This window comes from Diadema setosum, chromosome 16 (genome assembly GCF_964275005.1).
Source record: "Diadema setosum chromosome 16, eeDiaSeto1, whole genome shotgun sequence".
NCBI lineage: Eukaryota > Metazoa > Echinodermata > Echinoidea > Diadematoida > Diadematidae > Diadema > Diadema setosum.
The window spans coordinates 14012736-14147879 of record NC_092700.1 but is presented as its reverse complement, the minus strand read 5'-3'; the positions used below and the strand labels follow the sequence as shown (position 1 = coordinate 14147879).

Sequence of the window (135144 nt, the reverse complement as noted above, 5' to 3'; positions counted from 1 at the left end):
CCCTAATCTTTCTGCTTTAAATTGATATATAACTCATTTTATAAAAATAATCGGCTGCGGAGATATCGATGTTTAAAAGAGAGCATGTCGAGACGTCTGGAAAATCACTGTTTCGAGAAAAGCGCCCTAAAAGTCTTCCTTTCGACGCAATCGCGATCAACACACGCAAGTCAGTTTTCACCTCTGGACAATAGAAGGTAAGCCCTAGCAACCCCCGAAGAGTTCATTCAAGCACATCAGCGTCGGCGGTCTCCTCACCAACCAATCAGTGACCAGGATGTGAGAAGCGGCTGAGCATAGCTTACCCCGCCCGCACGCACCAGTCGACTGGGCAGTGTGCGAGCTTCACGCTTCGGTTAGCAGCAAGCAGCAAACTGACCAATGAGATCACTCTGGTCGTTGTTAGGGGCGGAACCTATCTGTGGCGCTCAATCCAAATTTTCGAACCAGTTTCTGCTTCGTTGAAACGCCAGAAAACATGGCTCAGAAAAACGCTATTTTTTGGTCTTTCCTTTCATCATTTTGCTTCAAAATTTCGACAGATGATAGAAGACATGTTAGACTCCAATAATATATCAAAATCAGAAAATCGTAAGTTTTGACCAATTTTAATGCTCTGACTTCAAACTCGATTTTCACGGCTTCGACCGTGCGCGACTTTAGGACCTTTTTGTTGTAGCGGGTCACATATGTATAAATGCTACTGTCAAGTAAAGGGGATTTGAATCAAAGGGTCTCTTCAAATATATTGTAGTCACTGTTATCAAAGCTACTGCTTGCGTGTAAAACAAAAAGGGGAATTAAAACTCTGTGGAAGCCAATGTAGAGAGATTATTAGATTAACTTTAACACTCATCAACTACTGCATTCTATTCATGAGTTCATCAAAGTACATGTATCAGTGCAACTGCATGCTCTTTTTTCAGCTTCTGTACATGTCCACAAACCTTATGCAGAAAGAAAAATAAAGCTAGGCAAAATCTATTTGAATCTGTAATCATATTTATATTTTATATGTCCACATTTTTTTTTTTTTATGTCAATAGAAAGAGGGTAACATCGTCAGGAAATGCCCAAAACCTCAATCATCCCAAACAGCACATTTCAAAGTGTACTAGAAATCAACCAATGTAATGTTTATTGGGTTTTGTGATGTACAATTTGAAATGGTCACTGCCTAGCTACATGTACCTGTCATCTGAGAGAGCCTTCAGTCGATTGTGAGGAAGGGTGTGGTTCTTAGATATTGGTTGAAGCTTCCTCCCTGCTGAACCCCGTCTCGAATCGGGATAATCCTCGTTGTAGCCATAGTCATCATAGTCATCATAAGGCTCTGTATATCTGTTGTCACCTGAATGGTAATTCCTGCCATTGTATGATGGTTCTTGTCTGACATGGCACAATAGCAGAAGAGAATAAAAGAACTTTTCTTTCAAATTTACTCAGCATTTGTAGGGAAGAAATATTACAACAACAACGAAATGTGACTGATAAACATTCATCTTCAGTCACTTCAATGATTTGTGTCTCTATCAAAAATTGGAGTGATCTCTATCACCTTTGGAAACTGGATTTTTGCATTTCACCTATAAATGCATGAAACATGACTGACTGCCCCACTAAACATTAGTCTGTTTTGTCACCTGGAATTTGAAACAGTCCATTCTTTTCTTCTTTTTTTTTTTTTTTTTTTTTGCTTCTTGCAAACAAATCTTTAAAACTCCTCACAAAATACTGTCATCAATCTTCAAAGCACATGCACATTCTTCTATCTGACAGAATCACAAAATTAATGCATATATGCTGCTTCCAGACATGCAGTCTTTACCAAATCTTCTATCACTTCAAATGACTTCTCTATATGATTCTATATCATCAAACTTAAAGTTATGGTCTATATCTCAGCTGTATGATAGAAGTAGAAAGATGATTAGTGACCATCCTGGGACTTCTCACCTTCTCCCTCTCACAGAGTCTCCACTGGAGCTCCGAGACATTGAGTTGGATGTAGCCTTTGGAGATGGTCTCTCCAGGCTTGCACTTCTTGCTTTGGAGCCAGTGTCTGACAAGGAAAAAAGTAGCAATAAACCTCTAGGATATATGGCACGTTCTGTTCTACAAATAAGATTAATCTGATTTCTACACAGCATTATAACTTAAGATATGCCACTTGTTTACACAGGGGTGGACCTTCCTTTGAAACAATAAAGCCTGTAATCTGTGGTGTCAACAATCCAAACGATATACATTCTATTTTTCCTGGAAAAAAAATGGTATTGCTAAATCCCACATGTTTTAAGTTGAGCAACTGCATCAGGTTGAGATATGATAACAGGAAACTTTTCTTTCTTAGTGTTCCAGTGGTGTGACAGTGTATATCATCACATTAAAACTTGCTACAGTGTAGTGTGATTGAAACAAAACATTCCCAAAGGCAATCTTCACAATTGACAAGGTCAAAAGCATGGATTAATATCATATGGGAACTCCTTCAACTATCCAAAAAAAAAAACACACACACACACACACACACACAAAATGGCAAATTTCTATCAAAACAAGTCCTTTTTTCTTATCTCATTACTTGTCCCTGGAGAAGAAGATTGGAAGATGTTCCCAAATATTGAGATAAAAACTTTGGAATATATTCACTTGAATTGGGCAGAGCTATGAGAAAACTATGAGAGCTACGAGTTAAAATTCTCACAGGATTTGTTTCTGGCAGTGGTCCTGTTCCCTATTTTCATGCCTCCATTCATACGGGACTCCAAGTCTGACATGTCATCACCAGTGCCTCTCTGTGACCTGGCTCTACTCTGTGGTGTCCTGCTGGCTGGAGATGCCTGCTTCTTTTTGCTCCCTGGCAATGGAGGCTTGTACTGGAGAAACATGAAATATCACAAACAATCATCAAGTGTCTCTGATACTGCAAGTTTTGCAAAACCAACCAGCATGCTTCATTTATTTTGATGTTGTCTATTTAAGACTGAAACTTGTTGAATACACACAATAGTTTCACTCTACAAAATGACTCTGACAGCATAAATAACAAACTTTTCATTGATACTCATCCAAATGCTACACTATAAAGTTCTTCACTAATATTTCTTTCTCTTTTTCTTTTTTTTTTCTTTTTTTAAGGGGCGAGGGATATTTCAGAAACCTGTAGTGTACAAATTATTACCTTTGTATTCCTCAAGAATTGAAGGTTTGTATTTGTATACAAACCATACTTGATGCAGTATAAAGCAAATGACATAGTGAGAGACATAGCTAACCCTATGCCATTCAGTAGATTCATGTCTTGGCACAGTGCATGCCCAGCAGTCAACTGCACCAATGTGATTGTGAATGGTCGATATAATGGCCAACAATATGCTCCCAATAGACGTGTTATGATGCATGGCCAAATATTGGGAAATTTGGGGACATCCACACCTAAAGTTTATTTCCCTCTTCGCAAGATATGAATGATCTTCAGAGCGAACATTTCAATATGTCTCCTTTATTCTGCTGGCTATAGTAAAGTAAACCAAATATTTGTACATATAAGCACAGGGATGACCACAATGGATGTGATCAAAAGCAAGCAAGGACTGTTTACACCCATCTTTTGACAAAACAACAAAATATTTCATCTCCTTCAAACAGAACTTTATCTATCAGACAATCTGGAATTACCTCCGATGTCTGTGTGACATACATGTACAAGCAATATCACTTCACACTTGTAATCCAAAGTCTGTTCTACAGGTCACACATTCAACAAGATTCTTTGCAATTATGAACATCTACAAACTCTGTTACTTCTGCAGGGGGTTCTAAGGAGACTTTGGATGACTAAAAAGCTCACTGGCCAAAGGATTACCTGTGTTCTTGCATTGAGCTTATTTTTGTCTGCTGCACTTGGAGTACGCTTGTCCATCCGCTTGTTTTTCTCTTTGCAGAAGGATATATGCCTTTCAGCTGCAGTTTCACTGAAGTGCCTTTCGCATGATGGACATTGCACATAATCTGGGTATTATTAAAACAAGTGAAAACATTAATATACAGGTGTTTATAAAACAGAAAGAAAATATCAATCGCTGCTACTCACATATCGGTATCATTGAAGAAAAAAGAATCATACTCTTGGATGGATTGTCATTACATCACTTTCCTTGTTTCTTAACAAGGCAAGTGCCATAATGTGTCTCGCCCATTCGCGTACAAGAAATTGTACGCGAATGGGATATAACAGATAAAAAAAAGGAGATATAACAGATAAAAAGAGATATAAAAGGGTAAAAATATATGGCAAAAAAGAAACGTGCCATAAAAAATTAATGTTGGGCCCTTAAAGTTTGTTGACCCCTGCTTGTGACAGACGCTGCAGGCGATCCCTTGGTCTCCCCTCACCTCGGGTGGGCTCGACAAAAATCAAAGATCTAATATCAAAGAGTAATTTTTTTTTTTTTTTTTTTTTGAGCACTTGCATAAATCCACTGGTACATGGTAGGAGTTGCCTACCAAATAAGTCTCAATCGACAATGTCTTTCACAAACAGAACTGGGCCCTGATGCATAAAAGTTGACATAAAACATAAGTCAGAAAATCTAAATGTAAGTCTCTCATTACTTAATTCTCATTGGCTAATACCTGACTTACATTTGATTTTCTGACTTTAATGGCATCAGCAACATAATGTGGCATAGCAGGTCATTAACACTTGCTAACAAAGCTAATCACAAGAGACAAATCATACTGAATATTGTTCATCCCAAAGTATTTCATTGACAGTACACAAAAAAGAAATAAGTAAACCTGGCGGTGATTGAAAATGAGAAACGCAAACAGAAAAACTGACCAGAAATGAATATTATTTATTAGTGGAAAATTGAACAAAGAAAATGGGATTCCATCAGGATCCCGTTAGATTATAATTTTCTTTGCTCAATTTTCCACTGAAAATGAGAAAGTTAACTTTTGTTGAGGGGTGATACAACATTTGCTCCTGCGACAATTGCTCCAGTGTTATTCTCTCCAAGGTCTTAGTGTTGTGGTTAGGGTTTTAGGTTTAAATTGATGTGAGGATTAGGGTTAGGGTTATGTTTGTGGGTACAATTTATGTTTGGCTTACACTGTAGCATACAGATATTTCATGGGAGCAACTGTCACAGGAGCAAACATAATGGAACCATGTTGAGGCAGCTGCATGACTGAAAATTTCCATCACATAGATGCAGAGGTCTTCACCTGGGTTAACTCTCTTTTGTGATGGGGGTGGGGGTAAAGGCGCTCCTGTCTTGATGGCGTGGGATACACCCTTTGCTGATCGCATAGCCTCAATGAAATCTTCATGCTTCCTCCGCCAGTTGTTCTTTTTCTATGACACCAAATATTAAACATGGCAGTGTATATACTCATGTAACATCACAACTCAATCTGGAAGGTATCATTCACATCAGACTTTATCATTTCTACCTGAAGAAGACTCCTAAATGCCTTCAAAATGTATTCATGTGATGAAATGAAGTATTCTACAAAATACATTTGTAACATTAAGTCTTATGACTAGAATATGACTTAAAGATTTGACATCTGTCATATTCTCTACAATAACACCAATTTCTATTCATACTCCTTTTGGGGAAGGGAGGGAAAGAGAGCTCAACCACAACTAGCTTCTTTCTGCAAGCCATTAAAAAAGAAGTTACTCATTAGCAATTATGGCTTAAATTTGGCTAGACATATCATAGAATCACTCTCTGTCTCACATTATCCATGATGGAAAGGCGGCAGATGCTCTCCCAGTATTTACAGTAACATCTAGTTTGATAAGAATAGTGTCAAGTTTACAAGCTTCCAGTATTTTTTAGCCATAAATATCCATCCAGACAAGCTAAGGGATGATCATATTTGCAAAAATCAAAATTTAATTTGCCTTGACTGATTCCTTCTTTTTGTTTGTAGAATATAGCTAAAGAGGAAAACATTTCACGATCCTCTGTCATAAAATTATATAATTTGAAATGTGACATTGTTTGTACTATAGTAACACAGAGTGCACTGTAGTCGTCACTGTGCAATTGCACAGAGCTTATACTGAAAATTCTGGAATGAACCGTTGGTACATACTGATGGTGGCAGCTTCACTTCAGTACGAGGAACAGAACTGATGTCGGTGCCTTCTGCTCGTTGCTTGGCAGAGTTAAACACTTTGCGCTTCTTGTTCTGACTCTTCTCACAGATCCTCTCATGACGAGCCTAAGAGGTTAGAAAGAAAGAGTGCCATTCCATATCCACTACAAGCTTCTTTGCACTATTCTAATGGTTAAGAAATGACTGTTTCACGAATCACTATAAATGATGATTTGGGCTAGACGTGGATATACACAGTACTCTTCAGAGTCTTGACACCTGTCAGCCTACAGGTGAGGTGAAAGTGGTATCAAAATATAGTGTATGTACGTGTACACTGTAGTGTGAGCTTTCACTGAAATCCGAATAGCTCATGTAAAGTGAGTGCAACATAGTCCTAATCAAAAGTAATTCTATTCTTCATAAAAATGAAAGAGAGCTACATGAATATGTCATTACTATCACCTCATGTCAGGTAAATAAAGAAGTTTGAGCATCAATAACCAATACCACATTTCTCTTTAACAGCACCTGTAAGAGAATGATTGCAGTTACACATATGTAAACATGTACACAGTATTAACATACACAATATCACATAAACAAGAAAAATGGAAATTACAGGAGACATGTATACTTATCAATCACCTGAGTCAATGTTCCACAGGCTAAAAAAAAAAAAAAAAAAAAAATTGGTTGATTGTGATGCAGTATCTTGGAATTTGAGTTCACTGCAGTATCTGTGAAGGTCAACTGCCCAACTTATCAAAGTTAATGTAGATTTACACAGCATTTGTTACAGTGTACATGATAGCTGATGAGTATCCTTAACACAGTTACTGCTGGAAGTTACAATGAGACAACACGGTAACTAAACACTAAGGCCCAAATTCACGAAGGTGGTACAAATGAAACCACGGTATAAACCATGGACAAAAACCATGGACAAAAACCATGGAGCGCCAAGTGTCGCATGGAATATTTCGTTACGAAATCAGTCATTTCGTCGATAGAATGATAATGTTGTTATGAAATGACAACATTTTGTAACTAAATGAACATTTCGTCCACGAAATGATAATTTCGTTAACGAAACGGTCATTTTGTCAACGAAATGACTAATTTCGTAATGAAATATTCCGTGCGACACTTGGCGCTCCATGGTTTTTGTCCATGGTTTAAACCATGGTTTCATTTGTACAACCTTCGTGAATTCGGACCTAAATGTAAATTTCATACTTATCACAATGTCCAGCACACACGTTTGGTGTGATCTCTTACCAGAGAGTCTGGCAGAAATGTTCTCCCACAAATGTTGCATGGTGTCATGTCATATGATGTATCTGCAGGCATGAAAAACAGGATATTGTACATATTTTGTTAAAAATGGCAAGATCTGCTATCACTGCAGGCCACTGTCATTGCACTATGCAATCAGACTGCAATTATGTAACCTACACTGTGGGTTCTTGAGAACTGGAAATCACAAGGAATATAATTTCAGATGAAATCAGGTTAAAAAAAAAGACAAAGTGAGTATCACTTCACATATATGCATCATGTTCAATATGTATATACAATCAATGTGAAATGTCAATCAATCATTTACTTCAGCATCAAGTGGACACCTTGAAGATATTGTAAGCAGTACATTTGTTTTCTTCAACAACTGCTTGTTTCTAACAACTGCTGAGTACCTTTTACATCTGGTGTGTCAATCAGTAACACATAGGATGCACAAGTAAAGTTGTTTTGCATACATGTATGTGTTGGCAAAGTAGGATGGTGCACAAGTTTATTTTAAGGTGTGTATCATGGGGCAAGGTTGGTCTACAAGTTGTATAAGTTTATGTTATTTAAATTTTGGCAGACGATAGACAGAACATTTAGGCTTAGACTACAAAATTATGCCAAAAACAGATTTAATTCAATGGTTTTTGACTGATTTTGATGATCTGATTTCAAACTTGATTTTCTCAGCAGTACAAAATCGGACTCAACTTCCAAATTCTCAGTTTTAATTAAGGCTGCCTTTAAATTAAAGGCTTTAATTACAGTGAAAATAGGAAATTGAAAACTTAATGTCTCAACACCAAATTTCTGCAGCTAGGTCTCTGGTAGTTATAGTTACATTGGATAACTTGCTTTACAATCAAAGCTTAAGACAAATTTGACAAGGTAGAGTCATAAATCTAGAACTTTTTACATTCATGATTCAGGGACAGTCACCAGTGCAGCAGTACTTGATTGTATCTTTTTTACGACTGACCATCCACACTGCACTGCTGCATGTATCTCGACTGTCCCCGAGCTGCACGGGCAATATAATGGGGGCAATGGGGGATTGGGGCGAGCTCTGCTAATTGAAACCAGACATCGCGCATGCACACATTCGATGACCACAGCTGGATGCATTGCTACCAATTATGCTCCAAAGTCATTCTCCCCTCCAATTTTTGTCCCCAGACCCGACTTAGCTTGCTTCACATGGACAAGGCAAAGGAAAGGGGACAAGTCCCAGCAATTAAGTCCGTTAAGCATTCGTATTATGTTATGCCAATGGTTTTTGAGGAGAAAGTCTCATGGCATAGCGTACAATGTACATTGTATTTGTAAGTACAAATGTTTACATTTGTACGTAGGACTTTCCCCGCATCGCAGCTCCCACCCAGGATTCTACTGAACTTGGGGACTGTTGATGGACAGAGTATGTATAACCTTGAAGAGATACTTAGAGACAGGTGAATAAAATTGAACAATTCCTCAGAACGACCCCCCCCCCCAAAAAAAAAAAAAGGGGGAAGAATAATAATTATAATTATAAACTTAAAAAAAAATAAAAAGCCACTGACAGAGCAATGAATACATGGGACTACACATTATGCCACCTTCACTTCTCAACAATCTCACCACGCACCAAAGCCATTGATTATGCTATTATTTGCAATATTCTGTCAAAGTCGGACTTGAAACCACAAGTGTCGACCAGTGTCATTATGTATACCTGTATAGAAAGTAAACTTACCCGCATATTCAGGTATGTCGTCCATTTCTGTCCCTTCGGCTTCGGGTTATCACGCTCATAATCTGTTCATCCGGCCGAACGCAGTGCCAGTGTATCGATTTTGTTGATGGCAACCTATTTGTACGCAACGCACGGACAGTTAAACTAGTTCGCAAGAGGACGCTATTCAATTCAGTGCACCTGTGATGCGGCCAAAGAGATTTTTGGGTTTTGTTTTGTTTTTTGTTTTTTTGTGTGGTCCCTCCCAATGATCTCACATAATATCCCCTCCCCCTTTTCTTTTCTTTAATATGACAGCTGGAAATGCATCATTGAATCGTAACACAATCGTTGATATGTGGAATTGGCTGCATTTTTTAATGATAAAACAGAAACTGACGGGGTAAACGACTGCTGCTACGTACACTGCAAAAAGTCCGGTGTTAAATATGAAACACCGAGCTGGTGTTAAATTTCCGGTGCTCATTCATGGTGTTAGATTAACACCTCCGGGTGTCATTTCAAAATACAAAATTGTTTTTTTAATAGTTTCTTAGTTACTGATTTTTTTGTTAATTCTGAACTTCAACGAGACAATGAAGAATTTTCCGATAAAGTACTTGATTTTTGAAAAAAAAAATGTGTAAATACATTTACACCACAGTAACACCAGTTGGTGTGGTCTCCTATTGAAGCTGGACGGGTGTTATACCATTGAAATTAACACCACCAATATCAAATCAACACCATTCGGTCTCATTAATGAATTAACTCTAGCGCAGTGTCAAAAATATCACCAGCCACAGTGTCAAATTAACACCACGAAGTGCCAGGTGAACACTTTTTAACACCGTCCGTCACAATACATTTTCTACACCTGTGGGTGTGGTTCTCTATTGAAGCTTGATCGGTGTTAGATTTAACACCCATGGTGTTAAATCTAACACCGATTTTTTACAGTGTACGTAGCAATCTTCCAGTATCTTTGGTAAGTATGAGGTAAAGGTAAATAACCTAGATATCTTGCATGATGTCACCAGGCTTATACAAGTTTTAATCTAAGCACACCATAAGGGAAAGACTGAATACATTAATTTTTAGCCTTGACATCATTGAAAATAACTGAAAAAGATTTACACATTTCAGCAGGTTCCTCACGACAACCCATGTCAGGGTAAGGAAGAATCAAAGCTTTTAGCAAAGTATCAAAGAAGCTTGTAGGAATTGCAATCTACTTTTAAACATGAAAAAACAAAAACAAAAACATGGTAATTGACAGGGATAGATTCGAGTAAGGAAAAAGGATTTCATTCAAGATCTGGTAAAAAAAGGTGAGGAAGTGGTGCCTTTGCAGGACTTTGTTACTAGTACTTGTTGTCATGGAAACAATGAGAGTTCGCAAGCTCTGAAATCAGAATGAAATCAGGCTTTATTTGCTATATATGGCAAAGGGTGCAGTGCAGAAAATGGAGAAGCAAATGCATCAGCATACATCTGGAAGTACAAATTTTACTGGCCACCCCATTGCATGTTCATATGAAGAGGACATGTGGATGTGAGACTTGGGTAATAAAACATTCAGGCTGATCGCGTGAGGTTGGATGCATTTCAAATTTGGTGTAAGAAGTACACAAAGCAAATGATAAAGTAATATAATAGAGAAATTGGATCAGGACTATAGTCATTTTCGTAAAAAGATAGTCATTCGAAACCTCCGATTGTAAGATATTTTATAAGAAGAATTAATAATATAGAAAAGACTTCTACTTGAAGGAAAGTGGAAGGAAAAAGAAGGCGCGGGAGACCAATTATAGATTGGACTGATAACATAAAAAAAGTACAGTGGACTTAATTGCTCGACTGCGTCTCATCATCCGGCAACAGAAAGGGAAGGCTGACGTGAACTCATCCATGTCACAGTCTAGCGCATTGTGAAAACTGAGATGATGATGACGATGATGATGATGACGATGATGATGATGACGATGATGACGATGATGATGATGATGCTGATGATGATGCTGCTGCTGCTGATGATGATGATGATGATGATGGTGGTGATATGTGTGAGCGTATGAGTGTGAAATAAACAAACTCTAATATACTAAATATAATATGCCTATAAAATACATGCATTGTAACGAAAATGTGGACAATAAGATGAAAACGAGAAGATGATGTAATGTTATATCACTATAGGCCTACACACAAGAAAGAACACTAACATTATTTGGAAATCCATGGAAAACTGTTCACTGACAATTAGAATACCAAAGAAACCATATAGAGCATAATTTCCTAGAATTCATGAACGTATAGGCCTATAATGTTAGCATATCTTCTTGTTTTTGTCTCTGATCTTTCATTTCTCTTCCTGTATGCAGTTAAGACTGCATCTTTCAGCCAGGACCTGGCGGCAGAAGTTAGGCTATACATGATAATCACATGTGTGATTGTATATGTGAGTGTGTCTTGATTAACTTATGAGCAAACTTTGAGCAAATTGAATTTGGTGGTAAGATCTAAGCGATGTTTTAGGAGAGAATGCTACGGTCATCCTTCAAAGAAACCATGAGAATGACAGAGAAAAACGAAGATGAACATTGCAAACAAAATCATTTGAAAAATGATTGTATCATCACGCGCTAGAGGACGTATGGAAGAGAACACCGACTTTAACATGACTCGTCATCAAGGTCAGAAACCGAGAGAGAACTAGATGAAATTTTTAGACCTCTTATAGTGATAATTATACCTGCTTCATTCTCTTAAAGTGTGCTTTGGAACCACATTCAACTCAGCTTTGATTAATTTCACAACAAAATCAAACCAATTATTTACTGTGTGAAAGAGTTTTTTTACCAGCTGTGAATCTTGAAGAAAGATACATAATCTTCAAGTTTGATATAAAATTTTCACGAAACGTTTAATATTATATCAACCAATCTGATGAAGTTTAGTGATGTCATAGTCTTACAATCCTGTCTGCCCACATTTCTTCATTGATATGCACTCTTTGACATGAAATCAGAAGGAAGGAAACCTTCTATCAGTCTTATTAGGTTTTGCTTTGCTGTAATAAGTCTGCAACGTTTAGTGTGAGCGGAAGATTTGATGGTTTGCAAATTAATTATCCCGACCAAAAAAACCCCATGATTTTTGTTCTTTCGCACGATGAGAGCCTTGATTGATTTTATCAACTAATTTACTATGCAGTAAGGGACAATTCACACTGTTTCATAACCTTTGTTTATTTTATGCCCGAATTGGATGAAGCATGTATACCTTTCTGTTCAAGTCAAGAGACTTAATTCATAAATATCGACTTGAACCTATACAGTGAATGGAATATCATGGAAAAGTTCTGAAACATTTTGACGAGGAATATAATGAGCCACGAAATCACTATAAAGTTTTATTCTCTTGCCCCTTATAGATCAAACTAAATGAAAGTAATTAAAAGAAAGAAAGAAAGAAACAAACAAACAAATAAACAAACACAATACTGTGCGGGTTTCTTTCCCGAAAACACCCACTAAAGGGGAAGGCCCTTTATGACTTCTAAAACTTCACAGGATGATGTGAGAAGCGCTGCGAGAATTCACACCACTAGACATGCAGCAAGGTAATGAAGCTTTACTTCAAAAAACAGTGAGAAGTCTCCTTCAGAGGGAAAGCACCTCGAGGTATGTATTCAGTAAAATGCTAAATTATGCACGCATGTCATGAACAGTGGGATAGGGTTACCCCAGTCGCCTGGCAGGCTCCAGAAGAAGTTGGCATGAGTCATACAGCGGTGAATTCAACACAACATTCGCCTGATTGCGAGAACTTGTCGACGCATTGCTAGCTGGCGAATGAAACACCCGCCTAACATACCTTAAGTTTTGTTGCTATTCGCGCTCCAGATACTAAATCATACTAGCGCTCGAAGGTTGCTCAACCTATTTCAGTTAACGTTGCAAGGTTTGCGCCTGTACTTTTCTTGAAAAATCCGCGGGAAAAGGGAAGACTGTATATAGGCAAGAGTGTTATACGATTTACAAAACAATACACATATAATTATAACAGTGAATTTGTTTTACCATGAAATATCATGTACTTATCCATTCGATATCATCACACTATGTGGCTCATTGTGATTGAGTGGTCATGCTGTATTCATGTGTGTATGTTATGTAATATCAGAATAGTTTCATCTGTTTTCCAAGCATCCATCAATATTTGAATTTATCCTCTCAGTTTGAATAAGATTCTGTTCATCGAGGAATATTGCCTTAAATTGTTGTTTTGAGCATTGGTTTAGCATTTCTTAATTACCTTCTATGAGGTGTAAAAGGGCGCTGCCATCAGCAAGGTCATTGGGCTTTCAGATAATAAGTTTTTTCTTCAGGCACAGTTACCGTGTTGACAGTCTGCCTTTTATTTTTTTTTTCGTGTCTTTCACTTTGTTGGACCACATACAGATGACGTATTTTACTCGAGCTTTTCTTTTCCTATCTTTGTAGATTTTTATCATTTCTCTTCCTAACTATCCTCATTAGTCGGTTCGTTCTTCATCTCAAACACGACAGCTTAGCTTGACGCCGTCGTGTCTCTTCCCCAAAATCTCTTCGCATCTCTTCTCAAGACATGTTTATGTCTTCTATTCAAGTCCCAGTTTTTGTTCTCTCACATTTTCCATACCCCTTGCTTGGGTGAGGTGCTGCTGGAGAGAGGTTTTCATCTATGCAAAACATCCCACCATCCTGCTCCCGCTGCTTCATCCCTCTTTTCTCATCTCTGTACGCACCGGAGGAGAAACCAAACTGAAGCGACTTGAGGAGAGACAGAAGTACGGAAGATCCCTAGGAAACCGCTTTCCCCACCCATGACTCATCATGTTAAAGTCAGATTGTTAATTTACAACTGATGCCGGACACCCGACACCGATTCTAATTAACATTTACAATCTTAAACCATCTCTCGGCAGCTACGGAACATCCGGCGCCCGTTCCTCTCTTAGGACATTTCTTAGTTCTGTCAAACAGTGACAAGTGGCATAATGGGAGTTGCGTTCGTAATGAATTAGGTCAAGGCGAGACAGTAATTGGTAGATTGATTATGCACCGCGTCGTCCTTACAGCGTACATAATGTCGTCTTAAGATTTTGTAATCGGATACATTCTTGATGGAAAATAAATTGATTTGCTGACATTTTCTGCAACATCTAACACAGGAAAATGTTTGTAATTTGTGTCATTGTTTTCGATGGTCATATTAGATATTGCAGATGAAATCAGAGCGTCAGGTGCAGTAACAAATTCCTTTATAAAATTTGTAATGAGTAATACTTAAACATTAGAAATTAAGAGTACTTTCTGCTACGCACAGCGGAAGTTGACACTATAATGTAATACAGAGACGACATAAAAATATTGTGTTCCAACGAATTTTGATTTGATAGTTTCATAACCTCGATAAGATAGTATTATTGCTGTAGGCCCTATATACTAGGCAAGAAAATAACTAGAGAACTAGATCTGTATCAAAAGAACCATGGCATTTTAAACGCACGTTTATTGTCACATTTTCATCATTTTTTAAAGCATTTTTCTTTCGGCGTCACTAATATCTCTTCATGTCCAGCACACGCTGACAATGGGTAATGATAATGACAAATTTAATCGTGTATAGGCTTATCTTACTCTATTCGCCGTCATATGTTCAGGTTGTTAAATCACAGACTACATTATTGTGATTCTTAATGTTGCTTTAAGAGAGTGCTTGACCCAATAAGCCATGGCGAGGCAGAGTGGTGATAGTCGTGGTTGGGTTTCTGGTGGTGGTGGTGGGGTGGTGGTGGTGTGTTTGTGTATGTTCGTGTGTAGGGGAAAGAGGAGGAGATGAAAGGGGAAGGGAGCAGGAATTGGGAGCTTATTGGAGGGGAAGAATGCCATATTATTTTCTTCATATTTCTTGAAGGGGTTTGCTTCCTTTCAACCTGGCTGTTTCCCTCGCCTCTGATGTAAAACACCCCACTCGACCCGGCTAAAATCAATGCGACGCGGAGGAGCTTGCGTACCGAACCTCTTCACGGTATGCTGCCTTCCGATGTACTATGGAGTGTCCCGACTTCTAATTTGACGTCATTACCGCAGTGCGGCTCTAATAGCATCCCTCTGCTACGCGAGATCTCATTAAAGGGAGACATTACCTACGTTGCTCGGAGTTGTGCGACTACGAGTAATGAACCTGAAGCCATGTTCACATTTTAAGATGCGTAATTTCTTTTGCAAGCAAGTAACTAATTTGCTTTATCGTTGACTGAAGCTTGCTAAGCTTAATATTCTGGTTTCAACTCGGATGGTTAGTCATGAACTATTTTGTGTTTCAAAGATTGGCCTATGGGATGCTATCAACCTTGACTCACAATATTTTCATGTCAGAGTGATTTTTTACAGAATGAATGGATTTTACCTACACTGTATCATCTCCTATCTTTCACACATACCAAATATATATCGGTACTGGCTTGTTTAGAGATTAAAATGAATGAAGGCAATGGTGTAACTGTGTAGTTGCTCCAGCCACACCCACTCCCCTCAAAAGAGAAGAGGAAGAAAAATTAGTGTCAATGGCTAGTTCATATTTTAATCATAATAATAATTTTTGACACACAACGAATGTTTCTAGAATATTTTTCAGTATACGTCTGTATACACAGACTCCATGAACAAGGAAATACGACCCACGCTGACTTTACCAGAGAAAAGTTAGAGTAGGACCCTATAATAAGAAAGGTATGTTGACGTTTGCCGTGTTTGCTAAAGTCGTCAAATGACTCTTCTTGCTTCGACGATATCATTACACAGGCAGTGGTGGTGTGTGAAGGTCTTTAATCAGGGCTCGTCACTAATTAAACATTAATTCCCAGCGCTGCGGTTAATTGGCGGAGAGCGAAAGCCAATGGCGGCTGATCTCCAGTGTTCAGTTCACTGTGGCACCGTTCAGCGATATGGAGCTCGTAATGATTATGGCAAAACTATCATGCTATATACTACGTGATGTACTTGCATTCCTGCGGGGCTGTTTGATTGTTAATTACAGACGGGATTAACAAGTCTGAGTTTTAATTGTCACTGAGTACATATATCATCGTTTTAATCTCAGAGACCAACATCCCGCTTCTCTTCATAGCACCCGCATGGACGGTGATGTATTCGGAAAGTGAAAAAAAAAAATCTCAAGGACTCAACTTCATCTGCGTCTCATTATTTGTTCGCTGAAATGATGACGATAATGATGATGATGATGATGATAATGATAATAATAATAATAATAATAACAATAATGATAATAATAATAATAATAATAATAATAATAATAACAATAATGATAATAATAATAATAATAATAATAATAATAATAATAAAAATAATAATAATAATGACAATAATGATAATAATAAGGTTTCTTTATCCAGGGTAGCTTCTTCAGTGTTGTCACTGCGCTACCAGAGGGCCCTGTATAGCGCTCTGAACGGAATCATATTTGTTTCATTTCATTTCATTTCATTTCATTTCATTTATTTCATTTTTCTTTCTTTTCGGTAAACATAACACGAAATGAATCAGAAGATATAACATAGGCATGTATTCGACTTTACATGGAAGATAATGGTTAACAAATACAAAATTATACATGCATACCGGCAAAATACAAAGTTATGTCTGGAGAAAAAAAGAAAGAATTGAGAGGTCCACTGAAAAGCATGCTTGTAACCACTCAAAGGATTTTTGTGAACATAATTTATTTGTTTACAAAGACAGGACAGAACAAGACAGGAGAAACACAACGACATTACATGACTTAACAGAAGGGTATACCATTGAAAGTAATAAAGCACAAAAGAATAATGGAAAGAAAGGAAAGAAAGAAAAAAGGAAATGAAAGGAAAAGCCAACACGCTGAACATCAGGATCGGAAGAGGGAATTGAGGTGCTTCAGAGCTCGAGCAGCTGAGCAAAGTTTGCACAAATAAGATAATGTAAAAAAATACACAATGATGAATTCAATGATTGACGATGAACCCTTAGGTTGTAGAGACCAGCTAAGTAATGAATAGTATATATCTTAGTATGAATTCAACAAAAAAAGTTTCAACTTACGCTTAAACGAATTCAAAGATAAAGAATTTTTTATATCACAGCTTAAAGAATTCCAGAATCCAGGGGCAGTGTATATACATGTATTTTGAGCCAATAAAGTTCTCAGAAGGGGTAAATGAAACTCATTAGATCGCCTGGTGGGATAATTATGAAAAGATTGATTTCGTGGAAACATTGAATTAAAGATGCTGGGAAGTGCATTTGTGTTATGATTAAATTAAATTAAATGAGTTTCCCTGTTAGTAAGTTACTAAATCGTTCGCATTATTTATCCATATACGTTTTTCATTATCCTTGTTACAATAATGATAATGAAAACAGTATGAAATATATTTAAAAAAAATAGTACAAGTTAAGTGCTATCAAATCTGTACAATATGTACCCGAGTCTGCAACTATTATCACATTAAGTAGTCCTTAGTCTTAACTTGTCAGTAATCATGTACGCACTGTTTTAGTTGGCAGGTAGGTTTTCATAAAGATTATGAATGAAACTACAAATATGTACTTTAAGGTAAACCAACTCTACTCCAACACCAGTAATAATATTTGAGTTGTCATAGTTTAATGATATCTCACATCATTTCCTCATGAATGGGTTAGTGCAGTTATTTACAAACGACCAAGAGAGAGAGAGAGAGAGAAAACAAATCCAATAAGCCTTTCTTACATCAAGATTGCAGAAACATAAATTCTCTGTTATCATAAATATTGGCAAATGTGTCAAGTGTGCACTTGTACAATCTTCACACTGATTTTAGTCCTATTTTCATCATTTGTTGATAGTGGAGCATGTACACTGAGAACGACACGAACTGAATAAATCCCTCGAGAGCTAACCCAGAAATTTAGTGTTTAATTGTTTGATTTTTTGGAAACTCTGTGAAATAATGAAAAGGCGGGTGAAATAAAAACGCCCTGTGGAGAAATAGGTTAAATCCTCGTCATTCTATATCCCTTTGAAAATTGACTGAAAGCTAATACCAGCAGGTCACGTGCCATGCATAACGAAAGCACGGTTTGGACTAGTTGAGAGGCTCTCTTACTCGGTAAACACAATGAAGGAGACGTGTGACCTTCTAATCAATAGATACATTTTTTTTTTTTTTTTACCATCCATCTATTGTTCTTTGGGACGAACAACATTTCATTTTCTTTGCGCTTATTGCAATCCTCTTATTTTTTCTTTGTATTGATATGATATATAGATCATCCATTTCATTTATTTATTCATTTATTTATTTATCTATTTATCTAGTCACCCTACAAGTACTCACAACTGGACACCAGGTCATGTAATGCAGATGAATATGAGCTACCTAGCCATCTTGAGATGGAAAATCAATCAAACAAACAAACAAACAAACAAACAAACAAACAAACAAACAAAGACTCAGTACGTTCTGGTGATTTGCAAAGTTTCATTCATCAGTAGCCCGCCTCTCGTTGCACTTTCGTGTAATAGCTGATATACACTGGTTTCCTTTGGTGATTGGAAAGCTTCCTTAGGTTTGTATTCTCTGTAAAGAAAGAGCTGCTCTCAGCGTGATATTGTCCGTCTTCAAAACACGTTTATTCATCGTCACTTACCCATTAACCCTGTATGTTATTCATCAAACATTTTCAATCAACAAACGAAGTTTGATAATGATGATCATTCTTTACTGCATTATTGATTATTCACACTGTTGTCATATGAAAACATTGCATAGTTTATAGTAGTTCATAGGATCCCTATAAGGATGATTCTGACTTAGGGAAAGTAAAATGGCAAAGGTTTACAGAGGATCTCTGCTGTAAGTGTTCAGTCTTATTCGCTTATTATTATTAGCGATAGGTAACGTAATCATTAGCTCTTGCAGCTCACCGTTAATTGCCAGTCTGCATGTTAGATGTGGGGAAAGCACTTTAACATTTTACCATTCTTGCATGCATCTTGAACGGTACTTAAATGCCACCCCTAACGACATAATAGATTAAATCAAATAGACGACTGACAGCAGCAATATATTCCTTCATTAACAGGTTTCACATGGAGAAAACTCTATAGTATGGATCACAACCACAGATGCAAATTAGATTAGGCCATAATTGTGATGTCATTATCTCTAAAGTCTCTCACACACACAAATACACTGAAACATACAAGAATATGTATTGTTTGATTGTTTAGCAAACACAACCTCCTCCGGGCCGACGAAAGTTATCTTTTGGGGAGGAAATAATCTAGAAATTTTCAGAGTACAGGTCAAATGGAGTTTAAAGATGATTATCGATATTATGTGTGATATGAAACGTCAAATTCCACGATTTTTCTCCGATTCTAATATGACACTGTAACATTCGTTTTATTTTACAATGTATTTATTCATTTATTTCAACTAGACTAAAGAGTTGGGTTAATTTTTTTTTTTTTGGGGGGGGGATTAAACGTTAGGTCTTGTATGGTACAATCATATCTGAATAATATAAACATCAGCTAGTAAGCCGACTGTCTCATGCTGTGCTATACGTGCATGATAAACCTACAATGCTCGCCATCGCCAGTCACAGGACGTGTAAACAGACAGAGTCCCTCCCTCTTTCTTCGACATCCACCTTTCTTCAGCCTTTCAAAATATTTGGCGTAGAATGAATACAGTACTTGTCTATTCATACGACCACTGGCCGAATATCTATACAGAACGTGGTCTATGTCAATGCACTGGTAATCAGACAACCCTTGTCCGGAGACCAGAAGATTTCTTGCTTCTTTCCCATATTGATACCATAGTGTAACGAAACTATCACTGGTTATTAACCTACTCCCCCAATTAAGGAAAGTCCTGGAAACCTTACAAATAGTCCATCTTTATCCCTGTTTTTTATCTTTAGCCTTCAGAGAGAGGATTATTGTTTGCCCTTTCAGGGCGTGCATGGGCCCTAATTGAGCTCTTTACCATACACCTGTGCTACCTGCGGCAATAGCCAAGCTGGCGTGGCTAATAGCCTTGATAGAGTATTAGAGGGGGAAATGGAAAAGGGTGGGGGGGGGGGGGAGGACACTGATGATTGACGCAAAGATATGCAGTTTGATACACAATATGGACATAGCCAAGATTCCATGTATACGTCCTAACTAGAGAGGGAAAGATTTGACCCCACAAGGAGGAGAAAACGCTACAGGCAAGTTCAAGTGATTTCTGTGCAGGGTGAGGGGGTCGAGAAGGAAAAGGAAAAGTGAAGTGGACAAGAACGGCCCTCAAAGAATAGGAAGAGGTGTGACAGTGTGTCTGTGTGTGTGCGTGCGTGCGTGTGTGCGTGTATTTGTGTGTGTGCTTGTGATAGGTATAAACTTATTTACACAAATACATATAATCATTATACAATAATATTTAAACAAAGACAAAACATTTACACAAAGACTAGAAACACACTTAAAACACAAACAATCAAACACATACACACAAATTCACCTCTGAATCCTCAAATTCCATTTTAAATCTTACTATCCTGTTTTATGCCTTATATACTGAAAAAAAAAGAACTATTTCAGCGCCCACTCTCCGCCCCTGTTCCATCACATTCCCGTCATTTTAGGCTCTGCAAATACCCAGTGGCTTGCAAAAGCACACCCAATCCTCCCCGAGCTCTTGGCTAGCTACTGCCTTTGTCATGCAATCCGTCATTAGCCGCCAAATCTGTTGACGGCGGGCTTTCCCCTCCCGGACTTTCAGGCCTTGGGGCAGAGAACGGGTACGTTGGGCAGGGAGACTGTCGTGGTCCTCGTAGTCCGTGTGCCATGGTACTGACAGCATCCCTTCTCTTCCTCATCTTGTATCCAAACCATATTGAATGATAAACTGCTGTGATTGACGTGACAGCAACATTGTGTCAAAAGTTTAGTTCGTTGTTTTGGGTTCATTTTTTAAAGTTCAATGATTTTTCTTGTTTTGAGGTCAGGATCGAAGCAATGATGTCTGTACTGAATATCTCCATTAGAATGACCACGACTTGTTCTAACACTTCCCCTTTCTCTGTTTCTCTCTCGCTTGTAAGACTAGGACCTCGACTCCTCCGCACACTTGAAATTTCTGTAAAGAGCAACCTTGCATCCTCACAACTTTCTCCGAATATCAAGTGATGCTCTGCGAAAGGTCAAAATCTCAGATAAAAACGGCTTCTTCTTTTGTTTGGATATTCACCTTTACCTTGTTCGCTTGGTGTTACACATGCATGAAGCATGCACCCAACTATGCCCGAGTAACACTCTCTTTTAGTAGATCCATGTTGACAGGGGATATTCAACTTCCTATGTACGTGCGAAAAGTGAGAAACATGTGATTAAGAATAGAAGATTGGGTAGAAGAGATTTGTCGGTACATACGACATACTCCTTTTACCATGTCACGTGTTTTCGTATGCGCTTCCTGCTGTCAATGTTTCATGATTTCTCGAAACCTCCAGGCATAAATCCAGATCTTGGGATACATGTTCCCAAGAATGTTTCCACATAGCTGACTGGATGCACTCCGTAAGACAGCACCAGGCAATCTGTTGATTAAACCTGCCCACCTGGACCTTCTGCATGGCGTGAAAAGAGACATTTCGCGACGGGAGGCAGAAATTAAAGATGCTAGTCGGTACCTATACCTAGATGAAAATAGCCGTTTTAAAAACGTATCGATATTTTCACGATAACTATAGTTTAATAGTACATAATAAAGTTTTACGTCATGAACGCTGTAAATGTACATACATTTAGATAGATATAGATGTATAAAGAGAGAGAGGGGGGAAGGAGGGGGAGAGAGGGAGAGGGGAGGAGAGGAGGAGAGGAAGGAGGGGGAGCACAAACAATCCACAAGGTAAGATGTACAAAATGTTGGTGCATATTATTTGACCACATACGATATATACTTGTACGCTGTTGACCCCTTGGCACTGTGTATCTGTCAAACGTCGTAAGAGGGACTGACATTCTAGGGACACGAAACAGAGTGAGAGGTTAAAACCGGAAAGTTTGTAATTTATTTGTAGGAAATATTATAATCAGAAAAAAAATGCGATTTCAACACTACCGGATGCAATTAAAAAACCGTAATGACAATGCTAAAGCCCAGTAGCTATATGTGAGAAATTTCTGTCCTGTCTGTTATTTGCCTGTATATATAGGTCTCGTGACACAAACGTCAAACTACACGTATATATACAATCAGAATAACACAGAGTCACAACGCATAAATACACACACAGCTATAGAGTCACATAATTGCTTATTCTTTTCGGAAAACTTCTGGGAACAATCACGTGGTATAATATACCGTACAATCACAAATCTCAAAACTTTCTTAGCATTAGAATTAACACTCAACCAGTATTGTTTTCTAAAGAGTTCTTTATCCTTGTCAAATATACGCACACATCAGGTTGAAATAATCACTATAGCCACTGCATTCATTATTTGGTAACACGTACGATAGTACAGAATCATCAAATTAGTTTGTTTGTTCGTTTGTTTTGTTTATTTATTTCCATTTCTCATTGTAAAAAAAAAAAACACGCACAGAAAACTTAGATAATCCATGAATAATCAAAGATTACAAAATGGATGAATCTCAGATTCGTAATTAAAGACTTAGGTTTTTTCAGTATAAAAGACAAGTAGCTTGTCTTTACTGAAAAAAAAGCATTACTGCATGGCTATCGCAACAATCTGGAGCGGTCTGCAAATCGTTCTCATGTCATGAGTAAACCAGATCCAGGCCTGATCGCATGCTGTTTTAAATAAGACCGGAAACGATTACAGATTTCATCATTTAACTAACGGGTTTTATTTGTCTCCTTTTTGCTGTTGCTGTCCTCTCTCCGTCGCCGATCGAACTGCGACATTTCATTAGATTTCTCTTTCGGGCTAGCGAGAGGGAGAGAAAGAGGTGACAAAGTCAATTATGCCATATTTGCTATGTTACAGTCAAGTTTTAGCCTGACATAAGCTAACAAACAGTAGCACGTCTGCACTTCTGGATTGGATTAATGAGAAAACCAGTTATTTGTACTTTACGCCAAGACCACCGCGAAACACAAAGAAAGGACAAAGAGTCAAGACTTTTTTTTCGACGGGAATGGACGAGGTGAACATGATCGAGAACATGAAGAGAATTTATTTTAGTCTGAAGCACTACACAATATGAAATAATTATGTTCATGTTTAGGGGAAAGGTCTCAAAAAAGATTGTAATACTTGGAATATATTGGTCATGTGATGATGCGTTTCTATACAATGTGTACATTTTTCTCTATCTCCTGGCAGAGACTGTGCGATACGCGAAATAATTATTGTATTCTGAAACATTTTATCGGTGAAGCTGCTGTCTTATTATTAGAAATCCGATTCCTAACACAAATTGCTCTGAAAAATGATGTTAATATTGTGTTAAGCACTTGCTTAAATTCACAAACACTACCTTGAAATCATAGTATATTTTGAAGGGTAATGTCTGTGGTAATAATAGTACTTATGAGGATTTACTCTAAGAATACTTCGAAGAAATATATTCATCAGATCTGAGAACCACATAATAAAACAATTTCTACCCGGCTGTATTTCAATTTCCATAATCCTAAACATCCTTAACGAAAACAACAACAAAAAAATCTCTCGATTATAGCCATTACATGATAAGGCGTGTATAACGTTCACCTTCTGGCAATAATTGCAAATTACATCTCACCGTGCTTTTTTTTTTTTCATTAATGATTACAATACCAGGTATCATATTGATTTTATTCTACCGCGAAATCGCACGACTAACGACACATTATTATAACTTCAGTATTTTACAATGGCTCCTCTCCTATGAATAACCTAATTATCACTTAAGATTATGTAGACGTTAGACGATTCTAATGTATATGTTTGCAAGAAAACTTAGTAACATCATTCCAAACACTGACCAAGCTTGATTTCCCTTTCTCGCATTAAGTCATTGTAGACTGCTGTTAATTTTACTCTGTACAATATTGTGCTGTTTTAATCGTTTTCATGCCACAAGCTCTGTGATGCTTTACGTTATTCCACCACTGGTTGAACTGTATGTATTTGTGTACAAATTTGTGATATATTAACTAGTTTGGGAAAACGCAGTTGACGAGATTTCATACACAAGACACCGAAGACCTGAACTTATGTGATGAAAAAGACTCGAGATGTATCCCGTTTACTGTTTGATCCCAGCACCTCACCCTGTTCCCCACCAGTGCTGTTCTGTACACTGCAGGGACAATATTGGATAATGTGGCTCACATACTATATTCAGAGACATGAGCAACAGCAAATCATGTCTGGAAGGCAGATAACTTCGAGAGTCGCAAATTCAGTTTCCATGCACAGAAATGTTTGGCATGCCATCATTCACAGCCACTGAACATGACTACAATGGCCGTTATTTCGCCTTTCAAGAGGGATTATTGTCACTGATCCGTATAAAATCACGTAAGATATCAATACATGCTACCATGATATTTCACCTCAATTCCGACAACTAAAGGTGTCATATCTAACTGAGCCAAAAAGTCACGCGTACTTTTTTCCCACATGTCTTTCGAGGTGAAGCTGAATCCTGCAAACAACAAGCCGTCAATATTCGAACCTGGCCTCCAGCTCCCGTGGAAACGGGCGGAATCTCTTGTAGAATTCGTGGGTACTTTTGATTCATGCGGATTTCGTTTTCATAAAGAACAACACGAGAATGCCTGCTTCAAAGACCTGGAAATCCCTCAACAATAGCGAAGGAAGTAATGAGGCGTGGCGTAATAACAAGATTTTTTTTTTCCTCAGAGTTCACATATACGCGCGCTTTTCCTCAGCTCTGTACTGAAAGATAGAGAGACAATGAATGGAAAGATTGATGGATAGATAGATAGATAGATAGATAGATAGATAGATAGATAGAGAAATAAATAAATAGATAGATAGACAAATATATGGACAAACTGATTGATTTGTAGATAGACAAAATGAATTGATAGAAAAGAGATGAGAGACGTCTCTTTCCCCTCTAAACATTGTAACTTAGTATTTTGCCGGTATATTGTGTATATCTCTGTTTTGTTAATTATCGTTTATCTTTCTCACATTCTATATTGTATTGATATATCCAGAGAGAGAGAGAGAGAGAGAGAGAGAGAGAGGAGAGAGAGAGGGAGGACGGGGGACAGTAACAGGGAGCTATAAGCAATAGTTTTCTTCGTCAAAGGTTTGCTAGTAAAAAAAAAAATGGACATCAAAATTCGTGTTTTTTTTTTTTTTTTTTTTTTGGTGTGGTTTTTTTTTTTTTTCACTGAGTTAATCCACCACGTCAAGAGCCTTACAGACTACGTACACATACCAGAAACGGCACTTATTGTGCTCTGATAACACTCTACATGACACTGTAGGCTTGACTTCGCTTTGGTTTATTGAATGTCAACAAAAGTTGATGGCAAATTATCAAAAAAAAAGAAAGATATAAAAGAACACGTGTACAACCCGACAAAGTGCAATCTCATCAGACATGACGATAACTATTCAGGATATACAATGCCCCAAATACAACCCTTCTCGTAACAGTAAAGGTACATGTATTTGTCATGGACACAAGTATGGTTTGATGAACTTATATCCTATACCTAATTTTACATATTTTTTCTTCCTTGTATAGTTTTAGAATGATAATTATTTCACCTCTAAAATCGTTGTAAGAGTTGTTTCTTCTTATTCAATGGAACTGGTAGCCGGCGTTTAATTCTAGGTATCTTTAACATTGGGACAGAGTAGTTGTATAAATCGTGTGTCACACATTTACAACGGGTCTGGTATGGAATTGTATTCGGATGATGGCGTATACAGCATACTTGTACAATTAAGTGCACAAAATTAATACTGCAGCCGTCATGTGGGCAGACAAACTCGAGACATGCCAGTCATGCAACCGGCTATTGACAAAAGACCATTATGGATGGTGGTTTTCATATGGAGCATTCAGATGTTACTGTAATTCATTATCTTGTTGGGAGGTGGCATGGTGTGCAATGAAAAAATGTCATCATAGGATCCATGTGCTGCTCCCGCAGAACACTATATGTAGAATAATTTCCTTCTTTAAAGCCAGGATTTAGTTATCCATTAGTCATTGACTGGGAGATATCCACTCTCATCGTACAAGAAGACTTGTGAACTTCGTCTTTGGCATCGGAAAAATAACTTACCAGCTTTGTATGCATTATTGTACACCGCTGTCTGCTCTTCTTCAGAATTGTCATCGTACGGTATTAAAGGTAGGGAATCCCATTTGCATGCCTTAAATGAAGAGTTGTATAAATACACATGTTTGTTGAAGAGAGTATCATTTTAGAAACTCCCATAAAGTATTGAAAGTGGAAGGTAACATTTAGTACATTTTTATTGACCGTTAGATTTTGAATTGATATTTTTTTCGGGGCTCACCATAAATTCCAGTACATTACTAGGCTACCTTTGCGGACCCATGCACTGCACGTGTGTCCATCATGTATATTTTGTGAAGAAAGTTCATCAAAACTTACAAACATTTCTATATACATTCTTGCCACACACTCTATATGTTATTACATCAGCTCTTATACTTTTAGATTTGTGTTTATAGATAAAAAATACAGAAGACTGCAACAAAAAGGCTTAAGTGTGGCTGACACACAGAACTACTGAGTAGTTGAGTTTTGTGCATTATTCAAATTGTAGATAACTGTTGACGTCCAAATTTCTCAGCAGTGGACTAAACAAGTCCCATGAGGTTCATATTTAATGTTTTGTTGCATTTTGGGAGGTCTGTAAAAGGTATCCCCTACCTTTAAGGGGTTAGTTGAGCGTGAGAGGTATTATACGCCAGTGTGCTGAGAATGCGACATTGCTGAAAGCCATCCATCGGTTACAAACATGCATTGCCGAATTTTAGAAAAGATATACTCAACAGGTGATATTTTACAAGAGACAAAATATTTATCATCCGCACAGCAACTAAACAAGCATGTGCTCGAACATGATAGCATCAATGACAATGATCAAAACAGTAACAAGACTGTAATAATGGAAACGTGGAGGTAGTTATATCGATATTCGTCTAAGATCACTCAAGAGGATGTACTTTAAAAAATTATTTCATGTCCAAATTGTTTTTTTTTTTCTTGTCTCTTGCAATACATATTTTGACATTCGTCGCATAAACACAGACAAAGTGATCGAAGAGCAAAATAGCAGAATGGGATCATACAGCATCCATAAATCATTTTGTAATTAGATCAGGAGACGGATTTATAATCCAATGCATTCCTGCTGAAACTTCTGTTACACTCTGCAAAATAACACGTCTGCTACAACAAACATCGACCCAGCTTTTCGACACAAGGTATAAATACCGAAAAGAACGTCGACCAACCTTTGACACCATTCCCTGCTGTGTACAAATATTTACTATATTTTCTCCGGAACTGTGAATAATAAGGCATTCCTTCTAAGCAGCTCACGAAAAAAGCTGTTGTTCTCCCTCTCCATATGTCTCCACGTTTATGGGCGTCAAAATCATAACGTAAACTTTGAACAAAATACCGCTAGCAAAAAAAAAAAAATAATATGCTAAAATCTGAAAGCTAAAGGCATGAAATCAACACTTGCAAGGTAAAAAGGAAAGTATGGGGAAAAAAGGAACGAGAAAGATAAATAAAAGCAGGCAACCAAGTTGGGGGGGGGGGGGGTCAAAATCAAATCTTGTAACCAGAAAGGGAATTCAGATACATTTGTACCCATTAATAACACTTCGACGGACGTTGTGTGTTCAAAATGTCACAACTATACGAAAAATAACTAATTTTCAATACGAACTGACTAAAGCTCCAAAATATAGACGGAAATATGTGAATAAATAAAGGATTACCCGTCTGTAGTAGGTAGACCGAACACATACAACTATTTGAGATACAAAGTATTCTGAAACTGGCAGCTTGGATTTCTAGGTGGGCATGTGTACTATGAGAGTTCCTCTGCCTACGAAAATGTTGCAATGCATCTGTGTTGTACCGTTACACTTCCACATCAATCGCATACTTGCATCACTGAATCTTCTGGCGTCAAACTGGTCAACGCTGAAGGTATTGATGAAGGGGAAATGAACGTTTAACAGTGGATGCTGTACTATGCGGGACTCCGTCGCTCTGAAGGACATCAGCGTGTCATTAAATTGTTTTCAACGCAAAATGGTCAGTGGTCGCTCAGGTGTAATCGGATTTACCCGAGAAATGGATGGAAACGGCAATGACCAAAAAAATAAATAAATGATAATAATTGTCCTCTAGTTTATTACTGTAGTTTTCTTCCAACTGTGATAACGACCTAGAGAGTCCATGAGAAAAGTACAAAGCTGTTTTGAAACGTGCTTTGGGCATCACTCTTTTTATTTTTACTTCATGCCTCACTGCAAAGTCATAATTTCCGGTGACGGTCCTCAATTTGAGACAGCTTCAAACGATTCTCATCTGACCTGGGCTTGTAAACTTGCCATTTTTTTTCAATCCAAGGGCATGTCGGGATGACGACTGATGAATAAAGTGCAGCATGCATCTTAACTTTTATTGAATTTAGTCAAATTTATATACATTGTACTTGTATATACTGCCCTGTTTCATCCTGTATCTGGACCGAACGGTGCAAGGAGGGACGGGGTGCATTACACAGACAGTATAGCACTCATCTCAAAACCATCATGGCGAGCCATGAAGAGAGTTGCTAAATTGTTTACCATGGATTTTAGACTTAATGTATATAATTTCGTAACAGCACAACATTGAGCACGTATATCAGTGTTCAGTATTCTGTTTCCAGACGTATCAACCAGAGGGGATGAATAACTAGCATTCAGTGAAACAAACAAACATTATTAAAGTTTTTTCTTTTCTTTTTTATTTGTCCTAGAATTCATAGAGAGCACGAAAGCAATACCTTACTAAAGTATTCTTCCAACTCTCGTATAACACGAGCAATATGCGAGCAACTTTGAAAATCGCCTCTATAGGCGTGCAATGACAAATCAATGGAATGACTGTTAGCATGATGTCGATTATTGCTCAGTCCCTAAAGAGAGCGTTTGTTAGAATCATGTGGTACATCTCCAAGAATGTGCCTTCAGAAAAACTTTAAATGGTTCTCTCGGAGGGTAACATTCTGGGGGGAAAGATATACGAAAGATTTAAAAATATCATTATTGTGTTAACTTCTAGACTGGCGAAACAGATTATTGTCAAGCAGGAATTCAGTGTACATATTGGTTGAAGTTATTCGTTTAGCTCTGTATTCTAAGAACAATATTTAGCTTGATGCTTTGTAGTTGTAGGCTGAAACACGTTCATGTTTCAGCAAAAGTTGGAGCAGAGAGGTGATACCTCCCTGGCTGGAGTGAGTCGGTAACCTATTCGAGCGTACAAACCGATACAGGAGGACTCTTTTCCACCTCCCTGCCGATTATCAACTGCTGTTTATTGTGTGTAGCTTTGTCGAGTGCCCCCCCCCCCAACCCCCCCCCCCCCAACCCCCCCCCCCCTCCAATCGTAGGGGGGGGGGTGGAAGAAAAAAATATTCATCAGGGATGCTCAGTTGTTCAGCTGCGCGTGAGGTGGGCGTGACATACCATGTGATTGGGTCTTTACGACGGAAAACTCTCAAATGCATATTCATAAACTCCATTGTGCATTCTTACGGCAGTTCTGTCACTCAGATGTGCACGTGTGAGTTTGCTCTCGACGAGCAAACCTCGTTCGATTTGTCGACAATCGGCCCGATCAGGAGCTTCGCTGTAACACTGAATGAGTGGCGAAATTATGTGCATCTCGGCCCGACGGTATGCTGTATGCTGATGGCTCCGGTGGGTGAAACCAGGGAGGTGAAACTTTGGTTGTTCGTCGTGGAACGTGTAAGGACTCAACCGTCTTTTATTGTCGGTATTTGCTGAAAGATACCGAAAGTCAAGACCAGGAGGGAGGTTGTCAGAGGAGGTACCATTTCAATCAGAAGCTAAGTTTCGAATGTGACAGACATGTTTGTTGTTGTGAATGATTTGTTTATTCTTCTAAGTCTGCTAGACCACTACTATGCCGTTTTGGAATGAATTGAGCATTGTCATGATGAGGGTCGCTTGAAGTAATGTCAATGATGACAAAGAGAAGATCCTTAGATTTGACGAAAAACTTCCACTCATTATGAAGCATAACATGTAATGCAAACAAATTTCACTTTTCTGGATTAATAAAATGCGCGGCTTGAATACCGGTACCTGTATTTCTTCGCGGATAGTCGACGTAGACCTAGCTGTATTGGCACCGGAGCCTCGGGCGTGCTATTCTGAAACTCCACTCAGTGAGCACCACACCTCCTGACCACTCCTACTAGCCAAGAAACTGACTTTCTTTGAGTATTCCTTATAAAATCTGAAAGTAATTATATTATTGTAAGTGTGAAGATCATATTGTTCACTTATCAATGACCTACTCCTTTCTAATGTAATATCTTATATTATGGCGGATATTTCTGGTCAGATGTGTATTGTACACAATTCGTAGAGCTATTGGTAGGCCCTATAGATTTTCACTGGAGCTTTGGGTGTGTTATTCTGAAACTTCACTCCGTAAGCTGTATTCCTTGAAGAGAAACTGATTGTCTTTCAGTACTTTCTTTGAGTATTACTTATCTGAAAATAAATATTGTTTGATAAAAATTGGTTTTCAAATGGCTGAGATATCCAAAAAGTGATAATGATAAAAGGCAACAGGCCACACCTTTTATTAGGATCTCTTTGTTTCACCTTGTTTTTGGATATCTCAGCCATTTCAAAACTGATTTTCATCAAATAAACTTTTGATACCCCTTAGAATTGCATGCTTTTTGACATCTCATAGAGTGGTTTCTGAATATCTCGCAAAGCGTTAAAAGCTAAATCCTCACCTCAACCAGAACTGTACACACCCTTTAACTCACCTTTCCCATCAAAGTGGGTCACCTCTTTCATCCAGAGATGTTCAGTGAACCCAAACCATTAATTTCTGAGACTAACACTCTGCCTCATTATGAATGTACATTATAATAGCAGTGAAGATTTGATGATGAATAAATGTTGGATCATTGTTACTCAGCTTTATAATCTCTTGAACTGCTGGTCAGACAGTAACCAGTTATCAGAAGTGAAAGCAAGCACCAATCTACATTCATTTTTACAGGCTCATGGGGAAAGTTGTAGGAATGCCATAAGATTACAATTGCACACCAGTTGTATGCACTTTTTTTTACTGATATTTCTGAACCATGACAGTTTGTGATTGCACTTTCAAATCTGTAAAGATATGGACTGAGCCACCATATGCTTCTGTGTATCAAATTGAACATAAATAGAAGAAATGGATGAAATTTCAGATGAAATTTTAGACATCCATAGTTTCAATTCTGGTTGTTGTAGACAGGTGCATGGTAATAACTTGCTGACCTTTGTCCTTCAGGAACTGAGGGTTTAAAGCAAATCAATACTTGTTGCACATTGTACTGTTTCAGGGAAAAACCATGCAGTGAATAGAATCATCTTGATTTTTTTCTTTGCAAATGAAAAAGTGGGTTGGCTCAGAGGTTTAGTCTTTTCTGCAGATTCAAACAGGTCTAGGATCCAATGCCCATTGATGCACGTAAGGATCTCATAAAATCCCTGGAGTAAGCAGGTGATGGCAGTGGCAATATATACAATTACATAAAAGAAGAATTTCTGTCATGTTAAGTCTTACCAAAGAATGTGGCAGCTGTGTGATTACCATGGCAACAATCACACAACTGACAATTGCAACCTCCAAAAGTGCAAGAATCTGTGAGCATTAGACTGGAGAATGAGGAGAGGAAGGCAAATACTGAAATTGGTGATAATAGAGACAAGGGTTTTAGGTTGATAGGTAAAATGATGAGGAAGTGAATATTGAGGATAAGGAGGTATTATTGAAGGAAGAAGAAAAAGAATAGGAGGAGGAAGAAGAAGAATATGAGGAATGAAAAAGGATTGAGAGCAAGAGGAAGATTGAAATGAAATAAAAGAAAAGTGACATCAGAGAAGCAGTAAAAGAATGATATATACAGAAGGAGATGGGAATGAGGATGACTGTTAGAAAGCAGAGAGATGGAGAGAGAGAAAAGAAGAAGGATGAAGACGAGACTAAGTGAGAAACATCAAAAAGATGCATGAAGAATCAGAGAGGCTACCTGCTATGCACATGGCAGCTTTTAGAAGTCCTCTTTTTAAGAAAGAGAAATAGGGAGGAGACAAGAAGAGAGTGATAGAGATGATGCAGAAAGAAAAGAAGAGAAAATAGATGAGGTATAGAGAGGAAGTCACTTACTTTACACATATGTATGTGAGTCCTGTACAGATTTCACAAGTCAAGTGTGATCGAGTCTCTCCCAAAATTCAATTATTGCCTGGGGAGTCCTGGGGAGACTAAGTGAGAAACATCAAAAAGATGCATGAAGAATCAGAGAGGCTACCTGGTATGCACATGGCAGCTTTTAGAAGTCCTCTTTTTAAGAAAGAGAAATAGGGAGGAGACAAGAAGAGAGTGATAGAGATGATGCAGAAAGAAAAGAAGAGAAAATAGATGAGGTATAGAGAGGAAGTCACTTACTTTACACATATGTATGTGAGTCCTGTACAGATTTCACAAGTCAAGTGTGATCGAGTCTCTCCCAAAATTCAATTATTGCCTGGGGAGTCCCCGTGGAGATGCTCTTACACATGACATTTGTTAGAACAACACCACACACATGTCTGGAGGAAGACACATGATGGGACAGCTGTGAGGAAAGACTTAAAGGACAAATCTGTATCTTTCTACTGATTAACAAATCACCCTTCATCAACAAAGATAAACACTAATTATTCAGTATTTGAGTATTTAAATAGACATGATTAAAAAAAGAATAAAATCATGGGCATAGGCCCTACATACATTGTGCATCATCTAAACTATTTAAAAAAAAAGTCAAGGTGGAACAAACTTTCGAAAAAAATGTGAGATTTTATGAAAACATTTATGTGAATCACATAACGTCACTGGGGCGACAAGACCTCGTATCTCCAAAATGTCAAATGTTCAGGAGAGCCAAAAAACATGGCGGCCAAAGCACTATAGCGAATGGGAAAGCCTTTCCTTTGACATGCTGTGGTGGCTTCATTTTCGGAGTAAGACAGTTGGGATTTGGACAGGACATTACTTAACCCATTATTTGACCATTGATTCAAAAAAGTCATTTTCACCAAAATTTCAGATAAAAGGTCTTGTCACCCCAGCAACTTAAGCTGTTTGTGAATTAGCAGGTCAAGCAAATGTAAAATAATCTTTACTTAGAATTTCTTGATATATGTGAGACACATTCTGACATGACTTGAGTTTGTGATGCTATTAACAGTAAGTGGTAAGCTAAAAGGTGATGATATCATCAATTTCACAGTTTAGGCACATTCCACTAGATTGTTATCCATGTTTTTGACAATATTTGTTTTATTTTTCATACTTCCATTCTATTACTTGTAACATTGTGCTCTGTATGATGCAGTCAGCCTGAAAATGGCTTGTTCTTTAACTACAGACATTTAAGAAGAAAGGGAGATATGGGAACTGGATTCACTTATGCATTGTTACTTGACACTTATCACTGTCAAAGAAACAGAAATGAAGAGAGAAGGATAGAGGAAGAGACATAGACTTGGGGACTGTGAGAGGGAGTCAGAATTGTTGAATGTTACTAGACTAAACACATCACCCATGATATGTACAGGCAAACCATGTAATTTACATTGTGCTCTACCAGCCTTTTTTTTTTTTAACATGATAAAACAGCCAAATACATTTGTAAAGAAGGTGAATAAAAGGTAAAGCATATAGAGGGAGCATGGTTGCCATGACTGTTGAAGTGTTAAAAAAAAACCTGGGGATTTGAATTAAAAGGGACAGACAAAGTTTTGCTTGAATGTATTGGGATAAACATGGTATGAGAGAGTCAGAATTAGAGAGAGAGAGGAAGAAAAAGGGCAAGCAGAACAAATTTAATAAAGAAGAAACCAGATCTTACATTCTGTGAGGAATAAATTGGTTGTGTCTTGTTTTCATATGTGAATACATAAGTCTCTAGTCTGTAATATATTTGAATCAATTTCATTAACACCAGAGTGCATAGAAATAGCATATTACTGCTGGCTTACTATGGTCAAGCCATAGTAAATCCGGCAAAACAGTGTTTGCGCTTAAGCCAATAAAGCTCACTCAACTCGACTTAATAGTTCTCCCCTTTCTATCCGACTGTGCCGGGTGAGAAAAACACCATGAATATGGCAATTGAATTTCACTGAAGTGCTTCTTTTCAGAAGCATTAATGCAAACACCCGCCCCATTGTTGGTTCGCTGGCAACGGAGGGAGGCTTCTAACAATATTAAAGGTACCTTCCCACTGCATTTTAGTGGCTTGCTGACACTGATTTCTTGGTGGATTTTGTCAAGTTATAGTCTCTGTTTAGATAAGATTGTGTAAAGAGTACATGTTTAATAGAGGAAAAAACTAACAGAATGTATTATCAAAAGCACCATATTTTCTATGTGTACTATTCTTTATAATATTGAAACATGCATTACATTGTCATTTGATTTCTTTATTGTTTTGCAAATTGAAATATCAAAATTCAAGCAGGAATTGTTTGATTGGGGAGCATACCATAAGGAGCAAAAGGATTTAAAAACTGCCAAAAAATGGGAATAGTACCATTTTGCATCTCGATGGATAATATAAATTGAACAAGACACTATCAATTGGAATGATCCAAGATCCAACAAACATCATTCTTCTCCAAATAGTTTGATGAAGAAAGAAATATTTTAGGTGCCTATACATGATTCTATATTCATTGCTTCCCACTTATTGCAGATTTTGTAATCTCAGTGAGAGTATTGAGAAATTGATAGTCTCATGAGTTGACCACAACTTTGCAAGTTACAGTCACATAAGGTGAAGTTAAAGGGATGGTATATTGGTGGAGATAAGTAATTGGGCTTAAACTTTTTTTGCGAGATACTGTACGAGCTGAAATTTTTGCGGTGGTTTTATTTTCGCATCGCCTTTGAACCGCGAAAATAACCACGCTTTCGAAAATAACAACGCGCAAATAACTAAGTTCAGTTAGACCCTCGCAACGGCAAAATTAACAACACGCGAAAATGTCCTCCAAGTAGCAATTCACGAAAATATCTGTACGCGAAAATTTCAGCTCGTACAGTACTAAGTAACCACTTATAAAATGATACTGAACATATAATATTATTAAAAGAGGAATTCAAAGTTTATTAGATGAAAACTGGTTTTGGAGTTGCTGAGACATCCAAGAACAAAGTAAAACAAAGCAATCCTGGTAAAAGGTAGGTCCCACTTTTTATTAGGATTGCTCTGTTTTGGATATCAGCCATTTCAAAACCAATTTTTATCAAACAAATGTTTAATCCCTATTGGAATTACATGATCTTTCAAATTGCATAAGAGGTTTCTCATTATCTCACCAAAAATGTAACTAACCTGAAATTAGGTCTCAAGTAAAACTATACATCCCTTTAATCGATGGAAGTTAATTAGTGAATTTTTTCTGTACTCTGTGTGTAGTGAGGTTTGAGACAAGATGCCCAACCTTGCAGGTTTATTTGAAGCAAGACACAGAACCTCATAATCACCAATACTGTCAAAGGGGTAATTCCATCTGTTGAATTGCAAACAGTGAGAATACAATGCAGACATGGATGGTACAAGGGCCTCATCCTGGTGAAAACTTCTGGTTTAAAGTATCTCCTCTTGAGAGATATCAGTAAGAAAAAGAGTTGTAAGAGTTTCCACCAAGAAGGGAAGGGGAATCCCATATTTAAACCCATATTTCTGCCAGTCCCTGTCAGCTGCTACAATCAGTGTCACAATACAGAAATTTTCCTGCCTGTAAAATGCACAGGACAGATGCAATAATGCTCCTAGCAGCAAAAAGCTAAAATACTCTGTGTTATACTCATTGTGACATGGCCAACCTTAAACAACAATAAAAAAAAAATATTGTGGCTACTCAGTAACTGTGTTTTTCTGGTGACAGCCATACAAATGTAATGCATGATCAGGTGGCATGCATGCCATAGGAAGTTAGGAACGCAACATTGGACTGCTGATGTTGATATTCATGTTAATACTACATGTATTATTTTTGTTGTGTGTCCAAGGAAAATACCCAAATATTTTCCCTAGATAACTACATTTGTATTTTAAATGAAAAATTGTAGTGAATTTGGTCTGCAGATGGCAATCAAAGTAAATTAGAAATACATCAATAAGATGGCAATCCTTCAGCAAACCCTATTTATTTCACTTGTGTTTTAAAATAATTTTGTATCATTCTCTCATAGAGTCAACCATGTCACTCCAAAGCTCGTCCAAGGTTTTCTTGAGGCATCCATGACAGAGCAAAAAGTGATAAATGTGCCAAGAAACTTCAGCTGTATAAAAAAACAACAACACACAAGTGGAATGATGCAGGGCATTGACAAGTTTATTGCCAGATTTGTAGGTCAGAAAGTATCCCCATATGGGGCACATTCAGGCCCTACTACACAGCTGGTAAATGCTCTCTCAGCGAACAGCACTCACACACTGCTTTTGCATTTGAATATCTATAAATTGGTTATACTGGGTTAGAATTTTTAGTGATTGGGATAAGAATGAGAATGTTTTTAATATTCATAACAAATCACAGTGAACAAGGATGATGACGTAGCAGCTTCACACAAGAATGCATGATTGGGTGGCCCATGGAAGCAGAACAAAAGAAGGAAGTTTGTATAAATTCTACACAGGTGAACTTGTTAAGCAAGTCGCATTGTAATGATATTTCATTGCTACATTGCTGGAATATATGAGCCTCCTATTATGTCATCATCCTTGTTCAGTGCAGTTATGGGTTTTTTCCAGAGCAATTGTTTGTCTGCTCTACTTACTCAAGAACCACAATAATTTCCACAAATTTATACATGGCACTATAAATTTGTGTACTACATGATGCTATTATAGGGGTGGATATTAACAGATTTCAAATCATTTTTATACTTGCTTATGTAAGGAATGATGATCATAAACATTTACATCACTTGTGATGATTGTTCACCACAAAAGAGACAATCCTAGGTGGACGTAGAGAGAAAGATACCAATATGGTAAACCTACATTGTGTGTGACTTTGTTCATAGTAAAATCAGTGATGACAGTAATGAGAAAAAAATGCAGACAAGAAGAAAACAAGAATTATCAGTAAGTTTTTGGCCAAGATGGATGTATGAAGTAATGCTGTAGGCATGAAAGCTCATGATAAGTGCAGAAATTATCATCTGAAAAGTCTTTCAGCCTCCACACTAATGCATCAATTCACCGGTACGAGAAGTGATGCACTTTGTCATTAGAAGAGTATTGGAAGTCAAAGGACATCTGCATTCTCGCCTGGTGAGAAACCAGAAACTGACAGTGCAGTGAGCACATGAGCACAGCGATTGCAAATGACTAGATGCTGAAAGAGAGTAGAACCATTTTACCTTGGAGTGCACAACTGATGTGATGTAGGCAGTGATTATAAAGAGAGTAGATGGAAAGTCTGTAAGAAGGATCTTGGGGATCCCTGCGGAGCAGCATTCCTCTTGGATTGGCACCCCCAGGCACACCCATGTAGCAAGATCTTATCTCTCTGATTGCTTGCAGACAGCAGGTCCTGTCCTGTTGACCTGCTACTTTATTGGGATAATAGAGTGGAATATAATCATTCATACAGTTATCTTTATGATAAGTAGTCTTCTGTCCAGGCTGAGAGCCTCAGTACTTTTTTCCTCTTATGTCTCTTCACATTGAAATTTCTCCAGAGTACCTCTCTTTGCAAAGATAAGATGTCAGTGATTAGAAAATGGCTATCCCTTGTCACAGGAATTTGTTTCATTTTCTGCATAAAAACCCAGAATGATGAGCATGCACTACAGATATGATTCTTATCATAAATGTTCTTTCATAATTCCACTCATCAGCAGAAAAAAAGAAGAAGAAAAAGAACAAAAGATGAAAGGAATGATCCAAAGTCTGAAACATAACCTATACAAAGGTATTTGTGTACATAGTATGTAGAAAAATTGTTTGGCTCTCTTAACATGTACTCAAGCAATGTGCATTCTTTTCTTCTCGCAAGCGGCGGCCTAATTCAAAGTGACTTTTCATCATGACTGGTGTCTGGATGCAAGACACGAGGCGTTCAGGCATCATTAAGCATTTGTGAAAAGTGCAGTGCGGTTGTTTAGTTTCTTGTTATCTCTTAGTGGTAAATTTTGTTTTGCAGCGGCTTGGGTTTGTGGGACAATACAAATTATGATCCTGTGGTACAGTGGAGGGTATTTTGCAGCAGTATTTGATGAATAAAAAACAGGATTGCTAAGTGGAAGTGTGGTTTTTGATTGAATGATCTGATTTGAGATGGTATTTAGGCTTAGAGCGGAAACATGCAAAGGGCAGATAGGAGTCATAAATCATGTCTATCATATTGCACAACAATAGAAACAAGGTGGTGGAATGTGTTGAAGCACTGAATCTTTGAGGGGCCGCATGCCAATTCTGATATGATAAACAAACAAACAAAACTGGTATTCACTCTGGAGATGAATCTTCAAGCCAGCAAGTCATGTTCAGCTTAGTTGCACTCGCTGAATCCCATTTAATTCCTTGATGTGATCATAGCTGATCTTTTTTCTATTTTTTTTTCAGAAGCTTCATGATGAAAGGTTTTGCTCAACTGGTTTAACGTACATTTTGATTAATTTTGATGATTGTGTCTCAAACATGCTGTCATTTAAAGTTGTAAGTCAAATTTGAGTTAGACTCTGTTTAGTGTCTACATGCATCAAGTATGTGGTGTTCCATGGTGTTATATCCATATGGGAGATTTGATCTTTCTTCTTTTTTTTGGGGGGGGGGGGGGTGTTGGTAAAGGAAAAATACATGTTATCATATTTACATGATTTTCTTAACCAGGGATTTGTAAGTAAGGGAATGATTGTCACTATGTCGAAAGAGAATTGAGAACATAATGTTGCATCAATTGTGCATTTAGAATAAACTTCATTAATTTTCTTGTGAAATGATTATCAAATCTGAACTCTGACTTATGTCATTTCAATGGGCCGAATGCATAAAACAAGCAATTGCTTGTAAGCAATTGCTTCAAGCAAAAGCTCTTCTAGCAAAAGGTCTAGCTCAAGCAATTGCTTAAATCCATATGCATAACCTTTTGCTTGTGCCCATACCTTTTGCTTGTCCCGCACAAGCAATTGCTTGCGTTTTCAACAAAAGGAACGTCACGCCTGTGCGAACACAAGAACAAAGGCGAGTGTGACAGCATGTATTTGAAAGGGGTGTGTGTGTGAAACATTTCCTGACATAGCAATAGAGCTATGAAATGGCACTCATAAATGCGCACACAGACGCACACACACATCTATACACACACACGTACTGGCTGATTCCCGTCACTGGATAGCCCGGATCTACCAGGTCTCACGTGGAGAGAGATCTCCTTGCTCTCCACTAAAGTCAGACATCCTGCCTGTTTTTCATCACATTTTGCATGCTAACCACTGGACATTCCCGTTGTTGAAATGAAAAAGTTTCTAACACTGCTAGAGAGTAATTTCTTGTAGATTTATACCACTCCTGCACAAGTGTGGTCTTTCTTGTATGAACGTGAAAATGATACTTAAAAGAGAACGTCCAAGTTAAGCAAAAGCTCAAGTTCATTTTACAGAGCTTGGAAAATCGTAAGCAATTGCTAGCAAGAACAAGCAAAAGGTATGTTTTATGCATACGTTTTTAAGCAAACGCTTGGTCTCTAAGCAATTGCTTGCGGGCAGCAAGCAATTGCTTGTTCTTGCCAGCAAAAGCTTCTGCTCGCAAGCAATTGCTTGTTTTTATGCATACGGATTCGAGTAAAAGGCTAGCACAAGCAATTGCTAGCGTTTATGCATTCTGCCCAATATGTGTTGAAGCGCAAAATCCATGTCATGTTCAAAATGGCTTTGATGAGTAAAGGTAAATCAAAGAAATAGCATGGAAGCAGTTTTATATTTTATTTTATTCTGGCCCTCTTTTATGGAAAGACTTTCCAGATAATTTATGTCAAATGTACCATTAGTCTTTTGTCCTTTAAAAGAAAGTAAAAACAATTTCTCCTGAATCAGTAACTTTGCTTGACACATGCCTGCGTGAGTTGAAGATATTATTTTCACCTAATCACCTGCTTCTGGTAGCAGAGACTCCAACTCTCCCGATGGGAGATCTCCCGCCGAAAGCCCATTTTTGCAAAATCTCCCGTTCTCCCGTTTGAGATTTGATTTCTCACGTCCTGGCTCTGTGTCTCCCGCCGAGTCCCGGTGGAAAGGATTTCTTACTTATTGCTATCGTATGTTGAAAAAAATAAACCTTAGATAGCACCAGAGAACATCTAGAACCTTAGGAACTTCGTGCTTCGCACACATCAACTTGGAGTCTCCCGTTTGCTAGGGGTTTTGGGCGGGAGAATCTCCAGATCAGAAGGTGCTTGGGGTTGGAGTCTCTGTGGTAGTGTTTTAATAATTGTACCTTAATTATCTGACAGGCCTTTAGGCTTATTGTTGATTCCTTCAATTTTTCATTTATTTATAGTACTGTATCTTGCATGATGTAAGTTGTAAATATTTATATTTCTTTTTACTTACTATGTGGAAATAAATGAATTGAATCAAATTGAATTGACTTATTGTTTTACAGAACCATGCCATTGGTTGTGACCACATGGGTTATGCAAATTGAATAAAATATGAGATCATAACCTCACAAGTCTCCCATAAACTTACATTCCTCCCTAAATTCCCCCATTTTTGTTTACTATGTGCATCAAATTATGTGTTTAATATATTGTTGTGATATTGATGACTTTTAGGAGGTAAAGGGGGTTTCAGTTGGAAAAGCATTGACTACCAAATCATGACCTTTTGAGTATCATTGTGCACAAAACAGTGGAAAAGTTTTGAGTTTAATTTGCACATGCAGTTGGTGGGTGTGTGAAATTCCGTGTTTGATTTTGATGAAACTATGTTTGAATTTCCTTATTTGATATCAAATGAAAATTCCACTGTAAGGTTTTGCCCATAAAATCAATGCTTTGATATGAAGTAAAGAGTAGACCTAATGGGATCCAATGAAATGACTGGAGGCTTTCCTCCATCAAACTGTACTTAGTACATGTAAGTTATCACATAGTAGAATTAATGGTTGCCTGTGGTTCACTGATTTAAGTCAGTACAAAATTGGTTGTTATGAGGTACTTTGAATCACAATAAAGTAATCTTCTTTACAAGACATATTATGTTCTCTATTAAAGTAAATCATTTTTTAGAGCAAAGACAGAACCTCTCTTACATTTCCAATCCAATGCTATACCAACTTCTTGGGATCCTGGAAACTTACCAGACTAGGGATCAATTGACTTGTCAGATTTTGCTGTGTGATTAGTGAGCTCCCTAATGCTCCTCTGGTCATACACTTTCCTTTAACCAGCTCACTTTGAAAAAGGATCATAAGCAGAAGGAGTAATGTCCCTCATCCACTGAAGATAAATCATCTCCCTTTTATTCAGTGCAGCTCCATCTGCTACACTTATGATTGCTCTCCTTTGCAGTTAGCTCGTTAAAGTCCTGCAACAAAAACAATATTGACAGCGACAGTGTTGTAAATCTGTTGGAATGGTATAAATGAATCTGGAATCTTCCTTATTTGCGGGGAAAGGCTTAGAGCCTGAAATGTAGTAATTGATGGCTAAAGGGCGTCAGCATGAAATCTTACAAGCTCATCCAGTGTGAACACTACAATTCTTCCTTGCCAGTGTAATGTCAGTGATATACAAGTGTCGAAGTACCTTTGTTTTCTTTTTATGGCAACCCTTTATACCACTCTTCTTTGTATTTTTTTATGCAGCCAGAGTAAGGGGTGGAGGCATGAATAGGGATCACCTGCAATGTGCTTAATACCCAAGAAGATTGGATTTCAGCCTCCTTAGAGCAGGAATAGTATTAGGGCTACCATCAGGCTGATGAAATGCTAAGAATATAGAGAAGTTAAAGCCCAGTGACAGAAGCCAGCAAATTATACTTAAGCCGTTTATTTAGCATACAAGCCTCTCTTGCAAGTCCTCTCCATTTCAAATAACAGTTCTCTCTTCTAGAACTGGCATCAGAGGGAGAAGTTTATACTTTTTCAGTTTACTGCCTTCTTAGGAAATGATAACTTAAATCATTCCTGGAATTCCTTCATAATGAGTGCTCTGAAATAATTTCCTGTCAACACAAGAAATATCATATGTCATTTCATATGTGCAGGTTTGGGAGGTTGATCATGACTTGAATGCTCAGATATCTGACATGATTGTTGGCAGTCTGAGCCACCAGGGTTTATATCTTTTTATTATCCCCAGGGTTTCTTTCAAAAGAGGATGATTATCTCGAGAGTCTTTGCCTTTGCCTCAAAGGATCCTGGAGGCATTATTGTTTTGAGTTGCCTGTCTCTCTGTCTGTTTATCCATACTTACCCATCCATATATCCATCCCAGATCTGACAGTAGTATACCAGTGTGATGTATAAATGATAGCAACATCATTAAAGGTTTGTAAGGATGGAAGATGGTTTGTAGGATTTACAGCAAATAATAGCATGTTTCCTCTTTTCTAATATCCACATGGTGTCTATTTTGTTTAATACACTTGTGTAGTGTGAAGATCCCTGGTTAAACTGCTTTGCTCTGTATGATTGCAGAGATGATCAACTTGTTTTGAGAAATATCCATTTTCAGACCTTCTAAGCTGTGGGCTTCTTCAAAAGGACACACCTTTTAAGTATCAAGATACTTACCTTGTAAGTATCATGAGAAATAGTTATATACTGAAAACAGGACATTAGCATAATTTTCTCACAAGTAATCTGATATGCTAGTCATCCTAATAGGACAAGAATTTTCAAGACTTCTACAATATTTAGTCAAGGACTAGTCACAGACAAACAGCTAACGATCCTTGACCACAAGTGTTGAGGTACTGAAGGGCCTATACACACCATATATTTAGTGAGTCTAATTTTTTTTTTGTGAATCAGGACTTCTGACAATTTCACAAGTGGTTAAATTCTCAATCATACAGTACAGTAATGAGCAGAGAAATGTATGCATGCACATCACATTGATGTTGATATACCTGTAACAGTTGATATTTTCACATATTTTTGCAAACTTGCAAAACCTTGCAAAATGCGTATACACCACTAATTAAGTCTGAGTAGCCAACAACACGATAAAAAGTGTCATATCACTAAATTGATTTAGAGGAGACTGGACACTCATATGAATTTCCATTTAATGTAATGGAGCAACAGCTGCAAAGCAGTAAAAATGACAGCAACCTATGCTGTGATCAGAACTTAACAATCTGACTATAATATCTGAAGTCATCTAATGTTACATTTAGTGGGCATTTGAATATTGCAAAGAAACTTTACATGGCACAAAGAGTACCAGCACTTCTCTATTTCAATGTTCACATTTATCTCATAAAGGCCATATTGGTTGTATAGATATCATTTGAAAAACACTTGAGCAGAGTGAAGAATGAACTCCATTGTAGCATGATATAACAAGTTGTATAGTAAAGATTACAATTTCATGCAGCATGCACCCCTAATTCAAATTGTAAAATATAGCTTGAGATATTTTTCCAGTTCTTCCAAGTTTACCAGAATGTCCTGATATTTATTTACATAGTTTTGTTGTTTTGTCAGGAATGTTGCCATATTCACATTTATGGTTTCTATGTATTTGCACTCTATCTGGTTGTTATCAAATTGTATGAATATATAAAAAAAAAAAATGAAGTGTGATTTGTTTAGCAGGTGGATTTCTAGTAGGCATTTCCAAAACTTTAAAGTCACAGACAAGTTCTCCTTGAAAAGGAAGTTGTCATATTCAAACCCGGACAGAACCTCAGGGCTATTTGACCTTCTGTGTTTTCAGTGCTTTTATTATTTGAGGAGAAATGTGCCAAAGGGTGTGTTGTTTGATGTCTTCAGAGGTATTCTCCATTTCATCTTCATCCATCCATGTCTAAATCACACACAATAAGTTGTCTGTCAGACAAAAAGTTCACCGAAAGATGTGTCCTCGGAAGACTCAATAAAGTGTGCAGGCTTCACCACAGACTTTGTAGCTTTCCACAATGTCATTGATAGGTATGCAAAGACTAACATAGAAAACAGATTAGCACGAGACAGTTTGTCTTGCATGCAGTTCAAGCCCCGTTCTCTCGGCTCATAGATTCATCTTGATCATTACTCCAAAAATCATTTTCTGAGTCAATACAAATTGACAAGATTATATCTATGTGCTAGAATAGGAGGACATACATGTGTATGTATATAGTAGACTCATGAATGAATCAAGGGAAGTATAAAGAAGCAGAATGTGCTGTGAACAATAGCTGTAACTAAAAAACATCTTACTACCAGAAATTCCTAGGTTTGTTTTATACATAGGCCTACTCTTTTGGGATAGGAATGGGGTGTTCTTTAATTATGTTTTCTTTATTATTTGTTCATTGATTCACATAAATACATTTTTACTTGTGATCACATATATATGCATCACATAGTGAGACAAACAAAACACTTAAAACTTCAATACTAATGTTGAGCTTTGCTGAACCAATCAAACACCAAAGATTTCCTTTCAGTTCTTTTGCAAAGCTGTAGCATATGGCCTTCAGGAATGCTCAGAAAGAGAGCATCAGCAATAGGGCTAATAATCTGCTCTGGTATGAAGTGGGAACAAAACTGCCTTCTCATGCACTCAGCCCTGATAGTATCTCAGCTGCATGAGTGACATGTTGTCCAATAATCAAAATTAACTCTTGAAGGATTTCACAGTCGATTTATTTCTCGACTACAAAGGTATTTTCCCCTTCTTTCATCCTGTTTTCCCCATATACTATACCAAAGGTGTCAGTGTATTTGAGTGACAAAGTGAGAAGACTGTTGTCAGGTATTGGAAACAGGATTGGGGGAAGACAGGACTGTTAACAGGCAGGCATTGTCTTATTTATAGACTGAAAACAAAAGCTGTGCGATTTGGAATGTGGATTGCATGTTTCAAGGTAAAGGGTACACCTGCTACTGCTCTTGGTACAAGCACTACTTTTAAAAGTTTTCATGATCCCTTATCCAGCTATATAAACTTTTTACAATTATTTATTTGAGCATCAGCTTTTTCAGGAATGACATTTTGTTTGTTCCTGTACATCTTTCTTTTGGTATTATTAAAGATAGGCACAATATATTAGATTTATTCACAGAATGCAGAACAGCCAAGAAACATTAAGTCACAGCATAATTAGAAAGGAATTTTATCATTATAGAGTTAAGAATGAAATGCTCAAAAGTGCAGCAACAAAATCTGTCAATAATGTCAGCTATGTGAAGTTCATGTGGTCATCAAGCACTAGTATTACCACATGTGCTAATCTAGAGTCAGATCATGTGACATGGGCATACTAGATTCAGGTCATGTGTCACTGCATAATCATGTGTGAAGAAACCTAACCTGCTTGGTATTGCAAACAAAAAACAAAAACAAAAACAAAAACTGCCATCAAAGTGCATAAAATAGAACTTCTCTTGATTTGGTAAGAAGTATACCAGTGTGTCATCTATCTCACATGGAAAAGAAGTACTGTTTTGGGTCCCCATTTTTTTCTTCTTTCTGAGGAAGATGAATGGAATTTGATCAAAGAATTTTGTGCTTATCTGTTTGTAGGCTGCACTGAATCATACAAAGTATCCTCCACAGGGGAAAAAAAAGACCAAACATATCTGTCATTTCTTTGTATTAAATGACTTCAATCTCCAAGGAGCTGACTTTGAGCTTGGGACCAGTAAAGCTGTGATTTTGGTCAGTCATCAGAGGAGAAATGAATTGGCAAGGAAGAGACTTAGGAATGAAGAGAAAATAGACTGTGAATTTACAGCTTGTGGGAGTTCTAGCAAATAGCCATTTGAAGAACCTGTCCCTGTCAGTCGTTTGACATCAGTGCTCAGGTGCAGATAAGCTTTCCAGTTAAAGGTCCAGTTTACCTTTGGGAGCAGTGATTTTAAAAATGTTCAAGATATCACATTTGATGCTTATGTGTAGGTCAGTTGTATCACAAAACAGCCTACAACGGAAAAATTTTGCAATATAGCCTAAAACATAAGGAGATATCACTATTTTTCTCCATAAACCATAACTGTAGACGGTTTAGTCTAGGACCATTTTTATCACAACTGTTGTTTTTATTTTGTGTATTTAACAATACTTAACATTGATTATACGGATTCAAATTTTTACTGTGGATGTTTTTATCTCTAACTCACATTTTAGAAGTATTTTGAAGCATAAAAGCTGGGTTTTTGTTTCATCTACAAATGGCAAATTATGCCTTTAAACTGGGCAAGTTCAGGTCAGACTGTTGGAATACTGACATAGGAAATGCACAAAATACCTTGACTGCCCTCAGAAGCCCCCAGCATCTTTAACTGCTTCAGTGGCAAGATGGATGATGACAAATGCATTTATTGATTCTACTGACCCTTTGCATATCTCCTTAAACTGAGCTATTTCAGAAATCTTTCTTGTGCCTCCCTGACTGCTTTTATGCAAAGCTTTCGTGCTTCTTTTTCTTTTGTGTTCATGCAATGAGACGAGAACAAGAAAAGCCCAGAGAAGCTAAGCATTGTGGGGGGTATTACTATTAGTTTGACAGACAATCATCGTGCACAGATTACAGACAAATGAGATCATGTCAATATTTGAAAGACGAGGAAAAAAATGAGGGCTACTTTGGCCTGATACTCAAATCTGTATATGCACAGAATATTTTGTAAATAGTTAATCTGTTACCCATGCTAGAGCAACTTCTAAATTCTTTTATGAGTTGACTTCCTTAGCTTTGATTTTCCTTAACTGGAATTATCTCACTCTATTTCAAAAGAAAAAAAATCTTTACTTTAAAGAGAGTAGAGCTACAGGTGGTTTTTACAGGTTAGAAGTCACACACGGGAATGAGGAATATGAAGAACCAGTATAGGAGGAAAAGGAGGTCCAAATATAGGAGGGGGAAATGGGAGAAGAGGGTATGAGAGGAAGGGGAGTAGGAGGAGAAGAAAAAAAGAGATGAGTCAGAAGAGAAGAAGTGAGAGAAAAAAAAGAAAATGGAGAGAAATAGGATGATGAGGAAGAGGAACAGGATGAGAAGGAAGAGAAGGAGAGGAGAGACAGAGAGGTAGACGGATAAGGATTCAAGGAAGAAACAGAGTGACAGGAAGGGAGTAGGACTAAAAGGAGGAGGAAGAGGAGCAGGGTGAAAAGGCAAGAATTAGGATTAAGATTACTTTTGAAACAGCCGAGTGACTAGCAATATCAACAAGGATGAGGAGCAGTAGATCCACTTTTTCTTGGGAACAGAAGACCTAAAATATAACCACTTTATACATACAAATTTTGATGTAGACACAGGATGTTGCTTCTTAGTACAATCAGTCCTGATACTTTTGATTGGTTTTGACAGGTGCAATGTCAACTCCTCAACATCCTTTCCCCCTCTCTGTGTTTTCTACCATCAGCAGTTCCATCAGTCATTCGTTTTTGAGGTCATGTCAAGATGGATGAAAATAGGAGAAACTGGAAGAAGAATTTGCTGTAATGACAAGATTTGGCAGTCATTTATAAAAATATGCACAGACATAGTGATGGCCATGGCGAACAGGTGCATTGTGAAATTACACATAGCATCTGTTATGCTGAGATTTATTTTGATAAATCATGAAAGCAAAAAGAAATGAATAGCATAGTCAAAGTCTTCACTAAAAACAGTATAGAGTGCATTCATGGTTGAGGAATTACTCAAACAGGGTATCGATTGTTCCCCCAGCTTCATTTTATTTCTTTCCATGAATTTGTAATTGAAAGAGAAGGGATGTTTGGTGCTCATTGGAGCTTTTATAGGACAAGGGGTTTATGTGTCTAAAACAAGCGCAAGTCACAAGGTCTTTGCAAAAGAGGTATCAGTGTCCATGTACTGATATCATTATGAACCCTTATTGGGCTCAGAAAGCTGCAAGGTCAAAGCCAAAATTACTGTTCACTGGCAGGGAAAGTATAAAGAAATGTTTTGTGCTCAATCTCCAGTATTAAAATCCCCACTCATTTTACATATGTCAAAATGACAGAGAGATGCAGGTAGTTATCAGCAAACTAGTGTGTACATCACCATGTATACAACGAAAGAAGTATAGATGCAAATGAAATGCACATTTTTGTGCAATTTTTCTTAGCTTTATAGTGGTTTTTACCATTGTAGATATAGTACATCTGGCAACAACTGTGGTCAGTATTTTAAGCTTCACTGCTCATTCTTTAGCCTTTCCAAAAATTGACAACCTTCTACCACTGAGAATCAGTCAGAAAGGAAACAATTCCCTGACTTTCTTTGTAGAAAATCCATACCATTTTGCCTGTGTCAAGTGTTTATGAGGACTCAGGAGTGTGGGATTTGCCCTGTTTGATATGGCTGTTATTTCTAGTGATATGAATTCAGAGGAGATTCCGTAAAATGCCGTGCTTGTGATCCTGAGGGCTACCACACTTGACTAGGGAATGTTGCTCCGTTATTACATATCACTCTGCAGGACAGAACTTCTCACCTGTTGACCCCCTTATAATTTTCTCCTTTTTTAACATAAAAGTAATGTCCCTGGTAAGGAAAAAAATGAGGCTATTAGCTTTGATATTACACTCTATCATAAACAGTTCATTTAAATTTCAAACAGAAAGCCAAACAATGACTACCGTTGCTGATAGATCCTGTAGAAGATTTCCCAACACAATGTTTTAGGCTGCAATACCGTATGTCAAAGCTTAATTTTGATGCTTTTATTTCTTTTCATCATCACTTAGGTAAACCAACACTGAGAGACTCATTCTGATGTCCATCATAGCGGTTGAACTCTGAGGACAAGGCGAGGAAGAAAAGGAAGGATCATTGTATGTCTGGTGTAAGGTGTGACCTTGAAGTACTGTGTACTGAGGGGGATTTGAGATGGAACCTGTCATCAAACAGACTTTGATTCTGCATATTAGTAATCCCCTGTGTGACAAGGATACTGTTTGATCCTCTTATAGCTTCCTTGGGATTTCTTAATCATCAAACATTTCTTTCACTAACAACATTTCAGCTCACGGAAAAGTGCAATTCACAAAAATGGCCTATATATTTTTGTGCTGCCATTTAAAACACCTCTGTCCTTTAGTTAAGTAGATGATTAATTTCTCTTGCTATAGCAGCAATTTGTTAATTGGCAAGTTGACAGTCCATGCACAAACATATGAAAACTCATAAGAAATGAGTAATGCTGCATTTCTTTTAACAGTCCCACTTGAACCCCACTTGGATACTAGGACCTACATCTTAAACATTACTCTACAAAGAACTCAAAAGTGAATTCTTCACAGCAGTACTGTCATTCTGGAGTACATTGGAGAACAGTCCATGGACCAGTCAACAGTATAGTCTGCAAGTCCACAGAGCACAGTGAACTTTGGTAAATCTTGCAGCAATAAACTACCACTGACTAGACTTCCCCAGGCAAGCGTGTCAGGATGATGCACAGAAACAGACTTCTCTTGCTGATGACCACCCTGCTCTGCCTAATGGTCTGGGCAGTAGAGGGCAGGCAAAGGACACAGACCAAAGCCAAGTCCAGGACCAGAGGTCATCAGAGGTCAAGCTATCTGCCCAGCAGTGGATCTAGGAAACCCAACATAATCCTTATCCTCACTGATGACCAAGATGTTATTCTAGGTAAGAAAATGATAAGGAAGTATGAGAGATTCTATAGTTTAAAGATGTATGTTGAAAGTAGTGATTCTGAACACCATGTAAATCAAAATTATCTATCTTGTCCTTACTTGCTCTGATAATAATATTTCATTACTTTGATGACCAACAAGAAAAAAGCCTTTCACATGGAAAGCTGATGTAGATGAAAGAATTAGAATTGATACTGTATATTCTGCTTTTTTCTTTTTCTTTTAATGGGCTGATTGTGTTAGCTAGTTTATGAACATATCTTTCAGATTATCAGTTTCTTTTCTTGCTGAGCAATATCATAATACCACCAGTTGCTGCATAGAGGGTTTTATATGCTCAAATGTCAAAAATTAGATTAAATCCATAGAGATGATTTTCAAGTATTATAATCTTGATGAAGAGGAACAGTAAAAAGTCAAATATTCAAGTGTGATATTATTGTAACTTTCATCCCTGTATGCTGTTAGGTTCAATGACAGCCATGAATAAGACTCGCTACCACCTTGGCAGTCAAGGGGCGGAGTTCACCAATGCCTTTGTGACCACCCCCATGTGCTGCCCCTCCCGGAGTAGCATCTTGACAGGCCAGTATGTCCACAACCATCAGGTCTTTTCCAACATCCAGGAGTACTGTGGATCCGACCAGTGGCGCATGGGCCCAGAGCTGGCCAACTTTGGTACCTATCTCCAGTCTGCAAACTACAGGACAGGTGAGTCAGAAATGACTTGTTTTAAGATGGAGTGACCATGTTACTTTGTGTGTCATGGTTAGAACCAACTACCATTGTGCCATAGTTCAACACTGCTTGTATGGGAATGGATGTTGTTATATAAGAGATTTGAACTGGCTTTATGTTCAACTCAGCAAACATTTGCACCATATATTGCAAGCTGAATCTAAGGGCTCATCCAGCATATTACACTTAAGTCTTTAGTGGTGAGCTGCTCATGATGTCTTAGGTATGTATTTTGCCATGTTATCATTTTTCCTGTCCTCCATATTTCTATAAAGTGTATTGTGCAAGACATTTCAAACACTTATATTGATCATCAAATCACAAATGTTGACTGAAATTTGCACTCAAAATACAGTGAAATTGAAATTACCTCAAAACAACAGCATTTCTTCTTGAAATTTGAAATTCTTCAATGTCAAGTATCTTGCCCTTCACAAGTAAGTCTACATGAGGAGGGCTCAAAGGTCATGACAATTGTATCTCTGTGGAGTTTGGGTGTTTTTGCTTTTCAGTGTCAATATGTATTTTTATACCCCCGCCAAACGAAGTTTGAAGGGGGTATATAGGAATCAGCGGACGGTCGGTCGGGCGGTCGGTCGGGCGGTCGGTCGGTCGGGCGGTCGGTCGAGCGGTCGGTCGGTCGGGCGGTCGGTCGGTCCGTTGCAAATCTTGCGTCGCGAACTCCTTCCTCAGTTTTCAACCGATTCCCATAAAACTTGGCACAGATGTGTGCCTTGGGTTGTAGATGTGCAAGACGTATTTTTTGACAGTACCCAAAAGTACGTTGCCATGGTAACGGCATATTATGGGCAAAAATGGGTACAAATCTTGCGTCGCGAACTACTTCCTCAGTTTTCAACCGATTCCCATAAAACTTGGCACAGATGTGTGCCTTGGGTTGTAGATGTGCAAGACATATTTTTTGACAGTACCCAAAAGTACGTTGCCATGGTAACGGCATATTATGGGCAAAAATGGGTACAAATCTTGCGTCGCGAACTACTTCCTCAGTTTTCAACCGATTCCCATAAAACTTGGCACAGATGTGTGCCTTGGGTTGTAGATGTGCAAGACGTATTTTTTGACAGTACCCAAAAGTATGTTGCCATGGTAACGGCATATTATGGGCAAAAATGGGTACAAATCTTGCGTCGCAAACTCCTCCCACAGTTTTTGATCAATTTTTATGAAATTAGGTACAGATGTTCATCTGAATATGTTAATGTGCAAGACACATATTTCCGCAGTGGCAAAAAGTGCGTTGCCATGGTAACGGCATGTTATTGGTAAAATATAGGGCAAAATGCTTCATGCCAAAACTGCTTCATCAGTGTTCTTCCAATTCTCATGGAATTCATATTGAATGTTTGTCTTAGGATATAGGTCAGCATGACACATTTCTTGACAGTGACAAAAAGTATGTTGCCATGGTAACAGCTCACATATTATGAGCCAAAATGATGGAAAATTTTGTGTTGCAAACTACTCCCTCAGTTTTTGCCCAATTTCCATGAAACTTGGTACAGATGTGTGCCTTTGGTTGTAGATGTGCAAGACGCATTTTTCGACAGTACCCGAAAGTACGTTGCGATGGTAACGGCATATTAATGGCAGAAGATCAAGGAAAGATCTTGCGGATTTAACTACTTCCTCAGTTTTTTGACCAAAGCTTATGAAATGTTGTTTTGACCAAAGCTTATGAAATGTTGTTTGGCGGGGGTATAACCAGTCGCTGTAGCGACATTTCTAGTTTGGTTGGCCATGGGGTGGCACAACAACGTATGTCAAAAATTTAGGAAAATTGGCTTAGTCACATATTTCAATTTGTTTAGTGTAAGCTAACCCCGAAACAAATCTTGAAATCAGAACGCATCTGGTTATTGAAATATGATGCAACATCCGAGCAAGAAATGTTAGAAGTTTTTTGGCAAACAATGTAAGTGGTGATACACTTGCCCCTTCTCAACACTCATCAGTCATGAACTTGGCAAAACAATGTGTCTATGTGCAATACATTGTTTTGCCATCCACATGTTCATACAGTAATAGGCTGCGGGGCTGTGGCGGCCCACAATACCATGCACAGAATGACATTGTGGGACATGTACGTGCCATTGATAGAGATTTACATTGGTTTGCTGTAGCAATAGCTTAGTTAGGTTCATACAGTAAAACAACATAAAATATGTTTACAAATTGTTCCAAAAAATAAGGGGTCTAGCAAAATCAGTTTGCATTCAGAACATTATAGATACTGTTAGTCCTTGAAATGGTAAAATATATAATATTAAACAAAAACACAAGAAGAGCTGTACATTTGCAAAACTGTTAAACAAGATTTACTGGGAAAGGTTGCATGTAGATATCATATGTTTGAGAACATAGATCTTTTGTTGAGTTTGCTATCTCAAGTTTGTTTCATTATTTGGCTCATTGTCTAGCATGAACCTTGAAGGATGACACTTAAAAATCTTACAAGCTTTTCTTTGTCTGGAACTACACAAGACAAATACAGAAATGGAACATAAGGGGAGGAGGAAAAAGCAAGGGAAAAGAGATTGAGAGAAGGAGAAGGAGGGCTGGATGGAAGGGGTGGGCTCTGGATGTTTGTATTGATGGCTGATTGATGATGTAGCTGCCATGCCATTGTGTGATATTTAAATTCCTATCCATCAAACGAGGCAGGGGTACTATGGATCATGGCACAGACCTTACCATGAGAAAAGAAAAAAAGGGGGAAAACAAACTCTACCTGCATACAACAACATTGTTTCACCAAGGAAAGTTTGTTTGAAGAATGTGGTATCAAATATCCTTCTTCTGTCTTGTTGGACTTTGGTTCTTGTATGTCTTGTGGAACTAAATCTTTGGGTCAGGTGTTTTGATCACAGTTTTATGACAATGCACACTATCTTCAAAGTATTTGGTAGACCCAAAGAGTAGCTCTTTGGTAGACCACAGAGCTCACATGTGCTCCTATGTCCTTGTTTAATAGGTAAAGAGGGGGAACAACCAGAATGATTGATGAGAGAATGAATGTTTTACTATGTGACATTTAAATTTCCATCCATCAAAGTTTGGGCCTCAAGGGCCAACATGAGTATCGCACCTGAGAGTGTACTTATTTTCTTGCAGTTTCCTTCACTATTATGTTTGTGAGTTGCCCAGTGTTTGATGACAGTCTGATCTACCAGGCCTTGATCCTTGTCATTTGTGCATGTTGGTATGCCTAAATGCATACAGCCTCATACAGGGTTGTATGCATGTGTTTGTGAGAGTATTTGCAATTGTGCATTCTAATGTTATAAAGACAAAATCTTCTGGCGTCTATGTAGGCTAACTTGAAGAATAACATGTCCATTTATTCTTTTATACACATGCAAGAATGGTGTTTGAATGTGTGTGGTTTTTTTTTTTTCTCTGAAAGTGCTTGTATCATTTTCCCCTCTTTGAAGAAAATACCTCTCCACTGATGAAGTCTTTTAATGGAAATGGTCTAAATTTACGCTAATATACAAGCTTATACCCATACTCAAAATGAAGCAAAGCTGGCAATTGTTCTTTGAATGCAATATACAGGGTACAAGCATACTTTGCATTCAAATATCTTGCGGGTATTCATCAGTGACAGATAGGTACACTTGTAGTGACAATGAAGAATGACACAATACTTGATTAACATGAACTCATAAACATACAATGTGGTATGGTGTACTTATTGATGCATTCATTTGCATCTCTAGAAGTCACATCCATCTGAAGAAGAGATGGTATAATCAAGGAAACTCAAGAATGTTCCGGTTGCTTCATGCTCTAACATGCAAATGTGTTGAATATGAGTAAGAGAAACTTCTTGAATGGGGGATGGATATGAACATGATGTAGGCCTATTTTTTTTTAAAATCTTTGTTTGCTTGAAATACTTACAATGGTTGACCTGCACTGGCACCTGTTTACTTAGGAGGTATAAGATAATGTCCTTCATTATTACCTGGTGGTTAGTCTTTTTCTCACCATATCACTGTAAAGTTTGTGTGAGGCCACAGCCCTTATAGTGAAACAGTAAATTCAGATATGGATGCAAAAACACATTTCAAATCTGTTGATTCTGATTTGAGCCATTTAACATCAACAAAGAATTATGTTACTCTTCACTCCAAGTCTTTGGTAAACCACTCTGCATGTTTCTGGTCTTCTATATTCCATCCTTCCACAGAGAAGATTTTACAGAAGCCATTGCCACTGGCATGTGATTATGTGTCACAATTATCACAGAGTCATTTTAAGCAAAGGATAGTACCCATTTCCTTTCCTTTGAAGTTGAAACCAACAAATTTTCTGTGAGCATCAGGAAATGTGGCCGAGCTCCACCACAAGATCATGAGGTCATATAACTTTGCTTGGTTAGAGACAAAAGGTCTGTAAGAGCATACTTACTTTTCACATTATGTTTAATAGCAACATTCCTTTGTGGATTTGGTAAATTCTCATGACCCCAATATCTTATTTCTGTAATATGAATTTCGCCTTCTCTATTTCCCCAAAAACTTGTCGAACATGTTTTTGAGACTATGTGCAACAAGTTGAAATTCAATCAAATGCACAAGGGACTAAAAACATCAAAGAAATAATCTTCATGAAAAGACAAGTTTGACTTTTTAAACATATATAGATTTCCACAGATTGAGAAAAGGTCTTACAGTAAAACATCAAGCTTTAGATTTTTGAAGAATTATTAATTTCAAATGCCCTTTTTCATGCAAGGTCACATGAACTTGTCGTTTTCTTGACTCTGATGTCTTTAAATTGATGACAGGTCACTGAAATGTATGTGTTGGTGTCAGAAGACTTATCTGTCAAAATTTAAAATAAAGATCATTAAGCACCTACAGATTTTTGCCAGATTGAGAGGAAATTCCACAATCCTCAACTTGGATCCCATGTCTGCTGGCACTTTTCTCATCCATTGAAAAATAAAACAAACAAGCACTAAATATGTCATCAAATTTGTATATCCTTTTGGTTTTGTGACTCTGTGTGTGTGCCCATACAGTGCGTTGAATGTCATCCTACAGTTCATTTTGCTGCAGGGCTTTGGGCATCTCAATTATCCTGAATGATTTTTGTGGTATCCATTTCCATTTCTGCTGATTGTTCTCTTCTCCATTGTACCCCCACCACCATGCAAGTTACCATTCTTGGAGGCAGGTGCTGAAATGTTTCCTTCTTTTCAAGGTCTCTATTCCCCTAAACCTGTGACCCCCTTCTCACCTTAGGACAAGTTCAAGTTTATTCCCCCAAAGGAGTCAAACAATTCTAGAACAAACCTTTTGAACCACCACCAAAAAAAGAAAGAAAGAAAGAAAGACCCACACAAACACTTAAACCCTAGCAACAACAACTTCCAATGACATACTCATTGCATTAGTTGATAATGCAGATTGATGGACCTAGTTTGTTCTGCATTACAAACATTTGTGCCTTTGTTCTTGTTCAGACAATGTATTTCTTCCTAAAATGTGTAGCAGGTGAAAAGGATAGTGGGAATTGTCATTGAGAAGAGAGTTTCTTTTGAAGAAGTATCAGAGACAAGGAACAAATGAAAGATGCCATGTGGTATGATTCTATTTTTCCACATTTATGTCTCTTTCAAAATAAGTCAGCAGTTATCGAGCTTTGAGTGATTATTCAATTGACTAATCCTTGGTAAATTCAGAACTATGCAAAAAACATAATATCATTTCTATGCTGTAAACAGAAATATGATCATTGAAAGTGCTGGCTCACTACCCAGGATAAGAAGGAGGGAAGCAAGGGAGATTTTGGAAGAAAAAGGATTTAATCAAATATGAATTAGACTAAAGCACTGTAAGACAGATGTTTATGGTGTCTTTCAGCTATAGCTAAGATGTGACATATCCAAGGTAACTGAGAGGAGATGAAATAGTATGCAAAGTGCACTGGCTAAAACCAAATTAAAAAAAAACCACACACACACACATACACACAAAACAACAAAACCTGGGTTTTTCAATCAATAGTGTTTTACACCCTCAGAAAAAAAAACCCCTCTGAAAAGAAAGGTTTAGAATTTATTTACTTGCCATCATGACTTTGATTTTTTTTTTTGAGGGAGTGCAGGTGTGATTTGATGGACAGCTGGAAGAAGAGAAGAGGAGGATGACACAACCACTTGATATCCCACATGATGCAACAGACTGCCATTCTTCCTAGTCTTCATGTGCTTATGTTAATAATGTGACTAGAATGACTGCAGGAATATGTGAATGCCTGCAGTATTTTTTTTTCCCCGCTGGTAAATGGTTTGCTTTGTCATCAAATTAGTTTTAAAGCCATTACATGTATAAAATGCTCAGAAAATCTGACTGCATGGTTGAGCAATTTCTTCTTTGGCATCTTTATTTTGTTCTTTGTTTGTCAAATTATCAGGATTATTTAGGTATGAAATAAATTTTGAAAAAAGAGTACCTGAAACATGCAATAGACCATTTCTGTAATGTATCAAATCTATGGATGTTTCTTTTCCTACAGCCAAGTAACATAGCACTTCATTCACCTGTTCCCTTCAATTAAGTTCCCTAGGCAGGAATTCACTTAATTGTTGCTAGGTAGGGCAAGCCTCTGACAAATTTGTGGTGATTGAGGGCAACTTTTGTGAGCAAACCATGTATAGAATGTAGATACTTACCGAAACGGTCTGTTGATTGCAGTGATGGGCCAAGGACAGTTTGTGGTAGACATGTTCACACCGCAGTGCCGCGTGTCTGCTTAATGAGTGGTGACGTGATGTGGGTCACATTGCCTCATTACAATTGCTTAAGCATGCTCTGAAAGGGAAGACGTAGGCTGCGTTTATCATCTTTCCCATGTTGGTAACACGTTTCAATACCCAATATCAAAACCATTTGCAATGGCCTTTCGGATCATGCTTCTCAAGTTGCATCTATCATCTCTATTGTGAACCAAGACAAATGTAGCTCCACTGCACTGTTTAACCAGAGGCATAGATATCATGTAGTTGGCATGAGTAAGTCTGAGCTATAAACACATTTTAAAATGACTTTGTGTTTATCATCTCTATGGAAATACATTTCTGGCTCAAACATATTCGGGATCGCACATTTCTTGAGATTTCAGAAAGGTGTTTCTAATCCTGTTATCAAAACAGCTCTGCATTTGTCATCTACCCAAATCTCCCTGAAAGTCTTTTGGAAACCTTAATCCTACACCAGAATAGGTTGATAAATGCACCCTTTGTCATCAATATTTTTTTTCCTTTTTTACACACAGACAAAGATATCTCTATGTCCTACAAAATGCTCTATCCCCAAACATTACTGCTGCTGTATTCGCTGAGTTTATATCTTGGATGGTATATAGATTCGCCTACACACCATGGGATTCAAGAGAAATAATCAAACTTGGGAGCTCAAAATGGGTTAAGTACACACAGAGTTTGAAAATTACTGTGATGACTTGATATGAGCTATATGAGCAAGTGCCAAGAAATAAGGAACATACACTAGCATCACAAATGATTAATTGTATTTCCTCTGTTCACTATGCTGCTATATACCTCACAGACCTCTAAACTATTACCTAGACTTCACCATGAAGGCATTGTGAAATGAAAGACGTTGATAATCTATATCAATATACATGCATAGGCCCTGTAACAAAGTATCTTGCCATTACCAGAGTTCAAGATAAGTTCACCATATTATAATAGCTGTCTTTCCTTCTACAGATAACCTTGACACACAGATGTTTTCTGCACTAATTCCCGTAAAATTTCACACCTTCAGGAGAATCACTGTATCTGTTACCCTTATGTGTTTCACCCATACTGTCTCTTCTGCCATAACAGTGTGTTTTCTGTCCATCTATCATATTAGCAAAGGGAAAGAGATACAAATTATCCCCTAATTGGCCTTCCCTGGGAACAAAATTTTGTTATAGCTATGAATAGGTCCCCTAGGGGCAGTATATGTTGATGCAAATATGAACATAAAAAGATATATGACAATAACCCAGCTGGAATAACTATTATCTGCCCTAATTGCTCGCAAATTGTCCCTGTCACCATGCAGGAGTAGCAGGTCTGTATGTCTCAATCACATGCTGAAGCTTAAAGCTGCATTACTGGAGCTTGCTGCTTGATCCATACATCATCACACATTGTAGTTTCTCTCTCACTATTTATCAAATAGCAAAAATGATTTTTTTTTTTTTTTTTAAACAGTGAAAGTGTCTAACAAAAAAAAAAAATATTTGTGGTAAAATAAAAAATGTGTTGTTCATGTATGCTTCCCATTGATACTATGTGAGAATTGAAATAGAATTTGTGTATCTAACATATGGACCAGAAAATTATTGCAAGACAAACTTACATTCAAATTATTTCTAAAATTTTACAAGCTGTAAAATAATTGACTAATTCTGCCCTCAATTTACCCCTTATTGTAATGTGTAACTCTATTGTTGACAAGTCTATCCAATCTTTGCTTTGGCTTTGTGTCACCCACATACTAAATAATAACTATTAAATGTGTATTCATCCATGCAGAGCAAATTTAGTCCATGTCTCCTAAAGATGGCATCATCAAACCTTAATCATAGGTCTCTATCCTATATATGACTTACTATCCATCACAATTTCCTTATGTAGTGTCTGAATAATGCAATTCTGAAAGCAAAATAAGATTACAAATTACTTCTTGTGTACGTTTAAATCATTCTCCTGTCTGCTCACCATGAATTATCTGATATTCCATTTAGTTATCACATATCGACTAAAAGATTATCTTATCCTAGTCAAAAGCACCATCCTAAACTGCTTTTTGCATTATGCTATAAACATGTTGCCAACATGTCTGAAGTTGTAAATATTCTTAAAGCAATCACTGGGTGAAACAAACTGAGGTAGGCCTATATACTTCAAGTTAGCTATCACAATATTTGCCTAAATTCATTTTTAGAAGGCATGAGATATTTTGATTGCAATCGCATTTAAAATGTATTTGTAATCATGTTTGGAGTCTTTGACTATTCAGATGGCCCAAGTTGACTGTAAACCACTCAAGAAGCATTCAGTCTCCTCTCAAAGCACACTCTGACCAATTGCGTCAGTAGGTCACTCTGGTTTGCTCAGTAATGCTTGGAAAAATGAGACTGCAGATACCCATAGACTATTCCACTAGCAGAAGTCAGTTAACTTTGACATTGTACTCAGTGTAAACAAGGTCTGCATGTTGCTTTAATCTGTGCTGTAAATGTAGCTTGGTCTCATAATATCATGAGAAACTTTCACATTTTGTTGTATAATGCTCTAGCAGCCAAAGCAGTTACAGAAAGCATAGGATCCAGATGAAAACATACATACACTTATAGATACATGCATGCAGCATACACATATAACTATATATTCATCATATAAATTCAAATAGTATAAATGTATGTGTATTTTCTCTGGGAAAATGATTGTGTTGTTTGAATAGGAGGGAAACAAAAGAGCGATGAGCCTTGCTTTTTATGAGGTATGACATGGTTAACTTATGCTGCCAGTCATGATATAATGCTCACTTACTGAGAAGCCCTCATTAAAAACAGATATGTGAAGTAATGAAAAGAAAGCCTTTGAAAACACTGAAATGACAGCCACAAGATTTCCTAATTGAAGGTCTAGACAAGAAAATTATCTGTGAGATTGATGTTTTCATTAGAAGGTACAGACATCTGAAAATTTCATCAAGCTTTGATTTGAGTAGACTTTGCTGATTATTGTCTCTGAGACTACTGATGTGTATGATTTAATGACTGTGTCCTTGATGACATTGTGTTGATGATGGTTTGAGGGGTTTTGTCCTGGAGGGTTCGTGTAACATTTTTACCCAGGGAATGAAAGTGAACTAGATTGTAAACCACATACAACAAAAGCACAGGATAATTCCATAATGAAGAAATGGGTTGTCAATCACTGTTCATAATGTGATGCATATGCCGAATTTGTAAACATAGGTTGAGCAGTTTCTTTTATCAGCTCTCCTGATATCCTTCAAATATTGCATGAAGATGACTCTTGTCTTGAGAAGAATAATGTCAGCAATGAATATTACACACATACTGCTCATTTGCACTCAAACTATCCACACATTCTGCCCACCTATGCATTACTTTATCATTGGCAGGATGATCACTATTGTGAAATTCTGTTGCTGCCACTGGTTCATTTCTTTCCTTAATGAAAAGCTGGGAGAAAATGTTATGTGCTTTCACAATTCATTGATGGCAGTGAATGATCCCATGGTTGTACATTCATCAGTGCAACACTTCAACATCTTGCCCTGATATTCATGTTAGTCTGGTAGCAAGATTAGGAATTGTAGATCATTGTGCAGCATCATAAATCTGTGAGTGATAGCAGACTGTCTTCAAAGCTTAATCAATGACACAGATACTGACCTAATTGGTAGAGAAGGATTCTTTTTCTCTCAAGAGAGTCACATTTCAGTCAAATATCCAAGCTACAATGAACCATCCCATTCTCTTCTCTGATTTGCTGCTCTCACATTTACTTTCTATGTTACCTTCCACTCCTCTTTTAGCTCTTACCTTTTCATGTCCTCCCTCTCTCCCTCTCCTCTCTCTTTCTCCCCTACCTCTCTCTATCTCTCTCTCTCACTGTAATTTACCTGCCTTCTTCTCTTTCTTTGATCTCATCTCATCTGACATTCTCCGTTTCTCTATCTTGGTCCACATTACTGTTATTATTGTTTTAAGAAATACCTCCTCTCTTTTGCCAGGTTTCACGTTTTCCTACTCAACTTTTAGTCTCCAGCTAGCCTAGGCTTCATAATGAGCCTTGTCTCAAGGTCATATGATTGATTTACTAGACGGCATGATGGACTAATATTTCCCCTGGTTTTTAAAGATCTTTTCTTTTCTTATTGTTTGCTTAGCTGAAGTGTAACCCATTTTGCCTTCCACACCAATACATGCACATTTCATGCTTGTTAAGCATTACATTAAGAGGGGAGGGGAGGAAGGGATTCCAGAGTCAATCTGAATTTCTGTAAGGATTGAAAAAACTGAGTAAATCAAGTTTTTAATGGTTGTCGTATTGATTTTTTTTTTCTTGTGGAGCTCTATGTTTACAGATCTCAAGCTGGCAAAGCCTGTGAGTGAAATTAATTAGCAAGCCAATTAAGAATGAATTTTAATTGCTCTTCCAAATCTTCTATGTAGAAACCCTCTGTGTTTATCTATCAGTGATTTTTTTAAGTGTAGATGATATGAGGAATTAGATAAGTGTGGTAAATGGAAATATGCGATCTGTTATTGTTGCGTCAATGCGTTGATGCGCGTTGTGTCCATGCCAATGGCGCAGTGTGCGTGTGGTTACGGTTGGCATGGGCACAACGCAACTTTTATTTTCATGAGAAGATGACGCAGATTTAATTGATTCTTGACTTTGACTCTGACTCGTGAGACAAATGGACGTGGACATAGTCTCTGCGAGCTCTTTGGTGTCGAATAATCAAAAGTTCGACTATATTTATTATTCTGTATAGAGTCTAGTCTTACTGGCGCATTGAATGTACGCATGAGTATAATACGGAGTAACGGAGTTTATACATGTATCGGCAGACTGAGACTGTTTGATTTGTTCAGTAAAATCTATGCAACGTCAACTGGAGACTGTCAGTGTCATCATTAACCCGGCTTACAACAAATGGTGTCAGGAGTGGGATGATGACAGCCTGACGGAGTGATCCACTTCATCCAGTTGAAGAACCCTGATCGACGAATAACAGCCTCGAGTATGACGGAATAATGGTCCACGTTTCGCTCCGAGGAGACCTGCTGTTTTGACTACACTTTGGTAGCGGACAGGAGTATGGAGGAGTGCTGGGTAATCTTGATCTTGATCTTGATGGTGTAGATCGATCTACGTTGATCAGCCCTGGTAGAGCAGCACTACTCTGTGAGGCAGCTTCATGATGATCAGGCTCGTCGATGGTAGGCTGGAGACTGGAGCTGATGGTCCGTCGGGAGTTTTGCTGTGGACGTTGGAGTGCGCTGGCGTGCGTCGGGGGCGGCTGAACATCAATCGGGATGCGAAATCGACGGTTACAGAGCTGCGATATGGCATCTCACGCACTGAGCAAGTATTTGGTAACTGAAATAATGGATGATGCTGAACTTTCGTTTAACCGATTGGACTTCATGCAGACGCCATTTGGGCATTTCGTTTCATGTTTGAAAATGACGTGTCTTAATTGGTCAGTTTAACTGCGTAATTAGTCATGTGTGAACAGTTTGTTTCAAATAAGGATGTGCGAATTGATAATTTCTCTTCGACATCATTTGGACAGGCAATGAAAGGGTTGTGTGTAAATCTCGCTCTAGGCCATGCACTAATTGAAAAGTTTAGTGGGTATTGTGAAGATGGCACTGAAACACCTTTTTCTAACTGGATGGAAATGTTTAATCTCACAGTTGAGCCTTTCAATTTAAGTGATGAGGAAAAGGCTAGAGTTTTAGTGAACAACCTCATAGGGCCAGCAAGAGAAGAGATTCGCTATTGTCTGTCGGACGAGAAGCGGAGGAGTTTTACCGAGGTTGTAAAAGCTCTCCGTCTGTGTTTTAGTCGAGAGAATTCTCACTATTTGCGGTGTTTGTTCTATAAACGTGTTCAAGGTGATGATGAAGACTTGGCAGACTTCAGTAGGGCTCTCATGCGTCTTTATGCAAAATTGGTAGATGCTGCAGACGATGAGAAGGAAGCTGCGGCTCTGAGGCAGCTTAGAGACGAAGCTCTGTCCAGTCAGTTTGTCAGTGGAACACGGGATGAGAGGGAACAAATTTTGTTGAGGCGTTTGCACATGAAAAATCGGGGATGCCGATTTGAAGTGCTTAGGAGAGAAGCACTATTAGTTCTTCGTGACGACTGTATGCTAGAGGGAGATGGGTTGAAAACTGGGAGTGCTGATGCTGGAACTCAAGGAGTGTTCACTGACCCGGTTGCTCAGCAGCTAGATCTTTCCTCAGATACAGCGGGACAGGAGAAGGAGGATGCCATATCTACTCTTTTGGATGGGGGATCGCAGATTCTGGGTTGCGTTGATGTAGATGAGGGTGGTGCAGAAATTGATGCTGGGGGACATGGACATGAGTCATGTGATGAACAGGTTGATGCAAAGGATTTAGATGCTGGGGTGCTTCTAATTGCAAAACCTGTGGGAGAGGGTACCAAGAGGGGTCCCGAATTATCACATGAAGGTCAGGATGTCCAAAAGCATGCAAAAGTGCAGCCACCAAGCACTCACTTAGCGCCAAAGGAGCGATCAATTCCAAAAGGGAAGAATATTACTCATGGTAACATTGTTGTCAATGATGTAATAACAAGGGAGGCATGCATACCTATCTGTAACGTGTGGAAGAATGGATGTCATGTTCAGGGAACGGTATGGGGGCCCTGGGAGTCCAATTGGAGACCGAATTTTCATGAAAGCTTGGTCGCTGCAGGTTAGAAATTCGTTGTCCGTCCATGGAATTTGTTGTGACTTGATTCGCTTACAGTGTATATAATTATACGTTCATGATTGCAGCTGAAACTTGTGTACCATCTCAAGTAGCAATGGAATTAGGAACTATATGCCAATTTAGAGATGCAATGCGAGAAATGGTTATCGATATAATATGGTTGTTTTAATTGATATGTTACGGGCGTGATAAGATGTTTTTAATGAGATATTGAAATAGTGATAAGAAAGTATTTGAAATCACTACTACGTGGAAAAATGAAGGAACTATAGTCATTGTTTTCATTGTTTTGTTGGAAGCTGAACAACATGGCATTCTGACAATATTAGTGGTTGTTCAGTGAGTCAGAAACTTTTGATAATGAGAATAGTTGGTCGAAAATTCATGCTTTGAATGATCCCTTAATTTGTGTGAAGTTTTGTCAACGAGCAAATTGTTGACTGTGACGATATGACACATAAAGCGGGGAAGTTACCATAATAATATGCCTGCTAAAGCGGGGAAGCTTATTTTTGTTAGTAGTGAATTCTAACATTCCGTGACTTCACTTTGTTTTAAGTGTTGCATTTCCTGATATAATTGTGTAATATTGAGTAATTGAGAAATATTACTCTTAGAAGATAGATTATTATCATACGGGTCGTATGATATAATCGCGGGGAAGTTGTCGTGTTGTATGTACAATTTGCATATGTATTAAGAGACCTGTCTATGTTGTGCCTCGATATAAATCTTAATTGATACAGACATTAATGTATGGTTTTATATACGACGCAGAACATTGTTCTGTTACGGCACGTTTGACGTTATTCTGGGCTTATACCAAGACCATTTTCCCGGAGAATCTGAACATTGCTTACTGACAATGTGGAACAACTGAGCTATACATTGAAGCGGAACTGAAGATAACGTATTGATGTGTTATTCTCTTGGCCCGAACCTTTATGCCATGTATCTGAGTTTGTATGATTTACTGTTAATTTGGAAGGTTCAAGAGTTTCAGCTTTTGGCAGATTTCAAAAATAATGTTCGATTTTGTAGTATTTCCGCGTTTGTATATTTGACTGGAAAAGCGGGGAACACACGCTTTCCTGAAATATATTTTAGTGATTATCTACTGTTAATCCGCTCTATATGGGATTGCTGTAAAGTGTATAATGATTTGACATGAAGAGCGGGGAATTTTTTGTTATGTATTATTATGTACAATGTTATGAAAATGATATGATGTAATTGGGATTATATAACCCATGGTTGTGTTATATAATCGCGGGGAAGTTTGTGGTAAATGGAAATATGCGATCTGTTATTGTTGCGTCAATGCGTTGATGCGCGTTGTGTCCATGCCAATGGCGCAGTGTGCGTGTGGTTACGGTTGGCATGGGCACAACGCAACTTTTATTTTCATGAGAAGATGACGCAGATTTAATTGATTCTTGACTTTGACTCTGACTCGTGAGACAAATGGACGTGGACATAGTCTCTGCGAGCTCTTTGGTGTCGAATAATCAAAAGTTCGACTATATTTATTATTCTGTATAGAGTCTAGTCTTACTGGCGCATTGAATGTACGCATGAGTATAATACGGAGTAACGGAGTTTATACATGTATCGGCAGACTGAGACTGTTTGATTTGTTCAGTAAAATCTATGCAACGTCAACTGGAGACTGTCAGTGTCATCATTAACCCGGCTTACAACATAAGCATGAGTCACATTGCTTTGACATCTTTGGAGGTAAATTGCCTCTTTAGACCACACAGAACCTTTTCTTTATAGGCCCTGCAAAATTCTGAGCAGTTGTAGAAGTTAAGATTTTAGCCTGTTGCCAAGGTTTAGATCAAACTGCCCCGAAGTAAAAATATCCTATGCATATCTTATTTTTAGTAGAAATGTAAGCTTTCAACTTCACCTTTGTGCAGATTTGTATTTTTCGTTAGAAGAATTTGATGAAACAAATGAATCTAGATTCTGATATGTGTGCAGTGTTTGTAGGTATTTGTAGATATAATGGAATGAATTGTGAATGAGGGCTGCCATCTCCGAATGCTCAAAGAATCGAATGCTCAAAGAATCGGTCACAATTTGTCAGGGGACTGTCCAAGGCCTTGTGAATTGCGATCCCATTACCTTCTGAATAGACAGGCAGATTTCAAATCTTTTGTGTGTATCTACATTGTAATACTTGCCATTAATCTCATGGGAAGGGTCTGTTCACACTTGGTATTAATCTTTCATATTATCTATTTCAAAAGTGGCTCACCTTAGAATGAGATAACTCACAAATTCAACACATTTTCATTGCAGAGTAAGGCAAAAAAAAAAGAATTGTTTGTTTGCCCTTAATTGTCAAAACCCAAGAGGGTCGGTAGGCCGTTTTTTGTTTGTTTGTTTGTTTTTTTGATACCCTTTTTACCCATGTAATTTTGTAACTTTGGTAGGGCATCTCGTAATACACTCATCCTTCTGGCAATACTTGGAGTTCTAGTTCAACTTTGCACAGGATGTGGCGCAAGTTTAATGCACTCAAAACTCCAAGGGATTCATTCAAATTTACGTCTTGCCAGGGCCCGGTAGGCGAGGCAGAAACACTCACTGACAAACACCTATAACGTTCAAGGGTGCGTTTATCAACTCTTTTTCTCGGCAGAAACAGGTTTTCCAAACGGCTTTCAAGGAATTTTTATGAGTTGATAAACGCAAAGCTGTTTTGATTATGGGGTTCGGAAAGCCTTTTCGAAAGCCGCAAATTTGTGCTTTCAGAAACAGGTTTCCGAAACAGGTTTCCGAAACAGGTTTCCAGAAACCTGTTTCTGTGGTGACAGTATATGACCCCTTCTCCTCTAAGTCAAATTGTGCAATGCAGCTGCAAAGTGACAAGGCCAGTTTTCGTGTTCGCTATGAGTTGATAAACGCAACTATTTTGGAAGCCTTTTCTAAAGGGCTTTGGAAGCGGCTTTCGAAAGGGCTTTGGAAACGGCTTTTGAAAGCCGTTTCAAACAGGGGAAAGATGATAAACGCAGCCTTTGTTAAATTTGGCAAACAGCTCCAAAAAAAGTACCTTCCAGTGAGATGCTGGCAACTGAACTCCAAACAGCTTTGGTGCCATGACAGGTGGTAACGGATGCTGCAAAAGTAGCCATCTTGGCAGTCACGCTGCGCTGCGCAGCGGCCAGTACGGTAGCTAGCTAGCTAGCGCACTACCTATGCACGTGAGCCAAAAAGGTAGCTAGCATGCAATGTATGCTATAAAACGTAGCCTGCGGCCCCGCGCGGCCCGAACATGATTACGACGGGTCGATGAGATGAAATAACATGATTACGACGGGTCAATGAGATGAAATAACATGATTACGACGGGTCGATGAGATGAAATAACATTTTTAGACTTTTTTTTCATTCTTTCTTTAGCTTAAAATGGATAATTTTGGGTTAAAAACCGTTCACAAATTTGCAGAAGATGAAATTTGTGGAAAAAAATAAACTTGAGAGAAAAAAAAAACAACAACAACAACAACCCCGACCCGAAATTTCCGTGATTTTCAGTCAGTCGCGAAGGGCAAACAAACCATTTTTTTTGGGGGGGGGGCTTAATGATTATTCATCTAACCCACAAGAAAATGACTCTGTAACGAAATGTCACTGTCATATGTCCAAAAGACATAAATGTCCATAACAATTATTACAGGTTTCAGTGACATCAAATGGCGTGATTCTTGATGATGCATCTCCATTATACATGCCATGGAATTACGCTGCCTTTGGCATATAATGATGGAAGAACAATGTAGTCAACAAGGTGCTTGAGTTTCTTTTACTAAGTGAGATTTTTTTTCTGATCTTGATATTTTTAATTGTCTGATGAAAATTTGAGATGAAGTAAACTTAAAAGTAGCTTGTCTTCAGAAAAGTTTTTTACAATGAGGCAGAGATGCCAAGTTCAAAAAAATTTAATGAGTGAGATTTTCATGACTCGGCGTCTCGGTGCGAGCGAATGAGGGAGCGAAGCAAGAGAGTGGGGGAGGGTGAAACCCCTCTCCCCCGGTAGGGAGCTTTTTCAATTTTTAGCTCTTAATGGTGCGATCTGGTGCATACATAAGTGACTATTTTTCACTTATTTTGAAAGGCAAAAGGGAAATATACCTTCAATTGCAACTATCACTTTAATCCTTTGAGCTATGCTTGGGAAAAATGGGTGCCATGCGTGAGATCGTGAGACGGACCCTAAATACGTGAGTCTCACACAGAATGCATGAGACTTGGTAGCTCTGATGAGGTGGAAGCAATGTTAAGTAGCAAATTAAAATAAACCTACAGTCCTTTTACTCTAATACTGGAAATCAAAGGTGCTAAAAAAAACATAATTCAATATACACATTGTGACTTTGTGTTCATATTCTTCTTGTCTAGTTTAAAGTTCAACTATGAAAATCACATTTCAGTGGGCAGGTGAGAAATGATTTATCTCGGTTGGTTCCACTCAAACCAAGATGACAAGAAGTAACAAAAAATGACTAAATTGAGGAGATTCAGCTGTGAACTCTGCCTACATGTCCCCCATGGGATGTGGTAGGAGAGGTTGGTATGAGTCTGGGGAAATGGTGCAGGGAGGAAGGTGTATGGGCAATGTGGCAGAGAAAGGAGAAGTTGTCCTATTGTGGTGAAAGTGGGACTTTGGGTTGGAATCGAAACCAGAGGGTAACCCCTCAGGAGCTGGCAATGAATGTCTCATTAGCTGACCTTTGACCCATAGTGGCACACTTGTGAAAACATTTAGTCAAGAGCTTGGGTACTTGAATTTCATTGCTCTATTTCTCTCCCCTTCTCTCTCTCCTTCCCTCTTATTAAAGTTTGTCACTTCAGGTCTTTATGTGACTGTAATTGTGAGATTAAATGTGGATAATCACGTTTCTTGGAGCCAGGTTGTAAACTGTGTAATATTTGTGTGTCTTGTGTCATGAAATAAGTTGATGTGTAATATACTTTGAAATCAGGCCTCTGAGTACTGTATAGTATACGCTGAATATTTTGTGAGGTTTTTTATTTTCGCGAATTTCACAAGTCAGGTGCTATTCGCGAAATTAAAGACACACAAAAATAATGACTCTGATCCCGATATGAATGTGACATATGTGTGTACATATCTCCATTCAGTACAGGACTCAACAATCGCAAATTTAACCACAAGTTTGCGAAATCATCGGGAAGTCACAATTTGTGAAAATTTAGACTCGCTAAATGTATGGTGTAAACATTACACACCTACAGCACATAGACTAATTTTCTTTCAGTAATCACTTATATCCATTGTATCTAGAAACAATTGGTTCTCTTGAGAATTTACAATTTCATGTGATGGCATCGTGCTGGTTCTGCATTATTACAATGAGTAAATTAAAAAAAAAAATGTTCTGGCTAAATGGAAAGTTTATATTATATGTATACTATCTGAGACAGTTGAGCATTTTCTTAGATACTCTTTGTCAGTATGTATCTCACTCAGAGCATTTTCCTTTTTTTCCGAAGTACCTGCCAGCAATTTTTTCTTTCTATTATTATGACAGGGAATTCTTCATGGAAAATAAAAATGGAAAAAGTCCAGTTTCTTACTGTCTTTAGCTTTCAAATGGTTTCTCAAGATTTTTTTTTTAAATGTATATTGGAGTGTAAGTGTTTGTCTCCTGGAAACCAAACATGAGGTAGACACACACCTAACAAGGTCTGAGTGGCATACATTGTCTTGCCTCTAGGATGTGCCTGTATTTCTCTTACATTGTTACCGAACCTTTTTGACTGGATTTTGATGATCCTACTGTGAGAGGGATTCAATTCCATGTCTTTATGACTTTTGATTCTTGGAACCTTTGCTGTCTTCAAAAAACTTTTAAATTTCATTTCACCACAGGATACCATAACTCTTCTCAGTACTGTAAGATTGTATGTTTGAAAGCACAGATAATTTGATATGATGCCAGCCCCTACCATTTGTAGTTCTGGAAATGTCACAAGAGATAGACTTTCTGTGACAAGGCAGAGATCAGCTTCTAACAGCCAGACAGCTCTTTGTTTATGTTGTTCATGGCATTTTTTTGTGTCAGTGAGTGAGTGAGTGAGTGAGTGTGAATGTGTGTGTGTGTCTGTGTGTGTGTGTGTCTGTGTGTGTGTGCCTGTGTATTATACTGTATTACATGTATATTATACAGGACCTGCAAAACCAGCATTTTTGCAGGTCCCTGCTCCACAGCCCTATGGTAAGATTTTTGGCATTGGAAAAAAAAAGATGATACTGTATCAATTTGCAAACCGTCAGTCACTGTTTCAGGTTGCTCGCTCTACGTCCCATATTGTATGTTTCCAGAAGTTGAGTGATTAGACAGTAAGCACTGAAATCATATTTCTTAATTAATTTTAACTGGCATGAATTTTTTTTTTTATATCATGTTTCTATAACAGTAGATATTTACATTGTAGGCTCTCTTTCAAATTTGTTTAAAAAAAAATACTTCACAAGTGGTATCACACCCATCTGACCAAGTTGCCTTTGTTAAAGTTGTCAGAGAGCACAATATGAGATGACCTACCAATGCTCATTTATAAATTCTGTACACATTTTTATATCTGTGCAGGCCTACATGCTGTCCATACAATTACCCCTCTGTCCAAAAATATATTGAAAAGAGCCAGTGATTTGTCTGTGTGGTATTCCTGTTTAATTCAGTTCAGTTCAAGTCAATTCAATTTAGACAGATTGATCATATTGGGTGTTATCAATTCGAAAATCTGATTGTAATTTTTGGGGCGACTTACTGCAGTATTTCCCCCAAAAAAATTACAATCAGATTTTTGCATTGATAACACCCAATATGATTAAATTTTTTAAATGCTACTTCAGGGTCTTAAAATGTAACATCTTAGCTCTATTTTGCAGAAAACCCTGTTCAATTTGGTTAAGCGGTCACAGAGAAATGTGGATTGTTGTAAAGCATGTCATGAGTCTGATTCTTCCAATTCTAGTAATTCAATGCTCTTGTATGTGAATAATAGACAGAATTTGGACGGAAGAGATTCCCAACATCCTCTACAAAATTCCTCATTTCTCTTTGACCACTGAAGCAAATCGAATGGGGTTTTCTGTAAGATGTGAGCAATTAATTAAATTTTTGATACCCTGAATTTGTATTTAGATTGATTTACTATTTTTAAAGATATCATTGCGGAGGGCCCTGTTGTAATTTTTTTGGGGACATTATATTATTTGGGGTGTTTTGTGATAGTGTCAGTCTTAAGATGAGATGTAAGGTTTCATCATTCAGAACTACATTTTAATGCAACAGATATTACATGGCTCATTCACAGTATTGTGCATGTATGGACTCAAAACACAGGAATTTAACTTTAAAAAAATAACAGATCAGCCTTGTCTCGTGTTTCAGATTATAACCATGCTAATCAGGATGGTCTCAATATTACTTGCATTCACAAGGTGCCACAAGAAGCCCACTATGGGACATTTTTGTCCCCGCCGAACGAGTTCGAGCAGGGGACTATGAAACGGGCTCCGTACGTGTGTGTGTCTGTGTGTCCGTCCGTCTGTCTGTCCGTCCGTCCGTCTATCCGTCTGTGTGTGATCAAAATGTTCAATTTGCTACTTCTCTGTCATTTATGAGCCAATTTTGATTCTGTTTGCTTTATATGATAGCACTACATGGGAGCTTTGAAACTTCTACACAGAATTTCAGTTGTGACCTTTGACCTTGACCTTTGACCTATATTGTACATTTTGCTTCAAAATGCTACTCCTTCACCATTTCTAACCCGATTTTTATTCCGTTTGCTTTATGTGATGGCACTAGGTGAGGGCTTCGAAACTTCTACACAGAATTTTGACCTTTGACTTCTTTGACCTTTGACCTTGATTTTTGACCTATATTGTACATTTTGCTACCAAATGCTACTCCTTTGCCATTTCTAACCCGATTTCAATTCCGTTTGCTTTATGTGATGGCACTAGGTGAGGGCTTCAAAACTTCTACACAGAATTTTGACCTTTGACTTCTTTGACCTCTGACTTTGATTTTTGACCTGTATTGTACATTTTGCTACCAAATGCTACTCCTTCGCCATTTCTAACCCAATTTCGATTCCGTTTGCTTTATGTGATGGCACTAGGTGAGGGCTTCAAAACTTCTACACAGAATTTTGACCTTTGACTTCTTTGACTTTTGACCTTGATTTTTTACCTATATTGTACATTGGCTACAAAATGCTACTCCTTTGCCATTTCTAACCCGATTTCGATTCCGTTTGCTTTATGTGATGGCACTAGGTGAGGGCTTCAAAACTTCTACACAGAATTTTGACCTTTGACCTTTGACCTTGATCTTTTAACCTATATTGTACATTTTACTACTAAATGCTACTTCCGGTGGGGACATATATTACGCACAGCGTAATTTCTACTTTTCCTTGTTATTCATTGTTTCACATGTAACCTTTTTGTTAGTTCCATTGCAAGACATTTTAGATTCACAGTTGAAAATACTAGTGTAAGTTTGTTGTTTTAACAGATTGCTAAATAGTGTTCTGTTGTAGTTTTACTTTTTTTTCACCAAGTTCACCCCATGCTGTTTAGTAGGAGCTCCCTGTACAAAGATGCATCAACAAACATCTTGATTGATTGATTGATTGGGATGATTGATTGATTGATTGGGATTGATTGATTGATTGATTGATTGATTGATTGATTGATTGATTGATTGATTGATAAATGGTATTTTAGTGAGATATTTATGTCCCACAGTCATAAGACTGAATTGCACATTAAAAAATATATGTATGTGCCTGGAGATATGTAGATATTTTGTTTTTGAGGTTATACATGTTGCAATGATCAACTTTCACACAAAATCGAGTGTGAAAACAGTAATTCTGATAAAGATCATGACTCTCTCCCTCCTCCTCAATACACTGCTTCCTGTGGACCCTCACTGGGATTAGTTTTTGGCTGCAATGAGCCATGAAGGAATCTCCTCAGAGAGTCTCACTGGAAGTGAGAAGTAGAAACTGAAACTTCCCTTACAGCGAGATGGGAGGGGCTTGGAAATTAACTGGATGTATTCTTTGCCAGCAGTGTGTCATCGCTCAGTCCAGAGACAATGGAGTAAAGAGTGAAATAGTTTGTGTGTTTTTTGTCTTTTTCTGTATTAGTTCATGTTTAATGTGTTGTAATTTTATGCAGGTTCTGCTCTTGAAGTCATTGTATTTGTTAAGCAACTTTTCTCACATTTTTGTACTCAATGTACTGAGAAGATGCTTTCAGACACTTATGTGTCTCCATGCAGTGCATGGATGTATATTGTGTCAAAATAAAAGTATAGAACTGCAGGTCCTGGTGTATTTAAGTAGAGCTTATTAACACTGTGGAATCAGGAATCTTACTCTTGGGCAATAGGAACTTCAGGAAAGCTGTGCTCACTGCCCAGGTATAACATCCATGCCAAATATTGAGATGCATGAACAAAACTGAAAATAAGTGATGTGGCATTCCTTTCTATGGACAAACTATGATTTTAACATGATGTATTCATACAATGGTTTGCTTAAATTGAGCATTTAGACATATGTGTTCTCAAATGTCATTGATTGAAACATTGTTGTATCAAATAACATTCTGAGAAACATGATGGTATTGAAAACTTGCTGGTCTGAATGGGGGGCAAATGCAACATCTGCTGCTACAGTATACAAATAATGACTGCTATGAGGGGCACAGTTAAAATTATGGACCCGAGGTGATGTGAAAACCGTAACTATGCCCGAAGCGAAGCTGAGGGCATGGTTATAGTTTTCACATCACCGAGGGCCTACATGATTTTAACTGTACCCCGAATATCAAGCAGTCATTATTTGTTTTATATACCGAAAATATAGATTCCGAAATATAGATTCTAGTCTCTTTTACAGCACTCGTAATCAGTGCTAATCGATAGCGCGGCGGTCGTATCACTGGTGCGTACACAGTGATCATCTATGTGTACATACAGTGTACGTGTACTACCGTAACAAAGTAACGGGGTTGCGACTGTCTCCAAACCAGTCCGCTAGTCTCTTTTACAGCACGCTGATTGAATGCGCGGCGGTCGTATCATTGGTGCGTAAATATGAGCGATCTATGTGTATGGGGTCGCGACTGTCTCCAAACCTATTTACTAACTGTGCCCGGGCCCCGGTCACAGTAACTCAAAAATAGGGCACAGCTATTTTCATGACTCCCCTTTTAACCAATCAGATGAGAGGATTCTAGAAATGAGGTATATAATAGGCCCTATACCATGATCAACAGTACTCTAGTATAGATATGCACTGTACTGCTCTGGGAATATACATATCATGTACCAGCCAGACTACAAATTTCTGGTGTGCACATGATAAATCAGCCACTGTGACTCTGAACTTTCAACTATAGATGCCCACTTAAGAGTACATTCCTAAGCTTTGATGAGCAGTGTACAGATCATGATTCTTGATCTTGAACCCTGGACTTTTGTCATAAATACAATTATACTTTGGAATTAAATATATCTTAAGAAAGTCCCAAAGCTTGTACTTGATTAGTAATCAACTTCAGTCTTTGCTTTCTGAGTTTAAGCATAACTTTTCATGTAACAAACTCTGATGTGTTTCTTCTGAACGTATCACATGACAGATCACAGTATACAACAATGTTTTCGTCATTGAGGCAATGCTTTCTCTGACTCTTAAGAATTACTTTTCCTGCCCTCTTATCATGTAAATGTATTTCAAGTCTCATTCCCAAACCTGGTGTACAATTAACCCGTTCCTTACGGGAACCTCATGGCCTGTGCATTACCTCTATGGAGATTTCATAATTCAGTGTGGAACAAGATAATTGCACTACCCCTCTGTGTTTCTGTCAGTGGTATTTGCAATCAGGCCTTAAAGACATTATTTACCATTTGCAGATGAAACAAAATCCAAGCTTTAGTGCTTCAAAATAGTTCTGAAATGTGAGTTAGGGATGGAAACAACCAGTGTAAAAAAGTTAATCATTATTATCAATGTTAAGTATTGTAAAATATACAAAATGTGAACAATAGTTATAATAAGATTGTTTCTAAACTAAACCGTCTACAGTTATGGTTTAGTGAGAAAATAGTGATATCTCCTTATATTTTAGGCTTTATTGCAAAATTTTATATGTTAGAATGTTGTGTGATACAACTGACCTATACACATATGCATCAATGTGATAACTCAAACATCTTTAAATCACTGCTCCCAAAGGTAAACAGCACCTTTAATTCTCAACAAGATTTCCTCCAGCTGGAGCAAAAAAAAAAATTAAATAAATAAATATCCTGATTCTTTGTCTTTTACATGATACATGCCTTCTGCACAATTGGATAGTTCTGGTTTACTTAGGACTTTTCAAACAAATTCCCCAAAATACCCACCCTTGTGAACTATATTGACCAAATTTCATACATCTCTCAAAATGTAATTTTGTCACAATAACCCTACTGAACCTTTAGTGTGCATAGGTAGTGTGGCTAGTGTATCACAGGATTAAAAGATCTTCCTATGCTGTCAGCACACACTGCACAAAGCAAATTATCACAAGGGGTTTGCAAAAATCGTGATGGACTCATTTTTGCATCATGATGCAGTTCATGAGAGTTAACAATTTTTATGTCAACATCCAAGATTTTTTGGCTTTTGTTGCAGAGCACTGCAAAAATTCATTTTCAAAAACCTTTAACTTTGTGTGTGTGAACAGGACTTCATACTTACAAGGAGCATATCGGAAAGAGGACTGTGCAGTGACCTAATTTTGTCTATCCTTATCACGCAATTCCTCATGTGGGGGTCAAACTTTTCTTGATGTAGGTCCCAATGGATGACGGATTGACAGTGCCACTTCACTGCCAAAGACATAGTGATCACTTCCTTGGCAGAAAACATGAGCTAGACTGTGATATTTTGTGTGGTCCATTTTCTGCACCTAAGACTAGAGTGTTTGTGTGTTTGTAAATATCTTCAAATGTTGACGTCTTTAGTAGTATGCATGTTAGGCACAGCAAGAGATTTTTTGTTCGAAGGTTTGTTTGCTGTACAGGTGTGGCAAGCTGCAGACCAGAGTAGAATGCATCTGAATTGGTCCTTGACTCCAGGGATAAGGATTGTCCATGGTGTCAATGCACAATGAGCCTTCAGTGTGCTTACACATTGTAGACCAATTTTTTTTTTCTACTTCTTTTGCATGCGATGTTTAGCAAGGCAGTACAAAAACAAATATAGACGGGGAACAGGTCCATGTTCGAAGGCAGTATGTAGAAGTATTACTGTAAAACGAGGAATGTTCGCATGCATTTTAATTTTGCGAATTTCACGAGCACCAACATTCGTGAAATTAAAATGCTTTGTTTAGAGTGGCAATCACAGAATGTAATGCACCTAAAGAATTGCAACAAACAGGAAAAGAATTCATGAGAGTTTATCCCAGCTCAGTGCACCACATAAATATTTGAATTGACTGATACATAGATAGACTGAAATATTGGTGATAATTGACATGAATAGTTAAATCTATGGTGAACAGTGAAGAAGACAAATGAAAATAGGCTGAATATAGAGTGTAAGTGAAGAAGGAGATGGAATACTTCGTAAATTGTGTATAGGATGCATTACATAATATGATACTAGCTTTTAGCAACAAACATGCCTGAGAAAGGGAGGATAGAAAGTCACAGAGACATAGATTGATGGAGAGAGAAGCCATTGGTGGACATACAGAAAAGAAGAAGTGATGTAGACAACAAGAAAGAAAGGAATACCTAGAAGAGGCAAAAGATGATCTGATGTTGACCTCTGCAAACGGCCAAACTTCCCTTCACCTCCAAGGGATGACAACTTGATGACAGCATATTTTTTCCTCTTGCATAAATACACAAGCGTACCGGTCAGCAACTCTAGCCCCTCGGGGTACAAGAATAACTAGAGATTGTAATTTGTCATTACTGACAAATTAAGGTGATCCGATTTTTTTTTTCATCAATGATTCGAGTCCTGATCGCAATAGGCATGACCATACAGGTTTCGTCTGTTGTTAAAAACGTTGGCCGTGTGATGTTTGAATTCTCGTTTAGAAAAGGGAGTCATATCTGCCATCTTTGGTACCAAATTCCGTATACACTAGATAACGAAGATACAACAACAAATACATATGACCTTTGACCCACCTTTACACTCCCAAGATGGCATCTGAGGAAAAAGTGGTAATTTTGTAAAATGATTCTTGCGACATCGTCTATACGTGTGCAAAATATGGGAAAGATAGGACAGGTATTCGCCAAGATACAAGATGAAACATTTATGACCTTTGACCCTAATTTACATACCCAAGATGTTGTCCGATCAAGTAGTTGTTATTTTATGAAATAATGTACGTGACATGAACTAAACATGTGCAGAATATGGGGGTGATAGGGCGTGTTTTTCTTGAGTTATTGCAAAGAAAGTTGCAGAAAGAAAGAAATATCTCAATACATAGAAGATAAGCTTTAATTTCAACCAAGTTTTTTATCGTGATCAAGACATCGTATGAAGAAACATATCAAATTTAACGATAGCGCAAAGTCTCAGCTACAACATATTAAAATCTGGGAGAAATTCACCGAAGGGTAAGTGAGCTAGTGCTCGATAAAGACAATCATGTCAATTTTCACATTTCAAAACATTCCCTCCCATAGAGATAACACGTCATAACGAAGATACAAAAAGAAGTACATATGACCTTTGACGTCAATTTACACAGACAAGATGGCATCTGAGTAAAAAGTGGTTATTTTGTGAAATGATCCTTGTAACATGGTCTTTGCGTTTGCAAAATATGGGAAAGATAGGACATGTATTCACCAAGATACAGGATGAAACATTTATGACCTTTGACCCTAATTTACATACCCAAGATGGTGTCCGATCAAGTAGTTGTTATTTTATGAAATAATGTACGTGACATGAACTAAACATGTGCAAAATATAAAAGTGATAGGGCGTGTTTTTCTTGAGTTATTGCAAAGAAAGTTGCAGAAAGAAAGAAATATCTCAATACATCGAAGATAAGCCTGAATTTCAACCAAAATTTTTGACGTGATCCCGACATCGTATGAAGAAACAAAGGGCACACTTACGGTAGCGTAAAGTCTCAGCTACAACATATTAAAATCTGGGAGAAATTTATCGAAGGGTAAGTGAGCTAGTGCTCGATAAAGATAGTCATGTTAATTTTCATTTCCAGAAAAACTGCACTCCCATAGAGATAACACGTAAACTGGTCAAATTTAACAAGGTTACATTCAATCCATTTTTACGAGGTGATATCGTTATCCAATCAAAATTTTGCAATTTATACTTGAAAGAACATTAAATAAGCTACAACATACTGAAATCTGGGTGAAAATTGACAAAGGACTAGTGAGATACGCTCGAATGAACTTGAAATTTGATGACGTCATTTTGAAAATTTACTTTTTTTACTCTATTAAGAAATTTGCTATCTTTTAATCATTTTGTCAGCATTGCCACCCCATGAAATGACATGTACAACTCATCAGCTTTCAAAATATGTAAAGAAAATGGGGGGTCACCGTCCATCCTGACGAGTAAAATCGAATTTAAAATTAGCAGTTTTTTGGCATAGTTGCACTGTATATCGCCATTGACGCGCGCGCGGAATTTCAACTTTGACGGGCCCGTATGACGTCATATTGAGTCGCATTGATTTGAAACTTGGTATAAATATTCCTTAACATTTCAGACATCCGATCAAAGTGAAAAAACTGGAAATTTCTATTGCACATGAGCTGTGCGTGCGTATATGCGCGCGCGCGTACGCGTCCGTCCGATTTTTTCAATTTTTCAAAAAATGCTCCAAATGGTCTGAAACGTGTGCAAAAAAATTTTGAGCTCGATTGGAGCATACAAATATTTCAACGCGCGCGTACGCGCACGTTTTAAGAGAAAATATGAATTTTGAGAACATGAGCAGAATGCGCATAACTTGAAATATATGTGACGTAAATTTCATTGAAAAATTTCATTCCATTAATGAGATATGATTGAGAATGTGTTTTCATATAATGACGTCATAGTGACGTCACGGTTGAGTGATCACAGTGATACATTAGATTTGTCGTCTTTGGGACATGATGCATACATGCTATAATTTTGAAATTGATAGGCATTGCACTTTCTGAGCTAACCTCTGCACAACTTTTGAGGAGAAATAAAGAAGAAGAAAAACAAAGAATCCGTACAGATACAGAAGGTGATCCGAGAGGATACTCGGATCACCTAAATATGGCAAAGTCACCATCATGTCAACTTGCTAATAAACATCTATCCTTAAAGGTAGTTGAACAGAATAAAGCTCAAAAGCGCACAGTATTGTGAGGGGTCAGGAAGTACCCTGTGTCTGTTACCAAACTATTTTTAAAGCATCAAAACTATTAAACACACCAAGATCACATTTGTATGAAATGAAAAAAAAATTCAAGTTCATCTGAAAGGGCAGTAAATTCCTCCAGAGGATACTAGTATAGATTTCTCATGATCATATACCTACATTTGGTTTAAGAAAACTATTCCTTAACTTATCATGCCTTTTCTTTTCTGTTATTAAAAAAGCACAGTATTTCTCAGTTAAGTTTTCAATATGATATATAAGCCACTTTACAAATCTTTCTTTTTGATATGATTATTGAAACGATATCCTACTAAATGACATTTAATGTTTCATCATAGCTGTGAATTGATCAGTGTGATGTATGCCTTATTAATAATGGCTGCATTGAGCCTAGTTCTGGTTGAATTCCCCACATTATACTGAGATATGGCCCACAACTTACAGCAGCCAGAAAATGTCAAACGAAAGGAAAGAAATTTCAGAGGACATTTCATTTTTCTTTGAATCTGAAAATGAAGCTAATAAAAACTATCAATTATGATGTGCAAGTCTAATCAAATTGATCATTTAATGGCGAAATTTTAAAGTAGTGGGAGTAGATGCAAAAATGTAACTTTTTAATGTCTGTAGAAAGGAAAGTTACACATGTCATCCTCACATGGTGTATATAAGTATGATGAAAATGATCCTGATAACTCATCAAAGTATGATCACCATGCAGTTTGCAACTCATATACTAGTATGTGGTGAGCAATGAAATTTCATTTCTCAAAATTTATAAAGGGAAAAATAATGGATGGGGTAGTTAGGCCTACAGTGTTATGACCTGGTTGCAATAATGCATTTTATCATTTGGTTAGCGTGTCTTTACATTTAGAGGCTTATATAGCCGAGGTATCTAAATAAAATGACCTACACTAGGTGCGGTCAGACTGGCAAAAGATCGAGAAGTTTAAGATCGCGATCTTTAAGATCTCAAAGTTTTGCCGGTGTGACTGCAAACTTCCCGCGAAACTTCTCAATCTGTTTGCAAGCGGTGTCTCCGCAGCGCGACGCCATTGTCATGTACAGATGTGTATTGTTACATCACAATCGCTAGCCATCAGACGGCGCACTCTTTCTTGCGCGTACCAATGGCCCAAACTTCGCGATCTTATACTTCTCGATCTTTTGCCAGTCTGACCGCGCCTAATGATTCTAGGTTTATTTGATAAATTGTCATGATATTGATAGGTGGAAATGTAACAGTTGGGGGGGGGGGGGCAGTTCAGTTTATAAATAGCCCTCATTTCAAAATGCTAGTACAATAACCTTCTTTTTCTTGTACTTTGCATATTTCTCTTCTCTCTATGTTTCAAGAACACATAAACCTATTTAAATCATATGCTGCATGAAAGTGATCATATCATGAATTAATGTAATGATATTTCAATAATGATACTTTAACCTAGCAAGGCATCATCCAGAAGTTAAGAAAACAAAAGAAAATAAGAAAAAGAGAAATACTAAAAACCACTGGCTCAAAAAAAAAAATCAATTCAGAATAAGGAAACATGTACGGCATTCATTCAGCAACAGGCAATAGAGCAGACACACACACACACACACACGGTCAATAAGTTGTAGAAAGAACAGACAGGAACAGATCCCTCTACTCCCACTTCAATCATGCCCTGGAGACCACACCGCCAGTGGTACTCTACTGATTTGTATGCATATGATATTGACCCACAGCTAATCAAAGATGATAAATATTCATTCACTCATCAATCAATAGGACTTGAAACAAGTCAATACACTGATGGAATATGACATGTGTGTCATCTTCACTCTCGGGTCTGGGTTTAAATCACAGTGTTTGTTTAGTCAATTGTGGAAATGCCAGGCACCGTATTGGTTTCTGGTGACAGGACATTGACAGTTTTGATTTGATGTATGATTGAATCGTGACAAGTTTGCCAATAGTGTTCGAATCATTCTTGTGTGTATGAATGTTTGTGTGTGTGTTGAGATGTATCTATGTACGTGTATACTGTAGGCTGATTAGGGTCTTTCTGAATACAATGCTATGATTGAAATCAAACAGAATGAGCAAACATAATTCTTGATCACTGGAATCTGATAGGGTACCATTTCCAGACAAAACCCTTTGCTGGAACATGATACTTTTGTGTAGTTTTTTACCACCGTAATAAAAAAGAAAAAGATGTTGTTGAATGACATACATGTATATGTTTCTTGTTTTATTATGCATTGTGCAGTTTGTAAAAACATGAGTATTTCACATGGGAGGCAAGTAGCATATTATCCCCAAAATGAAAAATGCCAGGTGTGTACTAGTTATGAGACCTGCATTCTTGTTTTTCTTCATGATAATGATAATGATAATGATAATGATAATGATGAGGATTAGGATGATGATGATGTTTGTTATTACTAATATTGCCATCCCTGTTATACTCTCCACCATTATATACATCAGATCCAAATAAGAAATAGAGAGATGTACATCTAGAGATCATGAAAGAACAAAGGATATTGATTGAGGGAACATGGTGTGACCCAATATCAGTGAATTGCAAATATTATGGAAGAGTATTTTGTTCACCATTTCTAAGAAGACTTTGATGTATTGATGAAGTGATGAACGTTTTAATTCCAATAGAAGAAAGGTACTTCTTGTCTCTGCCACAGGTTTCTTTTGTGAAGTATTGTAATCTTCCAATCTTTCCACTCTGGCTACTAGATGACACATGATCTAACCAGTGAATGCTCATTCTCTTTCCTTTCTCACCCGTAGGATACTTTGGGAAGTATCTTAATGAGTACCGAGGGAATTACATTCCACCTGGCTGGGTGGAGTGGGTGGGGCTGGTGAAGAATTCAAAGTTCTATAACTACACATTATGTCGCAATGGACAGCTTATGAGACATGGTGCGAACTACTACAGGTAAGACAGCACTAACGGTGCAGTTCAATTCCATGTTCAAGTTGAACACGATGTATGATAATATAAGTAAGACTTAATTGTATGTTTGCATCAGTTTACATTTTAGTTGTCTAATGATGAAATGTGTTTTAGTTGAAAATTTCATTGTTTAGGCTTATCACATATATGTGCCCTCTCTGAGGTGTATGTTTTCCTACTTTAATCTGCTTGACTTCAAGTATGCATGTATTGATGGAATGTTTCAAGACTTTATATGCATGTCACATTTTAGATTCAGGACATTGATTAATAATTTGATTGACATAAAACAAATTTTAAGCAAATAGCACTAATTTTTGGTGATTTGCAGAGACTACCTTCCTGATGTGATCGCCAATGACAGCATTGCATTCTTCAAGTTGTCCAAGAGGGCATATCCACGCCTTCCTGTTGCCATGGTATTGTCCTTCCCATCTCCTCATGGCCCAGAGGATGGTGCTCCTCAGTATCAGCATATGTTTGCTGGTAACAGACTTCACAGGTGAGCTTCCAGCAGGTTATACACCTTCCTCTCCCTGCCTCATCTTTCCTCATTCTTCTTTAAATACCTCCATCCCTATCCCACCCTCACGGGCCATATCCCCACACGCGAAAGCTATCGTGCTGCCCCCTAGGTGCATGGGGCAAGAGGAACAGTGAGTCTATCACAATGTTTTCCTCAGCATTCTTCTTTATCATGGGTTAGGGAATGTTGTCTGGTGCTTTCTTCAGAGCATATCAATGATAACACTTGAACCTCATATATTGTGTAACAATTTGATGAGATAATGCAGCTTCTTTGGTCTTTTTGTATTGTTGAAGATTGTTGATATCCATGTCATCTGCATACTTCTTCACTTATTTTTGTTAAAATGAAATATTTCATTCTTACAGCATGCTCATGTTTGATCTGTGTATTAAAAACCTGTATGATTACCAGCCAGGCCATTAGTGATGTGATCAAAGGAATGTTCATTAGTCATGTTCACACTATCAGTGAATGATGACTTGATGTAAAAGTGAAGTTTGCTTCTGGTAAAATTTGGGAAATCACAGTAACAGATTGGGTGGTGTGCCGATAATGTCAATATGCCTAGTGAATGTCATGTTACTTGACACTAGAATTTAAAATACCAGTCACAACTTTCTCAGTATTTGGTCTCACAAATGCCTCAATAGTTTGTCTGACATTACCACTTCTACAGAAGATGTGTTTTTTGTTTTATTACATTCATGCATGCTATATCATGTATTTCTTCTTTGAGTCCATTCTTCATCAAAGTATCCCCTATCTTACCAGCCAGCATGGTAGTAGTCAAAATCATTCTGTGGTATGTCACATGGATCTTAAAATAACTATCTGCGAGTACAAATACTCAAGAGTTTTTCCACTCAGAACTTGAATGTAACTGGGAGATATAGGACATGGTTTCTTCCTGTCTTGTGAAAAATAATGATAAAGCGTTCATTGCCATTTGTCCACAAATTCAGTGTAGTTGCCAGTTATGTCCCATTTGCAGTCATTGTTGCTTGATCCATGACATTGTAAATAGCATCACTCTCCTAAGAATCAGCAATTTCAATGATAAACCCTTGTGTTTTATATCAGCATGTGAAGTCTTCCTAATACTTTTCAGGGGGTGGTCATGTGACAAGGCCTCAGTGAGAATGCTCGGAATAGTTATGGATGTTTGGAATATATCAGATAGCACAGGTTTGATATATAGATATAAAAATGCAAGTAAGTTTGAAGAAGTACTAGCAGGGGAAGTAGGTGAAAAAAAAGATGCTGCATGCATTTGAGCCAGTCTTCTGTGGAACATGAGCCCAAAATACTATGTCACTGATAGTGGCAGTTATTGAGGCAAACTTTTCAAGAAAAAATTTAGTTCCCCATGAGTCCTAACTCTTTAGCACCAATGGAGCACATACCGTCAATTGAAAGCAAGAAGGCCATTAATGCCATCCACCTTCTGCTACTGAAGTCACAACAAGCAGTATGCCTTACCCTTGTTTCACCAGGGCAACACCTATCGGATCACTTGGGAATCCCTTCAGATACTCCGCTTGGCTCAGTCTATGTAAAAGTTAACATTCCTTGTAAAAATGGTGTGGTGGCCCCACACATAGACTTCAACCCTGGCAGGTGCTTTGGATTTCAAGTGGATAATATTCTCCTTCTCTCTAAACCATTTCTTGCTCTTATTTCCTGATGCCTTTGTATTCATCATCCACCCTAATCTCAACCACCTCCCTGGATATATACCAAATCTGTAGGTTTTAGAAGGAAAACATTTTCTCACCAATTATTATCAACAGAGAGATAGAAGGTGTGACTTGCAAAGAAATAATGAACCTTTACTTCAGATTGTTAGACAAGAAGTTGCCTCTTTGAAGATTTTTTTTGTCTCTTTATTTAACAGATTTTAGGTCATGCTAACTGCTCTGAAGCATATTTGGATGCAGAAAAATTGCTCTTAAACTGGAGCATAATTGAAATCGGTGTGCATACAGGCTAGCCAACAAATGTAAGAGAGAAAATTTGTACATATGGCAGGTGAGTGAATAAAGTAATCATCTAGAATGAATGTTTGAATAAATTCTAGCCAAAAATATGCATGCATATTAAGAATATTGATGAAAGAGTTTGGTTGCCATAGAAGAGTAGTACATATGACATCTGCTTTGGTCTTTCTACAGCCAGGACAATATGAACCTTGTGAATCATACAAGTCCTGTCAAGAGAATGGTCCTTAAAGTCTTCTATAATCAGTTCACATCTCAGTCCAGTGTAAAGAAACTTTAGTAATCACTACCCAACCTAGAGACAGCTCACACAAGGGAATATTCAGAAAGAATACATATCACAAGGTGAATGATTAAGATTATTTTCCCTCAGAAGACAAATATGTTCTTAAAAACAAATATATTACTTTTCCTTTCATTCGGTGGATGGTTCTCACATTCTGATGAAGTGAGCTGTGAACATTGTGTGCTTCAACACGTTTTCTTATAATTCATATTTTCACAAATTTTAAAAGTAGGTCTTGAAAAAAGAAAACAAACCTGATATTTGTCCTTTTGGGGACTTCTTTTCTGCTTGTCACTTGTTAAGAAAAAAACAAGCAAGCAAGGAAAAAAAACCTGCCAAAACACATGGGAGTTGAAGCAGCAGAACCTGGCTGTTACATTGTTGACATAATTCATTTTGACATCAAAGATCAAACAACCTTTCTTGAAATATGCCATTCTGTGCTCTTTTTTTTTCTCTCTTTTTTTTTCTTTCTTTCTTAGGACAGCCAAAAACACACATGCTCCAATTTTAGCAAACATTTACCTAATGCTTTTGGGATTTTCAGTAATGGAAGGGAACAAAGCAAAAAACTAAGAAATGTCAAGTCTAGAAACTAGCAGCATCAGAATTCATTCCCTAGCTGTGACAGGATAGGCATTACAGCACATGATTCATCCATCACTTTGGAGGCAAGAAATGACCTTGTATTTATACCTTTGACATATTTGATTTTAATTCACATACATTTCATAAATGGTCTGTGGAATTTTAGGAACGAAGTGGTCTTGTTAATGTGATTTTTTTAATATTTTGAGTAGTGGTGACATCTCCTCCAGTGAGATAATAAATAATAATGATAAATAACACTTATATAGCACTTGAAAATACTGATATTTTCAAGGGCATTAAGGCAGAAAAACTATGAAGTTGTTGGTACATAACTTAATGTACTATAACAACAACAACACAGTAAGCTTTTTATCTGGAAGAACAGGCTGTAATAACAATGAAGAAGCTACCATGGGAATATAAAACCATCATATCATTATGATAATCATGTTGATAGTGATGGTGAGAGTTATCATCAATGTCATGACTGTAATTATTACTTCTGCTTTTGGCATCATCATTACTATCAAAATCAGTATTTTGCATTTTCTGTATCTTTGCACATAAAATTGTGATCGATGCTGGTTGCCAAGGATAGCTCAAGAAATGACTGTTTATGAACTTCAGTACATACAAATAGACCATATGATAATGACCTTATCACAATGTTGGTAATGATGTCAGAGAACAAAGTTCATGGGTTCAGGGTCAAAGGACAAAGCTTCACTGGGCAATACTTCCTGGAGCTCCTGGTATTTGATCAAAATGGATACAGGGATTGTCCATTTTATTCAAATTCATCTCAACAGAAGAATTTCATGAATTTGAATGATTATGCAGTACCCACTGCATGCTAAAAGGATTAGAACCAGCATTGGCTGTCGGCCGAAAGCTCAGTGGTCTAGTGGATAAGATGCCTGTCCGCAGATCAGGAGGTCGTAGGTTCGAATCCTGCTCGAGTATGTACGCCCATGATTTCTTTTATCATGGATACTACTAAACAACTGCTAAACACTGATCAACTCAGTGCTCGTGACATCGATGTAGGACAATTTGTCAATCAGTTGCAAGGGATTGTCCATTGTTTGCAAGTCACCTGTTTATTTCCTGATAGATGTAGTAAATATGGCTCAAGGTGAACACATAAGGCCTACTTTGCAAGTTTCACTGTTCATACAATAGCTTGTATATACAATAGATATGTATTATGCAATTTTATCACTTTCTATTGTAATATATATGTGTAATTTTATGCTAGGTTTACATTATGTTTTCAGCAGCCACTGTAATCACGTTTTAGGCCACCTTGGAAAAAATGGGTTGGATGGGATGGGCAAACTTGACAGGCCATAATTTGCTGTGGATACAGCACTGAACGAGATTTTAACCCGTTGAGGACGAGTCCCGAGTATACTCGGGCAAGTGTCTGTGGGAAATGCGTATTGTAGCAAAATCACAGGGTATTTAGATGCAAAAAATTTATACTAGAATGGTATAGCTATACCAAAACGGTATAGCTATACGATGAATTTATACGCCTGAACGCTGACTAACGAAACAATGTATAATGAAACAACGTATAGCGAAACGACGGTCGGAGCATCGTTTCGAACTAGAACTCGATAACGAATCAGCATTCCATCGTGTGCATTGTGCTTCTGAATGTATGGCGACCATAGAACGGTATAACTGGGCGGGGCTTAATGGAAACGAGCACGAAAGGTGACCTTGTACCTGTCGCTCATGACCATAACAACATGCGCAGTGAGAAACTGCACATCTATACAATGTTTTTCCGGAATGGTCGAAATTAGCGTCTGAACGGTCTATCGCCTATACTTTATATGTTGTTTCTTTATCGAGTTTTGGTATAAACTGGCTTGCGTTTGAATAGGGGGTCAATCCCTCCTCAACGGGTTAAGTTACAGTGCTGATGAGAAGCTCAGGAGGCCGCAGCAAAACGTGGGAAATGCAACAAAGCCTGACAGAATGCATTAAGTCATAGCAAAACTTTATGGGAGGTGGTCCATAGTTAGACAAAAAAAAAAATGTATTTCCCAGCATCTCACGGCCTGTGAGAAAGAAAGATGCTCACTTTGGAGTTTGCAATTGTTCAATTACCTTTTGAAATATGCCAGCCATCCTGTAGACCAGTTCTACATGCTTATACCATCATGTTTGTTTGTTTTTAAAACCATATGTCCAGAGACTTATTCAAGAGCAAAGAAGCAAATTGTCAAAAATGTGCTGAAAAAAAAGACATCAACATCTGCAGAAAATTTTACTTGTTCAGATTTTACATCTCATGATATTGCAGTACACTTCTAGGGTTTTATGTGAGATTATGACTGAGTGTGGTATGTGTCTCACCATCCCTGTATTATCTGTATTCCCGTCAAAAATTCAATATAAACATAAAGAGCTTGTCAGTTTCATATGTACTTATCATTAATCACAAGTCTTTTGGATAAAATTTTGACCAAATATTGATCGCCATTGCTTATTGTGTCATCTCTATCTCCCACAATATGTTCCATCCCATGGAGAATCACTGCCTGAATCTTTGAATTTTTCTGTTTATTTTATTGCGCTGATGGTCCCTCGTGTCATGTTACTATTCTATTCACTTAGTTTCTCTATCTTTTTACAAATATTCCCCCAATAGTGCCAATAATATCATTTCACCATGCTGATTATAACTGTGACACAGTTTGCAACCCACTGTTCATGCATAGTTTATAGACTTTGTATGACTTAGTATGTAGATTATCTTTAATCCCTTTCACATCAGGCAAGATATGGAATGTATTCAAATATGATACCTTGGTAAGTCCCTTGTACTGTGAAACAATTCTTCTTCTAATTGTTGACATACAGTATTGCAGTTCATTATTAGGCTTGAAAAATTATTTCTATTAAATTGCAGAGGAACTTTTCAAATCATATCACATACTGTTACAGAAATCATTGCCACTGTAATGTTCTTGAAAATTTTGTTTTTGGACCCTTTTTTTAACTTGTATCATTAAAAAAAAAAAATAGATAAATAAATTGGTAAATAAAAACACAACAACTTCGGAGTATGAAGTCCCATGTGCTCCAAATCTGTAACAGTATTAAGTTTTAACACACAAGTCCTCAGTGATATTTCTCTTTTTTTTTCCTGCTTTTATCAATTAATACTTATTCACATGTCATGTATGGCAAAGAGTTTACATTACTGCTTTGTCAAACTTCTGAACGTTGTTTTTTTGAGACTTCATTATGACCAAAAGTGTATAGGGGCCACAATCTGCTCTCCTATTTGAGGTAGACATGAATGAAAATATTTCTCACACAACTCCACTCTAGCTCCAGTCTTAGGAGGATCCAAGCATATGAATCCTGGTGGATTCTATGGGATTTGATTTTGTAAACATTGTGATGCCAAGGCAGCCAATATTTACAGGCCATCTCTCAAGGCAAAATATCAAAAATTGCTGAATGTTTATTTGACAAGTTGCTTGGAGGGGATTTGGTGTAATGGAGATTTGGGATTTCATGCACAAAGAGTTTATGATTGTCATATTATTGGACAGCAGTAGGGCAAAGAAAGGAAACCCTTGGAGTTGTCATTGCTTGTGTGATGTTATTGATGACTTTCAGACACACAAATTCTACCTCCTTTACAGTCATTCCATCTTACTTTTCTGTCAAGATCAAATTGTGTAGGTGTTCTGCCTGTCAAAAGTTGTCAGGTTAGTGCGATAATATTGATTACAAATTTTTAGATGGGTGTCATCTAAATCATCTAAACTAACTTCTTGACTGTCTCTGTATTCCGTGTCGTCACATTATATTTTTGTGATGATTGAAAAGTAAACCTAGTAATATCTTGTCTTGTATGTGCATACATGTACATGAAATATCTAACAAAATTATCTCTATGTCTACTGTTAGTAAGTTGTGTTAGATAAGGACATATTCTCTTTAGTCTTTACACAGTGTAGTGATCTCCTGCTCATTTACAGGCAGTAGTATGCCACATTATGGATAACAAACAGTGCTTAGAATAGGTGTTATCTATTTTCCATTCTCATGTTCCTTTCCTGTGAGCAATATTGATGGGGTTTTGTTTTCTTTGTTTGATATGAAAATGGAGTTCTGTCTGACACAGACTTTTTATTACCACAGGCTTAGATTATCTCATCCTCCTATGTGACATTTTCTGGCCATGAAATTGTCATAAACTGGCTTTAAATCTTAGAAAGAGAAAAAATACAGTATAAACACATACAACTTAAGACTATAAGTGACTGTTGTTGTTGTTGTTGTTGTTTTGTTTTGTGTTTTTTTTTTTTTTTTTTTTTGCTATCTTCCTGAATGAGGAGAGATAGGAGTTCATCCTATAAGCTCAGGAATTTGAAATCTATTCACACTTAGCAACTGTCAGAAGAGGGAACTCTATTTTCTTGCGATCAATCTTGGGTGGATTGATTTTCTTGCACCTTGATCTTTGCTGAGAAAAGTGATTTGTCCCACTCAATCCGCCCATGCAGTCTGGGCAACTCTCATGGCAACATACAGCATGGTCTGCTTTCATTAATGATTGACACCACCACACTCTGAGATGCTCAATAAATGAAAAGAATAAGATAACAGTTAATGTGGTAATTCTGTCAGTGACAATGCCATATTGACAATGTATTCAGAAATTCTTATCTCTGCCAAGGAGGTTATGTTTCTGTTGGCATTGGTTTGTTTGTTTGTTTGTCTGTCTGTCTGTCTGTCTGTCTGTCTGTCTGTCTGTCTATCTGTTTGTCTTTTTGTAAAACATTTCAAAAAGTTTGAACAGATTTGGATAAAATTTTCAGGAAAAGTTTGGTAATGACACAGGTACAGATGATTGAATTTTGGTAGTGATCTCTGTCTGGATCCAGGATTTTTTTTTTTTTTTTTTTTTTTTGAGAGTGGAATTCAACAACGTGGGTGGAAATGAGCTGCTTGGTGGAGGTCTGCACTCTCCATATACTTCTTTAGTCTTTAAAGGTACTGTTTACCATTGGGAGCAGTGACTTAGTAAATGTTCGAGTTATCACATTTTGATGCATATGTGTAGGTTAGTTGTATCACCAAACATCCTGCCATCTTAAAATTTTGCAATAAAGCCTAAAATATAAGGAGATATCACTATTTTTTCCTCAATAAACTATAACTGTAGATGATTTAGTCTAGAAACAATTTTGTTATATTTATTGTTCACATTTTGTATATTTAACAATTCTTAACATTAATTATACCAATTTACATCGCTTGTTTCTATCCCTAACTCACATTTTAGAATTATTTTGAAGCTCTAAAGCTGGGTTTTTGTTCCGTCTCCAAATGGTAAATAATGCCTTTAATGTGCTTTCTTTTCTTGGTGGCTTTCTATCATACCCATACAGTCTACACTGTCTCTGTCAGTAATGCATAAACCAATAACTGGATGGTCCTGTAGTTCATCTCCTAAAACATAATCTGTGCTGATACTGACACATAATATGCTAGAGATGGTAGGTTTAAAATTAGGGGAATGATAAGTTAGAATAAAGGCTTCCGTATAGCTACTCTATTGCTGTCATTAAGTAATTTTGGTGAAGCAAATTAGAACACGTACATTTGCAGCTGTAGCAGCTCTCTTTCTGGATATTTCAGTGCTATGAAGTCTGTGATTCATATTTGTCAGCAGATGCTATTTTGTAAAATAATGGTCCTTTTTACATAAAATTCATGAATGTGATAAGGTTTGTCAATACTATATGTCTTCATGTGCTGGCACTGTGTATATCTTTGAGTTAGCTGAATGCTAGTGTCTGAAAGTAATTAAAAAAAAATACTCATTTTTGAAAAAGTGGCCTTCTCATAGACTAAGCATCTTTAACACCTGATGAAATGCTGAGAGAAGGAATAAGATGATTTACAAGTAGTCACCGTTTTCTCATCTTTCAGTTTGATTTCATTAGTAGAATTACAATGTGTGTATACAGTGCCTTCTGTAGAAGGTGTTACTGACAAGGCAATGCTTGGATTGAGTGATCTCACCCTCTGGTAAGATAAATTGAGGGCAGTAACACACAAGAATAGTAGACTTTTACCAAGATGAGCTGACTGAAGGTAAGAAGCATGGAAGTACAATGTAGAAACTATGGAAGACTTGTGTCCACAAAAAGAAAAAAAAAAGCATGCATGGAGTGCTTTTTCTTGGGGGGGGGGTCAATAAAAGGCAATTCCACAAAAAAACGTTTACTGGCAGTCAGTTCATATGGATTGAGGATAGAAAGGCCTAAAGGAAATTGTGAATTTTACCCGAGAACTCGAAACAAGGTTGTCTGGGATAGGCAAAAAGCCTCACAACTTCTATTATACATTCTACTTCAGTGGTACAAGAACATGAACAAAATTTCAGGAACTAGAGTTTCCTCTTTTCTCTTTTAAATAGGAGATTGTACAAAGCATTAACTTAACTCATCTGAGGCTTTCTCAGTGCAATTTTAAGACCTGAAGTTTTCCTCTGTAGTAATAGCAGCCCATTTGCAGCCATTTACACCTGTCGTATATGAGGAAAGAAGCGATGATTTCTCTCAACAATTCACAAGCTGCACTTTACACAGGGCATGGCTTTTATGGGGGAAACCCAAATCACTGAGATGTGTTTTGGTAGGAGCACAGATTGTGTGCCCATGCTAATTTCTCTCCTATCTCTGTCCAGCCATGGTCATCTTCATCTGTTTTGGGCAGCATTAGAGCAGATACCTCGTTGGTTGGAAGTGTTCCTGAACTCCGTCATTCTGAGCCATCTGTCACTAACACACACTTGCATGTTATCCTTCATTTAACCAGTGTCCTCGCTCCCTTCAGGCGATTGTTTTATCACGTCCCTCAGCCTGTCACGTCTACGTTATCCTCAGGATTAGGGCTAGGCGTGAAGAGAAACTTGTTCCAGTTTCCGCAACCGATGAAACTTGCATCCAAGTCAGGTGTCCATGTCTCTTCAGTGCAGTTGAAATCTTACAGCCATATGTACAAATTAACTAAGCCCCTTACCCCCTGGAAAGAAAAATTCAATATTCATTGTCAACCTCAGTGATGTGATCATTGTCTAGGTGTGCCAGTCAAGCTACTAAATCCTTCCCTCCTAAATTCAGTTTGCATTCCCGTGAAGCGCACCATCAAATGACATGATGAAACATGAAAGAAGACATATTCCCTTGCATTTTATGGAAGTTCTGGTAGTCTTGTGGCAGAGGGTACTGTATACGGCATATATTTCGCTAGTCTAAATTTTTACGAATCGGGAATTCCTGATGATTTTGCGAGTGGTTAGATTCGTGATCGTTGAGTCCTGTACTGAACGGAGAAGTGTACAAGCATGCATCACATTCACATCGGGATCAGAGTCAATATTTTCGCGTGTCTTTAATTTCGCGAATAGCACCTGACTCACCGAAATTCGCGAAAATAAAAACCTCATTAAATATTTGGCGTATACAGTGTATAATAGTATTCTCCGTCTGCTCTTTACTAGTCTCCAGAGATAGATAGAAAGAAATAAATGATAAAATAATGATAAAAACAAATTGGCATAATCTCTTGTTAGTTTTAACTCAATTAAACCTCAACACTATGACTTCAAAGGCTGGCTACAGTCATCTTTCCCTTTCATATATAATACAATCATACTATCTGTGCAAATATAGCGTCTAGCATGTCTACCATTAAAGGGACTGTACAGTACTGGTTGAGGTGGGGATTCATGTTTTGAACATTCCTAAGTGAGATAATGAAAAGCCTCTTATGAAATATGAAAGAGCATATAGTTCTAAGAAGGATTCAACATTTATTTGATGAAAATTGGTTTTCAAATGGCTGAGATATCCAAAAAAGTGCTAATAATAAAAGGCGACATGCCACAACTTTATTAGGATCTCTTTATTTCACCTTGTTTTTGGATATCTCAGCCATTTCAAAACCGAATTTCATCAAATAAACTTTTGATACCCCTTAGAACTGCATGCTCTTTGATATCTCATAGAGTGGTTTCTGAATATCTCGCAAAACGTTAAAAGCTAAATCCTCACCTCGACCAGAACTGTACACACCCTTTAACATAGTCTTGACTCCAGCATCTGGGTCAATATCTGGGTATTGTGGGATTTGTCATTTTTGTCATGCTTTTCTGAGTCTGTGGCATAACAATAGTTAAAGTTAATTCACAAATGCTTTCCTAATTCCATAATTGTCTCAAACAACTACTGCTGTTGGCAAGCCTAAATTTTCAGAAAGAATAATATTGGATTTTGCTCCTGTGCATCATAGTCAGAGCTGAGGCTGTGATGTTTGGATATCAGTCAGTGGTTGTTGACAGAGTAAGGAAATAAGAACTGGCATGCTGTTGATATTGAGTTATTCAATAAATCTCTGAAACCAGAGACCTATCTTCCCCTTCCATTGTTTGTATAGTTTCCACATATGAGGGTTGTTAAGTTTATGGAGTGACCAGTTTCAATTTTCTGTCATGAAGATACAGATTATGTAGTCATATCCGTGCGTGCAATTGATCCCTTTTGCCACTGATTCATCTCTTTCTTTCACACTCTTTCACACTCTTTCCCATCTCATCCTTACTTTTGCTTCTGTTTCTTTTAAACTTAATGCATATTTCAAAGTAATAGAGCAAAATATAATTTGTACCATATCTAATTATTTTAATGCATATTTTTCCTTTCCCCATATTCTAGAGATTAAAATTGTATTCTTTTGAGAACTTTTCAGGTATTACTTTTTTTTTTCATAAAATTGTGTATTGCCATGTATAGTTCTTCACTGTTTCTTATGAAAAATACCATATTTGTCTCAATAGTAATAGTGTAAGGTTACTTCTTCACTTTCTTTTTGATTCAGTCTTTCTTGTTAGTGTCAGCTATGTCCTGGCAAACTTCTTCATCATGAGGTGTGCTCCAGCCCTGTTGTTCCAGCTATGTTGGTCTTCAGACACATAATTTACTGCATCATGCAGACTGTACAGGTCTCTGCTGCCAAGTGTAGCATCAAGAATCATATTTCATACAATTAGCATGATGGGAAATGAGGGATGGCAGGCTTGTGTCACACCGTTTTGATGATAAACGGGGGATGCATGAATCAGAAGTGGTTGTCAGGGTGGATCTTGTTTGGAGTGCTCTTACATCCTTTCTTCCCTTTCAGCTATGTTTGTTTCTCCTGCTCCCACTTATGTTCAACTTTCTGACCTTGCTCCTGTTACACAGATACAACATGACCAGTCAGCCACACAAGATGCCACAGAGTCAAAAGTGTAGATAAAAGCCTGAATAGATCATTTTCCTCTGTCACTTATATGTGATAAGATACACACTCCTGCAATCATAAAAGGCACAAAGTTGGACACTTCTTACTGTTAGCATTACCTCACCACTGGAGGAAACATATTTCAGCAACTGAGAAGAGAAAGGGTATTAGCTCCTTAGACTGAATCATAGTCTTTGTATTCTTGACAGACAGTTCTAACAAAGTGATATTTTTTAATAAAAGTTGTTTTTTTTTAGCCCCCCCCCCCAAAAAAAAAAAAAAAAAAAAAGATGATAGAAGTACCATCTCTCTGAAAAAGAATACATGCTGCAGAAAATCATCTTGTCTTTTTCTGTCATCACTAAACATGTTGTACTTATTAAGGAATCCTCTTTTATACTTACGAACATGAAGTCTTGTGCATTCTGTCCTTTTTTTTTAGTAGATATACTCATAAACTCAAAACATGGCATATACTGGTTGTAACTTGCCTGCTGTTTCCATGGTAACCATGACTAAATCACACTTTATGCCCTCAGTAAGAGCTGTATAGGTCCAGAATTGCCAGAGTCAAGTGTACAATAATGATCAGTTACAACAGCCAGAACTACAAGTGACAATGAAATTTGGTATAGATGTGCGTGTCTCTCATTGAACAAGAGAGATGAGATCGAAAATGAACACATCTTGTGACCGGCTACTATTCGCAATAGAGAGGTCTATCCCTAGTCTCTCATTGGTTGGCAGTGCATAACACATGTAAGTGATGGCCAATAGGGAACAGTGACTAAGCCCATTAAAATGTTACTGTCATCCTGTTGCGTATTGAGAAGGATGAAAGTTCTTCATCCTCAAAAGAGAGAGAGAGAGGGAGGGAGCAAAAGGTATGAAAATTGGGCCTTCCTCTGAGAGAAAATTCCCTTTTCCCCCTAGAAAGATAATGAATGAATTTTTGGTGTTATCTTGATTCTGCATTTTGGTCACTTTCTTCATTAATATCTCTGCTGTTAGCATGACCTCAGAAATTCCAACATTTCCTGTCATGTCCTGTTTTCCATTTTAAGTATGTAAGAAAGAAAGCAATATTTTTCATTTTATAGAATAGAAAATCTTTTCATTTGTTCAGAAATAAGAATAAAGAACTATTTTTTCTCCTCAGAATAAACCATACACTTGTTACACATGTAACCAGAAAGAATCATTCAAAATGACAAATCATTCATTAAAGTTCATACAGTTTATTTTGTTGGATCCTTTTCCTTCTGTTTTAGTACTTTACTTGCAATTTGCAAAGTGACAGACAGAGAGAAAAGAGATATGCTACAGTATGAGCCAAAACAGTGTTTTCACTATTTTCTTCCATTCATTTTGTTGTTGCTGTTGCATTTCATATCATTTTATTGCATTATTTGCTCCTATAATTACTCATTTTATTTACTCACAACCTGGCAGGGGGAAAAAAGTAAAGTTAAGCAGTTGTTGAGATGATAATGATAAAAAACAGTACATTGGTTATCATTGCTGTATCCAGTGAAACTACAGTGAAACCTGCCTTAGCAGCCACCTGTCTATAGCAGCTACACAATGTTAACGACCCTTTCAATAGCAGCCAACTGTATATCACAGCCACTTCCCAATCTCATCCCCCCCCCCCCCCCATCTCCCTTTGGTGGCCACTTTTGACAAGTTTGACTGGAGGCCTATTTGAATGCTTGGGGAAAATACTGATGCTGAATCAAAGTACTGTTAGAGATTATTTGTACTGATGTTGCCAAACTTTTCCCTAACATTGATTTTTATATGATGACAAATGAGAGAGTCTGTTTTTGTTTGCCACATAACTTCTGATCATTCTGCATGTTTCCATCCCGTAGATCTGCATGCAAAGCTTAGAAATAACTAAAAAAGTGCAGTTTACCTTTTTCTTGGGGCAGTAGTCTGATTCATCAGACCTATTTTTTCTTTGTAACCTGTTATCTTTCACTCTGTTTAGTGACCAGAATGGTATCACAATATTTTAATTTCATTATTTGTGAATAGTCTGCTTGGTTTGTTTGTACATTGTACATCTTCCATGTTTGAAAGTATGAACCCAAATGCCCTGTGTAGCTGTTCAATTGTTATTCATTCAGCTTCATCTTCTGTTATGGTGATAGAGATGTACATTTGCAGGGAGAGTCTGGTGAAATAGACCATTTTTTATCAAGACAGCTACTCTATTCCCATGACAAATTGAGCAATTTGTGGAGGTACACTGACACCAACAGTACATAGGGCAATCCCTGAAATTCCATGATGGAAGACTTCAGTGTTTGTTGCTTGACATGACACACCCCTAACTGCCCTTATGATCGACCAGACTTCAGTATAAGGATATCGGAATAAACACAAAAGGCATTAATCTTTATTTAGAAGGAAAAGATATGGATAGTATGCAGTATTCCTATAGGTGTTCTTTCTCTATTTACTTTTGAACACCTCAAACTTATTTCATTTTCCTGAAGTTGAAAAGGTTCCTTGATCACATTAATTTCAGAATGAATCCTTTATTGCATTTACATAATTTGCAGATTACTTGTCATTTGAGACTTGAGTAAACCTGTATCCTTTGAAAATTTCCTCTCATGAATTCCAAATGAATTCTAGAATGCACTATGTTTGTGCATACACTGTTTATCATCTCAGACAAATTCAGTATTAAATATCAACTATTGTTAAATCCATTGATTAAGAAGCCCCACAGCACACTAATGAACTACTCAATACCTATGAGTCTATTTACCATTTATGATCTTCTAAACAAAAATCCCTAGTTATTCTAAAATCTTTACTGGTCTCTTTGATACTGTACCTGCACCAGCATATACAGTCTACTACGTATTTTGCTTCTCTGTCTCGAGATGGAAAATTTTACTCTTTGATTTCTAATTTAAACTTTTTAAAGTCCTTTCATGTGTCCAGCCTTCCTATTGTAGAATATGACATATGTTTGGAGTGTTTTTTGTGGGATTATTTTGTATCTGAGTAAATCTGTGGTTTTTTTCTGATGGATCAAGATTTAAGCTGCCCCTGCTGATGTGATCCTTATATTGCTTCTTTCAAGAAACTTTTGTCCATCATGAAATATTGACCACATGCTCTTTGACACAGTCTTTCATATCCAGTGATATTTCAGGTAACAGAGTATGTAGTGCTTCAAGTTTGTCACCAAGGAAATTTCTCTATTACATAGGTTTCTTGGAAGTCTTGAATTTTTGTACTTTTCTCATATTTTTCCAGTTTCAAATGAAAAGGCACTCTGTCAGACAGAGAGTAGAGTAGAGCTAGAAATAGAGTCGAGTTTCATTAAAAAAAAACGGACAAATTTCAGTGAAGTACAACCCTCTTGTAAGAACATTAAACTGTAAAAGGTGATGTTAATAATTTAGAAAGTGCCTGATAGTAGTCACCGAAGCTGAAGCTCGACTCCAACCCCACTTCAAATGGCCTGTGTCATGTCAAGCCTCTCCTAAAGAGGAAGTGACTTACCCCTCTGGACTACTATAAGAGCCACCAGCATACTAAACCAGAAGGTCAAATCCCTTAAGTTCAGCCTCTTTGCAGGCAGTGAACTTTTAAGATGACTGCATACAATTATCACATCCTCTGTTTCATGATATGACCTTTGGTAGAAGAACAAGATGGTGTGCTAGTGTTTAATAGTTAACCCTGTTTCATGGTTTAATGTGTTTCAGTTTTACAAAACAATGTGGATGGTCCTCTTGGGCACCATCTACACAGTCATCTTAAGCATTGCCCAACACTGGGGCCTCTTGGAGACTGTATATAGTACACTGATTTGTGATTTTCCTACATCAATAACTGTGGCCTCAAAGAAATTATGTGTTTTCCTCTGCCTGTATACATAAGCTGAGCAAGCTAGGCTGGGCATAGAAATATCTCAAGTGTTGCAGTTGATATGTGCTACAGGAGAAAATCTGACTTACTAATTTGCCATCTGTGTTGTTTGACTTCTTTGCTTCCCTCTCATCTTTGTTGAGTGCATTTTCATATTTGAGATAATCTTGCAAGCCGACGTCTGTGCATACAAGTTTAGGACTTTTCCCTGAAAGCTAATGGAATGTGTGCTTAGCACTGAACATGACTGTGCATGTGTTGGTGTTATAACATGTAAGCCTACTAGTGACAGATACCTGCATCTCTTAAGAATGATTTATGTTTATAAAGAGATCCTTAAAGTTAGCTTGGAGAATGAAATTAATACACATGAATAAGGATAATTTATAAGACACATAATATTAGACAGTTTCGTTAGCAATTGTGTTGTTTAGTTGTTTAAAGGTTTTTTATATTGAGTGGGTGATTTTTTGGGGGGATTGTAAAGATACCACAGGTTAAGTGATCACCTGACATAATTGAAAATTAAGAAAATTTTCAGGTACTACAAGGGTTGACCTGTCAGAAAATGCCCATTTCCAGCACCCAGAACTCAACTTGTTTCTCAACTCACTAACTTTGGTACAGACTCTGACCTGTTGGCAATCTGTGTGGTTGTGGAGTGGTCTTCATTTCAACTTCACAGAACATTTACTCTTACTGCCATTGTTTTACCTAACAAAAGCAGGTTGTCACATAACCAACTTTGATGTTGCAGCTGTTCAAAGAAATACCCCTATCCTGCCTGACTGTGCCTCTAGCATCAACTCTCTACTGTTCGCTACATTTGTGACATTGCATTTTGTTGGAAGCTTTTAAGATGGTTGACTTCTGATTGTGATACCACAACAGTTTTCTGTGGAGTTGAAGACACTAGAGAAGTTCACGATAAGAAGAATTAATAGGTGGAATGATGCACATTTTCCAGTGGAAAGACTTGTAAACATACACAGATAAATGTATTAACCAAAATGTAAGAAAACTGGAATTAAAGTTAGTCTAATACATTGGATCTACTTTACTGACAAACCAAGAAGCCATTTATTAATCAATCAATAAGTGTATGTTTTTTTCACTTTGGGAAACACAAATGTTTTTAATATATCAATTTGTTGTTATGCCATTTGAAGCCAATTTTCCATTTCTGTTCCCCTGGTAATTGTAGATTTCTGCCACTTTGCATTCCTCAGTTTGATCCCCACCAACTGGTTCCTACTGTGACACAGAATATCCAACCCACCCCAGAAAACCAAATCCTACAAATAAGATAGAAAAACAACATCCCTGAAGTTTGACTCCCCATGTAACTTCTTCTGTAGAAGTGTATCCTTCATAGCTGAAGATCAGCACACTGCAGAGTGGTGCTTATGAAGTGTAACTTATGGTGCTTTTAAGTTATTTTAGATAATGTTACACTTGCAGTCTTCTCTGTTAGTGTAAGAAACAACTAAATGATAAGTTTATCCCCTGTGACAACTTTGCTCTTTTGCACTCCTCTGATGAGCTGTTGCATGGCAAGATAATTTATAGCCATGTAAACCATAATCTCTGTTCATACTACCACCAGACTTTCCGTTGATGGCACTCACTGGTTCAATTTAGACATTTCTATGAGGACTCTGTTGTCTTCAAGGGTATTAATCAATTAGAACTCAAACAGGAAATGAAAGAAAATGTCTTTAGATTTTGTGAAAATAAATCTGAGGTAATTCTTGCTTTAAAAAAAGCCATCCATTCTAAGGCAATGCTATGCCAAGTTTGAAGTTATCTTCTAGAGAATAGTACTAAACTTTAAATTTCATAAAAGAATCAGACAGAATTGATAATTTTAACACCAGTGATTTGAATTGCATCTTGTGTCAATAATGAGTTATAACATGTAACTTAGTTATAGAAAGATAGTTCCAGTCGAGAAATTGACTAGATCACCTAAATTTTGTAAACTATGCCAACACACTTTTTATTTCATACAGTTGTGTGCAAAAACAGTTCTGCATGTAATGTAATGTTGATTTAGAGATGAGAGGTTTTGCTATTATATGATATTTTGTGTGTGGGTGTGTGTGTGTGTGTGTTAGTTATCTTTCTTAAGACTGAAAATGAAAGGTTCTTGGCTTCTCAAATTACTTACTATGACTGATGAGTAGTCAGTTCAAACTCTGCCAAAGAGTTTTGTTGACAAATGTAATACCACAGTATTACTGCTAAAAATACCCCAGACTTGTCGCCATGTTAATGCAATGAAACTCTGTATAAAAGTAATGAGGTGATATTTTCCCCATTCTTCCTCAATGACTGCACCTACAAATGCACTCAATTCAATATTTCAGTGAAAGTAAATTGCAGCCAAAATATATGGTTTCCTCTCACTGCAATACCATTTATAGCTCCATGACATCAGATCAGTGAAAGCATTGGGAGTTTGCCTTTTTATTGTCTGCCATGTGATTTTTTTCTTAAATCATATGCAGTTAGGTTCAAATTACATCTAGCGCTCAACTCACTGATTCTACCAGAGCACATGGTGCTGTTGCCAATGGCAACAATCAACACATAATTGGAGGGAATCTGAGCTGTAAAGCGTGGCAAATCCTCCATGTTAAGGGAATGTTATTCATTCATTTACTTGTGTTTTGCCTGCACTACGTGATGTCGGGACACTTTCTTTGCTGTGCCATAAGTGGTAGTGGCTGGAGAAATAGCAGGAGAAAAAATGCTGTGTTGTAACTTTGTTGTAGCACTAACAGAAAATGTTCTAAGTACTTTCAGCTGATATAGAAAACAAAAAATTATAAAGCATTTGTTGGATGACATCAGATAGACAGAAGATTCAGTAGTTTGAAGGGAAAATATATTAAGCCTGAAAGTACAAAGGGAAATTGATAAAATTAAACAGAAAAATTTGTAACATCTGTTAGGGTTAGAAAACATGGAATAAGTCAGTCTGTCTGGCAGAAAGTTTCACAGGCAATCAAAACTAGCAAAATAAGCCTCTTCTTTAGAAGTTCTTAGAATAGATGGGAATGACAATGATTATACTATGAAAGGGGGAGGGGAATGGATGAACATTGTGCCTTGATTTTCTTTGTATGCTGTTGGCCTCATAAAAAGCAATAATTTGCATACACTGCACAGGATGAGTGATAATTTTGATAGCATCAGCTCAATGATTATTACAACATAAAATTGCTATTCATAAAATCCCCATAAACAATGTACAAGAGCTACTCCAGTCATCCATTTAGAGTCCTAGTTACATGTCACTTAGGAATAGGGTTGCAGTTCTGAAAACCTAGTATTAGTATTGAAGAATTACACAAGATAGCAATTGGTTTATTATGCATCTAAATGAAGTAAGGATTTTGAATGTATACATATCACAGGTAGAGTCTGAGAGGTGCAAATGTGACCCGCTACAACAAAAGGATCCTAAAGTCGCTGACGGGTGAGCCGAGCATGGCCTAGAAAAAATGCTATTTTCAGGCCTTTCCTTTTGATCATTTAGCTTCGAAATTTCGGCAGATGATAGAAGATACATTAGACTACAAAATTGTGTAAAACAGAAATCCGAACGATTTGACAAATTTTGGTGATCTGACTTCAAACTCGATTTTCTCGGCTCACCCGTCAGCGACTTTAGGATCCTTTTGTTGTAGCGGGTCACAAATACTGTATGAAAAGTATGATTTAGCTTCCTATCTCACCAATGGTATCAGTTACATGTGGATAGTCAAAAGGTTTATTCTTTAATTTCCTTTCTGCCCCACAGAACCCCAGCCTGGAACTATGGACCAAATGATGATAAGCACTGGATCATCCGACGTGCTGAGCAGCTGACTGACGTTGAGAAAGATTTCACAGATGCCTTACAGAGGAAAAGGCTCATCACACTCTTGTCTGTAGATGATGCCATTGAGAAGGTGGGCTTCTCATTTTCCTTAACCCTTTATGCATCCAGCCAGTTAGCTTATCTTGCCAAGCTTTTTCATAAGCATTCATTAATCCATCTAAATTTGACCTAGTGGTAGATCAGCAAACTAACCCACTTGGATGAAGCTATGTGCCTCAGCCCAGCAGAAAGGCCATGGTGACACAGCAGAGATTAGATTAGATTATGTGATCTCTATTCATTGACAATTAGTTTGTAGATATCTGTGTCAATTGGCAAAAGAAGGACAGTAAGGGTTATTCACATGATTTGCATTTGCATCCATAACCATAGCAGTTTGGAAGTGGTGGCTTTCCAATAGATAAAGTAAATAGAAGTAGGATAGTAGGAGTAGGAGTAGGAGCAGTAGTAGTAGTAGTAGAAGCAGCAGCAGCAGCAACAACAGTAGTTGTAGTATAGTAGAAGTGAAAGATGTGATGATGATGATGATGATGATAATAATTATGATATTAATATCAGTCTTTTTAAAATGGCTGTAGTGTTCATAAACTGTACACATCCCATTATGAACTGATGCTTGTGTTACTGTGGTACAAATGGATGCAAGTCAATGTAGTGGTAGTTGCTAGTAGTAGTAAGAAAATAGAAAAAGTTGATTGAAGTTTGAATAGTAGCAACAAAAGTAATAGAAAAAATAGAAGTAGAAGATATGCAGTAGTGGAAGTAGTGTAGTGGTAGAAATAGTAGAAGTAGTTCTAGTGCTGTCAAAATTGTTACATATGGCCTGTCTATATAGACCACTCCACGTCTTGTCCAGTAGAGGATTGAGGATTTTCACACAAATAAACCTATGTCTATAAAGACTGCAACTTCTTTGTGAAGACCATTTTTAGTCTCCATTTGGTAGTATATGGACTGAAAATTATTTTTGAGAGTTGTCAAGTAGAAAAAAAAAATTCTTTTCTCTTCTAGTTGTGAATAACAGTTGCTTTAATCTAGTTAGTACTTTGATTCCTATCCACTTCAGCTTTAAGAGGCCAGCCTTTATTTGCTAAGGCAGCCCAAACTAGAGATCTTCCCAATCGTCAAGACAGTCATTTCTACCAAGGAGATGATAATAGCAAGGGCTATTGTTGTCCTCACATGGCAAATGACCTGTACCACTGGGAAATTCAGAGTGGAAATTGAAAAGTGCACATTTTCATTTTCTCCCAAGGGATGGATTGTCTTCTGTGATTGTGCACAGCGAAGAATGTGCCAAATATAAATGTGTGACAACCAGCTCGTTTCCAGTAATTGTAGATTTCATTTTTTTTTTTTTTTTGGGGGGGGGGGAGGAGGTGGTTGGAGAAGGGAATGGGATTGGGACCATCTAGCTGTATTTACCTGTGTGTGAAGACTAAGTGACCTTGGCGGCAAAACAAAAGAGATTTTTGCTTTGAATCTTAGTCACTATTCACTCATTATGACCTGAATGATATGCTGTCAATGGCATTATTGACGAAACTTGAGCTTGTGGAATTCCTGCAGATAGCCTTTCAGCGAGGAAAGTAGCTCATAAAAAGTTTTTTTTATCATGTGTGAGGGAAAAGGGTTAAAGTTTGGACTATAAATTTACATACAAGAAGCAGTAAGATATTTGCTACTCTGGCTAGTTACAAATCCCTTTTGAAATCGGCATCTCAGTATAATTTGGAGCAGGTGCACTTCTTTTCTTTTTTTCCCTCTGGTTCAATAACCTACATTCAAGGCTTTAGGTCAGTTTTTCTAATTTGTTACATTAGCAGTTTGCATGAATATCTGGACAGGGACTACTAAACAGCCCTGAAAGGTTTTCTTTCCCTACAAATGAGAAAATGTGCAAAGGAGGCAGGCATACTTCTCTGAATTTTTGTTATTATCTCAAGACAGAGTGACAACATTTAATAAGAAAACTCTTAAAAACAAGCTATAATGTACTAAAAACTTCAGTATCTGGATGGTGTGGTGTGTTGTCCCAATTCTGAGATCATATTTCTGTCAGTGACAGTGATGGACATGGACAGCACTCTACCTTGATACTAGTAGTGAGCCAGACTCAATGACCTCACAACTGACCTAAATGACAAGGACTCGCCAGAGATTTGACCTGTAACATCAGGGGGCTTTGACCCCACGGTGTCTGCTGCTGTCTCTGGCTTACAGAAGCAAAGGGCATATCAAAAAATCATACTGAGTTAGAAGGGAACGGAGAACATGATTTCATAACATGTATGTTGTGAGAAAGGATGAAAAGTGTGATTGTAGCATAAATCGTTTAAGTGGTAAAAAAGTTATCTATATTTGTACTTGTAAGTTGCTCCTTGTTATGATGAAATATTGATGTATACAGAAACCACTAATCTCTCTTGAGTTAAGTCATTAAATATCACTTGTTTGCTTCAACATCATGCACTGTGCATTGGTTAAAAAAAAAATGACATCAGATACAAGAATGCATCATGTTAAATTTTGCTGTAACTACAAAGAAGGAAATTCATTGCTGCAAGGATAGTATAACATTGTGTATTTTCTCATGGCCAAAGTATGAATCAAGTTTAATCAAATTCAATAGGCCCACATCTCAGGGGCATACTATCAAAGTAGAGGAACAAAGTATATGAGTAGTAACTCACTGATAGTTATTCATCTTTTTCCTTTTTTATTTTTTATTTTTTGCTTGTTGAAATTTGGAGCATATGAAAAATCTAAACTTCACATAAAATGTGTTAGATGTATAAACATGCTGTGATGTAAGCAAAACATAATGTATATGGGAGTAGGCTTACACATATATATCAATAACTTGCAACAGAGGTTGGGTATCAACAAATGAAAACAATTCATCCACTAAGACCATTTGGTGAGAGAAAATAATTATGTTACTCTTGATCTGTAGCTAACATGTTACTGAACATTTATCAAAGTTCACCAGTAGCAGCTGCTGTAATCTTAGGAAAGAGAAAAAAATACTCCCTAACGACCGAACAAAATATGCGTGTGGACACAGAGTACAAAGTGGTTGAATAAACTCAGAGAAGGAATAATCTGGGGCCTTCAGCACAGTTAAATTGAACATATTGGAGAGGAAATCACACAAATTTGTTGATTTGTTACCTTCACACAGGGTCATGCCTAGTACACTGGAATACACTGAAGCATTTATTTGTTGTTTTCTGTAGTATACAACCTCAAAATGAAACACTGCTTTTCATGAAAATGGATCTCATCAAAATATACTTCACTTCATACATCCATGTGTAATATGCAATAACTGGCTATCAATGTGTTATCTCTGTTAAACAGCTAATTACAACACATGGTGAATGTACACACCTTTCTCCTCATATAGACCAGTCACTCTCATACAAATAACAGTGTTTGACTAGATTGCAGTTTGATATTAAAAATCAGTTCAATCAATCTGACCATGATTGGATCAGGAAATGCATTGTTGAAGGATGATGAGATTCTGTGATTGAAGGTATATATTAACTTGATGGGAAAATATGCCTGAATCTCTCACACAGGATTCCAGCAATTAAGAGAGTGTCCAGAATGATCAGCCATCTCCCTCCCTCCCGCATTCATCAGCAAATTGTTGTGAATTGACAAGTGGTACAGTATCAGTGAAGGACTCTCTGTAATGAAAGTGTGGAAGTGATCAATGGTGGCAGTTGATTTCTTCCTAACTTTTCACTACCACAACCCTTCCAGAGGTTCATTCCCTGTCAACTGCCTAGTAAAGGAATTTGACAATTTTTTTTTCCATGTAGGGTTTTATGTAATTGTGATGACTGAGGAGCCTCATTGCATATGAAAATGAATTACCAGTATTCAATGCATTCTTCAATAATCTGTGAAATATATATCAGTGATTCTGAAAAATTTGAAACATAAGAATAAGACAAAATGCACAAGTGGAGTCTGACATTGGCAACATAAAAGAGAATAGAAATCAAGCCATCCTGTCATACAAAGGGCAGTCTACTTTCTGTGGTATGAAAGCTACAACAGCACAAACTGGTGCCAGTATCTCAAACCTCTTTCAAGGCACTGCAGGACTGTAGAATATGAAGTGATTCAATAGACAACAGACAGGTTTGAGACAATTGTCATTACATTGTGAATGCAAATTAAGGATCATTCTAAAGCATTTCTGCAGAGCAGGAAACTGAATATTGTTTGTGGAGAAATACTACCTTGCTTTGTCACTGTAGTCATTCACAGAAAAAAAAAAGTGTTTCAAATCATTGTAATTTGGAATTAACTACCCGAGTCTTAGATATTTGATGATTGTTATCATTATGTTTGTTATCATCAGTAGTATCATTGAGTTTGTTTGTAAGAGTGCACCAAGTACACTTTCATTGTTAAGTATACCCTAGATCTACAACTGCACTTCTCAACCAGTGGGCTGTGATGTCAGCCAAAAATTTAATAAAAAGATTCATATTCAATGTAACTGTGCCTCGAAAATAAATCATAGGATCCAAAATGGGCCTCAGGTTTAAAAAGTTTGAGAAGCATGGATCTAAAAGGTTTCAAAAGGCATGTTCTTCCAGAAAGTAGTATAATGGGAGAGAGTCAGAAAACATGTTATAGATGATGAGTAAATTACATTTTTTGATTGCTTGAAATGTAGATTTTTTTTTTTTTTTGGTTGCAGCAATTATATCTAACAAGATTCTATTATTCAACTCACCATTTCTCATTTGTCACTGTTTTTAATGATTTCCACTTCTCTGTACTATTATAAATTTTGTGGTATACAGGAGCAAGAATGAATGCAACCTGTGTGCACAAAGGAAAAGGCCTTAGTTGTTTTTTTTTTTTCCTTTGTGGCTTTTTAGAGGAATTCAGTTAACTTGTAATTTTGTATTACAGAAAGGATTTAGGAGAAAGGAGCACTTTGTATGACAATGGATTTGGCTGGTGTCTGGAAAGCAAGTTTGTTCTTTGCAAATACAGGAAATCCACTGAATAGATTTTAGATTCTTGAAACTTGAAACTAAGCCAGGGCTAGTATTTACGGGTGAGTTTGTACGTGGTAAATTTGTTATTTCATGTGTGTTGAGTCTCAGATACTAAGTGATTGGCACCTTTGCAAGTTTCACAAGCCGATGTGTGGTGGGAGGGAAGTATTCATTGGGGTATTGCTGGAGTATCATACTACCCATGTCAAGACTGTATTAGTTCTATAGAAAATGGAGGGAATGGGTTAAGGAATAAAATTTCAGGATGATAAGCTGCTCTGTTGAAGTAACAAGTTTTGCTTGCTTCACCTGGGTACACCTGCAGAAATGCTATTGTAGGCTAAATGTGCTTACAAAACAGGTGGCTATCAACACAAAGGCCAAATGTTAGCAGAGGGGGTTTGAATTACATGCTAACAAGACTGCTTAGCATTGTAAACAAGAGTTTTACAATTATGAAAAAAGATGGCATAAAAGCAAGCATACTACAGGCATGCCTGTGTGAAGGTCTTGTTACAGACTAAAGTTGCCAACGAGGGACTGGGCGTAAGCACATTATGAGATACAATTTCATATTTTTTCTTCTATAAATGAATACACTGAAAATGCATTCTGAATAGAAGACCTTTTTTCTCTCTGAATTCCTAAATTGTATATGAAGGATGGATTTCTCCTGACAACACTCTACAGCTAATTGCAGTGTTATACCAGCAAACAGCTGTGCTCTCAAAGGAATTTTGTAGTAAGAGATTTTTTTTTTTTCCACATGAGAATATGAACCACCTTTGGGCGTAAAATTTGTTGCCTCTTATTAAAATCTTAAGACATTTCATAGTGAACCATGGAACACAAGCAAGATATCAGCCAGAATGGTATGCTAGATTATCATTTCTAATATCACTTCATCTTGAAGATTTTGAAATGATGTGTGGTAGTCACATTTGTAATTTTTTTCTGAGATGTATTTTAAAAGTTGTTCTAACAGTAAAGCAGAAGACTACATGTAAGTATGCATTTTTTTTTCCATTGAGGTATTTCTTCAAGGTCCAGTGCTGATTCCAACACAATGCAATTTGTAGCATATTTTTGTGTCAGAAAGGTCCTATCTTTTTTCATCTTCTAAAAAAGAAAAAGGAAAACTGCCTGCAATATAACAAAATAGTACTATAAGTGTGTTCAATTTCCACTTTGATAACATTTGACAGCTCAGTTCATATTAAGCATTTAAAGTGGTTTGTATTTCATCAACAACAACAACTCAGTATTTTTGGAGGAGAGAATGAATGAGTTTACTTGAACTACATCAAATAGTGGTGAAAGGAAATGTGTTTGAAGTGATTTATTCTCATCTTATAGCTTTGCAGAGAACTTGATTTACTTGGAGAGCTGGACAACACATACATTCTGATGACATCTGACCATGGCTACCACCTTGGACAGCTCAACATGGTCAAGGGAAAGTCCAATGCATATGACACAGACATCAGAGTTCCTTTCTACATCAGGGGACCAGAAATACCAGAAGGAATCCAGTAAGATAAAGGAGATTTTCTACTCTTTGATATTATTCTAAAATGAGGTGAATTTCATTATGTCACTTTGTGTGCCTTTTGAATGAATTTTGCATCCTATGCAAACCTTTAGAGCACAATGATCTTAGTGTTTTCTCTGAGTTTCTCTAAATTGATTTCACATGAAGACAGGCAACAACTCTTTCAGACATATGAGTTGATATTCATTCATAAGCAGTACAAATGCTTTAAATGTGACCCTGCATCACAAAACAAACAGAAAGTCGCCAGACATGAAATTTTAGTTACGATCATATTCTGAAAGAGCAGACTCTAAGCTTTAAAATGATGTATAACTCAAATCAGATGGACTCTCCTAACCTATCTACATATAGATATTGGAAAGAAAGCACACACTCAGGAAAAGTGTGAACTGAGAAAAGAGGCTCTGAAGTACAGTGTCTTATTCAAGCGCTAAATCTTTACCAAGCCGTGCTGGCTGTGCGATGAATGGGACAAAAAACAGGATGTAAACCACTGGAGTAACAGCAATGAAGGGATTGTTGCATTAAACTGAAATTGAGCATGCCTTATTAACACATTCTTTTCATAATTAATGCCAAATTTCAAAGCAGTAGCATCATCCTTTCAAAATTTATTAGAGTTGAAAGTGAAGAGTGTGTACAAGGTTTTTAAGAAATGAAAAGGAGACTCTAAAGACACACCTAATTACACTATTCTACCAAAAAATGTTTGAAATAAACTGCTAAAAAAACACACTTTCCTGCCCGTTTTATGATCCCAAATTTTAGCATAATGTAGGAGAAGACTTGCTCTTTCAGAAAATATGAAAAAGTCAAGATCGGCTAGGTTGACCCACTTCACTTATTTTCAGTCCTCACACAAAATCAATGTGTGCGACTTTTTGTTCGTTTTGTGATGCACAGTCACAAATGATGTTTTCTTCAGCAATAATGCATCAAATCAGAGCTTACCAATTGACGGTCAATCAGTTCATAGAGTGATGTCACAACTTGACTGACAATTTTCATATATTGACATACCGCACAGTGAAGACTTAATGTCTTGGGATGAAGGTACTTCTCAATTACTGAGTACAGTGCTCATATAGAATAAACTAAAACTGAGCTTCAAACAAGTATGAAAGTGCAGATTCATGTTTGATAACTGTGTTTTTTACTATTACTGGTATTAAAACTCTGTTTTGTAATTATCAGTACTAATGATTTGTCTTTAATTTCATTTTTGACCAATCTTATGTTGACATATACTGAAGTTGCTCCTAACATTTCTTTTACTTATTCCAGGGTCCCAAACATTGTGCTAAATATAGACCTGGCTCCTACCATTCTGCACATGGCAGGGGTCAGCATCCCGCCTCACATGGATGGAATGTCAATCATGAAATTATTCAAGCCTGCTTCAAAGTAAGTTATAAATAAGGCCCTATTTCAAGATGTCTGCAATCATTGTAAGCTAAAATGTCTGTATTCAAGCAATGACAATACCAACAAATCAGTCGTTAGCATTTTAGCTGCTGATACAGTAACAATAATTAATGCACATTATATTCTTTATGAAATGGGCCTGTAATGTCAGAGGTACACACTTTTTATTAGACGTAGTCTTGATCTGATTTTGTTGTATCACAAGACTGAAAAAAAAAAATGATGGCAGAGTATTCAAAAATCTTTTAAGAAGTCAGTAATTTCATTAAGATATCTTTTCATAATTTCTGTGGCATTTTCACTTAGATTCAATTTTTAGATATTGACCATCATATTCTATGTCAGTAATATTTCATTCTACATCCAGGTTGGATGTCATATATCTCTCTATTTCATTATATTTCATGCATATTGGCATTGAGAAATATCAAAAGAATCATTGAATTGGAATAATTCATACATATATGAAAGTTTTGGCAGTGTTGTTAGATTGGAAAGTCACAGTGTTTAGAAGAGTAACAATGTCATTACATTACCCTTTCAATGGAGGATATTGTCATTCTGCACAGAGTCCACATTGGAAATTGAGACAGAAAAGGACTGGTGCCATAGAAATTGATCATAATTTTGGGGTTGTGTCCTGAAGATATTTAAGTCAAGTCAAGGTGTAAATATAAAACAATTCTGTCACATTCATGAATTTCTTCCGTCGAAATGTTTTCATTGCAACTGATTGACAAATTGCCCTACATCGACGTAAATGATTTTTTTTATCATGGCTACTACTAAAAAACACTGATCAATTCAGTGCTTATTTACGTCGATGTAGGGCAATTTGTCAATCAGTTGCAATGAAAACATCTCGACGGAAGAAATTCATGAATTTGAATAACAAAGCAGTACCCGCTGCATGCTATAAAGATTAGAACCAACACTTGCTGTCGGGCGAAAGCTCGGTGGTCTAGTGGAGATGACGCCTGTCCGGTGATCAGGAGGTCGTAGGTTCGAATCCTGCTCGAGTATGTACGCCCATGATTTTTTTATCATGGCTACTATTAAAAAACACTGATCAATTCAGTGCTTATTTACGTCGATGTAGGGCAATTTGTCAATCAGTTGCAATTCTGTCACAGTTCTTATGATATGGCTGTGCAACTCACTGCTGTAGGTGCCAGAGGTATTACTTAGAAATATTCTCAGAGCAGCATTTTAAAATTAGACTATAAAGCCAGAAACACTCGTGTTTCAATAATGTTCAAGGCATTACTTCAACTGTACATATCTGTGGGTGGAATAATGTAACTGATGAATTTTCTCACAGCTTACGTGCACTGGAATATGTTTGACCTGTCAGTGACTGAAACACACCTGAAATGACAGCCTTATTACATACCACAGTCAAGGGCAAACATCACACTGGAATGTGAAAAATGTTTCTTTGTTTGTTCCTGTCAAATTACCCTGAATTACTACAACTGTGTCACTGATACTACATGTCCTTGTTTTTTCTCTCTGAAAAGCTACAAGGTTGCAAGAAAGAGCAAAAAGTGGAAATATGTTGGCAAAGAGCCATGGAGGGAATCATTCCTGGTGGAAAAAACGTGAGTTGATCTTGTGTGGCATAAAAGGCATCTCTTTTATTAGAACTGCAAGGGATTGGAGATTTAATACTGCAGGCCTCTGTATTTGATTATTTGCAAGGGCAAACAGGTATATTGCACAAGTCACAGTGATAGATAGCTTTACCTGATTATATTGGTTAGATGAAACTGCCCTTCATATTCACTTAGATTAGTTTTAGGTAATATTAATTGTGGAAATCAGTTGATTGTTTCTCAATAAAACAATGTTTTACAGTCAGAGTACTAATTACCCTAGGTGTTATAACAATGGCAATACCTTCTATTGATTGAAGTGCTATCTAGTCTCAAATAATCATAGATGTGTATGATTACATGTTACTACTTCTGTCAAAAATGAGAAAAGCATAAGAGTAAGCAGCTTCACGGTGATATGAAAGCGTGCTTTGCACATTCATACAGACTTAAAAACAGCTCTATATTCATGATACCATGCAGAGTTTAAAAAGGTGAATAAAAAAAGAACAAACAAGAAATGAAACATTTCTGTTGTGAGAATAGTGAGGTATCCTTATAGTTCTGTAAATAGTATACATGAATATCACACTATATGACAAAAGTTCAAACTTTTTAAATGCAGAGACTCAGATAAATCAAGGTGGATTCTGCTGTTTTATTTTGTGTTCTAGTATACCTTGAATATAGGAATTAAGTTTCTAAACTGAAAGAAAATAGCATTATCCACCAATACATGTAGTCAAATAATACTTCATGGTGATTTTGAACAGCCATGAATGCAATGCAATACAATGGACTCCTGTTATAATGAACACTATTATAACGAAATTCTGGGCCCCGTTTCATAAAAGTTGATATGACAGCAACTATTGCTAGAATGGCAACTTCCCACAGCAACAGCCAATCAGGAAGCTGAATTCTTGTCGTTACCATGACAATTGTCATTGCAGCAAGAGTTGCTGTCATATCAACTTTTTATGAAATGGGGCCCTGGTTACTACGAAATGATAATTCATGCGACATCATTATCCGCTCTATGTTTTTTATTGTGTATTTGTTCAGTTATAACAAAGATCTGATGCAAGTTCTGCCAGTCCCGAGGACTTTGTTATAACTAGAGTCCACTGTATTCTTCTAACAGTTAAACTTTTTTTGTTACAGGTTTGTTTGTTTTTTGTTTGTTTTTTTAATGATGAAATGCAGACAGTAATTAGGGTTGATCTTCACTGTGAGTCTTGGATCAGCAATATTTGGACATTTGAATTTAGTAGATGAGGATCCCTCATATTTATTGAGTGAAATTAATGACTGATGCTGAAATAAGCTGTGAGGTCTTGGACATTGATATATTAAGGGGGACCTCCGGATGATTTTCATACTTTTACACCTGAACAACTATAAATTAGTGAAACCGAGTACAGAGTTTCTGAATTCATAGTGATTGGGATGAGAAATGAGAATGTTTCCAAAATTTATAACAAATTGCAGTGAACAAGGATGATGATATGGCAGCCTCACCATAAGAATGCATGAGTTGGGGCGCAAGGAAGCAGAACAAAAGAAGAAAGCATGCATAGATTCTTCACAGGTGTACTTGTTAAGCAGGAGGTATTGTAATGGAATTACACTGCTACATTTCTGAAGTATGTGAGGCTCTAATGTCATCAACACTGTTCAGTGTAATTTGTTTAAGATTTTCATTTTATTGGTTTCTCTGCTCAAGGGCAACAATAAATTACATGAATCTATATATGGAGCTGTTGATTTATGTACTACATGATGTTGAATTATGAAAATCGTCCGGAATGCCCCTTTAATTTGTGTTATCAGAGGAAGATATGAAATGATTGCTTACTACTTTACACAAGGAGGAGAAAGGGAAGAAATATGCTGGGTTTTTATTTTTCTCCCATAAATTTTACTAGCTTTGATACTCCGGATTTCATATGATGTGTGTGTTTCAGGGAGATAGATCAAGGGAGATAGATCAAGAGAGAGAGAGAGAGAGAGAGCGAGAGACTGAATAACTGAGAGCATGGAATTACACACACACACACACACACACACACACACAAGAAAATGTCAATTCAGCAACACATGTGGCATGGAATGACATCCTCCTGTGTTTTGTGTAATCTGAGATTTTGAAGTTGAATAATAGGTAGTGCAATTTCAGGCATAGTTTTGACAGTCAAGGTTGATATGACAGCAGGGGGAAGGGATAGAGCTGGGATGAGTGCTTATTGTTGTGGCTCCAGTGTGGCTGATACTTGACCACTCATCGTCTCCTCCCTATGAAAGGAAAAAAAAATAATCATAAGAATGATAATCTACCAATTAGATATCATCAATTTTTCATTTGTGCTTCATTCATTGTTGCTGGCAATCCTTCTTACTATGAATGTCGATTTGCAATTTGCTTCCTTGCACTATTTTTGTTGCCATTCTTGCTGTTTTTGATATTGTCAATACAGCCGGTCCCCAGATGAGATGAGACAGTACATGCAGCGGGTTAATAGACCCAGTAAGGCTGATCTGATGGAAGAGCAGTGTCGTGACCCTTCCCTTCATCCTCCGTGCACACTGGGACAGGTATTTTAACCTCTTTGCACCCGAACCAGCTGACGCTACCTGTATGTGTGTTTTTGTGTATGTGGGGATAGGGGAGGGCTTCAGGGGTTTGGGTGTGTGAGAATGCTAAGGTTGATCATCTCAGAAAAACTTTTTTAGACAAGTTTATCTTCATAGCTGCAGGTTTCCATTCATCTAAACTCATGAAAGATGATGCAAATATTTACCGATTCCTTCAAAAGGTAGAATATATAGCAGGATGTTTTTATCTAATAAAGTTGTAAGTCTAAAGACTTCACATTTGATAGTTTAAGATCCTTGCTTCACTCCTGAATCAGAGACATGTTACTATATTGTACTAGGTGCTAGGTTTATCCCTTTTCTGTGTCCCTTTAAGTTTTTATGCTCATTTTGTGGGGTTTTTTTTCCTGATTTCTTTAATGTTCAGTGTATACTTTATCTTGTTTCCTTGTATTCAATTGTGTTGATTTTGACAGACTCTTTGCATAATAGTGTTTCTCATAATTTTTCCATTTTGTGCCTAACCCTTTAACCTATTGAGGGCAAGTCCCAAGTATAATCGGGCAGGTATCTGTGGGAAATGTGTATAATTGTAGCAAAATCGAACCGTCCGCAACGGGTCAAGTACCCATGCAGGCACTCAGCTGTATTTTACTGAGCTTTTTCATTAGCACTTACGTAATTCCTCACAGTTTGATTTAATTTTAAGTTAAAAGACTCCCTCAAGCATAACAATGTACTTTGCCATGGCCATGGCGATACATGAATGTATATAGGTATAGACATAGAGATGACAGGGATTCATTAATCTCTATTAGGTGATCATAGGTTTCAAGACATCTATGGCAGTCTGTGAACAAAGCACAGTATATAATATAAGATTTGTTTCAATACCATCACATTCTTGTTTTACATTGTATGTACATTTCAAAGTCTACATGGTAATACTGCAGTCATCAATTTCCATATAGCATTATGCATTGCCTTCTTTTTCCATGTTGACTTTATGTTTTGGCAGGCCAAGGTGTGTGTAAGAGAAGCAGATGATTCCCTTCACATGCGAAAGTGTCGCATCAAGCACAAAGACCAGTGTGAATGTGCACCCCCACCACTCGCTGTCAAAGCAAACAGCGAGATGTCTCGGTCAGAGAGGAGACAGCAGAGAAAGTTTCTAAAGAAGCACACTGGTGCAAGTGGTCAAGGTGAGCTGGACTTCTCACGTTTCCTAAAATATGATATTTAAAAGAAATGATTTGGTTTTCAATTGCTTCTTTTTGTTTTGTACTGCATGCTGAGACAGCCAAAATTATTGAGTGTAACCATGTTGTTGGGTCAATTCTAATATCTGATGACATATACAATGTACTGGATGTTGTGAATTATTGGTACATTGTACAACTATCAAAGTTTTGTGAATGAAATACGAGAGAACTTGTGCATGGATGTATGACAAAGGTGACATCACAATGAAGATTATAGAAGTACATTTAGTAGCATCATACTAGGAAAGGAGCACATATCATACAGAAATCAGCATGATATTGTGGATTCAAATGTTTTTCTGTGATTCCTGTTTTTCTTTGATTTCACATCACTTGTGAGGAAGGCAATTTCAAGGCAAAGAGTTTTCTGCGTGGGAAGCGAGAAGTCTCCTATGAGACATCTAATGAGGTCATGCTGCTGAACAATGAGGTCATCGACAATGCTGGACTGGATGCTATGTGCCAGATTCTGGCCAATGAGACCATTATCTGTGATAATGAGGTATTCTATTTTCACTCCAGCCATAAACCAGGATAGTATGTCCTAGAAGATGATTACAAAAACATAGTATTGTAACTCCCACAGTAGCAACTTGAAATTTTGCAGGTGATCTAGGTTGTAAATAAATCTTTCAATTGTGCAGTTTATAACAATCTACACACGCCAAAAAAAAAAAGAAGAAGTGTGAATGAGCAATTCCTGTAAAGTGCCAGCTGACAACTTTGATATAGATTTCATCTATATGCCAAGCAAAGCAGACCTTGTATCATCAAAACCAATAACTAATGTTGTTCTGATGATATTGTGCCAAGACATAGCAGTATAGTTGTTGATGCATTCATCTGTCATTTTTGTAGCAATTTTCCTTAAAATGATATAATAGACAGGTTCAAAGACATATGTAAAACCTCTGGAACTGAAACTAAATCTACTTCCCTTCCCCTGGGTCATGAGAGTTATTGACTCAAATACCCCTATTGGTCGTTCACTGCTATCCTCTTCCTTTGTGCCAGGTCTTTGCATCAAGACAGGCTTGGCGAGAACACAAGAAATCAGTGGAGAATCAGCTACGCTACTTGAGACGGTACATGGGGAAGCTCAAGGAGATCAAGACCTTCCTCAAGCACTTCCGTCCAGACAAGGAGCTCCTGGACTCACTTCCAAAGGGGGAACCAACATACAGTGTAGAGATCCCAGAGAATTTGATGCCTTCAATAGGCTCTGAGGAGCCTGAAAGTTCTGAGGCAACCAGCAGCATGACATCCGAGGCTCCCGTTCAAAGTGAAGGAAATAGCAGCAGCATTCCTACTGGATCCACAGAACCTGGAGACAGTTTGGAAGAGTCAGAAGATGAAGGGATGCATGTCGTCATGGCAACAGTTGAGATGGAGGAAACTGAACAAGAGAGCATTGACAGGACTAGGGACCAGAATGAAGACAAACAGAGTTATACTGGTACAATGATTGGTGGAGAATGCATCTGTGAAGAGACAGAAGTTGTTGAGATGGACATGGATGACCTTGAGCTTGAAGTTCCACTCATTGAAATGGGCTCAGAACATTTTGATCCTGAAGAAGAAGATGATGATGATGGTGAAGATTATGTCAGAGCGCAGGATGATGAAGAGGAAGATCAGGTGGAGGTTAATGAGTTCTTGCAGTCACCACTTCTTGAGATGCAGAGGTGAGAGGTTGTGTCCTTTGTTAAACTAGCATGGATCAGTCAGAATGCCTCTACAGTATACTCAGTGAAAGCAAGCATTTCATGTAATTTATAAATGATGCCATGCAGGTTTGTGTTCATCGTACTGGATAGCTCTCCTGTAGTCTATCCACAATGCAATGCACCATCTTTTAAATGAATCCTTTTCATATGTGAGACTGCAATAGTCATAGTTTAACATTTCATAGCACATGTTCAATAATTAGTTTTTGCTGTTTTTTGTTATTTTTTTTTTGCATTGTTTTGAAGCAAAACTTGACTATTTATATTGTTTTTCACAGCTAAATAGATTATTAAGAGAACACAGACAGTTCTTAGCTATAATATTGCTTAATTCCACACTCTGCAGTTTGATGTTGCTATTACAGTATTTTTCTCCCAATGAACAGAGATGATCAAAACCAAGTTCTGAGAAAAAGCCACAAGAAAGCCAAAGCCAGGGCTAAGGCTAAGAAGCTCAAACTCAAGGACCGAATGAAAAGCAGAAAACCTTGCCACCTTCGTGGATTAAGTTGCTTCTACCATGACAATGACCACTGGAAGACTCCTCCATACTGGACACGTAAGCATTTTACAGAACAGGAAGGGGACTTCACATTTAATGCATATGTTATGTTCTTGTTTTGCTGTCAGGTGAATTTTTACACTCAACAATCAGAAGTTTGGCAATAGTTTATGCATCAGTACATCTAATGAGATGGCTCTTCTGAAAATGGAGAAAAATCTCTTTGTGCAAGCTGTATATAGCTCTGCTATTTGAAGAAAGGATCAGCAAAACCTGTAGAAACAAAAAAAAAAATTGATTAGAGTATTAAAGCACTTTGATGTTGAGCTTTATTGAGTAGTACTGTATGAGAACTACAAATGATTAGTCTTAGATATAGTGTTACTTTACACAGAAAGGGTCAAAATTATTTGTATGATAATGGTACATGTATCAAAAATGTTAAAGGTACCTGTAGAAGGGAGTATAACACTGACAGGTTTTAGAATAAAATATGTAAACAGGCAGAGATGATGCAGTTGTCCAGTCGTACCAGTCATGTGACTGCCACATATTCAAGTAAAGTTCCACCTTCTTATGAATTTGTGGAAACTGGAGGGTGTCACAGAGAAAGTATACGGAAACAGTGACACTGTACAGGATGCAGATACTATGAATTGGTAGAAGAAAGTGATATCATCGGTGGGTGATAGATAAACTAAACTTGGTGTATTTCACTGTTTCTGGTGACAGTTGACAAGACTGGAGCCTTATCATAGTAATTATTGGCTTTTGTTCTCAGTCTGTTTTGTGTCATTTGTGCTACATTTCACAATTCTCACCATGAGTATATCAGTACACAAGTACCAGTACTTTGTATTGTTACCTTTTTTTGTCCCCGCCGAACGAGTTCGAGCAGGGGACTATGAAACGGGCTCCGTACGTGTGTGTGTCCGTCTGTCCGTCTGTCTGTGCGTCCGTGTGTGATCAAAATGTTCAAAATGCTACTCCTTCGCCATTTCTAACCCGATTTTGATTCTGTTTGCTTTATATGATAGCACTACATGGGAGCTTTGAAACTTCTATACAGAATTTCAGTTGTGACCTTTGACCTTGACCTTTGACCTATATTGTACATTTTGCTTCAAAATGCTACTCCTTCGCCATTTCTAACCCGATTTTGATTCCGTTTGCTTTATATGATGGCACTAGGTGAGGGCTTCAAAACTTCTACTCAGAATTTTGACCTTTGACTTCTTTGACCTTTGACCTTGATTTTTGACCTATATTGTACATTTTGCTACAAAATGCTACTCCTTCGCCATTTCTAACCCGATTTCGATTCCGTTTGCTCTATGTGATGGCACTAGGTGAGGGCTTCAAAACTTCTACACAGAATTTTGACCTTTGACTTCTTTGACCTTTGACCTTGATTTTTGACCTATATTGTACAATGGCTACAAAATTCTACTTCTTCGCCATTTCTAACCCGATTTCGATTCCGTTTGCTCTATGTGATGGCACTAGGTGAGGGCTTCAAAACTCCTACACAGAATTTTGACCTTTGACTTCTTTGACCTTTGACCTTGATTTTTGACCCATATTGTACATTGGCTACAAAATGCTACTCCTTCGCCATTTCTAACCCGATTTCGATTCCATTTGCTTTATGTGATGGCACTAGGTGAGGGCTTCAAAACTTCTACATAGAATTTTGACCTTTGACCTTTGACCTTGATCTTGATCTTTTTACCTACATTGTACATTTTGCTCCTAAATGCTTTTTCCAGCGGGGACATATATTACGCACCGCGTAATTTCTACTTTTCCTTGTTTTTTTTTGCAGAGGGTGCAATATGTGCCTGCCTGAACACAAGAAATAACTCCTACTACTGTGTGAGGACTATCAACAAAACTCACAACTTTCTCTACTGTGAGTTTGTCACAAATTTCCGGGAGTATTTTGACATGAGGCCGCATGTGGATCCCCACCAGGTAGGAAGTGGCATGGCATGATTATCCATGGCAATAGACTAAGTGGAGATGTGTGAATTCTCACCATATACAATGTATCTTTGCATGTCAATATTGACTTTTGGATTTGTCCTTTCTTCATCTGTTAACTTTCCCATTCACAAATTATGTACATTGCCATCTCTGTCACTTAGAGGGGCTGTGTTACATAATACAGTACAATATACGTCAATTAGAGGGGCTATAATATAATACAAAACAATGTTCCCAGCAAAATGTGTGTGTGCTGTTCATTGATTCTTGACACTGTAAACAGGTACTACTTAACAAGCTCTACAAATGCTTACGTCAAGGTATGAAGTACAATGTAGTCCAACCACTGTCAGCATTGATTCATGAATATTCACTTGAACTTTCACAATCTTCTGTGTTATTCCATCCTGTAGCTAACAAATAAAGCCTCATCCCTAGATCCCAGCATACAAACCGAGTTGCACATTCAGATAGATGACTTTAGAACGTGTCGAGGAAGGAGATGTCACCCTTCTGGTAGAAGAAGGAAGAGCTCAAAGAAATCTAGTGGTAAGTTTGCTTTCAGAAACCACCTTTTGAGGCGTGTAAGGGAAATGATGGCAATGACAATGAGCACGGTTTGAACAGAAGTAACCAACATTGATGCATGGTTTTGATTGTGAGAGTGCTGTAAGTATAGGCTGGATCAGACCACTTAGGCCCTAATTCACGAAGGTGGTACAAATGAAACCATGGTTTAAACCATGGACAAAAGCCATGGAGCGCCAAGTGTCGCATGGAATATATCTTTACGAAATCAGTCATTTCATCGATGAAATGATCATTTTGTAACGAAATGACAACATTTTGTAACTAAATGAACATTTCGTCCACGAGATGATGATTTCGTTAACGAAACGGTCATTTTGTCGAAATGACCAATTTCGTAACGAAATATTCCGTGCGACACTTGGCGCTCCATGGTTTCATTTGTACCACCTTCGTGAATTCGGGACTTAGAGTTTGTACACAGAATGTTTTTGGTTGTAATCCTGCTTGATCCTTGGACAAGATGTTTTGCTCACATTGTCCCCCTTGACCCAGGTGTATAAATGAATACCAGGCAATGTGTAGGATTGCTATTATAGCAGGGCTCTTTGAGAAAGCATTGTTAACACTGAAGAGGTTACCCTTGTTAGTAAAACTATATTGATATCATTTTATCATACTGGAAAGTACAACTGATAATTTTGTCGAATTTTAATATGATATACATTGTACCTCAAGGCTCTGGTATCACAATGAACATATATCATTGATTTTTGTTTTAATATCAAGCCATGTTGTTGAATGAAGTACAAAGAAATATCTATTCTGTAATACTCAGTATATGTCAAACTTCATGTGAGTAGTGATCAGGTAAAAAAGTCAACATGGTCTGGTTGTGGTCATTCCTTGTACGATAGTGAAGACATGAATATAAGCCTTAGAGGAGATTCTTTTTCACTCCATTCTTGCGTCTTGCTGTAGAAATACAATCAAATTCTGATCACGATTGGTTTTCACCTGAGAAGCTTCCCTAAAACTTTTGGGCAGTCTAAACATTAAGCACCCCTCTCTGACACACACACACATACACTCTCTCTCTCTCTGTTTTCCCTTGTTTCACAGATGTTTCCCACCAGCCGACCTCACTATGGCAGACCCTCCCCCAGACCAGCAGGTATCAGCCCTAGCATAGAGATACACTCGGCTTCCAGCACTTCGTCTGATGCTTGATGGCTAACTAATCCCAAAATGGTGCTTTCATTGGCTTGTTTCTGGTCTCAATTTTGTTTTTTCTTGTATGCTATCATTGTATGATGTTTTTGCTTGTGCTTGATGCAGTATCCCTCTTTTGTAAGTCATAATAAGAGAAAGAGCATCTTGAAAAAGAAGGTGATTTTTAATTACTCACACACACAAGAAAAAGACTTTCAAAAATTGTAATATTTAGCCTACGATAAAATGCAAAATTCCCCACAAGTTATTAACCCCATTTACTTCAAGGCACCATGTGCAGTGCCTTTCCGCATTCATAGAATCAAAAAAAAAAAAAAATATATATATATACCGGTATTTTAATTTCTGGTCAAGCTAGGTGGATGGAAGTTTCTTGAATTTTTTTTTCCAGCTGATTACCAATGTGGTGGAACGAGAAAAACACTTTACACAAAAGAGGGTTACTGTCTCCAATTTGTTATTAAACAAAAGTTGGGAAGCCTCACTACAACCTTTCTGTTAAAGTTAAGACTAAAGACTTACACTTAAAGACTTACTTTTGTTGCAGCTTGTTTTCATGAATGGTATCATGTTACTCTGTGTCTGCTTAAACTGTCACGTCCCATTGTTTCTTTTCTTTCTTACACTTTTCTCATTCACAAGTTTCATGAATAGATATTCTTCTTTCTAAGCACAGATTTCAGAGATGCTTTGATGCAATAATACATTTAAAGATAACAGTTGGAGCTTAAAACTGCCAAAAATAACTCTCACAGTTAAGCTTGCTACTTACAGACATAACCTAGTACTCTGTGGTATATTTCCTCTTTTATTCTCTGTTAAATCTATTGAATCTTTGTTCTTGTGATCTATGTGACTTTCTTTGTCTCTCCAGCATGTATACACACTACACACTTCATGTTCCCTCTTCATTTGCACCATTTTCTGCATTCTTACTGTAAACTCTCATTTGTTCACTTCATTTTCTTTCTTTCTTTTTTTTTTTTTTTTTGGGGGGGGGGGTACAACTAGTAGCAACTACTAACTTTATTAGCAATGATACTACCTTTGGACACAGTCTCTTCATGAACGGAGTGGACTTGTCTACCAGCCCTAAGAACTCAAAATTTACCTGTCAAATACTAAAAATGGAGCTGTATTTTCCCTAGGGTTCTTCTATCTTGTTGCAAAACTGATGGCTATTGATCTTGCTCATGATGCAAATCCCTAACAAAGGGAATAAATCATCAGTGCTTTCGGATTTTAGTTCATTCTTCCACCTTAAACTTCAGATTTTCCACCGTAAACACATGTACCAGAATAAACAGAATAATGGAGGATAGCATCTCGGTCAAGCCACATAAAGAATACTTATTTCCCAAGGAGAGAAAGGCATACACTTGTATTTGCAATTCATTCAAGTTAGAGGAGATATGTTATATTTTTACTTGTAATACTGTGTAATGTTTGTATTTACATATTATTTCTTTGCATTGCAGTAGAGAACTTTGGGATGGCTGGGTTGGATAACATCTCACCTGACAAGCATTGGATCACACATTAACACCTTGGATGTTATACACCCGATATTGATATGGTCAGACACCGTGCCCAGCTATGCAAACATTTCTGAACCAGTAGTGGATACACTGGTGAAGGCATGATGATTCTGCACAGTGCCAGTCACAGAGATCGGAGTTTAGTCATCTTAATGTTGTCTTGGTCTTGCTCGGATATGATGAGATTTCAAACTACATGTGTGGTGTTGAACATTGACAGCTGTAGAAACCTCCTGACAAATTTCACCTTCTGTGTAGCATTGGTATCAGATGATGAACACCGGTGTAGATGTTGGAACTTGGACATCACTTTCCACGGGTCTGTCTTTAATCCGTTGAGGACGGTTTGATTTTGCTATGACACATTTCCTATAGACGCCTGCCCGAGTATACTCGGGACTCATCCTCTCTGGTTAAGAAATGTTAGTTTCGCCGTATTCAGCACCAATGCTTGCAAGATAATGAGGATTAGATGGTCCCAATTGTATTCCTTACAGGACTCTGCAGTGATCCTCATGACTGCTACTTCATTGCTACAGCACACATGTGTGCAACCTTGATAGCTGCAAATAAACAAAGGTCAGCACAGATGGATAACATGGTACCTGCAGTGGTTTGGCACACAGATACTCATTTTTTACTACATGATACTCATTTTTTATTACATGATAGGAGACACAACCAACATCTCGATTGATAGTCTTCCCAAGGAGTGAACACTAGAGCTATAATTTTGTAACTACAGGAGACTAGGAATGAGTTTGCGATTGTGTCATTTACAATGCACAGTCTCAGCAGTGCCATCCATTTAAAAGTAATATGCAGTCAAATCACACAAAATTCAAGGTAGAAATAAATACCAACAGCTAGGAGTGCATTGCTTTGGTTACTGACAGGTACGATTTAATTTTACATCTAAGCTCAGATTAATATATTGGAAAAGAGCAATACTGAATATCACCTTACCACTGCCATTTTCAAAGTCTTTGGATGTCCTTTTGTACTTTGTAGCAGATATAATATGGACTATCAAGATACAAGTAGTCATTATAACTTTATTTTAAAGTCAGATACTATGCTGTTTACACAACAGCATGGGAAATTCCAAGTGCAATTCCAAAACATGTTTGAATTGACTGTAATAGAGGAAATCTGAAAAATGTTACAGAATTTAGAAATTATCATGTTTCCACAGAATACATTGAAAGACGTGAAGAAGTCATCATCTCAAAAATTTTCTATTGGCTTGTATGCAAAATTACAAAAATCATGTTGTGGTTAAAAATGAAATTAGCACCTGCAGTCTTTTTTCCCTTTTATGTTACCATTGCTTGGTTATTAACTCTTTATGTGCCATGGTGTAAACCCCCTGTGTGCCACATTATTCATAGTCATACTTTGGGAAAATGTTGTTTTAAAAATCTTTTAAACTTTTATAGATTTCTGTTACCTGGACCTAAATGAGCAAAGTTGTAGAGAAAATGTAAAACTTTGCTCTGATGTGGATTGTACGACAAATCTTTCATTTATTTTTTTTTTCTCAAATGGCCAGTAGGCCTATAGTTCTTTTATTATATGAGACATACCTTTTGCACACAAAATAGTTACAGATACTTAGAATGTACTGTCAATTCCAGTAAGGAATACCCCTTGATAGTCAATCACCACATAAAATGCAAGCTGCATACATGTATGTAACAGTAACGGAATCGCAAGAAATGCTTTCATTGTACTGCAGCATTTGGCGATTTATAGATCGTTTTGGGTGGGTATGTGCGTTTGAGCAGAATATGCGAAGTTGGCACGCCATCGACTGAGTCAGACGTGTGAACGTGGCACATAAAGGGTTAACAGATTTCAATGATCTGATGTCAGGGATCAAACATTTTATTCTCATTGATTTCACACCAAAGGAAGAACATTTTCGTATAGTACAGTTCAATGGGAAACTGATGAGGTGATAACATCACAACCCTTGCCAGTTTGAATACATTAGGTTGTGACTATCATCAGTCACTGATTACTGAAAACACAGAAAATTTATATATAAAATTCCATTAATTTGTGATTCAGGGTCTGATTTTACTGTATTCGTCACAGCTAACTTGAACAAGGTGTGGAATTAGACATATACAATGTACAACTTTTTAATCTCTGCACATTGCATCATTGCACCAATGGTTAATTTCTCGCCAAATAAGTCGAGAATCAGCAACTGCGACATAAAGAGCATGTATTACATGAAATCGTGTACCCTAATAATGTTTGTAATTATTTCGTGCTGTGGAAAATATACATTTGTAAGTTTTAACGAATGTTATATTTAAAGAAAAAAAAAAATGTTGTGGCAAGGTATTTTCTTACATGTTATTTTCTATTAAAAATGTGTGTCCACAAAATGACTTACATTCTAAGGCTATTTTGATACAAAGTTTTCAAAGTTGTATGTTTGGCAAAGCAACATTTTGAGCTCAACCGTTTGTATGCATTTTGCTGTAGAGAGAACATCTGGCCTTTTCATTTTCCTTATCCATGATAATACACTGCTAGCTCTCTTTCAGATACACTGTACAATGCACTTCTGATTGAGCCAACTGTTGGTTGATATGATTATGCTCTTTGCGTGATAATGTTGCAACATGAACACAAATGGTGATTTGACAGCTCATTGTAATTTGGCAGAGTCAGCCTGATGGCAACATGGACTAGAAGGAAATTTAGTGTGGGGCTGAGAAGGGTTCAGATCAATACAAAACCATGATTTCAGGAATATTGAACAATCTACAACATCAAGACCATATGGTAGCTAGCACAATATTAAAGGTATGTTCTTACATGCAGGTATGTACATCACTGAAGGCACTCAGAGATAACACAAAGACGTATACGTGTATGATGCTGTAAGTACTGAAAAGAAATGTCTCTTCATTAAATGTTAGAGATTTCAGGCTTGTATCATCCACCGTGCAAGTTGACCATCCTAAAAAATGAAATCCCTCTGACAAATTGAATATACAGCTGTACCATTTTTCTATAATAAGTCGTTTTCAGCAGTGTACAAAAATGTTGACACAATGTTGACACAAATATTTAATGTGTTGACTGGAAAACTATACCTTGCTTCATGTGAGAGTCCAGTGAATGTATATACATTTCACTGAAGTCCACCAGTAGTTGTTATTATCAAAGGTTATGTGTTGATGGTATTTTTTGTGTATTATGTGGGTTAAATGTTATAATGTTTTGCTATACAACATGTTTAGCTTACCTATGCCCAGGAGTGACATGCATGCACAAGGTTAAGCTCCCACTCTATGCAACATGTGTAATTCTTCCAGAGAATAATATGCACTTGTAAGATGTGATAGGATGTAATCACATAGATTTATTACAGACCTGTACAGCTGTGATGTGGTACTAGAACCACTACATTCAAGCAGTAATTTGCTAAACCTACTTTGCTCAAGGAACGATGGTCTTGCATTGTTTCTTTCTTGCCCTGTGGGTATGCACTTGTACAAATATTAACTTGTCTCAAAACTTTGGTTGTCAACAGAATTAAATCTAATGCATTTCAGTCTGGCATTAATAGCCATAAAGACAACAGAACACCACTTTATAATTGTTGTTTTTTCACATTGGTTTCCTCTGTTTTGACCTTTATTGCATTTCAGAATATTATCTTTACAAATGCAACTGATAATGCCATTTTTCTTTTTGCAAGTATTCAACTCCTCTGCTTACAGGGTTATAGGCAAAATTCAGTTTCACAAAGCTCACTGGAATTCAAAACAATAAACAAAATTTGAACATACAGTAAACCTCGGATAAGTCGACGTCGAGTGAGTCGAAAATCACTTAACTCGAAGCAAAATAAAAAGTCCCGATTTTCCCTATGTATTTTCTCTAAGAAATATTTGGATAAGCCGAAGTACGAGAGTCGAATTTCGGATGTGTCGAAGTAAAACATTCAGTCCCTTTTGTACAAAATACACGTAGTTTACATCACTTGAGCCGAAGAAGATTAATATTTTGTCAGGCATTCTCATTACATTTAGAGAACAAAAAAAAAAAAAAAAAAAATCGGCATGTCGCAGAACGTCGAACCCCGTCCCTGACTTGCTGCAGGTAAGCATGCACGCTCACCATAGTACCGCTCCGCACGCATGTCGAATACATACACATGTATACATGTATGCACACAGCACATCGATCCATACTTTATCCATACAAACAGCACATCCATACTTTATCCATGTCAAGCTAGAACTCCTTGGTCAACCAATCGCTGCTTTGATATTTTAGTGACAGGCGAAGTGGGCGGAGCTTGTTTGTGCGTGCCCGGCTGGCTGTATAGTTTTGTTCAATGGAGGTGGGATGGGCCTGGGAGAGTGTTTGTCTCAGGGTAGGTTGACAGAGATGGCTACCTATGTTGCACCATAGACATAGCACATGCACATTAGCGCAGACATTCTCAGAACTACGTTTAACTACTAGTATTGATACAAATTCCATGTTCAATTTAGAACAAAATAATAACATTATCTTCAAGAACAGACAAATTAGAATGCACACACACACACGCACGCACACACACACACACACATGCATACAAATGTACTATAACACATGTACATATTTAACTGTGAGTCGAAAAAAAATCGACTCTCGCGAGAGTGGAAGTTCACTTAAGTCGACGCATTTTTGTCAGTCCCGAGAACTTCGACTCATGCGAGGTTTACTGTATAACAACCCCTCAAAAAAAATTCATGTGCAAGTGAATGTTTTGTTATTGTTGTTGAGCTGTGTGTGTATTGGGCAGTATACCCGTAAACCATACCGTATTGTATTGGGTATTTTGTCATCATTTTCAAGGCAAGAGCAAGCAAGCAAAATGTTTTCCGGGTACATTTCATTAAGGATAAACAGGTTTAATGAAAAAAAAAATATGCCATGCTGCGAGTATGTTACCATTATGCCATGTACCTCATACTTCCTACCCTTGATAGCAATAAAACAGAGAGCAGTCTAGGCTCCAATTTCAATGATGTTTGGAAGGAAAATACATATTATCTGATATGCACAGGTTATAGCTCAAAATATGAAAACTGATTGTGCAACAGCAGCAGATGTTGACAAATACCTAGTAGCTGTGTGAGCAGCTACATGTGTGATGTATACTGTGGAAATACTACATTATTTTCATTTTTTAGGTTTTCAGTGCAACAAAGCTGGTCGTGAGATGCATACGCTATGAACATACTTAAATACTGTCAACAATCTAGAAAGTAGGTTTATTTTGATGTTCATGTACTGGATATGGTTTGAAACAAACTTTGAATGAGTTTTAATTCTAATAGTGCTTTGGTGTTTTGTAAATATATCAGTACTAAGTGTATATTGAGATTAAGATTTGCATGTGTATTCATATATCTTGTGAAGTCGATCTGAAAGATTAACTTATATGTACAAATAAAGTGCATAAATATCACAACACCATACAGATATTGTCAGTTTGTTCCATGTTCATCTTTATGTATGATAAGCCCTACATCCAAGAAACTTCCAACCTAAATCCAGTGCCTGTTTATTAAATGGTATATATTGCTGTGCCTTTCGTATGGCAAGTTAAAAGCAAGTTTAATGGAAAAAGAGAATCTTAGTACATAACACTCCAGGCATAAACTTTCCTCTCTACAAGTGGACCTCACATTGACAATAAGCCTCTCACCATGGGTCATATCTTTTCAAGTGTTGGAACTACAAAATAATTCATTGATTAGAATTCATAGATTTTACATGTAATGCATTTATTCATTAGCTAGCACTGTGCATAAAGTTTGTACTCAAAAAACAAGTGACTAACACAAGCGACATGAAATCTGAAATCTTGCATTATGAGAAAACTTTTGCATGAAATGGTAAAAAAGAAAACATTTTTATCAAATTCTCTTCTTTGTAAAGTCTGTCACTCTTGATAGTTCATCACAAGACTGAGCACAATGCACCAAAAGCATTCCACAGAGTGGATTTGGCCCATTATCAGAAATATCAACTATAAACAGAACTGAAAGTACATGAGGTGAAGATATTTCATTTTTTTTAACACAGATACTGTTCTTTTTAGATTATAAGCCCCACATCTGTGTGTGAAATATTTGTAAATAATCAAATTAGACAGCTGTGCTATAATATGTGTTTGTTACGAAATGCTACATTCCTCAATACTAATTCTGTAATATATCACAATTCATGGATGTTTTATTTCCTACTGCCTTTATAGTAACGAACCATTTTATTCACCTGCGCCTTCCAATTAAGTTTCTAAGTCCAGAATTCACTTAGTTGTTGCTACATGTTGTAGGAAGGGCAAGCCTTGTTAAGCCTTGTGGTTGTGAATTAAAGGTAACTTTTGTGAACAAAGCATGCATAAAATTTGAATACACTACCGAATAGAGATTCATTGGATTGCTTGCTACAGAGAGACAGTTGACAAACACATGTGCACTTGAAGGCAAAGAAAAAATTTACATACGTACGTTATCTGGGTGTTATGTGCCCATAACCAGCACAGGGGAATCATGCACATTTATAAAGTTTTTAAAACTGTCTCTTGTGTAGCCTGGTGCATGAACTAAGAAAACTACATAATATGTGACCCTGCATTACAACACCAACAAAAAGTCGCCACACATGGATGTTTAGTTAGGGCAGATTCTAAAAGAGCAGACTTTCAAGCTTTAAAATGATATACTTAATTCAAATCTACACTCCTTACCAATCTAAATATTGGAAAGGGAGCACACACTCTGGAATACTGTGTACTGAGAAAGGAGTATCTGAAGTATAATATGGTCTACTGAAGCACTTGATCTTACCAAGCTGTTCTAGCTGTGCAATGAATGGGACAAAAAAACAGCATGTAGAATGCCTTAGCAACAACAATTAGGAGATGACAAAGTTAAACTGAAATTAAGCAAAGACCATGGTACATGAAGAGTTAAATGCTGAAAAGAACAAAACAACTGAGTTGGTTTACCCTAGTGTGCACAAAATGCTTTCAATGCACTATCTCTGTGAACTGGAAACCCTGCTCACCAAATTACAGGGTAATCCCATTATAACAAGATTATTGGATCCAGCCAATCTATCTTGTACTCTGGACCATCGTTTCCACACCCTAGGAACATGCCCACTGATGTACACTGTATGAACATTTATACAACACAATAGCAATGATGAACAGGGAATGGGAAAGTACATGTACAAGGGGGGAATAGGAAAGCACTAAGAGTATTGCGCACACACACACACACACACACACACACACACACACACACACAAATGTTATTTTTAGACACACCAAATGCTTCAGATTTGAATATAATCATGCCGTGCAGACAGGACTTACTTTTCATTATGTCCTTTTCCACTAACCCAATGGAGCTCAGATAATATGAAGTACACACGTATATGACACTAATCACTGTGAATACTCACTTTACAGAACTTACAAGCATGCAGTGATAATGCAAATTATATTTAGGGTCTAAAATTTATCCTCAAGTAATTGGTTAAAAGAGCTTCATGTGATTATAGGTATTTTGAGCTATGTCAGAATGTTGGCATGTTTGACACCATTGAGTGCTATTAGCAAAACTAGAAATGTTGCTATGGCGACTGGTATGCCTCCGCCATAATGCATGATTCTCCTAATAGGTCTATAGTACATGTGGACAATTTGTGATGACAGTTTCACATAATTGGCAAAATATTGAAATGACATGTTTGTCACAAATGTGTTGAATGTTCACCTTCCTTGACCTACAATGTAGGTTTAAATGGATGAATGGGAGAGGGTGTATTTTGGGATTTGAGGACTTTTACTTGACTTTGACCATTTTATAAGTTTATGGATTGAGTAATTTTCAAGGTATGGATAAAAAGTGCAATTTCTGTATTGAATAGTAAATTGTTACCATTTTCTCATGGCCTTTGACTCTTGACCTTCGACCCTATGACCCTAAAATTCATACGAGAATCACTGTCAGGCAGAACATGCATAAATATTTACTAAGTTTCAAGACAACTTGAGCCACTTCCAAGATGGAGGAAGAAGCACTTTCACTTAACCTTTGACCTTTGACATTTTGGCAAAAAAAAAAGGGAATCTCTATTGAGTATTAATACATGTATACACCAAGTTAGAGGAAAAAATCCGCCAGGCACTGCATAACTATGAGGGAAATAGTCAAATTTTGAAGACTTGACCTTTGACCCCTGACCTTTGACCCAATGACCGCAAATTCCCTAGATAATCACTGCCAGTCAGTACATGCATTTACAGTTAAACTCGCCTAAGTCGACGTCGCATATGTCGAATAATCGCCCAAGTCGATGATTTTAAAAAGTCCCGATTTTTCCCCATTGACGTACGTGTATTGATTCACTCACAAGTCGAATTTTGTAAGTCGAATACTCGCCTAAGTCGATGAAATTCCAAGAACACTTTCACGGAAAAACCATTGAATTCACTGTGCCTAAGTCGAATAAGATTTTATTGTGTAATAAATCACTGTCATTTATTATTCATTATTTATTACTCATCATTTTGTTTGTCAGATGAGTTTGAGGTGACAAAAAAAAAAATGATCTAAAATCAAAATTCAAAGCGATCGCATGGGATCGTTTGACTCTCTTCGTATTTGGAGGTCCGCTGGTACAGCCCTGTCAGCTGTCGCGCTACGTACGTACAGTGTACAGCGTTCGTACAGTACACATGCGTTCATTTACATGTACAGTATTGAGCTTGCAGTGTACATGTAGCTTGGCATTTGCAGCGCTGTGCAGTGGAGTGGTATAATGGATGAAGCTGCTGAGTTTTCAAAGCGGTAAGTAGGGGGAAAGTTACGGGCACGGGTAAATCAGAATTGCACCTCTACACGCATTTCAAGCCACGGTATGGTAAACTGGAATCAATCACTGCTCAAATATCGTTCATATTCATTTCCCCAAGGTTTAACAAGGGTGTAAAGTAATCGGACCTGTGCCAATACTAATGCACTGTCCATGCAAAGTTAGCCGCAGCCCTGCTGGGCGACCCATGCTGCGGCACACCGCTCCAGCTCTCGGCTCCAGAGTAGACAACATACATGTACATTAAACATACATGTATGTACCTGTGGTGAAACTGTAAGTCGATTTTTTTTCGACTTACGCACAAGTCGAAAATCGCCTAAGTCGATGTGTTTTGCTCAGTCCCGAGAAGATCGACTTATGCGAGTTTAACTGTATACTGTTCCATGAAGATACCTTGAACCATTTCCAAGATATGGAGAAAAAAGTGAAATTTTAACATTTTCACTTGACCTTTGACCTTTGACCTTAGACCTCATGACCTGAAACTCTGACCAGAGAATCCTAATTAGGTAGTATTTGTATACACTAAGTTTCAAGACAATATCGTCAAGCATAGCATAGATATGATGGAAATAGTGAAATCTAGAGCATTTGACCTTGACCTTTTGACCTTTGACCTTAAGCATGTGCACCCAAAAGTTGATAGGCACAACTTCACCCCCTCATACACATACATGCCAAGTTTCATTAGGATACCTTAAAAGGTTTTTTAGTTACGCTGTCCACAAAATTTGATGATGGCCGGACGGAAGGACGGACGGACAACCCGAAAACATACTGCCTCCGGCACCACTTCGTGGCGGAGGCATAATGATGTCATTTCCATGATGACATTTTGCAAATAGTATACTATTTGCAAAATGATGTCACAAAGCAATTCTGAAATTGTGCACAGATTTATACCATCACTATGTGAACTGTAACAATTTCTATCAAAACAATAGTGTCACAAAGTAATTCTGAAATTGCGCACTGCTTTGTACTGTCATGCTCTGGGAAATTTAACATTTTCGAACAAAACAATTGTAACATCACAAAGCAGTTCTGACATTGTGCACTGCTTTTTAAGTCAGTGTAAGGTTCCTTCACAATATCACATCTACCACATGACTTCTCGCCTCATTTTTTTTTCTGTTTTCCCCTTCTTTTGTTCAAATTGTTGATCCAAATTATACAACAGATATACTTTGCTAATTTCAAGTTTCTGTTAAAACTATAGGCTTTGGTGACTCCAAAAAGAACTGTTCCCTGAGGGGCACACCCTCAAAGTGAATAGTTCTTTTGGAGTCACCTCTGCCCATAGTTTTTACCAGAAACTCTCAAGCCAAAGTATATTTGTATACTATTACTAAAGAGAGTGTTTACTCAACAGTAGCCTGCTGGTTTTGAAATGGTGTGTGATTCTTTCCACTGCTTGGTTCGGAGCTGAAAATTTTCTTTGTTATGTCTGCACAAGTTTTTCTTTGTAGTTTTCTCTTCTTCTTTTTTTTTGCCCAAAATTTATCTCTCAATAAAAGAACTTCCAATTTTCACAGGTTAACAAGAAATGGTTTATGGGCACCTGGCGATTTACCTCATCGTATACAGATTCTCATAACCAACCTCGCTATAATGAGACT

At 37.4% G+C, this 135144-nt stretch overlaps 2 protein-coding genes across 4 annotated transcripts in view; one reads left to right on the top strand and one right to left on the bottom strand.

The window, feature by feature from the left end:
- LOC140239949 (zinc finger C2HC domain-containing protein 1A-like) overlaps positions 1–9229 on the bottom strand; it is a 10434-nt gene extending 1205 nt beyond the window's left edge. Inside the window, exons 1-8 of the mRNA XM_072319765.1 lie at positions 9146–9229; positions 7402–7463; positions 6118–6246; positions 5236–5365; positions 3869–4014; positions 2708–2879; positions 1957–2062; positions 1192–1389 (exon numbers count right to left, since the gene is read on the bottom strand). Coding sequence (XP_072175866.1) covers positions 1192–1389; positions 1957–2062; positions 2708–2879; positions 3869–4014; positions 5236–5365; positions 6118–6246; positions 7402–7463; positions 9146–9170 — 968 coding nt within the window. The 5' untranslated portion in view covers positions 9171–9229. The remainder of the gene's footprint in view (positions 1–1191; positions 1390–1956; positions 2063–2707; positions 2880–3868; positions 4015–5235; positions 5366–6117; positions 6247–7401; positions 7464–9145) is intronic.
- A 40608-nt stretch (positions 9230–49837) lies between these two features.
- On the top strand, positions 49838–125748 carry LOC140239904 (extracellular sulfatase Sulf-1-like). 3 transcript variants are annotated; one of them, XR_011901999.1, is made up of 17 exons: positions 49838–50346; positions 50823–51065; positions 82943–83093; positions 83443–83613; positions 103547–103697; positions 110017–110192; positions 111500–111619; positions 113161–113241; positions 115713–115830; positions 116849–117032; positions 117437–117594; positions 118107–118777; positions 119206–119378; positions 121147–121295; positions 121721–121856; positions 122958–123086; positions 124550–125748. XR_011901999.1 is itself a non-coding variant. In XM_072319719.1 (17 exons), exons 1-17 carry the CDS (start codon positions 50145–50147, stop codon positions 124575–124577), a joined length of 2967 nt encoding a protein of 988 aa, XP_072175820.1. In that variant the 5' UTR covers positions 49838–50144; the 3' UTR covers positions 124578–125748. The 3 variants fall into 3 exon arrangements, 1 of the variants encoding a protein (XP_072175820.1); XR_011901998.1 differs by having other exon boundaries at positions 124547–125748; XM_072319719.1 differs by having other exon boundaries at positions 122958–123009; positions 124547–125748.
- Positions 125749–135144: the final 9396 nt, after the last annotated feature.

Coding starts and splice junctions, on each gene's coding strand:
- LOC140239904 (XM_072319719.1), top strand. CDS start 50,145: ATGATGCACAGAAACAGACTTCTCTTGCTGATGACCACCCTGCTCTGC. Junction 50,347..50,822: donor TGACCAAGATGTTATTCTAG/GTAAGAAAATGA, acceptor GTATGCTGTTAG/GTTCAATGACAGCCATGAAT. Junction 83,094..83,442: donor CATGGTGCGAACTACTACAG/GTAAGACAGCAC, acceptor GGTGATTTGCAG/AGACTACCTTCCTGATGTGA.